Source organism: Cervus canadensis, chromosome 6, assembly GCF_019320065.1.
Source record: "Cervus canadensis isolate Bull #8, Minnesota chromosome 6, ASM1932006v1, whole genome shotgun sequence".
Lineage (NCBI taxonomy): Eukaryota > Metazoa > Chordata > Mammalia > Artiodactyla > Cervidae > Cervus > Cervus canadensis.
In genome coordinates, this window is record NC_057391.1 from 4,935,802 (window position 1) to 5,079,980 (window position 144,179).

General features: G+C 43.5%; 3 protein-coding genes and 1 long non-coding RNA gene across 7 annotated transcripts; 2 read left to right on the top strand and 2 right to left on the bottom strand.

Annotated features, from left to right (window-relative positions):
- Positions 1 to 23,364: 23,364 nt before the first annotated feature.
- Positions 23,365 to 75,193, bottom strand: SFXN1 (sideroflexin 1). The gene is made up of 11 exons (XM_043470676.1): positions 74,639 to 75,193; positions 59,978 to 60,150; positions 44,668 to 44,838; positions 43,657 to 43,755; positions 42,078 to 42,153; positions 41,433 to 41,518; positions 40,088 to 40,215; positions 36,916 to 36,965; positions 29,461 to 29,510; positions 29,030 to 29,077; positions 23,365 to 25,779 (listed from the first exon to the last, which is right to left on the bottom strand). The coding sequence occupies exons 2-11, from the start codon at positions 60,139 to 60,141 to the stop codon at positions 25,683 to 25,685; spliced, it is 969 nt and encodes a 322-aa protein (XP_043326611.1). The 5' UTR covers positions 60,142 to 60,150; positions 74,639 to 75,193; the 3' UTR covers positions 23,365 to 25,682.
- LOC122442974 lies at positions 58,162 to 59,068 on the top strand. Its single transcript, XR_006269860.1, has 3 exons — positions 58,162 to 58,287; positions 58,554 to 58,699; positions 58,860 to 59,068. It is a non-coding gene; the product is annotated as an uncharacterized LOC122442974 (long non-coding RNA).
- Positions 71,835 to 75,005, bottom strand: LOC122444005 (translation initiation factor IF-2-like). Its single transcript, XM_043472812.1, has 3 exons — positions 74,998 to 75,005; positions 74,703 to 74,851; positions 71,835 to 74,633 (listed from the first exon to the last, which is right to left on the bottom strand). The coding sequence occupies exons 1-3, from the start codon at positions 75,003 to 75,005 to the stop codon at positions 74,038 to 74,040; spliced, it is 753 nt and encodes a 250-aa protein (XP_043328747.1). The 3' UTR covers positions 71,835 to 74,037.
- A 55,391-nt stretch (positions 75,194 to 130,584) lies between the features above and the next one.
- On the top strand, positions 130,585 to 135,335 carry DRD1 (dopamine receptor D1). Of its 4 annotated transcripts, none has more exons than XM_043470678.1 (2): positions 130,585 to 130,719; positions 131,769 to 135,335. In XM_043470678.1, exon 2 carries the CDS (start codon positions 132,274 to 132,276, stop codon positions 133,612 to 133,614), a length of 1,341 nt encoding a protein of 446 aa, XP_043326613.1. In that variant the 5' UTR covers positions 130,585 to 130,719; positions 131,769 to 132,273; the 3' UTR covers positions 133,615 to 135,335. The 4 variants fall into 4 exon arrangements, with proteins under 4 accessions (XP_043326613.1, XP_043326615.1, XP_043326612.1 ...); XM_043470680.1 differs by lacking the exon at positions 130,585 to 130,719 and adding an exon at positions 130,745 to 130,811; XM_043470677.1 differs by lacking the exon at positions 130,585 to 130,719 and adding an exon at positions 131,233 to 131,363.
- The last annotated feature ends 8,844 nt before the right edge of the window (positions 135,336 to 144,179 follow it).

Below are 144,179 nucleotides of genomic sequence, written 5' to 3' on the forward strand. Positions count from 1 at the left end.
TTCTTGCTTCTCCTCTTGTCCTCCTACAGTTTATTCTCCAGCCAGAAACCAGAGAGTTGTGACACAGATGTTCATGATATAAGGTCATCCCTTTGCCCAAGGCCCTCCAATGGCCTCCCACTGCTCTAGAAGTAAACCCAGAGCCCATCCCATGACTGATAAGATTCTGCACCATCCAGCTTCTTGCTGCTGCTTTGACCCCTTCTCTGACTACCCTCTTCTCACTCACTCAGTTCCAGTCTTCCTGGCCTACTTGCTGTTTCTGGAATCTGCCAAGGTGCTGCTGCCTCAGGGCCTTTTCACATGCTGTTCCCTCTGCCTGGAACCTTCCTCCCCAAATATCCACATGGCTCACTCCTCACTTCATCCAGGGCTCTGCTCCAAAGGCCCTGCTCAGAGTCACTGTCTGTCACCTTGTCCTGCTTTATATCATGGAGTTGTCTTTCTAGCATCAGCTTCATCAGAGCAGAGCCACTGTGTCTCACTTCCCCAGGGTCCAGACAGTGCCTGGCACATGGTAGGCATTCAATGAGTGTTTGTTAAACAAATGAATGAATGAATGCAGATCCACATGTGAGATCATACAGCTATTTGATATCCCAATTTATGGTTTCTGAACAGGGTGGCCCTGTTTGCAGCGACATCAAGAGAGGGTAGTGACAGGGAAAGAAAGATTGCGCACCTGGCTGGAACCCTGAGCTGAGTCATCACTGAGGCGTCTCGGAGAATCATCAGGAGGGTGGCTGGGCTGAAGAGGGGGACTTAGGAGTCATGGGTGTGACGATGGTGACACAAATCACAGGCGCCTGCCATGGGAGTGTGCAAGACAAAATGGGGGCCCAGCCTTGTGTGGACTGGAGGGGTGAATGGGGGTGAAGAAAGAGCAGTAAGATAGGTCAATAAAAGGTGGGGTCAGAGAAAGATAAAAGAAATAATCACAGGGGATGCAACTGAGAAAGGGCCATCATTTTCTATTGTAGTTTCCAAAATATACAAATAACTCATATAGCTCAATATTTAAAAAAAAAAAACAAAAGATGAGTAAAAGACCTAAATAGACACTTCTCCAATGAAGGCACACAGTTGGCCAACAGGCATGTGAAAAGATAATCAACATCACTAATTATTACAGAAATGCAAATCAAAGCTTCAGTGAGGCATTACCTCATACCAGTTGGCGTGGCCATCATCAAAATATCTGCAAATAATGAAAGCTGAAAAGAATGTGAAAAAAATGGGAACCCTCCTACACTGTTGGTAGGAATGTAAATTGGTACAGTCACTATGGAGAATAGTATGAAGGTTCCCTAAAAAACTAAAAACAGCATTAATATACGATCCAGCAATCCCATCCCAGGGCATGTATCTGGAAATATACTTGTACCTCAATATTCATAGCAGCATGATATATAATAGCCAAGCAACCTAAGTGTCATCAAAAAAATGAATGGATCCATCTCTCTAGCTATATGGAATATTACTCAGCCATGAAAAAGAATACCATACTGCCATTTGCGGCAACATGGATACACCTAGAGGTTACTACATGAAGTGAAGTAAGTCAGAGAGAGAAAAACAAATATCATATAATATCATTTATATATGCAATCTGAAAAATGATGCAAATGAAATCATTTATAAAACAAACAGACTTACAGACATAGAAAACAAACTTAAGGTTACCAAAAAGGAAAGTGGTTGGGGGGAGGGATGAATTAGGAGTTTGGGATTAACAGATACATGCTTCAGTTTATAAAACAGGAAAACAAGGACCTATATCACAGAAAATTATATTCAATATCTTGTAATAACCTCTAAAGGAAAAAATATGAAAAAATATGTATAACTGAATCAGTTTGCCGTACACCTGAAACTAACACAATATTGTAAATTAATTACACTTCATTTTTTTTTAAAGTGTGTTGCGGGGACATGGAGGAGGCAGTACTGCTTTCAGGCACAGCAGGAAGATGAGACCCAGAAGTACATGCTTAAAGTCAATCGTTTCAGCTGGCCTTGGGAAAATAAACCAACATTTCAAAAATAACCATGAGGCTTAAAACTAAAAGCAGAAAAGTTATTCCCAATGTGGGCTACTTTTAATCAGAGCAATGGAGTTTGGCTTTTTCCCCCAAGTCCTAGATGAGGGGCTCACAAGTTATATTGGATCCACAATGGGGCCAAATGCAGAACTTGCTCATCGCAGTCGCTCAGTCGTGTCCGACTCTTTGCGACCCCACGGACTGCAGCACACCAGGCCTCCCTGTCCATCACCAGCTCCCAGAGATTACTCAAATTCATGTCCATTGAGTCTGTGAGGCCATCCAACCATCTCATCCTCTGTCATCCCCTTTTCCTCTCTCCTTCAATCTTTCCCAGCATCAGGGTCTTTTCAAATGAGTCAGTTCTTTGCATCAGGTGGCCAAAGTATTGGAGTCTCAGCTTCAGCATCAGTCCTTCCAATGAACACCCAGGACTGATCTCCTTTAGGATGGACTGGTTGGATCTCCTTGCAGTCCAAGGGACTCTCAAGAGTCTTCTCCAACACCACAGTTCAAAAGCATCAATTCTTCAGCGCTCAGCTTTCTTTATAGTCCAACTGTCACATCTAGAACTTGCTGCTAACACTTAAAAATTTAGAAAGTTTCCATAAAAACCCAGTTTCTAGCTTCTTTAAAAAATAAAAATACCTGAAAACACTGGTCTCTAATTCCCAGAAAGCATCAGTTAGCTGCCTTCTTTCATATTTTCTTTTGAATACTTTGGTTAAACAAATAGCAATTCTTTTTTTAAAAAAACCCTCTGTAGTGAAAATTTTCTACACACTAAGAAGTAGAGACGAGAGTGATGTAAGGTACTTTGCCAAATCATCATGAAATTTGACAGTTATTAAGATCTGCCTTGCTTGTTTTCTCAATTTCTATCTCAGCTTTTTTTTTTTTTTTTTTTCATTTTTGTCCAGGGGAGGGGAAGTTTGGCCTATTTCAAGTTAAATTCAAGACATCATGTGATTTCACCCATTAATACAACAATTTGACTTTCTAAGAGGTGAAGACTTTAAAAATCATAACCACAATGCCATTATCACACCCAACAAAATTGGTAACAATCCCTTAATATCATCTAATATCCAAATTATGTTCCATAAAACCCACATACTGCATTTGGTTGACATGTCTCCTGAATTTCTTTTAATCTACAGTTCTTTTTCCCTCTTCTTCTTTTTTTCGTTTTACATTTTTTTCCATTTGCTGAAGAAACTGGGTCATTTCTCTTGTAAAACTTTGCATATTCTAGGTTTAACTGATTGTTTCCTCCTGCTGTATTTAACATTCTTGTCTATCTTTGCATTTCCTCTAGACCAGTTATAGTTAGAGGCTTGGTTAGAGTCAAATTTATTCTTTCCTTTTTTCACAAGTGCTACTCATTGGTTTGTTGTTGTTCAGTCACTAAGTCAAGTCAGATTCTTTGCGATCCCATGGACTGCAGCACCCCCGGCTTCCCTCTCCTGAAGTGTCTTCTGGTGTTTCATGTCCATTGAGTCGATGATGCCATCCAGCCATCTCATCCTCTGCTGCCTCCTTCTCCCCTTGCCCTCAATCTTTCCCAGCATCAGGGTCTCTTCAAATGAGTCAGCTCTTCACATCAGCTGGCCAAAATACTGGAGCTTCAGCTTCAGCATCAGTCCTTCCAATGAATACTCAGGGTTGATTTCCTTTAGGATTGACTGATTGATGTCCTTGCAGTCCAAGGAAGAGATTCTCAAGAATCTTCCCCAGCATCACAATTCTAAAACATCAATTATTTGGTGCTCAGCCTATTTTATCTCTTACATCCACCCATGACTACTGGAAAAATTATAGCTTTGACTATACGGACATTTGTTGGCAAAGTGAAGTCTCTGCTTTTTAATACATTGTCTAGGTTTATCATAGCTTTCCTTCCAAGGAGCAAGTGTCTTTTAATATCATGGCTGCAGTCATCATCCACAGTGATTTTGGAGCCCAAGAAAATAAAATCTATCATTTCTTCCACTTTTTTCCCTTCTATTTGCCATGAAGTGATGGGATCGGATGCCATGATCTTAGTTTTTTGAATGTTGAGTTTCAAGCCAGCTTTTCCACTCTCCTCTTTCAGCCTTAATCAGTATGCTCTTTATTTCCTATTGTTTATATCGAGGTGCCCAGAACATCTGTTGTTCCACATTTTAAAGAATGGTAAGCAAGTTCAGGTGTGTCAGTGGGTCTCAGCATGATAAAGTTCACCATCACATCATTGATGACCACTGTCTAGATCATGCATTCTTACTGGGCTGACAATGTCTCAGAGGAGGCAAACAATTGTTCTTGGATGGGGGATAAAAAAAAATTTTTTTTCCTGTGTATAAAGCATAGAAGTACATATAGTACATAGTAGTATACAGTACATTTGTAGTATTAAAATTTCATGGAAGAGTTGATTAGGGGAAAGATGTCTAAAAAGACTCCTTGAGGAGGCTGATAATGAAAAGGAGGTTGGGAGACACTGGCATAGATGTATTATTTCATCAGGGATTGCAAATTGGTGATTATCTAATGCTACCATTTCTTGGCTATGATTCTCCTATATGGAAAAAACTTGTGCTTGCTATTTGGTTTCCCTGAAATCTAATCCATGTAAACAAGGTAAGTAAATGCTTCAATCTTATTCTTTATTCATCAGTTTTCAGCATAAAGAGTTGATACTTAGCAGTTTCTAGAGGAAACCATGCGATTTTTAAAATATCATTTTGAATTTAGAGATGTCGTATATTTTGTGTGATTTTGCTGCTTGGCTATTTATAACAGCTTGTGCTGTGACCTTTTCACTTGAGCCATTTGACTGAATATAAAATCCCTGGCTCTTGTTTCTTTCCCAAAACTTCTTCAATATGTTACTCTTTAGAATTCTGACATAAAGTTGTTCTGATGACAATTTGTCTTCGAATTCTTTCCATCTTAGTTAATTTGTTCATTTTGGCTGGACACCTAATGTACTTTTCCTTTTAAAGTCCAAATGTTTAACTGGAGTGTGGCTTGGCATTGACCATTTAGCTTTGACCAGTTGCTTTTCCCAGATGATGTAACTCAAGTATCTTTTTTTCCCCCAGAAAAGCTTCTTAGATCACAGTTTTTGCTATTTGTTTTCTTGTGATGCACCCCTTCCCCCATTCAGAACTATTATACATGTGTTGAAGGTGAATATTCTATTCTATTTTCTATATCTATCACTTTATCTCAAATCTTTTTAAATTCCTCATTTCTGTTTCATTCTTTTTTTTCCCTCTCTCTTTTAACCCTATATTTCTCTAACAGTAATTTTCTGTGGTGCCTATCAATTTTATCTCTAATTCATTCCTGACCTTTTCTAATTCTGTTTTATATTGGTCTTTCTTAATAGCTCTTTCTTCCCCCAGTTTTCTAGCTCATTTTGAATATTAGGTTATAGTTTTCCTCTCACTGGAACTACATGTTTCTAATGTGTTGTTGCTTTTCACAGATATATTACTTTGCTAATTACTCTGTGTTTCTTATTCTTTAACCACAATCTTCCTCCACCTACTCATATTTAAGTGGGATGGGTTTTCCCAAACATTTTGGAGGAATTTCTGTTGTTAAAAGATGATTTTCAGAAACAGGTAAAATAATGGCTCTAATACACAAGCATTTAAATATGAACATATCTTACAGTTTTTAGTCCATTTCAACAAAGGAACAAGGTGGATGTTTTAACCCATTCAAAGAAAGAGTCAGAAAAGCACAAATACATGTGGGTAAAGGAGTGTTGAAATGAATTACAAATGAAGGCAAACTTTCTGCAGATCTGTGGAGGGGTATGAGACAGGAGACTCCATGTGTCTACATGTAACAAACTACTTAGGGGACTCCCTCAGAATCAGAGTCTGATAAGGTATAGGGTGTGCTAGAGAATATGTATAATTTTCCACTAAAGTGTGAGATTATTTTCTACCCTGTGCAGAAGATGGGGTGGCCAGCTCTCCTGGCTACTCTGAACCACGGACTCCCCCTTAGTACAAAGAATTTGCCTGCATGATGCAAAGTGGCTTGGCTGAATATTAGCCTGGCTTCCACTTGCACTAGCTCATGCCTCAACAGGTACCCCAGGCCCCTGTGCTAAGTCTGTGTTCATGTCGACTGGAAAAAAAAAAAAAAAATCACAACATGAGAGTTCTGAGTTAAGTATTCTTTGTGCCAAATGAGGACTATAGCCCAGGAGACAGCATTTCAGACAGCTCTGAGAAACTGCTGCAAAGAGGTGGGCGGGGAGGTCAGTATATACGTGACTCTAGAGAAGGGGAAGACCATGAAATCAAGCACAGGATTTTTGCAGAAGGTTGCTGTCAGTCACAAGGAGCAGACGTCACCGTGAAGGACTTTAGTGCTTTTCTAGATACAAGGAGATACAAGAATTGGCTCATAAAATCTCTTCCTGAAAATATCTAGTTATCTACCCATTCTGCCAACTTTTCCCAGAGCACAGAGTGCCTCATTTCTGCTCTCCACCCCAAATTCCTTTCAGGAGGTGTTGAAGATCAGCAACTTCAGCTGCACATAATTTAATTCTTGTAGAGGTAGATGGCAAGTGCCAATTGTAGTTGGCACTCAAAAAAAAAAAAAAAAATTAAGCCAAACCACAAAATGTACCTTGTTCCAACCCACATTGTCAAACTATTTTCAGTAATTCTTCATTTAACTCCCTTCCGTGATTTTCCATTTCCTAAAGTCCCCTTTCTGTTCTACCTTTAAAAGCTTCAGGCACCTTTTTCCCAGTTAGAGTTGAGCTCACTTTGGACCCGAGTTTCTGCCCTTCTGCTCTGGTCTGAGTAAAATCGGTCTTGCTGCCTTTAACACGTGTCTGGTGCTGGGTTTCTTTCACATACACTCTACCTTGGCTGCATCGCACACTATTTCTCTGCAGTTCCCCTCCTCGCTGACTCTGTCTCTCTCCTGGCACTTTGGAGAGCCTCAAGTTTCCAGGTCATCCCAGACCCCCTCCATCGCTGTGCAGGGCAGTCTTGTAGGCCCATCCACGTTCTCTGCCCTCCAGACAGACTGTTCCTGGTGAAAGGTTCTTACAATCGATGGAATTCAGAAATGAGAAAGGGAGGTCAAGTGAGGATTTACTTAAGCAGGAATATGCTCTCAAAGAAACAGTGGGCAGACAGATGGGTAGCTGCCCTGGGTTCCTGTGGCAAACCAGTCATGAGGAGTATGCATGAAGAACCGTTGGCAAGAATACACAGAAGAACTACACAAAAAAAGGTCTAATGACCCAGATAACCAAGATAGTACGGTCACTCACCTAGATCCAGACATGCTGGAGTGTGAAGTCAAGTGGGCCTTAGGAAGCACTCCTATGAACAAAGCTACTAGAGGTGATGGAATTCCAGCTGAGCTATTTCAAATCCTAAGAGATGATGCTGTTAAAATGTTGCACTCAATATGTCAGCAAATTTGGAAAGTACATCTGTGGCCACAGGACTGGAAAAGGTCAGTTTTCACTACAATCCCAAAGAAGGACAATGCCAAAGAATGTTCAAACTACTGCACAGTGGCACTCATTTCACATGCTAGTAAGGTAATGCTCAAAATTCTTCATGCTAGGCCTCAATAGTATGTGAACCAAGAACTTCCAGATGTACAAACTGGATTGAGAAAAAGCAGAGGAATCAGAGATCAAATTGCCAGCATTCATTGGATCACAGCGAAAGCAAGGTAATTTCAGAAAAATATCTGCTTCATTTACTACACTAAAGCCTTTGACTATGTGGATCACAACAAACTGGAAAATTCTTAAAGAGATGGGAGGATGAGACCACCTTACTTGTCTCCTGAGAAACCTGTTTGCAGGTCAAGAAGCAACAGTTAGAACTGGACATGCAACAACAGACTGGTTCCAAATTGGGAAAGGAGTACGTCAAGGCTGTATATTGTCACCCTGCTTATTTAACTTATATGCAGAGTACATCATGTGAAATGCCGGGCTGGATGAAACACAAGCTGGAAACAAGATTGCCAGGAGAAATATCAACAACCTCAGATATGCATATACCACTTCAATGGCAGAAAGTGAAGAGGACCTAAAGAGCCTCTTGATGAGGGCAAAAGAGAAGAGTGAAAAAACTGGCTTGAAATTCAACATACAAAAAACTAAGATCATGATATCCAGTCCCACACTTCAAGGCAGACAGAAGGGGAAAAAGTGGAAACAGTGACAGATTTTATTTTCTTGGGCTCCAAAATCACTGTGGATGGTGAATGCAGCTATGAAATTAAAAGACTCTAGCTCTTTGGAAGGAAAGCTATGACCAACCTAGATAGTGTATTAAAAAGCACCACTTTTTAATCACTTTGCTGGAAAAGGTCCTTATAGTCAAGGCTATGGTTCTTCCAGTAGTCATGTATGGATAAGAGAGTTGGACCATAAAGAAGACTGAGCACCAGAGAACTGATGCTTTTGAATTGTGCTGCTGGAGAATACACTTGAGAATACCTTTAACAGCAAAGAAAGGAAATCCTAAAGGAAATCAACCTTGAATATTCAGTGGAAGGACTGACGCTGAAGCAGAAACTCCAATACTTTGGGCCGCCTGATTTGAAGAGCTGACTCACTGGAAAAGAGCCTGATGCTGGGAAAGATTGAAGGCAGGAGGAGAAGGGGACAACAGAGGATGAAGAGGGTGGATGGCATCATCAACTCAAGAGACATGAGCTTGAGCAAACTCAGGGAAATGGAGGAGGAGAGGGCAGCCTGGTGTGCTGCAGTCCCTGGGGTCCAGAGTAGGACAGAACTGAGTGACCGAACAACAGCAACTATATAGCACCCTAACCAATCACCTGATGCCACCGTTCCAGTAGGAATCTTCTCTCTCTTAAGGCTACAAAAATTGGCTACTAGCCTGCAAAAGGGTTCAGGTCTCCTTTGAGCCAGCCCACTAACAGTGTCTCCCACTCTAAAAACCCTTATTCTCCTCTCATTCTGCCTCGTGCCTGGAAATTCTTTTCCAACAGGAACATGGACCACGACAAGAAGTCATTCCTCTCTCTCTTTCTTTGTTCATGTGTTCTTTCTGGGGGGTGGGAGGGAGGTATCTGTTTTTGTCTTTCTCAAATAGATGGGGAAACAGTGGAAACAGTGTCAGACTTTATTTTTCTGGGCTCCAAAATCACTGCGGATGGTGATTACAGACATGAAATTAAAAGACACTTACCCCTTGGAAGGAAAGTTATGACCAACCTAGACAGCATATTAAAAAGCAGAGACATTACTTTGCAACAACAAAGGTCCATCTAGTCAGGGCTTTGGTTTTTCCAGTGGTCATGTATGTATGTGAGAGTTGGACTGTGAAGAAAGCTGAGCGGCGAGGAATTGATGCTTTTGAACTGTGGTGTTGGAGAAGACTCTTGCGAGTCCCTTGGACTGCAAGGAAATCCAACCAGCCCATCCTAAAGGAGATCAGTCCTAGGTGTTCATTGGAAGGACTGACGCTGAAGCTGAAACTCCAATACTTTGGCCACCTCATGCGAAGAGCTGACTCATTTGAAAAGACCCTGATACTGGGAAAGATTGAGGGCAGGAGGAGAAGGGGATGACAGAGGATGAGATGGTTGGATGGCATCACCGACTCAATGGACATGGGTTTGGGTGGGCTCTGGGGGTTGGTGATGGACAGGGAGGCCTGGCATGCTGCAGTCCATGGGGTCGCAAAGAGTCAGATGTGACTGAACTGAACCGATATTGCTTTCATTGCAGGAAAAACAATGAGAGATAATCCCTTCCTTAAGCACTTTACTGAGACTTTCTTGAACCATCTAAACCTCCATTTCCTCATCTGTAAAATGGAAATAATATAAACACATCAAAAGACTTTGAGAAGATTAAGGATATGGTCTGTCCTTAAGTCTGTCCTTTCAGTCTCTCCAGCTGGTCATAAAACTGAAACTCAAGTATATTTTTCAGTGTTTTGTTTGTGTTTATGGAATAGTTTTACACCTTTTTTTTTTTTTTAAACAAAACAGATGTGTATTCAAAATGTTTTAAAATTCCACTTTGAAGAAATACCTCTCCTCCACCTCCACCCTTTCTGGGTAGGATAGGGAAGAAGAAAAGGAAAAAGAAACCAGGAAATCAGTTGCTTTTCCTTCTGCTTCTGGCAGTCACTCTTCTCCCCTTCTGGGTCAGGGCCCTCACAGGAAAAAAAAGAGAAAGAAAAAAAGGCTTTCTACCCACGATTCAAATTAACCCCTTTTATGACCATATTTTCTTTCCTTCTGAATTGATATCTCACCCTGCCACATGCTTTAGCCTTTGAAAAAACTGCCAGAAATGATTAGAACAGAGAACAAAAGGATTGCAGGCTCTGAAAGGTAGAGACTGCACACGTTTAAATTCAATCACCTCTTTTATTATGCAAATACCCCTCCCCCTTGGATTCCGCCTTCCCTGTGTGATTAAATGGAGACTCTCAGGATAAATGGCGCACAGATGCAGAAATAAAGGACCCACATTTCTCAAGTCCCGTTCCCTCAGAAGCCAAATAACTCTCCTCTCCACAGGCCCTGTTGTTTTCTTTGGAAAGTGGTCCATGTTTCCCAGGGGAAAGATAAATTTTGAATCACTGTTCCCAGCCGCACGCTAAAACCAAAAACAAAACCCCAATTTTCTGGCTTCTTAGAGACTCTATCATCCAGATTCAGATCTGGGTGGTGTTTCCTACCTGATAGAGAAAAGAATGGTTCACTGTTTTTTTTTCTGAGCACTTCCTGTATGCTGGCACAGTGCCAAGCCCTTTCTCTGACCATTATCTCCTTTCATCCTCCCAACAGCTGTATGAGGCAGGCACTTGCTTGGATTATCTAATTCTGCAGATAGAGTCTCCCAGGTGAAGTCACTCAACTTGTTAGCCCCCAAACCAGGACTGAAACCCACAGGCAGGCTCACAGAGTGACACCATGTGCCCTGCATAGAACCACATGGGCTTTGGGCTGAGGTGCAAGCCTGGATTTTGTGTCCTGGACTCTAAGCTTCTGGGAAGCAGAGTCAAACACGAGGACTGGCTTCGTGTGCCCATAAGAAAAAGAAAGAATGGATGGATGGATGGATTCCAGTCTAAGAGCAGTGCAGGATGGCAGAGCAAAAAGGACATGGGTTTTGGGATTGAGCATCTGGGATCCAGTCTCAGCCATACTGGGGGCTTGCTGCGTGGCCTCATGCCAATTATCTTGCCTCTCTGGGTCTCTCTTCAAATTCATTCATCAAGTGGCGCCAGAAACAGCTCCCTCTCAAGATTGTTCAGTTCAGTCGCTCAGTCGTGTCCGACTCTTTGCGACCCCATGGACTGCAGCACGCCAGGCCTCCCTGTCCATCACCAACTCCTGGAGTCCACCCAAACTCATGTCCATCGAGTCGGTGATACCATCCAACCATCTCATCCTCTGTCATCCCCTTCTCCTCCTGCCCTCAATCTTTCCCAGCATCAGGGTCTTTTCCAGTGAGTCAGCTTTTTGCATCAGGTGGCCAAAGTATTGGAGTTTCAGCTTCAGCATCAGTCCTTCCAATGGACACTCAGGACTGATTTCCTTTAGGATGGACTGGTTGGATCTCCTTGCTCCAAGGGACTCTCAAGAGTCTTCTCCAACACCACAGTTCAAAAGCATCAGTTCTTTGGTGCAGCTTTCTTTATAGTTCAACTCTCAAGATTGTGGGGAGCATTAAGTAAAATAAACCATAGGAAGCTCTTTAAACTTAATATCATTTTTGTGTGTGTGTGTGTGTGCTGACTCACTTCAGTTGTATGCAACTCTTTGCGACCCTATGGACTGTAGCCCATCAGGCTCCTCTGTCCATGGGATTCTTCAGGCAAGGATACTCCAGTAGGTAGCCATTCCCTTCTCCTAGTGATCTTCCCAACCCAGGGATGGAACCTGGGTCTCCCACATTGCAGGCACATTCTTTACCATCTGAGCCACCGTTGTGTAGAGGGAGACAGCTCACTGTACAAAACCAAGATGACTGGGAACAGAAGAGGGTGCTGTTATCAATGATGCCCAGTCAACGTGATGCGGGACCATTCTTCACCTCAGTGTTCAATTAATCACCTGGCTTTCCTGAGAACAAAAGAGAAACCCTTCGGGAGGAGGACCTGTGGGAAGTGTCTTTAAGGTCATTAACTCAGCCCTTTAGGCATCTGACTTTGAATACCTTGCTCTGTCGTTCCCACTCACCAGATCTCTGGACTCCTTCAAATAGAGCTCTTTTCATTCCATTCCAGCAGCAGTTGGGATGACTAATGCCAGAATTTTAAATATCATGTATTTGAATCTCTTACCAGCTGTGTGATCTGGGACAAGATGCATAACCTCTCTAGGCCTCAGGTGTGCTCCCTACAAAACAGCGCTATGAACCCCCACGTGCTTGAGCTGTATGAGGATCGGGCGCTTAGCGCGGCTGCTGGCACACAGAAGCCCTCCGAGACTGGTCATTTCCCTTCTTACCTTTGCATGAACCGGGGAGGCTGCTTAAGTATTTGTCACATTCGTGTGTTCAGTCGTTTCAGTACTGTCTGACTCCTCGTGACCCAGCAGCCCATAGCCCTCCAGGCTCCTCTGTCGCTGGAACTCTCCAGGCTAGAAGACTGAAGTCAGTTGCTATGCGCTCCTCCGGGGATCTTCCTGACTCAGGGACTGAACCTGCATCTCCTGCATCTGTAGCTGGGTTCTTTACCACGAGCGCCCCCTGGGAAGCCATCAAGCAGCCCAGAGAACAATAAAACTAGATCCAGCTGGTCGTGTGCACGCGTGCCGAGGTGGGCAAAGTGCTCTGTTACACTTAAGTGGGCAGTGAACAGAAAAACTCCTCGCTGGGCACACTTCTTGTTACTGGTGATGTGGTAACTGGAGCAGAGTCCATGAGGCCCCTGCCATGCTCCTGAGCCTCCAGGGCGGGCCTGAGGCCAAGCACCACCCTCCTCCAGCGTCTGCATCCCTCTTCTCTGCCACAGGATTGTCTCTTCACGCAGCTGTGCCCAGACGTTCAGAGGGGCGGGCCACCACCTCCCAGGGCAACGCTTACATCTTGGGGCTCAGAGTCCGGATGAACGCCCCCACCTCCCTCGCGTTGTGCGGGGAGATGGCAGGGACGTGAGTCCACGCTTCCTCAGTGGGCTGAGCCCCAGGCGCCTACACAGGAGCCGGCTCAAACCACAGCCGGCCCTGGCTGGCTCCCGTCACGCCCCCTGCTCCCCCCTCGTGCTTCCTGGTGTCACCTCACTAAAAACATACGAACTCCAGTCCTGCTCCCTGAGGACCAGGCCCCCCGGGTGAGATGCTAACTGCTGCAGGCTGAACATTTGTGTCCCCAACCACTGAAACTCACATTTGAAACTAATCCCCAACGCGATGCTGCTAGAGAGGTGGGGCTTTTGCAGGGGTGATTAGGCCATGTGAGCAGAACCCTCAGCATTGGGATAAGGTCCCTTACCGAACAGAGAGAGCCAGCTCTCCCTTTCAACCTGGGAGGTTGTGAGGTTATAGTGAGGAGATGGCCCTCAGTGAGGAAGCGGGTCCCCCCTAGACACGGAATCGCCAGGGCCATGATTCCCACTCCCCAGTCTCCAGAAATCTGAGAACTGAATTTCCATTGTCTATAAGGCACCGGGTTGGTCTGCAGTATTTCTGTTAGAGCAGCCCCAGCGGACTGGGACAGGACAGCTTAGATGCTGGCGTGCGTGCCCTAGGCGGTGCTTCCTCCTCTCTGAGCATCGCCACACGAGCCCCTCGCACAATCCCCGGCAGGCAGCTCCTACTACTGCCTCCTTGTACAAATGAGAAAGCCAGGGCTCAAAGAGGCACACAGGAACTGAGTCATGGTCCGCGGCAGAGTCCCTGGGACAGATGTCCTGGCTGATTCTGTTCTGTGTCTATTTCATTGATTTGGAGTGAAGAGCCTGATTCAGCAGGGATTTCGAAGACCCCCTCCGTGGGGGTGGGGGTGAAGGTGCGGGGAGAGATCTATGGGTCATGAGAGACTGAGGAAAGTGGGGGTCTGAGCCAGAGAAGAGCTCAGTCAAGCCCTGGGGAAAGGTCATCAGTGTTTTCATTATTACTAGAGGCATAAAGGGGGGCTTCCCTGTGGCTCAGATGGTAAAGAATCTGCCTGCAATGCAGGAGACCCAGGTTAAATCCCTGTGTGGGGAAGATCCCCTGGAGGATGGCATGGCCACCCACTCCAGTGTTCTTGCCTGGAGAATCCCCTGGACAGAGGAGCCTGGTGGGCTGCAATCCATGGGGTCGCAGAGCTGGACATGACTGAAGACTAACACTTTCACTTCACTACTTTCAGAGTCATAAAGGAGTAAGTTCTCTCAGCCATCCTCTGTCTGATTGACTCTTGGTGGGCGTCCTAGAACAAGAGGGGCAGGTAAAGTGTCATGTCTACACTGGGGCAGCCACCATCCTTGGAACCACCCATGTCATTCTTTGAGGCCATTCTTCCTTTCCTTCTTTCTTTCTCTTTTTCTTTCTAGTCTTCTTCATTTTTTAAATGTTCACTATTTGTATTTTTTAGATTCCATATATAAGTGAGATCTTACAGTATTTGTCTTTGTCTGTCTTATTCACTTAGCATAATACCCTCCAAATCCATCCACATTGTTGCAAATGGCAAAATTTCATTCTTTTTATGGCTGAGTAGTATTCCCTTGTATATGTACACCACATCTTTATCCATTCACCTGTTGATGGACATTTAGTTGTTTCCATATCTTGGCAACTGTAAATAATGCTGCTATGAGCATTGGGAAGCATGTATCTAGTCAAATTAGAGTTCTTTTTTTTTTTCCTGATATATGCCTAGGAGTGAAAGCGCTGGATCATATGATAACTCTATTTTTAGTTTTTTGAGAAACCTCCATGCTGTTTTTCACACTGGCTGTACCAATTTACATTCCCACCAACAGTGTAGGTTGGAGGTGCATTTCTGATGCAAGGGGTCAGCCCACCTGGCTCTTTCTCTAAACTGTAGCATCTCCAGAACTGGGGTCTCTGGTCTTTGACGGCTGCAGATCTTGGGGAGACCTAGGCAGCTCCCCCCCGGCTCTGTGTACATGGGACACTCTCCTTTCCACCATCTGATTCGCATCTCCAAGATGGGACTTCTGATGTGACTTCACCGAGGACAAGCCTTTCATTGCAGCTTTTGCTAAGCAATTTAGGACCAGATTACCAGGAAGCATCACTTCCCAACTGGACAAATTCCAGGGTGGAAAGTGTGTTTTTAAAATGAGGTAATGAGAGCCTGGAAGCGTTCGGGTGAGAGGATGGAGCAGTGTGAACGATGGCAAGCTGCTCTGCACCTGGTCTGTAGGAGGTGCAGGACGCTGTCCCCAGTCTGAGCCTGGCTCCTCCTCCCGTTGACCTTGACCCCAGGGGAGTCATATGACCTTTCTGCGCCTCAGTTTTCTCTCCTATGAAAGGAGGATGATCGGTTCCTCTTGAACAGGTTTGCTGTGGGGCCTGAGCAGCAGTGAACCAGGGCTCGGGCGCCTGAGGGCTGTGTAGACGGCAGCGACAGGCGTCAGGCGCATGAAAGACCAAAGCGGGAGGAGGCAGGGAGAGGAACAGGGTAAAGGCTTTTAAAGGTTACCTTTAGATTTTTAGTTCTTAAAAAGACAATTATATCCTGTATTGGGGACGGTGTGGGCCCTTACTGCTAGAGTGAAATACCCTTTTGGAGGACAATCCATATGATCTTTGTGGGATTTGGGGCAAGGGTGTCAGCCATTCTAGGTCTCAATGTATTGTGTGAAAAATTAGGCTAATAATAGAATTTATCTTACAGAGTTGATATGAGGCTAAAATGGGATGATGAATAAACTGTGCTTATCATGCACATCAAAATAAACACTAATAACAGCTGGCTTTGATCATCACCACCAAAAATTTAAATGCTCCTAGGACCTAACTCATCTCACTTATAGGAGCCTCTTTTACAGAAACAACAGCTTAACAATATAAATCTTTGCACAAGGGTATTCAGGACAGAATTTTTTATTTTTTCGGTAGTAGCAAAAATGTGGAAATAACAGAAATGTCTATCAACAGAGGAATGATTAATAAATTATAGGAATTACTGTTTCAGACTTCTATGAAGCTCTTAGCAAGGATGAGGAAGAGCTATAAATATTACCTAAAAATATGAAAATTTTAAGGGGAAAAATAAATTTGTAGGAGAATATGTGTATTTCATTTGTACAAAGTCAAACCAAATATACTTATGTGCTAAGTTGCTTCACTTTGTGCCTCAGTCTTTGCAACGTTATGGCCCACAGCCCACCAAACTCCTCTGTCCATGGGATTCTCCAGGCAAGAACACTGGAGTGGGTTGCCATGCCCACCTCCTGGGGATCTTCCCAACTCAGGGATCAAATCCACATCTCTTACGTCTCCTGCATTGGCAGGCGGATTCCACACTAGTGCCAACAGGGGAACCTGAACACACTTACACTTAATGGCATACTATGCGAGGTCCAGATGAAAGTGAAAGTTGCTCAGTCGTGTCCAACTCTTTGCTACTCCATGGACTATACAGTCCATGGAATTCTCCAGGCCAGAACACTGGAATGGGTAGGCTTTCCCTTCTCCAGGGGCTCTTCTCAACCCAGGGATCAAAACCAGATCTCCCACATTACAGGCAGATTCTTTACCAGCTGAGCCATACAAGGGAAGCCCAAGAATACTGGAGTGGGTAGCCTATCCCTTCCCTAACGGATCTTCCCCACCCGGGAATCCACCAACAGATGTCAGGGAAGCCCGGGATGAGCACAGATCAATACAAGTCACCCCCCACCCCCCACCCCCGAAGAAGGCAGGGCTGGGACTGGGATTAGAAGGAAGGAAGTGATCACTTTACACACTCCTGTGTCATCTTCGTTTATCCTTGTGAGCATGTATTATTTTGGTAGTGAAAAGAAAGAGCTTCTTAGGTCGGAGAGGTTGAGGCAGAACAGACCGCTGAAGGAGGAGGCATGCCAGGGGGAACCTGCGGGAGCGGGGATGGGGTGGGAAAGGCTGGAGGAGGCAGCTGCGTGCCCGGAATAGAGCGCCCTGCGGGGCTCCCGCAGCTTCATCACTGCACTCAGGCTGCAAGCTCTGCAGACCCACGGCCTCCAGAATTCCCGCGCTGCTGCGTTCCTGCGGACGTGTGCTGTGGGCATCCAGCGACGGTCCGGGTCCCCTCTTACCCCGGGGTCGGAAGGCTGGTCGTCCCCTCGCCGCGACGGCCGGCGGGCCGAGCGGAGGGTCTGGGGCCGGGAGCGCCCTGCCGACCCTGGCAAGCGCCCGAAAGGCCGCCGCTTCACCCGTGAGCTGGTGGCTTCTGGAGTTACAGTTCACCGCCACCCACCCCTCGTCTGTCACCGGCTCCTGGGGAGGCGCGTGCATTTAATAATAACGCGTCCTCGCTCCGAGCTCCCTGCGGAGCCGCACCTCACTGCCGGGCATCAGCCTCGCCCCCGCCCCCGCGCCCCCCGCAACTCCCGCGCCTCCAAAGCCGTGAAGACACTTCCGTGTACTCCTCAGTCCTGAGAACAACTGTCCTCAGTCCCGGCTGCACTCAGAACCCAAGGCCTGGGGAGCCGAAAATGCCGATTCCCAGGCCACCTCTGCTCGTGGGGATGTGATTGGCTTGGATGGGGCCTGAGCAGTGGGACTTGTGAAAGGCTCTCCTGATGCTGCTGCAGAAGGCGAGGGGAGAGACCCTGTCCTCCCCCCAGACTGGGGCGCCCTCTTATTGTGCAGTTTCAAGGACGGGAGCCGCGCATGTGCTGCCTCTTGGCACCCTCTCCCCCCAAACCTGCACCCCCAACCCTCACCCCTCTTCCCCTCGCCCCCCACCCCGACCCCGACCTGCTTTCAACCTTCAGACTTGAGAGCTACTGCCCACAGCTGGTTCAGGCAGCGTTCTGTCCAGACGTCCCCTCTTCCTCCCTCCATTTTTACTGTCAGGCTCTACTTAGCAGCCTGGGGTTTCTTTGTTTTGTTTTCCCCATTGTCCAGATTTTGCCTTGCAAAGGAGCTCGGGGAAGCTGGAGGCTCACCCTGGAGGCAAAATTCCCTCGCAGCTTCTTTGTCAGTAACAGCACCCTCTTCCTCCTCACCAGGTCATCACCACTGGATTTACAGATGTGAGTCACCCTGCTGGTGAGAAGGCTGCTGGAAGAAAACTTTTTCTTTCTTTCCCATTACAGCCATCTGCACCCACGCGGCCCAGCCAGAAAGCTGCACAGCCCTTCTCTGGCTGCACCTGAGATGGTTCCACGGGGGGAAAGGGCTCCCAGCAGTGCCCCCTCCTACCATCTGGACCGAAATTATTATTCAGAGTTTGTATCCGATGTTGGCATCCTTTGGAATTTCAATAGAATCGACATCCTCATCTCTATTTTTAGCTTTTTCTTATCAAAAAACACTCTTCTCTCCTGCTACCATCTTTCTTGGAGGCTGCACATGATTAAAATACATTTTCATTATAAACGGGAATAAGACGAAAGAACTTGTTCTTGATTGCAATCACACAGGATGAAATGATTTCCTGGTCCCTGGAAACTAGCTGGGACGACTCCCCTGGACTAGTAATGCTCGCTGAGCTGCCATTGTGACATTCTGTAAATTAGGGCTTTTCTATCTGCTTTACTGCAGAGAGATAAAAGGACAAGGGAAGGAAAGTCATGACTTCAGGCTCTCCGTTTATCCATGTTAAGCTTCACAGCAAGACCGTAATGTAGGTTTTATTGGTTCCATTTTACAGATGAGAACACTGAGGCTCAGAGAGGGGATCTGGCTGATGCCAAACCGGTGGCCGAGCGAGGGGGAGACTGCTGTTCCTCCCTCGGACAAACGCTGCATAGGGACTGCCTGCTTTCGGATGAAGCCGGCTCTCGTCACTGGGTGCTGGGGGGCCCTCACAACCCTGAGATACCGGCGGCATTCCCCCACAGTTCCCTCCCTGCACACACCACTCAGCCACACTTTCCCGGGCTTCCAGGTCTTTTCTTGGTGAGGTGAAGCCTTTTCTGTACCAGGAGCCCTCCCTTTCTCCCCGCCCCTTTTCTCCTCCCAGGGAAAAATCTCTCCTCCTCTTCCCAATATCAGCTGGGATACCATTCCTTAAAGCCCTCCCATCCCCCAGCTCCCCTCTGCAAGCTGGCTTCAGGCCCCTTGTCCAGGGCCAGGCGCGACGGCTAAGGGCAGGGACAGATTGCGGCTCACAGCGGTTCTGGGTTCAGTTCTGACTCCTCCCGTCGGGAATCAGGTGCTCTGCACAATAAGCCCCAGGGGATGACTCCGTTCCTGCCTGTCTCCGCATCTTCCCAGCTTCCTGCTGCCTGAGAGCGCATGTCCTTCTCGTAGCTTCCTGCGTCATCCTCCCGACCTGGCCTCGGAAATCCAGAGATGCACGTTCCCAGGCCGCCCTTTGCGGCCCCGCGTCCTCTGCCTGCCGTTCTGGGGATCGGCGGGTTCCAACCGCGCGATCTTGCAGGCTATGCTGCCCCCTGGCGGCGTCTCTCGGCGCTGCGGCTCTCTCTGTTCTGGAGCGCGGAAACCCCAGGTTCAGGCTGGTCTCGGGGGCAGATTCTGTTTCCATCGTTGCTAGCCGGGGGAGCCGGAATCAAGGGGAGGGTCGATGACTGGCTCGGCAACCCCAGGGCTTGGGAGCTGAGAGGCACCTTCTTCCGAGTCTGAGCTGGGGCCTCTGAACGGCCTGAACTTGACATCTTTCTGATTTTATAAATAGAACCAATGTAGAAGCAGTCCAGAGAATCGGAGAAACAGAAAATTGTAAAGAAAATAAAGTTTCCCTGTAAATCCATAGACACCAGCTTTTCACCATTGTGGAATATATCTTTTTATACATATCAATGCATTTTTTATTACAAAACTGGGTCTATATGCATAGTTAACATTCTTGTTTTTTAAAGTATTGAACGTGTCCTGAGTTCAGAAGCAGAAGAAAAAATGGAAAATTAGAAAGGCAAAGGAAAAAAATTTTTAATTACTTAAAATCGCACTATCCAGAGAGACGATTTCTTTCCAAATTACTTTATATTTGTGATAATCAATTATTATTTCTCTTGCAAAAATCCAATTCAGAAATTAGAAGAATTTTTCCCCAAGGGTACTTATACTCATACTTTGGATTACCCTATAATGACATACACTTCTTTTTCCTACCTGGCAGTTTCTGAAAACATTCTCCAACCTCCCCCTTCCTTCACCTTCCTCGACCATTGCATTCATAAGTCTCCCAGGAGTAGCCAGGCCTCCTGTGAATCCGAGTGTATTCACCTGGGGGATTAATTCTTAGAAGTGAAATTGCTTTAAGGAGGGTATGTGTTTTTATAAGTTTTGATAAATACTGCCAAACTGTCTTACAGGAAAGTTTGGATGTCCCCAGTGGTCATGAGAGTGCTTGTTCCCAGCGGGATCACCAACAGCGCTGTTAGGCTTCCAGCCCTGGGGTCACAGAAATTCAGCTACCACTGCTGAGTGTGCCGTGTGCCAGACACCAGTGCTGTCCATTTATTTTATTTTTTATCTTCTGTCTGTGCTGCAAAGCATGTGGGATCTCAGTCCCCTGGCTAGGGCTCACCCCCACACCCCCTGCATTGGAAGCACAGTCTTAACCAGAGAGGTCCCAGGGCTGTCCATCTGTTAATTCTCACTGAATCCCCGCAGTAAGTCAACAAGGGAAGCAGCATTAACCTCACTTTACAGATGAGGAAACACGGTCAGAGAGCCTAGGCTTCCTCGGTTCCTAGAGCAGAGCTGAGTCCAGCTCCAGCATGCATCCTAACATCTGCCTAACAGTGCTCCAGTGTGCATGGGCGGTGTCACAATCACTCGGGGGGCTCGCTGGAAGTCACCCTAGTGTCTGACTCAGGACAGCAGGAAGGGCCAGAACACACACACGTCTAGCCACGCTGACGCTGCTGGCCCAGGCACCGTCCTTTGAGAATCATTGCTTGCGTTACTCTAATACGGAATCCCATCTGGAAATGAGCCTGTTGACCCGCCTTTCACCTTGGCTGGGTGCTTATTTGAATTTGTATGTTTTACAAACCTTTTGTTTGTGGGGTTGTATGTGGGAACGTGAATACATCTTCTACAGTCCTTTGAATTCACCCTGTTTGGTTTGTGGTAAGTGATTTCACCTCTTCAAGACAGTTTTCCCACCTTTTTAATGGATGTGACGCTCACAGGAACCTCTTGGGGGTATTACAAGGAGTAATGTATGCAGGAAAAAAAAAAACAAAACACACTGAAGGCTGTGATTTAGCTTTGGTACCAAAGCTAGTTCTAGGCATGCCTACTGATGGAAAAGCTGGGAAGCACAGTGGCAGACACTCGGGTTTGACAGGCCTGGACTGAGGTGGCAGTTTGGCCCCCACGTGATATCAGACGAATCAGCCCTCTTCTCTGAGCCTCACAGGCCTTCCCTTGAAGACTGGGCATATCCTGGGCTCCCCAGGGTCCAACAAGCCCTCTGTGTATCGTCTGGAGCGCTCCCTCTTCCTGGAAGCTCCAGGGGCAGCGCTGGCCTCCGTGACAGCTGGGTCGGCTCAGGAACAATGGCCACAACCTGGCTGGTCCCAGCCTCCTTGCCGCTCGGCTCCCAGGGGTAACCTTCACTTCCAGCTGTTCTAGAAACCTTGAGATTCCTTGTTTTTCCCACCTCCTGGGGATGACCTCTCCGTGACACCAAGTGGATTCTTTGCCACAACTGGAAACTGGAAATGTGAGGACCCTTCTTCAGATTCCTGGAAAGAACTCAAATTCCATATGAACCGGGTAATCACGGGTCGACTGGGGCCACGCGTTTCAGGTGACGGAGCTGTGGCCGTGGACAAAACAGAGGTTGCAAGCGTGTTGATCGTGTCCCTGACTGTCCACATTGAGGCTGGAAGCTTCCTTGGAGTCTGGTGAGGGGTGGATACACACATTCAGAGTATCTGAGGTTGACCTGAAACTGACCGAGGGAAACCTGGGTCTCTGGGAGCGCGGGGATGCGGCACGGCAGACCTTCTCCAGCTGTGACGCGTGCAGGAATGCTGCGGCTCCTCTTTCCGCAGACGCTGAGGCCCAAGAACTTGCGTTTCTAACAAACCTGGATGCTGCTGGGCTATGGACCACACTTTGAATATCTAGAGTTTAAGCGATCCTTGTATCACTGCTACCAAATAAAACCTTTTCTTTGGCTTTCAGTGAAACTCTGAATGCATGAGAATACACAAATTCTGAAAAACTAACTTTAGTAGAGCATTCCAATTGTAGCTTTGGGTGTCAGACCTTGGCCGCCACTATAGTTTTCAAGCGACCGGGGACAGTCTTGAACTTGTACTATCGAAGCCCCAGCTTTCTCATCTACGTGCAGAAACCTTCCCTACCTCTGTCTCATTTAGGCAAACCCTTGTTAGGGACTTTAAAAGGATTGATTCAAGTGTCTTCCTGTGACCGTTTTAATCTGCTATTTTTAGTGAGGTTGTGGGTTGTCTCTAGGGAAGTTGCTGGGATTCTCAAATCTTACCAGTATATTGATACACTGGCATTTTGAATGCACGTCCAGAGTCTTTAAACAAATACATGATGAACAATCATCCGTTGAGTGTGCTGGGCAATATGTGAAGCGCTATACGGGAGTTATCTTGTTTACAATAGCTCTATGACGCAGATCCACTTATTCTGCCCAAACAATCCAAACCAATAAAACTGAAGGTCACAAAGAATGTCAGCAGCCCAAATACATGTATTTTAAAAACAGGTACAATCCAGACTGTACTGGCTCTGTCTGACTCCTAGAATATATCTCAAATATATCTCCATGATTTAAGTGATGAACAGAGTTTTGGCAGTCAAACAGGCTCAGAGATGTGACCAAGGAGGGTAAAATGCTCGGTTCTTTATTACTCCTGTTAATAAGGCACTCCCCAGACCCTGGGTTAAATTTACATTTTCTCTGTGAACTATGGCAAATGCTAGGTCCATGTTAAAATCTGACAAACAATATAAAAGCAAATTGACCTCAGCATCGTGTGCAAGGGTGTTAGTCACCAAGGCCAAAGGCAGAATCTCATTCCCTGTGTCATGATGAATGTTCCTGGAATTTACACTGTGGGGCTCATGGCGGGTGCTGGGTGCTGCTATGGTGTTCAAGAAAGTGGAAAACCATTGGCCAAAACTAGAAATTATCACCTGATTAATACAGGCATTGCTGATGGCACCCAGACATAACATAAAAACTGCTTCATCCTTTACATACAAATAAAAGAGAGGATTTATTTTCATTCTGAGTTTATTTAACATTTCATCCAGTTGAAATGAAATAATACATGGGCTCCAACACTGACCAGACACTTGCTAATACTGAAATAAAAGCTGCCAGTCAGTTCATACTTATAATCATAATTCATTATGTTACCCAAAATATTAATAACTATTTACCTTTACAAGCTTATTGCACTTCATGTGAACTTTTCTCCAGAAAAGGTATTCCTAAGAGATCAGCAAACTGCCAATCTTGGTTCATTTTGTTCCTTTTGATAAACCATGATTCAAATCTACAGTTCATATTTCTCTATAAAGCATCAAAAATCAGAAGCTTCAACAGATAACGTTTAAAAAGACACATCTTGAGGCTCATTATCCCTTTTGTCATGAGGCTCTGGTCATCTCATTCTGGTATGCACTAAACTTCTGGTTAGTCAATCTTTCAACCAGTCACTCATTTTTCAAGAAGACTAACATGGAGCTGCCAATTATCCAGGGCTAAGAATTCTGAGGTTAGCTGGGGGCGGGAGGCTGGGGGGTGGGGGGGGTTCAAGGTCTTAAAAGTGAAAGTGAAGTCACTCAGTCGTGTCTGACTCTTTGCGACCCCATGCACTGTAGCCCGCCAGGCTCCTCCATCCATGGGATTTTCCAGGCAAGAACACTGGAGTGGGTTGCCATTTCCTTCTCCAGGGGATCTTCCTGACCCAGGTATCAAACCCAAGTCTCCTGCACTGCAGACAGACTCTCTGCCATCTGAGCCACTGGGGAAGCCCTTCAAGTTGCCTTAGTTTCTTGTTAAAAGTGCCCTTTAAGCACCTCGTGGAGCTCTGCCTCAAATTTCTAGCTTTTACCAATTTTTAAAGAGAAGCAAAAATGGCAACAAAAGACATCCAAGGTCAGAAGTCACAGGGAAGCGCTTTTGCTTCAAATGGCTTAGGACAGAAAATGTACATGAGAAAGTTCTGGGCGCACAGAGGAGGGCTCAGAGCAGCCCGCAGCTTCAGGTCCACACACCGCTTTAGAGAAAAGAGAAGCACAGACTCAGGCACACACACCATTCCTTCTTTATGAGGAGATTCAGTCTGCTCACATCGGCAGGAAAATCTGCCCAAATTAGTTTCTACGTGTTTTTCCACTTACAGGTCTCTGAATTACACATCGTATTGAGTGTGTAGTCTACACTTACTGAAATAATCACCTCACATATGCCTTTGAACCTCTATAGAATTACAGCATAATCTGTTACATTAAATATATTACATGTGAAACTAGGACAGGTGATGTAAACAGTGGTCCATGGGCTGGTTATTTTCAAATGGGGTGGAATGTAATATACAACATTCAAGTAAAATCCATTGAGTCACTAATTCACATACACATTATTTCTGTATCTTTCTGAAAGCCAAAGAAACCTTATAGGATGACAAGAAAAGAGATGTAGGTAGATGAGACTGTTCTTTTGATTCTAAAAAAAACAAATAAAGCCAGATTCAACCCAGTCATATAGTGCTGGTTTGAATATACTCTCTAAATTTGACAGTTGTGCATTTCAGTTACTTAATTAGTTGATTTAAATGACTAAATATAAAGTCAAGAAGTGCAAGGTAAGATTAATACCTTCATAAGAATATAAAACATAATAAATTTAAAATTCAGTCAAAGAAAGCCACCAGCAATAGGAAAGCTTACAGTTGTTGACAGCGGCCTCCATGCATCACAACTGTCTATTATTTTGACTTTCAGGAGGTATATGAAGGAGCTTTTATCCTACAAATCCAAAACATTCATCTACTCAGGTTGCCTCCTGCCCAACCTGGGCAGAAAAGCAAACTGTCCTTAATATTTACGAGTCATTTTTTTTTTTTTACAGTTTAGCCTCAGGGCTTTTGTGTTTTCTCAACTCACTAGTCAGCTCTCCTTGATTTGAAACAAGAGTGGGATAAAAATTCAGTATTTTAAACAGATTTCCTTTCCACCGACTGACAATCAATATGCTGAACATCTAACTCTATGCCTAGCGGTGCTCTGGAAAACTCTGGGTGTGAGTCGGGACACTGGCTTTGAAAGAACAGTGACTATAGAAGCTACAGGAAGGGGTCTGTGAATCACACCGTGATTCAAATGTAAGGGGCGGGGGCTGGCAGGTGAGGCACCCAGACCCCCAGCGGCTGTGTCCTAAGTAGCAGCTGGACTCTAAAGGCTTCTATGGGTCTTTAACAGGTTTCTGTCCCCGAGAGAACCCGGCCGCCCAGGCTACTCCCCTCCAACTCGGCTGCACCAGGCTCGAGGCTGGCAGGCTCCTCTGAAGACGCTTCTTAACCTGCTTTATAAGCCCTTGTTAAAGTACACACGCCGTATTTCAGGGTGGGTCTCTCGGATCCTGGCTTGCAGCTCGGCCTCCAAGCTTGTCACAGACATGGAACTGGGAGAAGGGAGAAAACGACAGGGTCATCCCCGGGACGGAGGTGGAAATTCGAACCTGAGGAGAGCAAAGTGAGGACCCCCGTCCACCCCCATGACTGGTGCAAGAGCCCTGTTTGAAAAATGCTTCGTGTCCCAGAAAACTATCACTAAATCAGAAAGAAAGCCACCATCAGATCCCTTTTTAATCTCTCATCTTACTAAAAGCCTTAAAACCCACTTATCGCTGGCAAGGCAGTATGGTAATGACACTCTCAGACCCTGATGTATCGGAAAATAATCTGTGGTCAGGACACTTCCCAAGAAAAACAACATAAATGTTCACCATTCATGAGAAAAAGATACATGCATTCAGTGGAATGTTTAGCACTAAAAATTCACTTGCATTACTGTGCTTCTGTCCACTGTATAGTGATATATATTCTGAAACTTTTAGAAAATATGAAAATATATGAGAAAAAACATCTCTTGTAGTCACACTACTGAGAAGGACTCCTGTGAGTCTTTGCTTTGTGCATGTAAAAAATGTACCTGAATGTTTTATATGTGCATATGTATTACAGCTTATTTTTCATTAAGAATGCATACTTAATATATAAGAGGATGAAGAAAAACTGGCCAGCAAGATTGTTGACTGTCTGTTATGGAAAGCTCACTTGCCCCTTTACTATTTGCCCATTTTGGTTCCCCTCTAATCTTAAAATAAACTAATTATAGGAATGAGATCACCAGGCAGTTTAGCCTGACTCCTGACTTACGCTCTCCTGAATAACCTGTTCTTTTCCTAGATAGATAGAAAGAAGATGAAGAAGTAAGCAGTTAAAAAAATGATGAGCTCTCTATCCCCAATACCCACCCCTCCACTCTGCCCCTTGCCAAGCAATCTGCAGGCAGATCGTTCGGGCAAGACAACATCTGAAGACAGAGTCGGTGGTTCACTGAGGTTCTTTCCCCTCCTTTTTTTTCCTTTAAAAACTGTCATGATTGACAGAGAAGGAGAAATATGGTATGACATCCCTTATATGTGGAATCTAAAAAGAAACGATACAAATGAACTTGCTTAAAAAACGGGAGCAGGCTCATAGACTTAGAGAACAAACCTATGGTTGCTGGGGGAAGGATGGGGAGAAGGGATAGTTAGGGAGTTTGGGATGGACACGTACACTCTGCTATATTTAAAATGGATAACCAATGAGGTCTTACTGTGTAGCACATGGAACTCTGCTCAAAGTTACCTGGCAGCCTGGATGGGAGGGCAGTTTGGGAGAGAGTGGATACATGTATGCCTATGGCTGAGTCCCTCTGCTCTTCACCTGAAACTATCACAACTTTGTGAACTGGCTACACTCCAGTACAAAAATTAAAAGTTTTTTCTTTTTTTATTTAAATAAAAGGTATTACGTGGAAAAAAAAACAACTGTCACAACTGAGCAAAATCTTTGCAGTTGGTCTCTGGACATGAGTCCACCTTCTCCCTGATTAAAGCATCTTTCCTTTCTACTGACACTTGTGTCTTGAATTACTGGCTTCTGAGCTGGAAGCAGCTGACCTTGGGTTTGGTAATACTAGTAATTAGTTTCTAAAGAATTGTTCTTTACTTGAGTGGGCTTTCCTGGTGGCTCAGTCAGTAAAGAATCCATCTGCAATGGAGATCTCCGGGTTGGGAAGATCCCCTGGAGAAGGAAATGGCAACCCACTCCAGTATTCTTGCCTGGAAAATCCCATGGATGGAGGAGCCTGGCGGGCTACGGTCCACGGGGTAGTAAGATTCAGACAGGACTTAGTGACTAAACCACCACCACAATAGCTGAGATGTGGTAAACTAAGAGGCAAAAAGATAGGATATATATTTATAGACATAATGCAAAAAAAGAAAAATTATGAATATAGAAAAAAGCACAGTGGCTGTTTTTTTCTTCTATATAGGGAGGCCTTGGGTAATTTTAAAATAATGTTGCTAATGGCAATGATAATGGCTATGACTTAGTGCTCAATTTTTGGGTCAGGCATTATGTGTTTTTAACACTTATAAAACCCTGGAAAGTCAGTACGATATTAATTTTATAGATAAGGAAACTAGAGGTGCAGCTGAGATTTGAAGTCAGATCCTTCTCGACCCAAATGCCATGCTCCTAAGTCACTGAGTCAAGGTCAAGCGCTGAACACTGATATTCCAGCGCCTACACTAAGGAAACAAACCTTTCTTACCTGAAGCCCTGAGATTCTGGGGTTCGCACAATTAAACAGTGCTCCTCTTCAGGAAATTCATCTGTATCAGGCTTCACAACAGGTTCTGAACCTCCTGACCTCTCCAAGGGGGGCTTAACTATGGGCATCAAGGTGATAAAGCTTTCCTCTCCTTGAAATTTAAGTCCCCAGCTAACAACAGTGGGGGTCAAAGACAGAAGTGAAAGACCAGATAAAAGATGGATGTCTCTATCAGATAGGGGGACCTGATGAAATCAGTTCTAGAAGAGACTACCGCATCCCAAAGCTACTGGAAAGCCTAGGGCGGTAAAGGCCATCTGTGTGGGGCCTGTCGGCCCATGAAGGGCATGATAAAGGCAGGACTGGTAACAGAAATCACAGCAAAACAGCAGAATGCTGCCCCTCCGCGCCTTGACGTTAGACGAGAAAAAGGCTGAAGCCTCAGATTTATGTGATGCTGATTTAATGCCAGTTAATCCAGTTTTTAAATCAAAGGCAGGATTCAAGGGCAACTTGTGATAAAAGACATATGCACAATAAGGCTTTTAAGGCAAAAAGAAAAAAAAAAAAAAAACTCAAGTATGAAGAAGGAAAGCCAAAATACCAACCACCAAAGTTAAGTGCATACAGTTGCTCTCCCTGGGGGTAGAACTTAAATTCTAATATTTCTGCCTGAGCCAATGGACTGGACATCAGTGAATCATATTTAAATTTTTATAAGAGCAAATCTGCCCCAGAGTTAACCTGGGTCTGACACAAGAATAAAGCATTTTCAAATGTAATCATAGCAGGTAGCAAAGAGCTGGGCAAAGAGAGTTTTGATATTAAATAGATGTGCATTTAATTTCTGCCTCTATCTCTTCCTTTTAGAGACTCGGCTAAATAGACGTGCATTTAATTTCTGCCTCTATCTCTTCCTTTTAGAGACTCGGCTTCATTATCTTTTTGAGACTCAACTTCCCTCCTAGTGAAATGAACCCATGTCTTCAACTAGTTTTTAGGGTTAAAACATATGATCGTTCTGAAGAGCAACAAATACATACCTTTTCTGAGGGAACAGAGCGCAGCACAGAGGTGTGGCAAATACCAAGCTTAAAAAGAACGGAAAAGACACATCAGAGCGTTTTAGAAATGGTCTAGTTTTCAGATCTTTTCTATTTTACTTTGATAACAATCCCCTTTCTTTCTTTTGAGTATTATACTGCCAACACAAAAATATGTCCTGTTTGTGTAATTTTACTACTAAGGTCTGCCAAAGTAATTAAAAAAAAAAAAATCAAAGAGATAAAAGGAGTTTTAAAAAAGAATCACACAAATAGCCCCAAATGTTGCAGGTTTCTCTAAAGACAGTTTCTTTCTAGCTAATGACTGGTCTCAGTTTTCAAAATGCATGTCCCATATTAGCCCTCACTTTCATACACTGTATATTAATCTTAAAAAAAAAAAAGAATGACATTGAAGTAATTCTACTCACCAAAAGCCAACTATTCCAACTTGAACAGGTGCGCTCATCCATGGGAACCTCTGGGTAGAGAAATAAGCAATTTTGAATACTTTTTATATAGGCTCTCAGAGACAGTTTTTTCTGCTGGTTAACTGGAAGGAGTGTGGCCACATTACAGATCCAGCTGGGATGCGATTAGCAAGGTGTGGGGGTACCACTGCAACGGCACGTTAGTCCTGACTTCCCGCAGCTCTTGGCGATCTGGCCATGATGCACATGCAAGGGGCAGGTGGCTTCTCATATTCCTCCCTTGCGCTTAGAATCAGAGAGATGCCTGCTTGTAAATGGGAGCTGGAGAAACTGTTCTCGCTTAGCTATAATTTGTCTCCTGGCTGGGGAGGAGTGTGGCTCCAAATCCGGAAGACTAACAAACCTGTATTCAGATCTCTGCCCTTCCAGTTCACCCCCACTGTGGGGAGAGGGAGGCAGAGTCCACCCAGCCCAACTCTGGTTCCTTCTCTGTAGAATGAAGATCCCAACAGCTTCCTAAAAGCCTGTGCGTGAAGATACACCAGGTAACATTTATCAAGCACCTAGCACTGTGCCTGGAATGTTCAGAAACCCAAAAGGCATTGCTGCCCCGCCCCCAACCCCGCACCCCTCCTTTCTTGGTTTTAATTGCTGTCAGTAAGGTTAAAATAACTGCTGGTGTAACAAATTCTTGGCTGCCACATTTTCACTAATGGAAACGAGTGAGTTGGTTGGTTTTTCGGAGAGTAAGTGCTATTAGATTTTTAGTTTTCAAAAGGGAATTTTACAAAAGCATAATATGCAATGTAAGGAGCAACGAGATATATAGATTATATAAGTAAGGCCACTGAAAGAGCTGCCACCAAGTTGCCAACTAGTTGTAATGAAATCAGCCAGAGTTAACACGAGTGGTTAATTAAAAGATCAGGATCCCCAGGGGGCTTGTGTGAGAGGCGTACCCTGGTCTCCGAGAAGGCTCCTCTGGTGAAAAGGTACATCCCGTGGGTTAAGGGAGAGAAAGGGAGAGATGTCAGCAAGCAGAGACAGGCCCACAGAGCTCGCGTAGACGGGCCCTGCCCCTCAAGGGATGGCAGAAGGAAATACTGCATCTGGGGCAGCTGGCTCCAACTGACGCTGCAGGATTTTCATAAGGAGAAGGTAAATCGTCTTCCTAGCATTCCTCCTTTCATCAGTCTGGGAGCACAGACTTGGAGATGGGAAGGCAAGCTAAGAACTGAATAAGATCTTGCTGGAAGACAGGCCCACGAGAGCCCACAAGAGCAGCCTCTGCTTCTCAAGTGGACTCTTAAAGAGCCGTGTGTGATCTCAACAACAGGTGTGCAGAGACCAAAGGCTGGCGGGGGCTCATGCACAGGGTTTTGTTGGAAGGGTTCTCAGTCACCACAAGGATGCTGGATAATTCTGATCTCTCCCACGAAGCTCAACCTGGATGTCATCCCTACTCCCAACTCCTTTCCAGCACCCCCTCCCACCTCACTCACCCCGACTTCAAACAGAACTTGGTCCGAGATTTTAAAAGTGAGCTGAGGATGTTTGGTTTTCCCCTAAATAATCACAGAACTTGAGGGAGGGACATAGCACAGAATTGTGGAAACAGGATATTTTAAATGAATTAAGGAGAGTAATCACAAGTTTAAAAAGATACATATTCAATGATGTAAAAGCTCAAAAAGTTAGTATGAGTAAATTCTTTCTCTTTCCAATGATCTTTACTCTTTACTTCATACTGTGTATGAAATACAGTCAAGTGTACATACTGACCGTGCAGAAGTTTTGACAGGAATTCAGCTGTGAGGCCATTGCCACAATCAAGATAATTAAATATTAGTAGCTATCATCCTTGTTTCTTGTGCCCTTGGCCATTCCACCATCTTTCCTAAACCCTATACCCATTCCCTGGCCACCTCTGATCTACTTTCTGTCATTACATACTAGTTTATGATTTCCAGGATTTTATATACAGTATCTACTCTTTTGTATAATTATTTTGAGATGCACTCATGCTGTTGTATATATGCATGGTTCAGGGCTTTTTATTGCTGGGTTAGGTATTCCATTGTGTGAATGGAATTTGATAATCCATTTTCCTGTTTATGAACATTTGGACTGTTTCCAGTTTTGGGCTATTGCAAATAAAGCTGCTTTGAATACTTGTCCTTTATGGACATACATTTTCATTTCTTCTAGGTAAATACTTAGGAGTGAAATGGCTGGACTGCATGGTAAGCATATGTTTAACTTAAGAAATTGCCAAACTATTCTCCAGAGATTCTTCAGAGTCCCTTGGATTGTAAGGAGATCAAACCAGTCAATCTTATCAGAAATCAACCTTGAATATTCACTGGACTGATGCTGAAGCTGCAGTTCCAATAATTTGGCCACCTGATGCAAAGAGCTTACTCACCGGAAAAGACCCTGATGCTGCGAAAGATTGAGGGCAGGAGGAGAAGAGGGTGGCAGAGGATGAGATGGTTGGATGGCATCACTGACTCAATGGACATGAGTTTGAGTAAACTCCAGGAGACAGTGAAGGACAGGGAAGCTTGGTGTGCTGCAATCCCCGGGGTTGCAAAGGGTTGGACACGACTTAGAGAATGAACAAGAACAACAAAGTGGTCGTATCTTTTACATTCCCACCGGTAGGGAATAAGAGTTTCAGGTCCTCTATCTACATCCTTGCCAACACTTATTATGGTCAGTCTTTTTAATTTTAGCCATTCCAATAGGTGTTTAGAGGTAGCTAATGTGGTTTTTAACCTGAATTTCCCCAGTGACTAAAGATACTGAGCATTTTTACATGTGATATTACTTGATATCTATGTATATTTGGTGAAATATCTGTTCAAACCTTCTGCCCTTTAAAAAAATAGAGTTGTTTTCCTGAATAAGTGTATCTTTTGGATACAAGTCCTTTATCAGACACATACTTTGCATAAACTTTCTCCAGTCTGTTCCCTGTCTTTTCATTCTCTTTATAGCGTTCAAAAAACAGAATTTTAACATTTTGATGAAGCCCAATTTGTCCATTTTTTTCTTTTATGGACTGTGCTTTTGGTGTTAAGTCTAAGAAATCTTTGCTTAACTCCAGATGTCAAAAATGTTCTATTTTCTTCTAGAAGTGTGACAACTGTAGACTTTTACACTTAGATTCCATGAACCACTGGGGGCTGATATGTATATGTATGTACACCATCAATTCCCTACCCACAGTCCACAGCCCAAGCAACCTGACCAGACACAGGCCTCCCTCCCAACTCTGTGCCTTTCTGCACTTCTGCAGTGCCTGTCATCTGCAGGGGTCTCCGCTCACCTGCTGCAGCTGGGGGAGAAACTCCCCTATGCCCCCTCCAAGCCCCACACTCTTGTTCACCATGTATGGGAACCATGTACCCCGTGCCCTCCCCACCACCACACCGGATGGTCCTGAGAGCAGGGCCCAAGCCTTATTCCTATGATAATGGCACCCAGCACATTGCTTGGCGTGCAACAGGCATTCACCCAAGGCCTGCTGCATCAAATGAATGGACAAATAAATGCTCCAGTCACACTCCATTAGCAGACAACCCTGAAAATCTACGGAGTAGACAGAGTCGTCCATCTTTATTAAAGAAAATATAAATGAACAAGAACTTCAGGAATGAGGAGTTCTTATCTGACCCAATTCATATCAACTTTGTTCTCAATGAAAAGTGCCAGCAAGGTAAAGAGACCACAGGAGCTATTCTTCAAGAAAACTGCTGGGTAAAGCACCAGCTTTTAAGCAGTGAACTTTTGGTTTACTGCAAAGATTTCGGTGAGTCACCTGCCCACAGCTGATGCTTTTTGCTAGCACTCCGTTTGGAAAAAGACAGGGCGTGGGGGGAGGATGAGTCACGCCGAATGCTCCCCAAGCTCACCATTTAAAAAAGCCAAGAACATTCAATTCCTTTCATGTCTGCAGAGGAGTTTGGTCACATCCAAGGTGAAAGCCCCGAGAAGTACCTCCTTGCAGGGAGGCACATCTGCCTGCTGGAGTTGTGGGAGCAGAGGGCCGCCCGACCCAGGCAGACGTGGCCACCCACGTGGACATGATGCACGGCTGGAGAAACGATCTCTGAGCCTTTGTAAAAGGGGCTCAGAAAAGCCTCCCTTTCCGAATAGCATGTGAAAGCGCTCTGCAGACGGAAGTGTATGGACACAAAAATAAGCTGCTTCCACATCTGCTTTCACAACGGCCACACTATCAGTGAAGTCCTACAGTCCTCGCTACGTGGGCAAAAATGCAGTATTCTGATGCAACAACCCTGAATGTGGGAGTGGGATGTATGTCTGAGGAGCTCAACATTTAGCCATAGCTTTTCCAAAAGCATCATCCTCCACAGAGGTCTGAACCAGCTGAGCAGCAGCCAGACCCTGACAGCTAGTGAGGCCCTTGGATGGATCCATGATCCGCTCTGACCGCCTGCCCTCATCGCCCCACGGCTTCTGATGCCAGCAGCCTCCCGCCCAATGTGAGGCCTGCAGAGGGGGAGTGGGGCAGGCAGGGGGAAGCAAGGCGGCCCACCTCCAAATTATTGTTGAAGGGCACAGCACCAAGCAAGCCGAAAACCACAACCCACGGAGGAAGGACAAGGAAGACAAACACAACAGTTACTCATTTTCCATGTGAAAAACCCTAGGGCCACGTGGGAGTAGGGCTAACTGCTTGCATCATTTGCTGGCTGCTTCATGGAAGAACATGCCAGGCTGTATCTGTAGCAATTTCTGTCTGTCCCAGCAGGAAAACGATGCAATATGCCCAACTCTGTCTCCTGGCCAGTGTCTGTTACCAAGATACTAGAGTAACGGCTGCAACTTTGCCAACAACACTGAAGCCCCGGGAGTTCAAGGGCATGACAGTCAGGAGAAAGGATCAAGTTCACGTCACTGTTTCCTCTGGTGACCTAACTTCAGCATGAATGTAGGTCTGCATGCAGACTCTCTCACAGAATTTCTGGAATCCCAAGCCCACATGAGCACCCATGTGTGCTCAATACCCACAGCCAGGAGTGAGACGGCCAGGGAGTAATGTCCCCACAGCAGTGGCAAATGGCCAGACTTGGAGCCTCACTGCAGAGTTGGGCTGCTGACACCGCTCTGCTAATTGGGTGCTGGGTGGTGTTGGAGAGGCAGAGAGAAAGGACTGGGAAAGCTTTGATGGTGGGGACACTGCCACTGAAGGTGGTCTCCCCACTGCATTCACAGTTGCTGATTCACGACAATCATACACTATTGGTGGAATGACCCACACTTAGTATTCCTCTCCTGCAAAAGTTTACTTTTATGCCAGACAAACAGGATGAGATGACTGTCTCCAAGCCTTGTATCTACTCGGAAATCTGATCTTGCTTTAAAAGTCTGATTTTGCTTAAAGTCTGCAGGAGGGGGAGGTTGGATTTATTAAATATGTTCTTTGATTCTCTGTTGCCCCTGAAGCTGGCCTGCCAATACCTCAAGAAATTAACAATCAGGAAAATACAAACGTTGCCTGGGTCAACATATGCCCTTGCAGAAGGACTATAATCCCAACGTCTTATCAGATCAAGAGCTAGCAGTGAAGAACACAGTGTATCAGTTCCGTATCTGTAAAGTTAAGGAGCCACTGGATGTTCTACTTCCGACTAGCATCCTGGAGGATAATGCTGATGGCCCCTCTCTAAGTTCATTTGATGGGTTTTCTCCTTCAAAGCCTAAATCACTTCCCATAAGGAAAGCAGGGATAGATAGAGAAAGGAGTGTCAATTTTTTTTTTTTTTTAGATTATCTGAAAATCACTGAGACATCAAAGTTGGTGAGTTTTAGATGTTTACATAATTTAGTAGTTTTCAGATCTAGTCACTGTTCTAGTACATACACTAATTCCTTGGCAGCTTTAAAGAGTTCATCTGTTTACATAATATGGCAGCTTCAAGATCTAGTCCCTGTTCCAGCACACACACTAATCCCTGAGCAGCTTTAAAGAATTCATCGTTTCTAAATTCTGCAGAGGAAAGAGACTTCAGCAAAGCCTTTTCATGAATCCTCAAGTAAGAGCTTATCAAAGTAGGTAAGATGTCAAATGAGGTCACCTTCACATTTTGGTCTTCACTAATAGCTTTACTGGTTAAATCAGTGAAACTGTCTTACATTTTTGTTTAATCTTACAATTAAGACTGTAGAAGTCCACCAGGAGATGGATGGAGACTCAGAAGGCAGGTGAGAAAGCTGCCTCCTGGGGGCAGTCCAGGGATCTGTGGGTTGCCCGGAATGCTCTGAGGAGAACGGCTGGATCACTACAGAGACAGTGCGACACCCCATCACACCATTCACACCGCAGCGTGAGACTGCTAGAGGAAGAAGCTCCGAAGCTCCCGGGAGAGAATGAGCGGGCTGCCGAGGAGAGGGCCCTCTTTCTTGTTCTAACATGGGGTTGGTACATCTGACATGCCGGTCAAATGAGGCACTCAATACTATTGTTTTTTCAAAGCATACTTTCTTGGCTTATTGTCTGAGAATGTGATTGTATTGAAAGTATTTGGTGTTGGCCTTAATTTTCCCTTCCGGAGCCCATAGGGTGAATACAGGTCAATTGACTTGTCAGACATTTAGAATTTTCCTAATCACAGAAATCATTCAGAAAGCGTCAGGTCTATGAACCATGTCCTTCTTTCAAAGTCTGGTAGTTCTCTCGATGTGACGGTTCTGTCGCTAAAACCCAAAGCAGTTCACCCTGAGAGCGCTGCAGTGTTTACAACACACCTGCTCCCCCAGCCAGGAACTGGATCGTTCCTCCGGTAGGAGTAAAGGTGTCAGATTCCAAGCACAGCAGGAGCCAGAGGAGTTACCCCATCCCCTCTTTCCTACCCATTACAAGAAACTAGAAAGCTGAGGTGAAGCATAAATACAGCTGCGTCTGAGTCGTGGAGACCGCAAGAATGCAGACAATGCCCTGCGGTTTCTCAGTTCCAGTTTCATCCTGGAATATTTTCAGACTCTGAGGGGAGGCGGCTGACAGATTAAGGGATTATTATAGATGATTACCACAGGAAAATACATCTAGGCACTAATTCAGTATTCTGTGAAGCTACTACTCCCAATTATTCTTTCTTTTCAGATAGTATGTTCAGGGACTTATAAACAAATCATTCCAAATTCATACCCTCTCTTCATGATTACTCAGCGAGGGACCTGACTGATAACTAAGATAAGTGTGTCCTTGGGCTATGGCCACGCAAGAGTGGCAGCATTCAACAAATGAAAGATTTATGAGAGCTTTTTCAAATATTTATTAGAAATAAAATATTCCATCAAGTGTCCAATTTCCACTGGCCTTCAAATTCTTTCCTTACTATCCACGTGGGAAACAAGTCTGTATAGTTTGAGGTCTGCAGACAAATTGTAAGGATTGAGACAAGGATAAACAGAACTGGGACTTACCTTGAGAAAGGCTTTCTTTTCCAGAGTATTCATGATAAATGGAGGGATGGCTGCAAGTAAAGACAGACCCGCTTAAATCGTGGTTAATGTCTATTTTCAGCTCATGTTTTTTTTTCCCTCAAGAATTTCACGAAAAGCTTATATTACTTGCAGACTAGTTTCACACTGGCAGAGTAAAAGCAATTGCAATATTCTTTAAAATATCTTAGCATTAAAAAAACTCCCACTGTTTCCATTTGTTAAAGTTTTGAAAAATAACACAACGCTCTATGCCAGCTAGAAAATTTTGTGATCTTGAAGAGAACTTTAACATTAAATATGCAACAATGCAAACATCAACAACTTTCCCCTCCTGTACCAATGATACAAATGCAGGCGTCCCCGGATGTCCACCCCTGTGGAGTACAGTAGAAAAATTCCTGCCTTGAGTCACACAGACCACTTGTTAGCTGGGTGATCCAGAAAAAGTTACCTCACTGCTCTGAGCCTCGTTTTCTGTTTCCTCATCTATATAATAGGGATAACTGTATCGAACTAGCCAGGACGATAAGCTGCAATGATGCATGTAAAACATCAGATAGCATAGTTCATTTACTCATGATTCAGACTAAACTATCCATCAGACTAAACTGTCACAGCAATTTCAATACGTCAATTACCTTTAGAGATGTTGCTGGGTTATAAAGACTGTCTCTTCTCCTGGGACTAAATAATGTTTAAGATAACCAAGCCAGTGGAAACAAATCTGTTGGGATGACTAAACTCCAAAGAGGAGCCTTGTATTTCAAAATGGGAAAGAGCAAAACCAAAAGCCTACCCAGTGCAGAAGCTGGAGTGGCCCACCTTGGTCTCATAAAATCTGGAGACCTGGGCTCAGCAGGTGTGCCAGGCGGCCTCCCCACCGCCTCGCAGGTCAGTGACAACGTGCTGGCCCCTGACTCTGCAGACTCTGGGCCTACATTTCATGACTGTGGTTTCCTCAGTTCACCCACCCCTACAGTGCACACCGCTGTTGCACAATGATGTCTTTGTTAAATCACTTAACGGTGGCTAATTAGTTCAGTTCAGTTCAGTTGCTCAGTCGTGTCTGACACTTTGCGACCCCATGGACTGCAGCACGCCAGGCCTCCCTGTCCATCACAAACTCCTGGAGCTTGCTCAAACTGATATCCATTGAGTCGGTGATGCCATCCAACCATCTCATCCTCTGTCGTCCCCTTCTCCTCCTGCCCTCAATCTTTCCCAGCATCAGTCTTTTCCAATGAGGCAGCTCTTCACATCAGATGACCAAAGTACTGGAGTTTCAGCTTCAGCATCTGTTCTTCCAATAAATATCCGGGACTGAGTTCCTTTAGGATGGACTGGTTGGATCTCCTTGCAGTCCAAGGGACTCTCAAGAGTCTTCTCCATACCACAGTTCAAAAGCATCAATCCTTTGGTGTTCAGCTTTCTTTACGGTCCAGCTCTCACATCCATACATGACTACCGGAAAAACCACAGCTTTGACTAGACGGACCTTTGTCAGCAAAGTAATGTCTCTGCTTTTTAATCAGAAAACCAATTAGCTGGAGTGCCAGTAGTTGGAATGGAAGAAAGTTTTCTTTAACTTTTGTGTGCTCACTCCTACTTGTGAGGAATGCTGATGAGCATTCTCAGAGACAAAAGGAATTTAAAGCAAGAAACAAATAAATATCCCTGGGGAAACGTGACAGCAATCAATTAAGTATGCTTCCTTTGAGGGCTTAGTAAATGACCAAGGGCTGTTTGCATTCAATTTACACAAGGAAATTGAAGATACTCATTTCTATTTTCTTTTTTCTTTAAAGAGTAACAGACTCTTGGGCCCTGTGGTTTCTGAGAACCTTGAGAGTCCTGGTCTGAGTGTAGCTGAAAAAGCTTTAGGAGTAGATCAGAGATTCTCCGTGGAACTAAGTCACAACAGAGATCTTTTGCATTTCGTCATGCTGAGTCCAAGTCTAATGGACAAAACTGAGTCCATACTGGCAGCCATTTTACTCATAGTTGTTGGAATTAACCCAACTTGGTTTGTGTTCCAATGGTTTCCAATTGATACAAATAAATCCTCAGTATAAAATATTCTTATTCAAGAACTGTTAGAAGTTTCTTGTCAAGATTGATAAAGACCAAATTCTTTCTCTTCGAATTCTCATCACCCATACTGTCAACTGCCCTGGTCCGTCCACCGCCCTGACCAGTCTCCAATCACCAGTCTCGGCTCCTCTTCAGCTGACTCTCAACATGGCGCCAGAGCCGTGCAGGTCAAGCCCGAGTTGCGTTATTATCACTACTTCCCTGCTCAAAACCCTGCATGGCCTCCCACCCCTCGGATTAAAGCCAGGACTCCAAATGCCTGCAGAGCCATCCATGCTCTGCCCACGTCAGCCCGGTTCCCGTCTACTGCCCCTGCCCCCTTCTCTCTCCCCACGTGGCCCTGTGATGCTTCCAAGCCACCAGGCGTGCCTCAGCCATCTCTTGCTGTTCCATCTGCCCCAGAAGATGCATCCCTGGAACCACCCTCCCCCTTATCTGCCCAATCTACTTCTGTCACCGAGCAGGACCTCTGGGGTCTTCCTGGGACAGACCCCGTCCCCCACATCCTCTGCTGCAGCTCCTCTCTGAAGCACCCAGATAACAGTATCTCAGGATGATCATGAGCACACAGCCCCCAGACTGTCCGGCGCCTAAGGACTGATGCTGCTAACCCCTTGCTACCTTACCATCAACCAATCTGGGAACTGTGCCGGAGCCAGCCACACGCCCCGCGGCACCCCTCCCCACCGTGTGGCCTTTCAAAATGCTTTGCTTTTTAATGCGTTGGGGTTTTCAGGGCCTGAGCCGCTGTTGCCCTTGCACAGCCCTGCAATAGGTGTTCCTCTTCTCCAGACTCTGTCCTCTGGTGTTGTTTGGCCTCACTGTACACACAGACTTGTGTTTGATAACACCTCCACTCCGAGATCCCTACCCTCGGTATCCGCTGAGCCCTGATAACCATCTCACAGATTACACATTTGACTTATCTGGCCAGTTTTCTGCCTCCCCCGCCAGATGCCGCCTCAGGAGGGATCCTTCACGGCTGGTGCTCACTGGCACACCAACGCCTGTTCAAGCAAGACGTGCCAAGTACACGAGCAGATGCCAAGGTTCTCCTCACCCATGCCAGGGGCTGCCATCAGGATCCTGGAGACAACTACTTGCGTGATGGCTTGTTTGGCAGCACTTGCCGACTCGCCCAGGCGGTTCCCGTTCTCGTCTGTGACCGGAATGCCAACTTTGAGTTCCCTGGAGAGCAAGACACGTGCAAAGTTCATGCACAGGCGGTTCATGGAACAGCTGGAAACAGCACTTAGGCTGTGAAAGATCCAGTCCCTACTTAATCCAAAAATGCACTCCAGAGTCATTTTTGGCCCTAATAAGCCTTATTTTTAAATGCCGTGAACAAGCTTAATCCTTGTGGGATAGATACAAGAAGGGAACAACACTGGCAAACTTTGTAAAAGAAAAAAAAAAAAAGGTAGCATTTTGAATAACAATAGAACTCAAAGGATGAATAGGTAACTTAAAGAAATGCAGGCAAGGCTTAATTGGGCAGCAGCGGGAGCGACAACAAGTACCACCTCCCTTTTCTAGCCTGCTGGCTCCCTAGGGGCTTGCTAGCTCCCTCGGTTGGGGGCCAGCTTGCTCCTTATGTGGGCTGAGGGTAGGGGTGTGTCCAGGGGCCCAGCGGACGGTGGCTTAGGCACTTTGCCCAGTCCTTAGGTTGCCTGTGCCCGCCCCAGCCCCCTGCTTTTGCTCCAGTCTCTCCAAAAGTGGGAGCTGGCTTTTTTGGTCTCTTTGTATCTTTTCTCCAGGATCTGCCCTAACAATGAAGCCTTGCCTGAATTTCTAAAAAAAAAAAAAAAAAATGAGACAGATACAATTCACAGCATCATTAAGTAAACTAACTACACTGATAGGGCAGTGGCAAGTACAGGCACTATTGAATATTTAACTGTGGTCACTAATGCTATAATTATAGCTCCTCTGTTACCCTGTTTTTCGTTATCCATTCCAAAATGCTTTTTTTTTTTCATTCTTCCTCTCCTTTAATTTTTGCCAGTACTAAAAAATACTTCCAAAGATACAGGTTAATATTATCTTAAACCCTAAAAGGGAATCTGGGTGGGGGAAGAACCTATTTTATAGAATAAGCTTTCTGGGCACAGACCTAAGTCTGAGATCTATTTTTTTAAACTTTGTATCATACAGAAGTAGAGAGACTAGTCCAAATCCCATATGCTCATCAGTCCCCTTTAATAATCAGCAACTCAGAGCGGACCCTGTTTCATCAACAAACCCATCCTCACCCCGTTACCAGATTATATGGAAGCAAATCTCATACAATTTCACCTGTAAATATTAAAATAAAACAAAAGTTTTTAAAGTTTCAACAAAGCAAGTTACTAGAAGAGCTCCTACTGTCACGCACAGCCCTCTCTAGGAGAGCACATTGACCTTACCTCTGCCTCATTAACGGGATATTGATGCAGTTGGCCGCAGCCACAGCAGCGAAGGGGACGAAGCGTCCTATGAGCGGAGAGACATGCTGCGGAAAAGACAGTTCCAAAAGCGAGATCTTACTTTTTCTACAGCACTGAACGCAAATACTTATTTCTCCTCAAAAACCATTACCAATGCAGAGTCCTACTTGTACAGAAACGCAGGCCATAGTTATGCTCAAAACTTGTTTCCTAGAGGTTATTTTTCTATTGCCAGCCTGGGCATCCTGGGACCAGGAGGGCACCCATGACATTTTGGTGGCTGCATGTGGCTGAGGGAGTAGGGGTTTTGAGGGCCCAAAGTCTTGGGTTTAGGTGCGGACTCCTCCGCCTCTTCAGAGGGGTGCCTGGGCACCCTGCCCAGTGCCCAGCCTCGGTGGCGGGCGGTGGGGAAGCATTTAGCACTTAACACACAGGGTCAGGTGCAAACAAGTGTCTTGGCAAATGTTATTAGTGACGATATAATTTAAAAAAAACCAGTTGAAGATGATGACTATAATAAGAAAGTCATCAGACGAACTATTTTGAGAAATAACAGAGAGACTGAGGGCCAGGTAGGTGAGAACAAATTAAGACGCTTTACTACGGAGACAAAAGCCTGAGTACCTTGGTTAACGCGTTGAGTCCTAGCGCTGTCGCTACAGCACCTGTCGTTGCAGAAACGTAAGCTGTCCCCAGTTCACTGAAAAGGAGGAAGACGGCACATCAACAACGAGTGTATGTCAGAAAACCCAAGGCCAGCATTTTGGGAAGAAATGAGGAAGACTAAGAACAGAGATTCCATCAAACATCACACATGAACTTGCTGATGAAACACGAACAGGCTCAAGAGCAGCCTTGTGGCGGCCAAGCCGGAAGAGGGGCGGGGAGGGAGGGACTGGGAGTTTGGGTTTAGCGGACGCAAACCACTGTATATAAAACGGATAAACAACAGTGTTCTCCTGCTCAGCACAGGGAACTTCATTCAACATCCCGTGACAGACAACGACGGGGAAGAACACGAAAAAGAATGTGCATTTTAACTGCATCACTTGGTGGCACAGTAGGAACACAACACTGTAAATCAAGCATACTTCAATAAAATAAAAAAAAAAGATTCATCAGTGATATATTCAGCTCTGCCAGCAGCACAGAAAAAGGAAGCAGACCCACATAAAAATGGCATTCTGCACATATAACCGAACTATCATGCCGAACATGTAGACATGCAGAATATGTGTGTCTGGGGGAGGGGAAGGAAGGAAGCTGTGACTGGGCACGAAGCTACAAATGTGGAGAAATGCATGTTAGCTTAAATGTTTGTAGCATATGGACTTAAATAAAAAATACTTCTCAAAATATCGCTATACATACTGAAAGTAAAAATGCAGGGCAGCCATTCTTAAAATGACATCTTACTGTATAAAGATACTAAAAGTCTTATCCTCAAAATACAAGTAAGCCCAAGCAGTTCTCTATTATTTTTAAATAAATTTTAATTCAAGAATTGGATGAAATGAAGGTGCGATCAGCACTGCTGGGTTGCAGATTTCAATATTCTTTGTTCCCTAGGATGATAACAGAAGAATATAAGTGATCAAACTCAATTTAAGAGTTAAAACAAAACCAAAAATTCTTTGAAATGTTGTATAAGTTAGGCTCAAAATTTTGGTTAACTAATCACTTTAGCTTGCCTGAACATTTTTTCACAGGAGGCAAAATTTTAAATCCATTCACTTGCTTTCGGGCTCCAGAGACATCCTATTTTAAAGACAAATCAGATATAAAATCCCCTGGATTTCTTTTTTTTTCCCCCCTGGATTTCTGCAGAGACCCCCACTGCTGATGTTGCTCTCTGTGTAACCCACAGGGTGGATGGGGGTACAGAGCAGGTCATCTCTCAAGGCCTGCCCTCAGCTGCCTGCTGCGTGTTCCGTGGGGTGAAGGGGATGTGCCCTCGGGTGCGGGAGCCCCGCCTTCCTACCAGTGCCACTCACAGCACGGGTGATGCCTGAGAAGGCAGCCTGCGGCAAACTGTCATCGAGATAGAAAGGGAGGAAAAGACACACTACTGAGACACAGGCTCCTACGATTCCGAACCACATGCACAATTGGTACAAATATATTTTTTCACCAGGAGGGCATCACCACTGGATCAAATGAACACCAGAAGAATGCAGAGGCCACTGAAACCTTCCAGTCTTACTTGACAGTGAGGGGAGCATCTCCACTTCTGTTGGTGTAATTGACCACGGCATTGAAGGACTGGTTGATCCATTGCCAGAAGAGCACCGCTGGTGTGGTCCTGAAATAGAGAGATCCATCACACCACCACCACCGCTTGAGATCTGCCCGTCACACAGAACAGACAACGCTACGGCCAGGAACCAGACAGGCGACGGACTGGAGCAGGGGGGTGCAGGGTCCAGGACTGTATGTTCTGGGTCAGAGGCTGAGGACCAGTGGAGCTGGGCAGATTTTTATCCTCTCTGATTCTCAGCTTCCTCATTCATTAACTATGGATGCAACAGACTTAAGAGGGCTAGGGCAGTGGCCCTTAACCTTTATGGCGCCAGGGACCGGTTTCACAATTCTTCTACGGACTGGAGTGGGGGATGATTTCGGATGATTCAAGCTCATTACATTTATTGCACACTGTATTTCTATTATTATTACATTAGTTCCACCTCAGATCATCAGGCATTAGATCCTGGAGGATGGGGATTGCTGGGTTAAGGTGAGGATGGAGTTAAATTTTGTCTTAAACTTGTAAGGGAGCCCAGCAAAGAGCAGGCACTCACTTACTGTGACTAACGTCAGGTCCCTCCTCTTACATAAAGAAGCTACTTGTAGGCTAAGTATTTCTCATCCCTCCTCATTCTACGTATAAGCCTAGGTGTTTACACCTACATATATACTTACACTTATATTATATGAATCAATTACAAAGAGAATCTGCTTAGAGGCTTTCTAAACTTTCTTTCTCATTTTCTTTTCGGTCTAAGACTTAGGGAGAAATTCGACCTCCTTTTGGGCAACAAGGAGAGTTCTATTCAACAGAAGGAAAAGGTAAAACAACCTCCTAGGATTGTAACTTTTATACACAATGAAACGCCACATGAAATGACATTTATTTCAATAAAATCATTCAAGTACAAAAATGTGCTTTAAGCTCCTGGAATAGAAAACAAACTGTTGTTACATTGCCAGAACTTACCTATAAAATGTCATCATACAACCTGTGATGGTCATGTTCATTGGAACTTGAGCTGACATTCTTCCTATTAAAATCATCTTTTCACCAGTGTCAGGATGAAAAGCTGAATCATAGACGTACTTTGCTCTCCATAATTCATTTTCTGTGAGACCTGAAGGAACAATTCCTTGCCTAGGAAAACAGCAACAAACAACATAGCAATTGTTCATTCCAAGTATCTCAGCAGACCTAGAACATCTGTGTCTAGATAGAGGGAAAAATCAAACTATTTCATAGAGTCAGGGAAATTCCAATAACACAAAGGACAGTATACACTTAAAATAAGCATTTTAAACCCACAAATTCAAATTATCTATAATTTGGAAAAACACAAATTTGTTGTATAATAGGGAACTATTCAACGTTGAAATATTCTTTGTTTTAAACAACATTTTTAAAATGTACTTTGAACTCTGTAAACTCTAAGATATTTTTACCTTATTAGACAAAAGCTGTGGCAACCAAGAATATGAAATCATTCTTAAACCTGTATTTTGAAAACCTTAGACTAGAAAGGTTCATTATATTTCCTTATCAAAGAAACACATATTCCTTGCAAGAAATTTAGAATATACAGAAATTCATTAGCATAACTAAAACCGTTCAAGCTTTCCCTGATTCAGTCACTGGTAATGCTTACTGAATACCCTTTCAGGCTTTTCTAGATCTATATACATGATGCGTTTATCACCTTTTTTATCAATGAAGGTAAACCTTTCTCTGTATCTTTATATATTCTTCTATATCATCTATACTGGGTCGAATACTTTCCCCCCAAAAAATTCACATTCTCATGGAACTTCAGAATATGACCTTATTTCTAAACAGGGCTGTTACTTATGTAGTTAAGATGAGGTCATGCTGGATTGCGGGGAAGTGGGGGCAAGTTCAATGGCCGATGTCATTGTAAGACCAAGCGCAGCCACATAAAGAAGGGTGTGTGATGAGGGAGACAGAGATTTGGGTGGCACGGCTACAAGCCTAGGGCTTCCAGACGCTGGAAGAGATAAAGAAGGGCCTGCCCTAGGGCTGTCAGAGGGAACGGGCCTGCCAACACCTTGATTTCAGACCATACATTTCCACTGTTTTAAGTCACTCAGTTTGTGGTAATGTGTTAAGGCAGTCATAGAAATCATCCTAATCCCCGCTGTAGGACATTGTAACTGCATTTAACCTTCTCCACTGGTAAAGGATGAGGAAGTAAACATCCTTATAAATAAAACTTTTCCCACATCCGAGATTATTTAGAAAGAAATGAGTATATTCTCTGAGATGAAAACTATGTGGAATATTAAGACTGTACATATTTTATCCTTTTTCTCTACTTGAGTAGGTCCCTCTTCTTATCCTCAGCAGCGGTACCATCATTATTATCTAGGTAACCTGTTGTACCCTTTATACAATGTGGATAATTTTGTCTAGTTAGGTTATCTGCTGTCATGAAAATTTTTATTATTATGCATTCAGGTCATGGGGTTGCAAAGAGTTGGACGCGACCGAGCGACCAAGCACAGCACAGCAGAGGAACAGAAGAAGGCTCTGCCTGGAAAGGTGTGACCCGTTTTAGGATCACAGGTATGCTCACAGACACTTCTTGCATTTTCCTGATAGTCTTTTTTTTGTCACTTATCTGTTTGGGATTCACCTTAAGATACAAATATGAGGAAGTGCTTAACTTCTGTTTCCAGTTGGCTGGTCCTCCATTCCAATACAAGGATTTCAATGTTCTCTTTATCATCACTTGAGCTTTTATGAACGTTAGGCTTGCTTTCTGGACTTTCCACAGTAATCCCCTCATCTGATGGTGTCGGAGCCACTATTTTAATCGATGATTTATTTTTTAAATTAATTTTTTATTGGAATATAGTTGATTTATGATGCGTTACTTGCCACTGTACGACAGTCCACTTAGTATCTTGTAGACCAAGGTCCTTCACTCCGTTACTCATCTGCTTTTTTGAAAGTACCTCCACTATTATTTTAATTTTATAGGTGATCACAATTGTATTTTGACCAAAACTGTATTAATCTGGAGACATGTGAAACCTCTGTACCATATCCAGGCCTACCACATATTCCTCCAGTTATTCAAAGGACTTCTTTTAATGACGATGCCCAGCGGTCTTGCACTTACCTCACATTTATCAATTCTCTTTCTAGCCATTCTTATAGGCATAAAGGGGATTCCCTTGTGGCTCAGATGGTAAAGCGTCTGCCTACAATGTGGGAGACCTGGGTTCGATCCCTGGGTCAGGAAGATCCCCAGGAGAAGGAAATGGCAACCCACTCCAGTGTTCTTGCCTGGAGAATCCCACGGATGGAGGAGCCTGGCGGGCTACAGGCCATAGGGTCACAAGGAGTCGGACGCGACTGAGCGACTTGTGAATGTCAATGTCAATAGGCATAAAGTGGTATTTGTTGTTTTTGTCTTTTACTTTAGACTTTCCAGTATATACCCTTTTTTCCTTTCAGTTTTGTTGAGATATAGGTAACATACAGCACCGTATAAGTTTAAGATGTTCAAAATAATGACTTGACTTACATACATCATGAAATGATCAGCATAACAGTTTAGTGAACATTCATATCATACGGATACAAAACTAAAGGAACAGAAAAAGATATTGTTCCTTATGATGAGAACTCAGAATGTACTCTCTTAACAATTTTCATATATAATGTATAGAAGTGTTCATTTATCATTTATCACATCTCAAGTACTTATCTTGTAACTGGAAGTTTGTACCTTTTGACTGCTTTTATCCACTTCCTCTCCTTTACCCCCTGCCTCTGGTAACCAAAAACCTGAGCTCTTTTTCTATGAGTTTGTTTTTGCAGGATAACTGACCTACAACACTGCGTGGGCTCCTGGTACACACCACAGTGATTCAGTGCTTCTGTACATTTCAAAATTGTAAGTCTAGCTGCCATTTGCCACCTTACAAAGATATTAAAATTATGATTCTTGATATATCCCCACAATGTACATTTCATACCTGTGACTCATTTCTTTTGTAATTAAAAAGACCCTGATGCTGGGAAAGATTGAGGGCAGGAGAAGGAGGAGGCAACAGAGGATGAGATGGTTGGATGGCCTCACCAGCTCAATGGACAAGAGTTTGAGCAAGCTCTGGGAGGTGGTGAAGGACAGGGAAGACTAGTGTGCTGCAGTCCTTAGGGTCATGAAGAATTGGACACTACTAAGCGACTGAACAACGACAACGATTCAGTAATTGGGAGTTTGTACCAACTGGGAGTTAATCCCCTTCACCTATTTCTCTCCTCTCCACAACCTCCTCTCCTGTGACAACCACCTGTCTGTTCTCTATATCTGTGAGCTTGCTTTTGTTTTGTTATGTTTGTTCATTTGTTTCATTTTTTAGATTCCACATACAAGTAAAATCATACAGTATTTGTCTTTCTCTGACTTGTTTCATTTAGCATAACACACCCAAGTCCAGCTGTGTTCTCAGAAATGACAAGATTTCATTCTTTTTTATTTTTTTATGGCTGAGTAATATAATACATTTTTTACATATCTTTATTTATCACAACTTCTTATCCATTCATCTATTGATTGGTACTTAGATTGCTTCCATATCTTGGCTATTGTAAACAATGCTGCAATAAACATAGGTGTACATATATCTTTTTTTGAATACCCAGGAGTGGAGCTGATGGACTGTATGTATTGGGTTGGTGCAAAAGTAATTATGGTTTTGCATTGCTGAATTTTGCCATTTGATACTGTAAAACATTCTTAAATAAATGTGGTTATGTTATACATCATTTTAATATGCATTCCTTGCTTTACTGTTTTTTGCTATGACTTATTCAGTTCAGTTCAGTGGCTCAGTTGTGTCCGACTCTTTATGAACCCATGGACTGCAGCATGCCAGGCTCCCCTGTCCATCACCAACTCCTGGAGTTTACTCAAACTCAGGTCCATCGAGTCAGTGATGCCATACAACCAATTCATCCTCCCACCTTCAATCTTTCCCAGCATCAGGGTCTTTTCAAATGAGTCAGTTCTTCGCATCACGTGGCCAAAGTATTGAAGCTTCAGCTTCAACATCAGTCCTTCCAATGAATATTCAGGACTGATTTCCTCTAGGACTGACTAGTTGGATCTCCTTATAGTCCAACGGACTCTTAAGAGTCTTCTCCAACACCACAGTTCAAAAGCATCAATTCTTCAGTGCTCAGCTTTCTTTATGGTCCAACTCTCACATCTATACATGACTATTAGAAAAATCATAGCTTTGACTAGGCAGACCTTTGTTGGCAAAGTAATGTCTCTGCTTTTTAATATGCTGTCTAGGTTGGTCATAGCTTTTCTTCCAAGGACCAAGTATCTTTTAATTTCAAGGCTGCAGTGACCATCTGCAGTGATTTCGGAGCCCAAGAAAATGAAGTTTCTCACAATTTCCACTGTTTCCCCATTCATTTGCCATAAAGTGATGGGACCAGATGCCATGATCTTAGTTTTCTGAATGTTGAGTTTTAAGCCAAATTTTTCACTCTCCTCTTTTACTTTCGTCAAGAGTCTCTTTAGTTCTTCTTTGCTTTCTGCCATAAGGGTGGATATCTGGATATCTGAGGTTATTGATATTTCTCCCAGCAATCTTGATTCCAGCTTGTGCTTCATGCAGTCTGGCATTTCGCATGATGTAGTCTGCATATAAGTTAAATATGCAGGGTGACAATAAACAGCTTTGACGTCCTTCTTTTCGGATCTGGAACCAGTCTGTTGTTCCATGTCCAGTTCTCACTATTGCTTCTTGACCTGCATACAGATTTCTCAGGAGGCAGGTTAGGAGGTCTGGTATTTCCATCTCTTTAAGAAATTTCCACAGTTTGTTGTGAAATGCCTTATTACCTGCTATATATTTTGTATTTTTTTTAGACTAGGAAATGATGTTAAACAAAAGGCAAATCTGAGTGATATTCAAGTTCAAAATGGGTTGTAAAGCAGCAGAGGCAATTTGCAACATTAAGAACTCATTCGGCCCAGGAACTGCTAATGAACATACAGCGCAGTGGTGCTTCAAGAAATTTTGCAAAGGAGACAAGATCCTTGAAGATGAGGAGCCCAGCGACCAGCCATCGGAAGTTGACAAGGACCATTGAGAGCAACCATCGAAACTGATGCTCTTACACTACACGAGAAGTTGCTGAAGAACTCCACACTGACCTTTCTACGGTCGTTTGGCATTTGAAACAAACCAGAAAGGTGAAAGAGCTCGGTAAGTGGGTGCCTCGCAAGCTGACCGCAGATCAAAAAATTGTCGTTTTGAAGCGTTGTCTTCTCTTATTCTACACAACAACAATGAACTGTTTCTCAACCAGATTGTGATGTGTGACGACAAGTGGATTTTATATGACAACCAGCAATGGCCCGCTCAGTGGCTGGACTGAGAAGAGGCTCCAAAGCACTTCCCAAAGCCCAACTTGCACCCAAACAGAGGGTCATGGTCACTGTTTGGTGGTCTGCTGCTGGCCTGATCCACCACATCTTTCTGAATCCCGGCAAAACCATTCCATCTGAGAAGTGTGCTCAGCAAATTGATGAGATGCACCGAAAACTGTCACCTGCAGCCGGCACTGGTCAACAGGATGGCCCCCGATCTTCTCCATGACGACGCCTGACCACACTTTGCACACTGAACACCTCAAGAGGTGAATGAGTTGGGCTACGAGGTTTTGCCTCATCCACCACGTTCACCTGACCTCTCACCAGCCGACTACCACTTCTTCAAGCATCTGAATCACTTTTTGCAGGGAAAATGCTTCCACAACCAGCAGGAGGCTTGGAAAATGCTTTCCAAGAGTTTGTTGAATCCTGAAGCATGGATTTTTATGCTACAGGAATAAACAAAACTTATTTCTCATTGGCAAAAATGTGTTGATTATAATGGTTTCTATTTTGATTAATAAAGATGTGTTTGAGCCTAGTTATAATGATTTAAAATTCACGATCCGAAACGGCAATTATGTTTGCACCATCTAATAGTTTTAATTTTTAAAGGAATCTCCATTCTATCCATTCTCACCAACAGGACATGAGGGCTCCCTTTTCTCTACATCCTCACAGAAAGTTGTTATTTGTTGTCTTTTTGATTCTGACAGGTGTGAGATGATACCTCATTGTGGTTTTAAATTGCATTTCTCTAACAACTAATGATGCTCGGCATATTTCTATATACTTGCTTGATATTTCCATATTTTCTTTGGTTGAGTGTCAGCAGTCTACTCAAATCTTTGGACCCATTTTAAAAAACTGGGTTTAAAAGAATTCTTTATCTCTTCTTGATGTAAGTCCCTTATGAGCTATAAGTTTTGCAAACATTTTCTTCCAGTTTGTGAACTGCATTTTTGTTTTCTAAACAGTGTCTTCTGAAGTGTAGAGATAAACTTTTCCCTTATTCTTCATGCTTACAGCCTAAGAAATCTTTGCCTATCCCAAAGTCATACAGATTTTATCTTGCTTTCTTCTAGAAGTTTTATAGTTTTGTATATTTAGGTTTATTATTCATTTCAAGTTATGTTTATGGTTTTGTTTAAGGATTAATGCTTTTTTTAATATGAAAATCCATTTTTCCAGACCCACTCATCAAACAGAATATTCTTTCTCCACCAAATTATCTTGAGAACCCTATTTTGGGATCCTCTATTCTGTTCCACTGACCTATATACCTATCTTTATGCCAATGTTATGCTGTTTTGACTACTTGAGCTTGATAGTAAATCTTGAAATCAGGCATGTAATATTTTTGTTGCTACTGAAAATACTACTTTTAAAATTTCTATTTCCAGTTATTAATTGTTAGTATATATAAACTCAATTGATTTCTGTATATTGATCTTATATCTCATGATTGGGCTAAGCACACCCTATTTGCATTTTTGGTAGATTTTTCCTACACAGATGATCATGCTTTCTGTGAATGAAGACAGTTTTAGTTCCTCTCCTATCCATACATCTTTTATGTTGCTATTTTTCCTTATTGGACTACTAGCTACTCAGCACAATGCTAAATGAAAGTAGTGACTGTTGAAATCTTGGCTTTGTTCTTGATCTCAGGGGAAAAGTTTTCATTCTTTCATCATTAAATTCGGTGTCTGTTTTAGGGTTTTCTTAGATATATTTTATTCCTTCTATGCCTAGTTTGCTGAGAGTTTTATAGTAAATTGACGTTGGATTCTTCTGTCTGCTTTTTCTGCATCTATTGAGATGACCATGTGTTTTTCTGTCATAGTCTACTAATACAGTAATTTCCAAATGTTAAAATGAAATTACATTGTTGTAATAAACCACATTTGGGTTCTGCTTATTTTGGGTATTATCCTTTTTATATATGACTAGCTTTAAGCTGTTAACTTTGTTGAAGATTTTTGTGTCTATGTTAATGAGGGATATTGGTCTGTAATTTTTTTCTTGCAATCCCTTTGGCTTTGCTGCCAGTAGAGTCATAAAATGGATGAGGAAGACTTTCCCCCTCTTCTATTTTCTGGGAAAGTTTGTGATGGAATTGGTATTGTTTCTTCCTATGAAGAAATTTCTTTCACCTGCGATGCTAACTAGTCTGAGAGATTTTAGTGGGAAAGTTTTATATTTATTTATTCCATTTTTCTCTTTATTTTTTATTCATCTCATTTCTTCCTTATTCCTTTTTTCTCTTTCCTTGCCTTCTTTTGCACTGAGTCAATTTTGGTAATTTGTATATTCATAGAAGGTTAGATATTTTACTAAGATTTCTGAAATTTATAGCAAACAGCTAAATAGTAGGCTTTATTTTTATATTTATATTCCCCACAGGAAACTTTCTTATCCTCTTGTTATATAGTTTGAATTTTATGTATTTATTTTATATTGATTAGATGTGCTAGCGGAGAAGGCAATGGCACCCCACTCCACTACTCTTGCCTGCAAAATCCCATGGATGGAGGAGCCTGGTAGGCTGCAGTCCATGGGGTCGCTAAGAGTCGGAGCAACTCCACTTTCACTTTTCACTTTCATGCATTGGAAAAGGAAATGCCAACCCACTCCAGTGTTCTTGCCTGGAGAATCCCAGGGGCGGGGGAGCCTGGTGGGTGGCCGTCTATGGGGTTGCACAGAGTGGACAAGACTGAAGTGACTTAGCAGCAGCAGATGTACTAGAGACTTATCTTTCTCTAGGCTTATCAAAGAACTAGTCTTTACATTTATTTTTCTATTAATTCCTGGCTTTAAACAAATATGAACTTCCCTCTGTTTTCCCTGAAAAGCAGTCTATGGAGTAGTTAACAAAATGTACTCTGGAGTCAGACTGTCTGGGTCCCTATGCTGGCTCTGTCACTTAACAGTGGCAGGACTCAGAGCCAGTTAAACTTTCCTGCCTTAATTCTTTCATCCGAAAAATGGGCACATGACTAGCATTTACTTTTGCTGTGATGCTTAAATGAATGCATGTAAAGTGCTTCAGGCAGTATCAGCCCACAGCATGTGCTATGTGGTATTGCTATTTTCTTATTATTTTGAGTTGCTCTTTAATTTCTTAAGCTGAAGTCTCAGTTCATTTGTCATCAGCCTTTAATGTTTAATCAGAGGGACATGTAAAACTAGAAACTTCCCTTCACAGTACAATTTTGGCACAATCCCCTAAGTTTTTATATTAATTTTCTCATTATTTTTACTTTGTGATTTTACTCTTGGTTTTTCTTTTCATACAATTAAGGGAAAGTATTGAACAATTCTGATGTGATTAGATGATTGTGTTTAATCAAGTTCTGTCTGTATTTCTAACAGTCTTTTCTTTGTGTATTTGATGCAACATTAGCTGTTTCATGAATACCGAATATATTCATTTTCTCAATATCCATTTTTTTCTGATCTATTTTCCCTGAATTGAATTTTGTCTGATTTTCATACAACTTCCTTTTTCTTTGCAGTTACCTTTGTCTTGCTTTGTAATGTTAGCCATTTTTATTACCTTCTGTTGGGTTTACGTTAAAGTGGCATTGCTGGAATCTCTCAAAGACTACAGGTTATTAGTATTCATACTTTCTGAAGCCACACTATACATGATTCTTCTTTGATGCCAACTAACCCTTTGAGATATCCTCCCCTGAAAGGTCAGATAATTTGTCTCTTGGTGGAAGAAGTAGAACTCTGGGGTATTTCTTAGTCATTAATTCAACAATTGGTTTTACAAATGAATATATATGTCTTATATATAACATTACATATAATACATATAAAAGCAGACATGATTAAAGCAGCATTACTCCTAATCCCCAGTGGAGCAGGCCTAGGCAATTTATGACACAGACTTTAAGGGTTTATATGAAGAGAAAGTGCAGTGTTCAGCGGTTCTTGGAGAAAGACACCCTATTTCTCCCTTTGCGATGACCTCATACAGAGATGAGTCATGTGGCTGGAAACCCTCCTGCATTCCTACTGGGATGCCACATCACTGGTGAGCTTTTTAGGTAACTTTTACTCTATTTTAAAGTCTTTGATTTTAGTAGAGGATTTTGACCCTTTTTTACGTGTACTGTTGTTACTGGACTCTCTGGTCTCTTTTATCTTATTTGATGTTATTTAAAAAACTTCAATGTCAGGTTTTTGGTTTTATCTTTGTTACACTTATTACACAGTCTGTTTTTATGACTTTGGGATTTTAGAAGACATGCTATGCTGTGCTTAGTCGCTCAGTCCTGTCTGACTCTTTGCAACCCCGTGGACTGTAGCCCGCCAGGCTCTTCTGTCCATGGGGATTCTCCAGGAAAGAATACTGGAGGGGGTTGCCCAGGCCCTCCTCTAGGGGATCTGTTGAACCCAGGGATCGAAGCCAGGTCTCCCGTACTGCAGGCAGATGCTTTACTGTCTGACCACCAGGGAAGCCCAACACATACTAAGACTTAACTTGACCTTACCATTAAGATTCTTGAAACCATTCTACAATACGGTGCATTTCTCTAATATGGTGAAGCGCCAAATCATACATATTTTTGAGACCACCTCCTATTTAAAATGGGCTTCCCAGGAGGCTTGGTGGTAAAGAATCTGCCTGCCAATGCAGGAGATCCGAGTTTGATTTCTGGGTTGTGAAGATCCCCTGGAGAAGATCCCCTGGAATACTGGCCACACACTGCAGTATTCTTGCCTGGGAAATCCCAAGGACAGAGGAGCCTGGTGGGCTACAGTCCAGGGGGTCACAAAGAGTCGGACACGGCTGAGCAACTGAGCACACACCTATTTAAGATAAATATTTGGTATACTTTTAATTCCTAGTCTTTTTTTTTTTTTTTCTTGATACTACAATCTAGAGCTTTAGATTCAGGTAGATACTTTTTTTTTTTACAAAACATTTAAAATTTCTCTTTGCCTTTACAATGCTTTATAACTAGAAAGTGAAAGTGAAAGTCGCTCAGTCGTGTCCAACTCTGCGACCCAATGGACTATACAGTCCATGGAATTCTCCAGGCCAGAATACTGGAGTGGGTGGCCTATCCCTTCTCCAGGGGATCTTTCCAACCCAGGGATCAAACCCAGGTCTCCCGCATTGCAGGTGGATTCTTTACCAGCTGAGCCACAAGGGAAGCCCTTATAACTAGAAATGCAACAACCATTTCTATTTTAACTATTTCAGCATCCATCACTAGTCTATATTATAGCTTCCTTACTTTTTTTTTTACTGTAATAAAATATACATAACATAAAATTTACCATCTTAACCATTTTTAAGAGTATAGTTTTAGCACACTAAGCATATTCATGTTATCGTCCAACTCTCGCCATCATCAATCATCAGAGTTTTCTCATTGTCCCCAACTGAGACTGTATTCATTAAATAACTCCCGATCCTCCCCTTCCCTAGACCCTGGCCATCACCATCCTACTTTCTGTTTCTATGTATTTGCTACTTTAGGGACCTCGTTAAGTGGAACTATGCAACAATTTATCCCTTTATCTCATTGAGCAGTGCCTTCAAGGTTTATCTATGTTGTAGCCTGTGTTACATTTGGAAAACTCAGCAGTGGCCATGGAATTGGAAAAGGTCAGTTTTCATTCCAATCCCAAAGAAAGGCAATGCCAAAGAATGCTCAAACTACTGCACAGTTGCACTCATCTCACATGATAGCAAAGTAATGCTCAAAATTCTCCAAACCAGGCTTCAGCAATATGTGAACCATGAACTTCCAGATATTCAAGCTGGATTTAGAAAAGGCAGAGGAACCAGAGATCAAACTGCCAACAGCTGTTAGATCATCAAAAAAGCAAGAGAGTTCCAGAAAAACATCTATTTCTGCTTTATGGACTACACCAAAGCCTTTGACTGTGTGGACCACAAAAAACTGTGGGAAATTCTTCAAGAGATAGGAATACCAGACCACCTGACCTGCCTATTGAGAAACCTGTATGCAGGTCAGGAAGCAACAGTTAGATCTGGACATGGAACAGCAGACTGGTTCCAAATAGGAAAAGGAGTACGTCAAGGCTGTATATTGTCACCCTGCTTATTTAACTTATATGCAGAGTACATCATGAGAAACATCAGGCTGGATGAAGCACAAACTGGAATCAAGATTGCTGGGAGAAATATCAATAACCTCAGATAGGCAGATGACACCACCCTTATGGCAGAAAGTGAAGAACTAAAGAGACTCTTGATGAAAGTGAAAGAGGAGAGTGGAAAAGTTGGCTTAAAACTCAACATTCAGAAAACTAAGATCATGGCATCTGGTCCCATCACATCATGCCAAACAGATGGAGAAACAGTGGAAAAGGTGACAGACTTTATTTTTTTAGGCTCCAAAATCACTGCAGATGGTGACTGCAGTCATGAAATTAAAAGACGCTTTCTCCTTGGAAGAAAAGTTATGACCAACCTAGACAGCATATTAAAAAGCAGAGACATTATGTTGCCAACAAAGGTCCATCTAGTCAAAGCTATATTTTTTCAAGTAGTCATGTATGCATGTGAGAGTTGGACTATAAGTAAAGCTGAGCTCCGAAAAATTTATGCTTTTGAACTGTGGTGTTAGAGAAGACTCTTGAGAGTCCCTTGGACTGCAAGGAGATCCACCCAGCCCATCCTAAAGGAAATCAGTCCTGAATATTCACTGGAAGGACTGATGCTGAAGATGAAACCCCAATACTTTGGTCACCTGATGCGAAGAACTGACTCACTGGAAAAGACCCTGATGCTGGGAAAGATTGAAGGCGGGAGGAGAAGGAGACGACAGAGGATGAGATGGTTGGATGGCATCACCAACTCAATGGACATGAGTTTGAGCAAACTCTAGGAGTTGGTGATGGACAGGGAGGCCTGGCATGCTGCAGTCCATGGGGTTGCAAAGAGCTACTGAACTGAACTGAACTGAACTGAACTGAGCATGTATTAGGATTCCCTTTGTTTTCAAGGCCTAATAGTATTCTATTGTGTGAATATACTGTTTCATTTTTTCATTCATCCTTCCGTGGACACTTGTATTGCTTCTACCTTTGGCTGCTGTGGTAATGCTACTATAAACACCAGTATGCAAATGTCTGTTTAAGACCCTGCTGCCTATTCTTTTGGATATGTGCCCAGAAGCAGTATGGCTGGATATATGGTAATTCCATTTTGAATTGTTTGCAGAAACACTGCATACCATAGATTTCTTATTCTTGAACTCAATTTTGCTTTATTTCCTGACCTCACAAGAAGGATTGATGAAGAGTCTATTTTTAAATTTTTTTTTAAGGCTTTTTTTTTTTTTGATGTGGACCATTTTTTAAAGTCTTGATCAAATTTGTTACAATACTGATTCGGTTTTATCTTCTGACTTTTTGACTGTGAGGCATGATCTTAGTTCCCAGACCAGGGATCGAATAGGCACCTCTTGAATTGGAGGATGAAGTCTTAATCACTGAACAGCCTTGGAAGTCCCTAGGAGTTTATTTTTGATGTTGTATATTTTTCTGTTGCCTCTCTAAACAGACTCTCTGGTATAGAATTCCTTGGTTACATGCTTTCTCCAGGAAACTCAGCACACATTTTTTGCTGTCCTCACGAGCTCAATGCATAGATGAAAAGGTTGATTCCTCTGTCATTTGTTCTTTTTTTAAATAACTTTTTTTCCTGTTCTGGCTGCTTATAAAATTTTTAAAAGTTTCTTTGTAGAAAAAGAAAAGGAAAAAAATTTCCATTTTGTGGAGGTCTCTGCCTGCAACTGGGTGAGTTTAATTTCTAGATATTTTTCCTCACTAGAGGAAAATTCTTTATTCAGTTAATATCACTTTCTTCACATTTTTCTAATTTCTCCTTGAGAAGCATCAGTGAATTATGTCTTCACGCACCATCCTCTATTCCCCTGAAATATAATCCTTTTCACACTCACTTTTTCACCTGGGTCAGAAGTTGACAAGTCACATCCTGTTTTTAAATGGCTGATAAGCTAACAATGGTTTTTCCATTTTTAGAGGGTGGTGAACATGCAAAACAACACAGAAGAATAAGACCGTAAAGCTCGAAAAGTGAAAATGTTTACCATCTGGCCCTTCGCTTAGAAAGTATACTGACCGTGGATTCTCACCCTTGGAGAGCGACTCAGGTTTATCCCCAGCATCTCTGTTTTCACTTTTTCTCGGTACCACTGCCATCCTGAGTTCTCCACCACTGGCTCCAGTGAAGATTTTAATTTTGCTCTTTTTTAGGGGCTTTGCAATCTCCTTTATGGCTTCATTTCAACTCCTCTAGCTGTCTTTACCTCTCTTCCTCTCTTCTTTTCTTGGCTTTTGTTCCAGAATCATGGAACATTTTACTTGTCAGAATTCCCAAAATAACATTTCTGCTCTCTTTCGCCGCCTCTTCTCTCAGGACTTGCTCACAGGGCTCCAAGACGTTCTCTGCCCAGGGAGCCCTCCTTCTGCAAGCCTGCGCATGCGAGGACCTGACCAGACTCAGTGCTCGGCGACAGTTTATAGACTGCCCTTGGCTTCCCCGACTACCCACATGACAGCCAAGTATGTACCCTGCATGCATTATTTATGGCACATTTAGGCTCCTAGCTCCCACTCATCCAATTCTCAGCTTCTAACTTTCCCTGAGAGCAGGAGTCAGCATTACTGTCTGTGGCCTATATGGCTAGCTAGCTAAGAGTGGTTTTTCTATTGTTTTTTAAAGGATTGTAAAACAACCAACCAACCAACCAAGAAGCAAACAGCCAAGAAATTAGCAAGAATAGACAGAGCATGCAGAATAAGATGGAAACCCTTTGTGGTCCACGAAACTTCAAATATTAATATTTCTTATATGGTCGTTTATCAAGAAAGCTTCATGTCCATCAACAGATGAGTGGATAAAGAAGATGTGGCAGAATGCCACTCACCATAAAAAAGAATGAAACTTTGCCATTTGCAGCAACATGGATAGAATTGGAGGGCATTATGCTAACTAAGTGAAATATGGCAGACAGAGAAAGACAAACACTGTGTATTATTGCTTATATGTGGAATCTAAAAAATACAACAAACTAGTGAATATAACAAAAAAGAATCAGGCACACAGATGCAGAGAACAAACTAGAGGTTATAAGTTGTGGAGGGGCAATATACAGGTGGAAGACTGGGAGGTATAAACTACTGGGTATAAGGCTCAAAACATAGCAATATTCAAAATGTAGCAATATTTTATTATATAACTGCAATATTTTGTTAACAACTGTAAACTGAGTACAGCCTTTTAAAACTGTATTAAAATTTTAAAAATAAACGAAAGTTGTGACTATTGCCCAGAGCCCACGCCTCTTCTCTACCTCATGCCTGGCTCTTTGAACTGACAAAATCCATCCCAAACCTACACACCATGCCACCAGCATCCTTCCCATCTAAGCTACTATACGTGGGGTTTACTCATTGAGGCTTTAAGAAGCAGCGACCAACCTACCCTAATTCTTGACAACTTGGTTTTGGAAGAGGTGGTCTCCACCTGGAAACAGAAGGATGTGGATGCCGGGGCAGCTGTATTAGAGAGTGGGAGGCAGGGCGCCTCACAGATTGGCACTTATGAGTTGGAGGATGGTTGTCTTATATTCAGGTTATTATGAACCTTGGACATTTCTGTTAAGGGTCAGCAATGGGGTACAAAACCTGTCTTCTTATTTCTCACTTCTTTTTTTCTTTTGATAAAAAGGATTCAATTGCAAAAACATGTTGAAAACTCACTAAGGGAGGGTTTAAGACAAGAGGCCACCAGCACGATCTGTTAACACATTAAGTCAAAACGCACACCACTAATGTTACCTGTAATCATGGACTACTTTCCTCGCCGCCTCCAGTTGTTCGTTGGTTAACAGAATGTTCCTGGGATCAGTTACAGTGAAGAAATGCTTGGCTCGTCCAATGAAAGTGCTTTGATCCCATCGAGGTTCCTTGATGTTAATGTTTGGTGGAAGTTCTCCAGACATCTTCCTGGACTGGAGAGGATCAGAAAGACAAGCTGATTTAAGATTTACAATGTTACCATATATTTGGAAACTTTGTAATCACACTAAAGAGTTACAGACACTTCAGTTTTTGAAAATAACTTTGTAATAAATGGCAGAGAGACAATTTAAGTCCAAAGCTAAATTTGTTTGCAAATATCAGTTGATCCTAACCAAATTTCAATAATTTCCCACACAGTTCTTTTTAAAAGGACATAGTATTTCATCATCCCTTACTTTTGAAAACCTATCCTTTAGAAAGAAATTAAAATATGAAAAGTTAGAAATAACATCAAGAATAATAGGCACTGAAGTTTGAAATCCTTTTTCTGGGTGAAAGAACCAACGTCAAACTACTGCTGCGTTATGGTTTACTAAATCTGTTATTCCTACAAGTAGAAGTGACTAATTATGCAAAAAAGGGTTACATGCTGAAAATTCTGCAATTAAAAAAAGATTCAGATTCATTCAGCCTTATTCAGTGTAAAAACCACCAACCAAAAATGAAAAATCATGTTCTTCAATCTAACAGGGTCATAAGGGGGAAAACACATTTTGACAACCCCATGAATAGTAATAACTTAGGAGCATATAATTTTCCTTATAAAATACTTATTTTCTGGCTAAGGACCCTTACTTTTTTCTAAAGTAACTAATTTCTTTCTCTGAGTAATATATGTTTATTGTTAGAACTGCTCTGTATTGTTATAATACATGCTTATTGTACTATTTTGAATAATATAAGCTTATGGTAGAAAATAAAGAATAAAGAAACAAAATCTACTATAATTTAGCCATTCTGAAATAACTGTTGTTGCTCTCTTTGTATATTTCCTTGCAGATATTTTCTATACATATTATCATCTAATTAAACCAAATAACAAAGTTGATCTCATATCTGGTATTTTAATATCCTGTTTCTTGCATTTATTTCATAAGCACTCCCTATGGCACTAAATGTTCATTTGGGGTATTTAGCAACACCTTCAAAGTTAATGTTATTTTCAGTTTTTCACTACGAGAAGTAATGCTGTATCATTGTCTACTAATTTTTTCCCTCATAGCTAGTGACTTCCTTAAACTATATCTCTCTATACGATCTTAGAAGGTCGAAGGATTTGGTCACTATTATGGCTTTGAACCACTGCTTTCTCACACTGGTCTCTTCTTACATTTCTAATATTGGTTCTTCTAGTAGCTTTCTTTTCCAGGTCATTCTTCATTAAGTTATTTTTCAGTGCTTCACTAGATCATAGGTGTTTTAAGATGTCAGTGCCTGTCACTCAAACTTTATCAGAATCTCAAATTAACATGTATCATGGCCCACTGGATCAAAATCAAGCATGTTAGGCCCACAGATGTGAGGAATTTAGTGTATATGAAATAGTGGGTCAGTGAGAGTGAGAAAGTAAAAAATTATCCCTATTATTCATAAAACAGGCTGAGATGACAAACAGATAAAGTCAGCTGTGAAGTTAACGGGAAACTGTATTTCTCCCAGGGGCTTCCCCGGTGGCTCAGACAGTAAAGAATCTGCCTGCAACGTGGGAGACCCAGGCTCGATCCCTGGGCTGGGAAGGTCCCCTGGAGAAGGGAATGGCAATTCCATTCTGGAATCTCATGAACAGAGGAGCCTGGTGGGCTACATACAGTCCATGGGGTCGCAAAGAGTCAGACATGACTGAGCAATGAACACTTCCTTTTATATTTGTCTGAAACTCATAATGCAGCTAAAAGGTGTCAAAATGACTCCGTTTTTTGGGTGACCCCGCTTCCTTATCTCATTTGTGGATAAGAAACCTTGTTCTCCATAATCACAGACTCTCAGAAACTTTGTTGTTTGAAATAGCACTTGGAAGAATGAAACATCCCACTTTTGACACAGAAAAGAAGCCTGGATTTCCAGCCCAGGAGGAGAGTTTCAGATTAAGGAATTTCTGGAAACAATATTCCACATCTTTCTTAACCTTGCCATTTCCACGGAAACAAGGTCATGGGGCTACTTTATGGTCCAGAGCTTCACAGCCAGCCCTGCTCTGAGTCAATCATAATGTTGCTTCACTAAGCTTCCAAAATTCCACCATCCTCCAAGATGCTCTGAAAGATCTATCTCTTCCTCTGTTGTTGAGACAGCCCCAATTCCTCCACTGTTATTTCTCTCACTGAAATACACACAACTTTGTTTAACTAAAGTCTGTCCCTGCTAGTTTTCAGCCAGTTCAGCTATGATAAAAGAAGTGCCTAAATGTCAAATTTGGGCACCTCTAAGTCATACATGTCAAGTCCGGAGATTTGAGGATACACTTCAAAGACCTGGGTCACTGTATGAAGAAATGTCTAAATTTCAAATAAGACTAGAAAAAGATGTATCAGATGTATTATCTACAAAACATAAAAAAGCAAAACAGAAACTCCAATTCGCACCCAGGAAAATAGGTATCAGACTTGCGTGCAGGGACTTAGGGCTCTGCTGAAGAACTTTAGTGACCTCTAGGGGAGTGGAGTGCTGCACTCAATATGCCAGCAAATTTGGAAAACTCAGCAGTGGCCACAGGACTGGAAAAGGTCAGTTTTCATTCCAATCCCAAAGAAAGGCAATGACAAAGAATGTTAAAACTACTGCACAACTGCACTCATCTCACACATTAGCAAAGTAATACTCAAAATTCTCCAAGCCAGGCTTCAACAGTATTTGAACCATGAACTTTCAGATGTTCAAGCTGGATTTAGAAAAGGCAGAGGAACCAGAGATCAAATTGCCAACATCCGTTAGATCATCAAAAAGGCAAGAGAGTTCCAAAAAAAAATCTACTTCTGCCTAACTGACTATGCCAAAGCCTTTAACTGTGTGTATAACAACAAACTGTGGAAAATTCTTCAAGAGATGGAAACACTAGACCACCTCACCTGCCTCCTGGAAAATCTGTATGCAGGTCAAAAAGCAACAGTTAGAACTGGACACGGAACAGCAGACTGGTTCCAAATCCAGAAAGGAGTACATCAAAGCTGTATGTTGTCACCCTGCTTATTTAACTTATATGCAGAGTACATCATGTGAAATGCCAAGCTAGATGAAGCACAAGCTGGAATCAAGATTGCTGGGAGAAATATCAATAACCTCAGATATGCAGATGACACCACCCTTATGGCAGAAAGTGAAGAGGAACTAAAGAGCTTCTTGATGAAAGTGAGAGGAGAGTGAAAAAGTTGGCTTAAAGCTCAACATTCAGAAAACTAAGATCATGGTATCCGGTCCCATTGCTTCATGGCAAACAGTTGGGGAAACAATGGAAACAGTGACAGGCTTTATTTTCTTGGGCTCCAAAATCACTGCAGATGGTGCTGCAGTCATGAAATTAAAAGACACCAGCTCCTTGGAAGAAAAGCTATGATCATCTGAGACAGCATTTTAAAAAGTAGAGACATTCCTTTCCCAACAAAGGTCCGTCTAGTCAAAGCTATGGTGTTTCCAGTAGTCATGTATGAACATGAGAGTTGGACTATAAAAGAGAGCTGAGCACTGAAGAACTGATGCTTTTGAACTGTGGTGGTGGAGAAGACTCTTGAGAGTCCCTTGGACTGCAAGAAGATCCAACCAGTCCATCCTAAAGGAGAGCAGTCCTGAATATTCATTGGAAGGACTGATGCTGAAGCTGAAACTACAATACTTTGGTCACCTGATGCAAAGAACTGATTCATTGGAAAAGACCCTGATGCTGGGAAAGATTGAAGGCAGGAGGAGAAGGGGATGACAGAGGATGAGATGGTTGGATGGCATCACCGACTCGATGGACATGGATTTGGGTGGTCTCTGGGAGTTGGTGATGGACAGGGAGGCCTGGCGTGCTGCAGTTCATGGGGTTGAAAAGAGTTGGACATGACTGAACTGAACTGAGGGGAGTGGAGGGGATTCATATTCAACCACAGCAGGTCTGTTTTCCTCTGCCCTCTACAGCTGTGTTTTATGGCAACAATCTTTTAAAGATAGGGTTCTACTGCTTGGGGGGAAGAAAAGGAAAAAAAAAAAGTTGAAAATCACTATAGGAGACAATAATCTGAAGATCTATGAGATGACTAATAAAGGTACAGAAGGTCTCAAGCTATTTTTCACTCCAACTTCCTGAGGCAGCCCTGGAGTCCATCTGATCAGTGCTTCTTGAACTACGTGTGATGAAAAACCTGGTTTGTTTGTTCTAATTTCCAATCCCTGTCATGAACCAATACTTTTGTAAACTAGATTAAAAATAAATTTTGAAAAAGGTTGGACACAAAGAAGTCTCAATTTTTTGTTATTGGATCAGCAGATATTAATATAATAGAACTCTAACATGTTCTTATGAAAGTTTCTAAGCACTTCCAATTTCTGTACTTTTTCCAGTATGGATCTGTAACAGACAGTTCACACTGGCCTTGCCTAAGGATCATAATTTGAATTTCCACTTATGCATATAGGTCACAGTTTGTTTCTATACTTATACTTTCTATGCTATAATAATTAAACCAAATAATGTGGTCAAACTCACTCCTATTTCTGAATGGACCATTATAAGGTACAGTTCCTATACTCTACACTACAGTAGGTCACAGATTAAATACAGAAGAAATTCTTGCCAAGACAAGACTTACAGGTACAGGTTTCTTCTTTCTTTAAAGTCTAGAAAATGCTGCTACCTTTAGTGTTCACTGACTGGGCATCCATGTCACAGATTCTTGGGCTAAATCAGTGAACAAAGACAAAAATCCCTGCCCTGGTGGAGCTGATGTTGGATGATGGCAATAGAAGGGGAATTAGACAATGAAAACAGAAGGTAAACCAAGTATCAAAGATATAAGAAGGTCATAGGCGGTTTTGGGGAAAATCAGAATAGGAAACACCATGAGGACAGACCGTGTTTTTAACCAGGGCAGGCAGGGTGGGCCTCATTGAGAAAATAACAATAGAGCAAGATGAGAGAGAAGAGATGCACCGACGCATGCGGGCAATGGGGGCACAGCATTCCAGGGAGAAGGAACAGACACTGCAAAGACCCAGAGGCAGATGTCTTCAAAGAACAGCAGGAAGCTGAGGTGGAGAGAGCAAGAGGGAGACAGCAGATGAGGGGTCTGAGAGGCAGGGGGCAGGGTTTAAGTTGGAATAGGACTGTTTGGTGCCATGTGGCCACTGTGAGGCCTTTGCGTTTTACCCTGAGGGAAACAGGAGTCACTGGTGGGTTCCAAACAGGGCCCTAAAATGATCTGACTTATAATTTAAAAGGCTCTCTAGCTGCTGTGTGGAGGATGCAGTGGGGTGATAAGAGCAGATGCGGGAAGGGTCACTCTGAGGCTCCTGCAGGCATGCAGAGGAGGGCTGATGGAGCAGGTGGGAGCAGGGAGGTGTCAAGAAGTGCTGGTGTTCTGGATATGCTGTTGACGGAGCCAAGAGGATTTCCTGATAACTTGGATGGAGGGGTGGGACAGAATAAAAAGGCATGACTCTTAAGGTAATCTGGGTGGAAGAGGAGCGGATGTTAGGGAGAAAACAGCAAGTTCAGCTTTGGATGAATGAAGTTTGTAGTGCCTAGGGGCCTTCTAAGTTGGAGGCAGTTGAAAATGAGTCTGGAGTTCAGAGGTGAGGTTTTGTCTACAGATCTGGGAGCTATAGCACAGAGACTAGGGAAACTCATGCAATGGGAGGAGATCAACAGGGATGTGCCTGTAAAAAGAGAAGGGATCCAAGGCCTCTGGTGTTAAGAGGTCGGGAAAGACTAAGTTACAGCAAAAGAGGCCGAGAGAGAGTGACAGCGGGCTCAGCAGTGACAGGAACTCAGCAGAGTGTGCTGTCCTGGAGGCACGTGAAGTGAGTCTACTGGTTGTCCCACTGCCCAAAAGGAAGATCCCCCTGTTTGTTTCCACCCTGGGCCAGTGAGGAGGTGGAGACAATTCCCAAAGGGCCATCAGGGGAGTGAGGACACTGCAAAGATGGTTATCTTGACAAATTCTAAAAATGATAAGCAATGGTGGTGGCAAGCAGGGAGTGAAAACACAACACGTTAAATGCCCCCTCCCCGGGACACTATTATTCCTGCGAAGCCACCAGTACAGACTGGTGGTTCCTAACCAACAGAACACACTGACATCACCTGAAGAGCTTCTGAAAAAGACAAACACTATCAGCCTTCTAGAGACTCAGATCCAGGAGGTCCAGCATGAGGCCCGGCACGTGTTTCCGCAGGTGCTCTGAGCCTAGGCCTCCGGCTCTCCGGGCACCGGGCTGTGACTCTGCTCGAGGCTGGGAGCTGTTTGCCCCACGTCCTTCTCTGCTCCGCCAAGTCTTCTCACAGCCCTGGGTGGTCTGCTGTGCTCCCCCATGGGTATCTGACACTGATGTCTTCTCATAAAATTGAGTACCAAGTCATCCTTCTTCCCTGTAAAGTCTAATTCTGTCACTATTTCCTACACTTAATATATATAACAGCAACAACAAAAAATTAATATAGCTTTCAGAGAATTCTCGTTCTTAATGACAAACCAACCTCTAACTTGTTAAACACGGGGCAAACTTAAGGTCACGTTATTGAAAACATGATCCGGTTTTATAGCATGGTACTTCATAAAAGAAAAATGTTCTGATCGGATAAGAGCTAGAGAGGATCTTAAAAATGATGCCCTCAATGTGCCCACCATACAGGAAACAGAGGCACAGAGGGGGAAACAACTGCCCAGGAGGTGCCCCTGGTGCTGCTGGCAGAAGGAAGTGGGCAAAGGCCCAAAGCTGGGCTGGACACTCAGGTGCTGGTCAGCCAGCCCATTCCTTCTTCTCTATCACTCTTTCAGCTATACCCCCACCCCACAAATTATAGCAATCAATGTCTACACAGAACTAGGGTCTTTAAGGCCCTTCTTTTTTCCCTTAAATAAAAACAGGTATACTCACACCATGACGCTCCGAGCTATGCTAACCCTATGGTGCCTCCACAGCATCCATGAGAAGAAGACTGCCGTGGAGGCGTCACAAAGTCTCTTTTTTTTTAAGTTGAGGTATAGTTGATTTACAATGTTGCATTAGTTTCTGGTGTACCACAAATTGACTCAGATATGTATCAATATATGTAAGTATCTGTATGTATATTCTTTTTCAGATTCTTTTCCATAATATTGAATACAGTTCCCTGTGCTGTATAGTAAGATCTTGCTGTTTATTTTATATATAGTAGCGTATACAAAGTCTCTTCTTTAACAAGCAAAAGAGAAAGAGCCTGATAGGGAAAGGCACCGCAACAGTTTTGGAGTTTCCATTGCATACAAGAGACAGGGCTGTACGCCTGCCGAGAGTTCAAGCCCCTACGTGTGCAAGGGGAAGAATATTCTATGTCAGTTTCCACAACCCTGCGCTTTATGCATAGTATGCACAACTCACAGAGGAGGAAAGTGAGATTCTCAGAAGTCACTCATAGCTATCCAGCAAGGGAGGAAGCAGGCTTATCATCAGACCCCAGGCCTAGCCTGCCAAAACCCCAACACCGAAAGCTCATACCAACCACTCTGTATAGACTGCGGCAGGCAGAACCATGGCCCCCCAGAGATGCCCACCCCGCAACCTCCAGACTCTGACTCTATTACCTTATGTGGCGAAGGGACTTTGCTGGTATAGTCAAGTCAAAGGTCTTAAGACTAGGAAACTCCCTTGGATGATTCAGGTGGGCCTGATCACAAGGGTCCTTGTGGGAGAAAGAGGGAGGTAGGAGAGGAGAGTCAGGGAAGTAGCCGTGGCAAGGGACAGGCAGAGCGTGGTGTGAGGCAGGGTCAGGGGCCCAGTGAGCGGCACGGCCTCTGCAAGCTGCCAAGAGCAGCGACCGAGTCTCCCCTGGAGCCTCCAGAGGCAACACAGAACCAGTCTAGGCTTCTGACCTCCAGAAAGATAAGCTAATACATGGTTGTTTTAGGATAAGGTTTAGTTGTTTTAAGGTACTACATTTGTAGCAATATGCTAAGTAGCATTAGGCTACAAACACAGCACTCTTTTTACTACTTAAAAGGATGTGATTTTGTAAATAAGTTCATTTAGGAAAAAACTTACGGTCACTAAAGGGGAAAGGTGGGGGTCGGGGGAGGGATAAATCAGGAATTTGTGAGTAACATCTATACATTGTATAAAATACATCCCAGTGGCTCAGCAGTAAAGAACCTGCCTGCAATGCAGGAGATGCAGGACACTCAGGTTCGATCCCTGGGTCGGGAAGATCTTCTGGAGGAGGGCATGGCAACCCACTCCAGTGTTCTTGCCTGGAGAATCCCATGGGCAGAGGAGCCTGGTGGGCTACAGTCCACGGGGTCACAAAGAGATGGACATGGCTGAGGCACCTGAGTACACACACGTATATAAAACAGGTGCACCGCAAGGACCTATTGTGTATGTGTGTGTGTGTGTGTGTGTATAAATATACTCGAATAGTTTTGCTATACACCTGAAACTAACACAGCATTGTACATCAACCAAACTTCAGTAACAACAAACAAATAAAACTATTTAAAAAGGATTTCAATACAACTCTGTCCTGGCGTAAGACATACCACCTAAACTTGAGAGCCCGTCCCTGACCCCACCAATTTCAAAACCATAAAGGCTAATCAGAAATGCCATATGAACATTCTTACAAAGCAAGCTGATCTCAAACCAGATAAAATTTTAATTATTAACTAGGATTCCCATGATCTAATTGAACAAGCATTTTCTTGCACCAACCTTCAAGCGCAGGAACAGTTTATACTTTTTTTCCCACTCTAAATAAAATCACCAGTTTCTATAAGTAAGAGTCCAGTTTGAAAACAAAACAAACGAAACTTATTTCTTATTTCACAATAAAACTGTGCCACGGTGGACAAGGCCCTGGCTCACTTGTCTTCCCAGCTGTAGACCCAGGAGAAGCTCTGAGCCTCTGCCCAAAGTGCAGGGGGCCGAGGCGGGGGCTCCTGACCCAGGAGCCGCCTTTGGGGGCAAAGCACCCCATGGCCTTGACTGCTAGGTGGGGGTCACTGGGTAGAGTATCTTTCCACCTGCCTCGGTGCTGAGGCTTGGCGGGTCTTGTCACCTGGTCCTGCAGCATCACGGGCGCCCACCGACTGGCGGGGTCTGAGCTTAGGGGTCATCCGGCCTGCACACTTGGGCTGCCTACCCAGGGCCCCGTCGTGGAAAGGAAGTGGAGTCCCCGGCGTGGTCGGGGAAGGTTTACGGTTTCTGGTGTACGCATGAGGAGTGCAGCCATACCCCTACTTACAACCCCTGAATGCTCCTCCCTCTCTCCCCCTCAACGCTGACTTTGGTCAAAGATCAGACACTTTTCCAGAGTGTTCCCGAGCACACCTGATGACGTGGTTCTCACAGTGTGTCATGACAATGGATGGTGACAACACCAGAGCAGGTGCCTCTCGGGTAGGAATTTCCTCAGAGGAGACGGAGGCATGTCGCTGGACAGCCCTTGGGAGGATGCTAGGCACCAGGAGGATGACGGTGACGCTGTGTGCATACTGAGTCACCTCAGGCATGTCGGACTCTGCCACCCACGGACTGCAGCCCACCAGGTTCCTCCGCCCCTGGGGTTCTCCGGGCAAGAATGCTGCCATGCCCTCCTCAGGGGATCTTCCCCACCCAAGGATCAAGCCCAGGTCTCTCACACCTCCTGCATTGACAGGTGGGTTCTTCACCACTGGTGCCTCCTGGGGAGCCCAGGGGTGGAGCCACAGCGGTGGTGGTTTAGTCGCTCAGTCGTGTCCAACTCTCGCAACCCCCTGGACTGTAGCCCACCAGGCCCCTCTGACCATGGGATTCTCCAGGCAAGAATACTGGAGTGGGTTGCCATGCCCTCCTCCAGGAGATCTTCCCAACTCAGGGATCGAACCAGGGTCTCCCGCATTGCAGGCAGATTCTTTATTGGCTGAGCTACGAGGGAAACCCAGAACAAAATTAATTTGCACATTCAGTATGGACTCCCTGGAGAAAGCAATGGCAACCCACTCCAGTATTCTTGCCTGGAAAATCCCCGGTCGGAGGAGCCTGATAGGTTATAGTCCACGGGGTCTCAAAGAGTCGGACACGATTGAGCAACTTGACTGTCACTATCACCGTCTGTCACCAAGGACTGAAGTCCTCTTCTGCACCCCGCTGGCTTGGCCTTGGATTTGGAGAGACCTGATACACAGTGAACAGACTGAAAAGCAAACACATCCTAATGACTATAGCCTAAATTTCCCCAAACGTACGTACAGATACCCTTCCCATATAGAGCTTATTACGGATGGACATCACCTACCTCTGCTGAAGTCTTCAACTAACTTATCAACCTTACTGATGACTTCAATATGAATGACTCGTAGGAGATGCAGGTTCGATCCCTGGGTTGGGAAGATCCCCTGGAAGGGGAAATGGCAAACCATTCCAGCATTCTTTCCTGGGAAGTCTCATGGACAGAGGAGTCTGGTGGGCCACAGTCCATGGGGTCGCAAAGAGTCAGACATAAGTTAGTGACTAAACCAGCATCATCCTATGACTAGCTAAGTTTGGGAAACACTACGTGGTAAAGAACATAAAACTTGTGAGTAAACATTAATAACCAAATGCTCTTCTGATGAAGGGAAGATTTTTACCCTCTCTCTGGGGAAACATTTCGACGCCTCCATGGCCACCCACGCTAGATGCTGGCTGGGTCCTGTGAGGAAGAACCCTCACCCTGCGTCCTGGCTGCCCGAGCATCTACCCTGACAACCAACCCACAGAATGAGAACTGGACTTGAACCACTGCAGTCTGCATTAGAGTCTTGATTCTGTCACTTCCTTTCCAAGCATGTCTCATCTTGAAGCTGGAGATGAGGGCTGGCTAACAGAGTTGAAAGGATTATAAAACAGATGTACAGGAGGGCTTTATTGACCTTTAGTTAAACTGTGAAGCGACAGACAAATGTAGGATCATCACTAACACACGGACTCTCCTGTCCTCACTTGATGAAGTCTTGTCCGTAAATACAGTGGCCGCTGGTGTGGTGGGACCAGAGGGGAATAACAGTGCTTGGCTGCCTGAACTTCCTGAGGATGACCAGGAACACCTGAGAAAAACACTTTTCTCCTAAGACAGGCTTTATCTCAAACTTCAAGTTACATGCCAAGAAAATGCTTAACTACTGTGAAAAAAAAAAAAAAGACGAAGAAGAATTATTTACTTCACAGACAACAAACTATCAGGGAATGCGCTCTCCCAGGGACTTGGGAAAGGCCTTTAACCCAGGCTAAAGATTAACAATGATAATTATTAAACTGAAGCTTACTGTTAGTTAAGATAACTGCATTTGAAAAAGCTGAGAAGGAATCTGGTTGCCTTGGTTTACTCAGTTAGGGCCAGAGAGTGCGATATACCCTATCCCAGTCCCTGGAGGCGGACGTGGCTGAGCCCCCACTGTGTACCAGACACCCGACTTTCCATGTGTTACTAGATGGCTAAACTCTCACTTCAGCTAAGAAACTTCCCCCTATTTTGTAAAGCTACTCAGTGAAACCAACTGTCATGCCCAAGATGGCATTTCTACCTGATTTTATATCCTGCTTGGCTTCCCTGGTGGCTTAGATAGTAAAGAATCTGCCAGCAAAGCAGGAGACCCGGGTTGGATCCCTGGGCCGGGAAGATCCCCTGGAGGAGGGCATGGCAATCCATTCTAGTATTCCTGCCTGGAGACTCCCATGGACAGAGGAGCCTGGAGGGCTACAGTCCATAGGGCTGCAAACAGTCGGACACGACTGAGCAACTAACGCTTTCTTTCACTCCAGACCCTTGTGAGGCCAAAAGTGATGTGTCTGGCAACAGCAATAACATTTATTTAAGAAGCACATTTCCTAATTTGGCTTTGACATAGTCATTAGCACACAGCATTCCTTTCTTATGGGTGTGGCCACCCAGGAGATGAATTTATAGGACAGAAAGTTGAATCCTGTGCCGAGAAGCAGATTCTTTCAAATCTCAGCAATGACTTTCTGTGGCATACCTTCCTCTGTTTCAGGGAGAGGTCTGCATGAAGACATAGGGCCCATGTAGAATCAAGAAGCCATGGGGGAATGACTGCCTTCTGTCTGTCTCCCTGCCACCATTTCCGCCCCCCACCTCCCAGTTCACAAGGAAGACCCCATTCTTAGCTGAACTTCAAAACACACAGGTGACAATATAATCATTGTTCATATTTCGATGGTCCTCAAGATCACCTTTGAGTTTCTTAATCAATTTCTTATGATGAGTGAAGTTCTTATCCATTAAAAAAAAAATTCTACTGGTTTATACTTGAGATAGTGGTATCAGCCTATGAAAATAATAAAATACTCCCAAACTCTAGTACTTTGGACATACCAAGTTGCACATTTTACCACCTACTTTAAAGAATTAAGTCACAGATTATATATACTGTCTATTTCACAAAGTAATAAGTAATCAAAAACTTAATAATTTTGAACTTTGTATAATTAAGTTAACTAACTGTAGGTTTGATTTGTATTCTGACAATAACTTTTCAATGTTGAGGCCATCGTCAGCCTTTAAAGAAACGACTGCCTGCTGACTGCTTACCTTTAACCTCAAACAAAAGGTTTGTCCCACTCACATCTATACTCTAATCGAATGCATCTAACCACTGCTTGCTTAGTAGGTTAGAGGCTATCCTTCATTCCAAGGCATCAGAGAACAAAGGAGCTGTATGATGTATCTGTTCTAAGGGTCACTGCTGCTGGTGCTGTCCTCTCCGCTTCCTCCTATACTCATCCACATGGGATTTCATAAAACTTCTACAGACTATTAAAAGCATTCTAAATATTTTCCTGATTCTGAATTATAGCTACAGCTTTTTCTCTGACAACTGCAACTCAGGTATCAACACTTTCCTGAAAGTCCATGGGACTTTAAATGCTTGCACACTCAACTGAACCCTTGAATACAGACTTAGAGCAATTATATATTAGAGCTGGAGAGAAACTGATATATCCACCTCTCCAAACACCATCATTTTTTACAAACCAGACACCCACAGTCCTCAGGGGATAAAGGAGCTGCTTGAGGTCCCAGAGCCTCCTGGTGGAGCCTCATTGACCCAGATTCCCTCTCATCTTATATGGCTCTCATATGGCAAGTCAGTCTTACATGGCAAGTCCAAGTTCAACACCACAAGAGTGGCAAAGCTTCCTTATTCACTTGCATATCCATCTCACACCTATTACAAGGCCTGAAACAAGGAAGCAGCTCAACAAACTGGGGGTGGGCGCAGGAAGAGACAAGCTAGAGGCATGCAAGGAAAAATCTAGAGGAGGAGGCAGAAGAGAGATTACAACTTTGAGATAAGTACAAACAAAATGCTATGGGGGTTCAGAAGGCAGTGAGTGGCTCATGGAGTGATTCAGTGTCCAAGCTCTGAAGTCACCCATGCTACGCTTTTTCATTCAGGCCCTCAACAAATATTCAATGAGGGCTGCCCTGGTGCAGGGAACAGATAGATGGGCAAGACGAGCAGAGGCCCTGACCACAAGCAGAGACTCAAACAAGGAAGTCAGCAGTTCATTCCAACTGGTGACAAATTCTCTTACTGAAAAATCAAAGGGGTAATGTAACAACGGATATGTGCAGGAGGAGACAACGTCAAGCAAGGCAGCCAAGGGAAAGCATCTTTGAGGAAGTGACACTTAAGCTGAGACTACAGAGGACCCACTGTGTGACCTTAGGCAGGACACACAACCTCTCTGAGATCCAGAGTTTCCTTCCTCATCGGGATTAGGAAGGCAAGGCCAAGTACCTCACGGGGCTGCAGGAATGTGATGTAAAAGTGCATGGACCTGGATCGCCGGCACACACTTAGCAGACATTGTGGCTACTGTCGTTCTCAGAAGGTTAGAGGCCCGTGGCAAGTGAGAAAGCTCAGGAGGTCAGCACTGAGATGCCAGCTCTGAGCGGGACCACGACTGCTTCCATCACCTGCCTGTGTCTTCCCTACTAGACGGCCCGTTCCAGGGCCGGGGCCGGGCGGGCTCTGACCAGGCGCTGGGGCTTGGGGGTCGGGGCCCCTGGCCGCCCGGCCCTCGCCCGCACGCGTCCCCGCGGCAGCCATCTTGGCGTCCGCCCCGCGGCGGGTTTCGGCACGCGGTCCCGGGGACAGCGTGGCTGAGCGCGGGCGGGCGCGGATGCAGACCCCCTTCCGCGCCGGGGGACCCGCTCCACCGCAGGGCTCCGGGCGGAGCTCGCGGGAGGTCAGGCTGCCGGAGTGCGGAGCCCAGGCAGCGGGACGGCAGGTGGGGTCTCCAAGGTGCGGGACCCCTGGCCCGGGGAGTCGCGGGCGGGCCGAGGGGGCTTTTGAATTCCCAGCCGGGGTGGGGGCGGGGGTCTCCCAGCAGCCGCCCGCGGGCGCGCGCCCCAGCTCCAGCCCGCGCCCGTCCGCCCGGCTCCCTGCGCGTTTCCCACCCCCTGCACCCAGGCCCGCGACTCACCGTTCCCTCCGGGCCACCGCCCGCGCAGCTCTCAGAACCTGCTCGGCGCCGCCTCCGCCGCCACCGGAAGCGCTTCTCCCGCCACGGCGGCCCCGCGCGCCGCCGCAGCCGCCGCCCGGAGCGCGCCCTCGGAGCGCGCCCCCGTGCGCGGCCACGAGGCCAGGAGGCCCGGACGCGCCCTCGCTGTCACTGCGCTCTGGGCGCAGCCTCCGGCTGGTCCAAGAGCGGAACCGCTGTGCCCGCGCGTTTGCTTCTGACTCGGTCAGGCACTCCCAAGTTCATCCTCGCGGCGGTGGGGGGCTCTGCTCAGGCCAGTGCCTCGGTTCCCATTTTGGTTTCCAGGAGACCGCCTGCTTTACTTGATCATTTCCCGGTTACCAGCATCTTGTTCATCTTCTCACTCACTCACTCATCTTCTCATTCAGTTGGTAAAGAATCCGCTGCAATGCAGGATACCTCTGTTGGATTCCTGGATCCGGAAGATCCTCTGGAGAAGGGATACGCTACCCGCTCCAGTATTCTTGGGCTTCCCTTGTGGCTCATTCGGTGAAGAATCCACCCGCAGTGCGGGAGACCTGGGTTCAGTCCCTGGGTTGGGAAGGTCCCCTGCAGAAGGGAAAGGCTACCCACTCCGCCTCCTTTTCTTGATCATTTCCCAGTTACCAGCATCGTCTCAGTCATTCATTTAAGCCACTGTTTCCCAAAGTGTGGAATCTGGCACGGAGTAGACAAATCGGTTTGCCATGGTGCCAGGGCCATTACCTGATTTATGTCTTCACAAAACTCCCCCCGCTGCTGTGGAGGAGTGACGTGGAGGCAGAAAGGCCCGTAGGCAGGCGACTTTGGTTGGCCAGGGGAGAGATGATCGTGGCTTGGACCAAGTTGGTTATGGTGAGAATTACTGGATTCTGGGTATATTTTGGAGGCAGATGAAATCTAACAAATGGTGAATTTACATTATTTAGCGGATAGGAAGATTCCATTTTTAGAGTCGTAAATTCTCCCCCAAATCAGCCTAAAAATTGAATGTACTTCCAAACAAAATTCTGACAACTCTAGTGGGTATAAGGGTGTGACGGATAACTTGACAAGGTAACTGTAAAAGTGAATATGGAAAAATAAAGAGCCAGAAATAGCCAAAGCACGTTTGAAGAAAAAGAGCAAGGTGGAGGGACTTGTGTGAACACAGAAGGTTGGGTGTTTGTGCAGGCAACAACAAATACTGCAGCCAAGCAGAGGAGCCAGACGTGAGCCCTGCACACAGAGAAACCCGCTGCTAGCTGCATCCCAGGTGAAGGCGAGCCAGTGTCTGGGCTTCCCTGGTGCCTCAGTTGGTAAAGAATCTGCCTGCAATGCAGCAGAGCCGCTTCAGTTCCTGGGTGGGGAAGATCCTCTGGAGAAGGGATAGGCTACCCACTGCAGTCCTCTGGCCTGGAGAATTCCATGGACTGTATAGCCCATGGGGTCGCAAAGAGTCGGGAAAGGACTGACCGACTTTCACTTTCAGGTGAAGGGGAAGTTTAAATATCCATTAAATGATGCTGAGGCAATTGAATCCCTACCTTAAACCATCTGTGAAAGTGAGCTCCACACAGTTTAAAGACTGAAATAAAAAAAAACAAAACTCCCAGAATTTTAACAGGTGATATAGGAAGGTACATTTATGACCCGGGAATAAAGGGGGCATGCTTAAATAAACACAAAATAGACGGACTGTTGACTTCCCAGGTGGTGTAGTGGTAAAGAATCCACCTGCAATGTGGGAGATGCGGGTTCGATCCCTGGATCTGGAAGATCCCCTGGAGGAGGAAATGGCAAACCAATCCAGCATGCTTGCCTGGATAATCCCATGGACAGAGAAGTCTGGTGGGCTACAGTTCATGGGGTCTCAAAGGGTCAGACACGGCTGAGTGACTGAGCATACATGCATGAATGGAATATAAAGGGAAGATTAAAAAGTTAAACCTCATTAGACAATTCATGTACTCTGTAATAAAAGGGAAAGAGTTTGTTTACAGGCTGGCAGGAAATGTTTTCAATACATGGATCTGACAAAGAATACATATGGAAGCAATATTTTTAAAGATTCACAAATTAAGAGGAAGAAAGAGAAGCTATCCAGTAGAAACACATACAGAAAACTATGAAACATTCATGAAGGAAAAACAAACGACCCTGATACCCAAGGAAAGATATTCAACCTGGCTAGTGATTTGGTCACTTATAATTACTAAGAACGTTTAACCAGTTTCTTTTCTTTACTACATATTGTGCCGAGTGTTGGGCTCAAAAAGATTTTTTAAAAATTCCTCCCTAAAATAACTTAGTGGCAAGGAGATAAATGTGTAAACAAGTAGTTACAATAAATGATTATAACTCAGTATAAACACTGTCACAGTATAATATGGGCTGTGTAAGTAAGTGTTATGAGTACATGGGAGGGATGCCTACCTCTGCCTGCAGAATGGGGATAAGAGAGAGGTCTGGTAGATACAAAGTTTATCTGTTATCTTTTGCCACATTGATGCTGCAACAGAACCACAAAAACCTCAGGAGTATGCACTCATAAAGGTTTGTTTTTGTTCCTGCATCTGTATGTTGGCTGGCACTTCTGCCAATCAAAGCTGGGCTCTGCAAAACTTACTCAATTGGTGGCTCTGTAGGTCTTGGCAGGGCTTTCTCACTATCTGAGTACAAGAGGACTGACAGGGCTCTGTTCCAAGTCTCATTTTTCCAGCAATTCAAGGTTGCCTTCACTTCTGCTTTATCCTATTGGTCAAAGTAAGTCACACGACCAGCCCAGATTCTTTATCTCTTAATGGGAGAAGATGCATGGTGACTGTAAATAGCTATGATATATAGACAAGTGAAAATGGGGGGACATTATTTTTCAAAAATTCTTTCTTGTGTGTATTTTACCTTCTCAGCATCCCAATTTCTTTTGGGGAGCTCCCAACACTTACTTCATTTGATCCTGATCAGATCATCAATCATGGAATTTATCTTCTCTTGCATGCCACTGTCATGGGTATATATCACAAGCTTGGTCAACCAGAATCCTGCCCTAAATTTATATGTAGACACTGGAAAAAAGATCAGTCACCTCCCTCCTCTGGCCCTCCTGGGGTTGCTAAGCTGGAAGAATATGAATCGGGGGCTTCCAGGGCTCCTGTTTTTGCCCATTGGCAGAATTGAAACTAAGCTGAAAGATGCAAGAAAGACAGTTCAGATGACATCATTGCAGGCCCTGGACTCGGTCAGTAGTGAAGCTCAATCTACCTCCTGGGCTTCTAGTTATAGGAGCCTGTATATCAACCCACATGCACATTTTTTTTTTTTAAGTCATAAGTTCTTTTGAGTTAAAGTTCTGTCTCTGCTGACTGGCACAGAAGTGGTGACTTTGAGCTGAATGAAACCAGATTTGGAAAATCAAAGAAAAGAAGGCAGATGACAGAAGAGGAAATAAGCTAAGGTTTAAAGAGTAAAAAGTAGGTGTCCACATGTGTTCCTACCATTGTTTTACATAAACATTTTTCAGAAACAGCGTCCAGGGAAGTTAAACTAGTATTTTTCAGCTTTGATGACAAGGATGTTGACAAGGGCTTGGGGATTCTTGCTGGGCTTGCATTGGCAAAGGTTGCAAAACCCTGACATTTTAATATGGACTTTGAACTCTTCAGGGCATGGCAAAAACAAAACAATGCTTAAGTCAGCAAAGATAGGGGGACATTTCTGAGCATAGTGTAAGTTCCATGAGCTGAGCAAAGATCTTGCAGAATATATCACAAGATGAAAGTTTCTGCATTGTAGAACAGGGAATTCAGTGAGACTTAATATTTAAATGAAAACCTTAAGTTCCAGACTCTGTTAACAAAGTTATTTATGATGATAAAAGGAAATACATAATCATGATTTTGTAGAGGTATGCAAAAGTTCGTGTACATACTCTGTGCTGTTCCCCAGCACTCTCCCTGAGAGAGTTTTAGTATGTTTTCTTCTAGAATTTTCTTTTCTGACCTAATCAAACATTTCTTCATCCTGAGCCTAATAGAAGAAGGGACATAGGGGTATAACAGTCATGGAGTATCCACTATGAGCTGGGCCTATAGTAGTCACTTTCACAAACATCTTTTCTAGTCCTTAGTGAAACTCCGAGAGGTTAACTACTTGTGTTAGTCAGGGTTCACTGAGAGAATAGAACCAATAGTTTCTATCTCTACAGTTAGCTAGCTACCCATCCATCCATCCTTTATCTGTCTATCTGTCTAGAGAGTTTTGGTAAGGAATTTCCTCAATGATTGTGGGGACTTGCAAGCCTGAAATTTAGAGGACAGACCAGCAGGCTGAAAACTCCCACTGATGTTTCAGTCTTGAGTAGGTGAACTTCTCTGGGAAAATCATTCCTTGCTCCTAAGGCTGCCAACTGCTTATGTGAGGCCCACCCATATTATGGAGTACAGTATTCTTTCTGCAAACTCAACTGATTGCAGATGTTAACTATATCTACAAAACACCTTTGCAACAGCACCTAGATTAGTGCTTAATTGAATAACTGGGTTTCTAGCCAAGACTGGCTGATGCATAAAACTAACCATCATATTATCCTTCCCCTGACTTTATATCTCCTCTCACTCTTGCCTCTAACAATCCATCCCCTGATCTTTTGAAATGTGAATAAGATCAAGTCATCCTCTACTTTAAAATCCTCAATGGCTACCAGCTACACTTACAATTAAATCTGAACATTCCATCATGACCTACGGACTTGCATGATCTGTCCTGTCCCATTTCTGCAGTTTCATATTAATATCACCAAATGTCCTGACTTCAGAACAGGCCGACTTATTCCCACCTCAGGCCTTTTGCATATGCTGTTCCAGCTGCCTGGAATGCTTTCAGGTCAAATATCACTTCCTCAGAAAAGCCTTCCTTGGCCCTCCCACTCCCACTGGAGTCCATCACTCTTTTATTTCTGTTACTGTATTGTTGCTATCCAAAACCACTGTGTTTACTTATCTGTTTCTTCTCTGTCTCTTCCACTAGAATGTTCCACCATAAGGGCATGGGTCCTGTCTACCCACCACTGTATTCTCAGGTCCTTGAATGATGCCTGCTGCAGTTACCCCCCAACTCAAATCACACCACAGCAGCACCGTGGTGAGGGCCCCACAGCCACCAGCCCTGGATGCTGGACACTACAGCTTGCAGAAGAGTCATTCTTGCTCCTGGAATTGCTCATTGCAGCCACTGCTGGAAACGATTCTCCATGGGCTGGGCATGTTAATCTGATCGGCTGAGCTGAGGTCATGTGCCAGCGCAACATCAAGACTTCTCTGTGGAGGCATGGTCTCTGCCTCCCACTCAAACAAAGATGACGCATCACATCACACAGAAAGTCCCCTCAGGCTGTTTCTCAGTCAACATACTCCTTGATTTCTCCAGGGGTGACATCTTGGGGCTTCCCAGATGACTAAGTGATAAAGAATCCGCCTGCAATACAGGTGATGTGGGTTCAATTCCTGGATGGGGAAGATGCCCCGGCAGAGGAAATGGCAACCCAGTACAGTATGCCTGCCAGGATAATCCCATGGACAGAGGAGCCTGGTAGTTTTAGAGTACATGGGGTCGCAAAGAGTTGGACATAGCTGAGCGGCTACACGAGCCCGCACAAACACTATCTTGACGTTTATCAACTATCTTCTATGATGTCTAGCACTAATTCTTAATTAGTTTTATCTGTTCTGGAACTTAATCTGAATGACATCACACAATATGTGCTTTTTTGCATGTGTGTCTGGTTTCTTTCACTGAGCATGTTTTTGAGATGTATCTGTGTTGTTGGATGGAATTGCACTTTGTTTCCTCCAGTTGTATAGAATTCTGCTTCATACAAATAGACAACATTTTTAGTGTCCATTTCCAAATGATGAATATTTACAGTGTTTCCAGTTTTGGGTTATTATGACTAAAGTGGCTGTGGTATTCAAGTATAACCTTTTTGTGGATAAAAGAGCAGGGGGGGTTGTTCTGTTTTGCATTTGGTTTGCAATATTTGGGGCATGTGTTTTCACCTAATTTCTGCCTCTAAAGTGATTTTTCCAAGATCTGAAATCATATTACTTCCCACGTGAAAACTGATTCTTGCCTCCAGATAAAGTCCAAACTCCTTGATATGGCATTCAAGATTTGTTGATACTGACCCTAACTCCCAACTAGCTTTATCTCTGACCTTTCACCCTGATGCAGAAATATTGATCAACTCACTATTTCTAGAAAGTCCAATTCAGTTTAGTCTTTCAGTCGTGTCTGACTCTTTCTGATACCATGGACTGCAGCATGCCAGGCTTCCCTGTTCATCACAAACTCCTGGAGTCTGCTCAAACTCATGCCCAGTTGGTTATGCCATCCAACCATCTCATCCTCTGTTGTCCCCTTCTCCTCCTGCCTTCAGTCTTCCCCAGCATCAGGGTCTTTTCCAATGAGTCAATTCTTTGAATCAGGTGGCCAAAGTATTGGCGCTTCAGCTTCAGCATCAGTCCTTCCAATGAACACCCAGGACTGATCTCCTTTAGGATGGACTGGTTGGATCTCTTTGCAGTCCAAGGGACTCTCAAGTCTTCTCCAACACCACAGTTCAAAAGCATCAATTCTTTGGCACTCAGCTTTCTTTATAGTGCAACTCTCACATACATCCTTGACTTCTGGAAAAAAGAGAGCTTTGATTATATGGACCTTTGTTGGCAAAGTAATGTCTCTGCTTTTTAATATGCTGTCTAGGTTGTTCATAACTTTTCTTCCAAGGAGCAAGCCTCTTTTAATTTCAAGGCCACAGTCACCATCTGCAGAGATTTCGGAGCCCAAGAAAATAAAGCCTGTCACTGTTTCCATTGTTTCCACCTCTATTTGCCCTGAAGTGATGGGACCAGATGCCACAATCTTAATTTTTTGAATGTTGAATTTTAAGCCAGCTTTTTCACTCTCCTCTTTCACTTTCATCAAGAGGCTCTTCAGTCCTCTTTGCTTTCTGCCATAAGGGTGGTGTCATCTGCATATCTGGGGTTATCGCTATTTCTCCCGGCACTTTTGATTCAGCTTGTGTTTCCTCCAGCCCAGCGTTTCTCATGATGTACTCTGCACCAGGTTGTTTTCTCCCTGTTTGTCTTTGTTCAGATTTTGGTCTGGAATGACTTTCCCAGAGAGTCTTGATTCCTGGACAAAATGATGCACATCCCTCAAAGCCCAGCTGAAAGATTCCTCTTCCAGGAAGCTGTCCTTCAGTTTGCCGGGCACTTTATTGTGCTTCCATTGGGTGCACACTTCAGTATTAATTTGTTTCAGCACTTATTTCTTCACATTTCTGTGATTGTGGTCTGTCCCTTCTTGTCTGTAAGCTCTGAAAGGCAGAGAAGGAGGTTCTGAGCAGTGAAGTGGTGTACCTAATGATTCCAAGTTAAATGCTCTTAACACCACAAGACTTGGTGGAACGATGCTAATCACCGTGTGTAAGGTTAGTGGAGACCAGAAGCTGGAGCTCCAAGGTCCTGGGGGTCCTGATCTCGGTAATAACAGCAGAGAGCGTGGAACTAGGCCAAGTGGTCGGGACACAACCACCAGAGAGGTTGCCTTGGGAACATGAGGGCCCACATCTTCTGATTTGTTTCAAGAGACACCAGAAATCCACAAAAGGGGCAGAATTTCTTAATTTTTGAATGTTAGTAAGTTATTATTTTAAATACAAAGTAAGACCAAAAAAATCTGTGGGCTGAATTCAGGCCTTTTTACACTCATTTGCTTCTTGTACATCCACCTTTGTCATGCAAAATCTGCATCCTGGTCATTCTTACTTTGGAAAGTTAAAAATAGGAGTGATAAATTACTGCTTGTAGTCAACAGAGATTCACCTGGAAACCAAGTCAAACGTCCTAGGTTTCCGAGGTCCCATTTGTTTGTTAGTTTTCTCGCTGTGTTTTTTGATATCATCCGATGAAGCCCCATTGAGGGTACTACAGCCACTGAGGTGTTAGACACGGTCCGCTGCCTTTAAGACACTCAGGGCCCACACGGGGCCAGGTGGCCTCAGCAGCAGACACGCAGCCTCGAGGAAGGACAAGTGGCCTTTTCTGCACACGTGTCAGGGAAGGGGTCCTGTAGAGGCAACAGGTTTAAGGGACAAGTAAGAGAAAGTGAGGTGAAGAGGCAGGCAGGGAAGGACTTTCTTTGCAGGGGGAACACAGAGCCCCACCAGGTGGTGTTGCAAGAAAAGGAAAACAAGAGGAAGGAGTTTTTTTTTTAATTTGTTACAGTGCAAAAGTAAAAAAGAGAAATGAGGTTTTTCTTTTAGTCCATGGGATCACAGAGTCAGACATGACTGAGTGACTTTCGCTTTCTCAAGGACAAAGAAGATGAAAAGAACAGTGAGCAGGCCTGAGCATTCCTAATGTTTTTTGCTTTTGTTTTTTACTTTAATTGCCTGTAGCTCTTGATGTGTGTAACTAAGTTTGCCTTTCTGCCCCCTAGCTTTGCAGGAGCTACACTTCGTACCTATTTTCCTGACTCTTCACTAAATGGCTTCCCCGCTGGCGCTAGTTGTAAAGAAGCTGCCTGCTGATGCAGGAGACAGAGCTGCCGGCCTGAGCCTGGGTCAGCAGACCCCTTGGAGGACGGCATGGCAGTCCACTCCAGTATTCTTGCCTGGATAAGCATCTCATGGACAGAGGAGCCTGGAAGGTTACGGTTTATAGGGTCGCAAAGGGTCGGACGTGACTGAAGTGACTTAGCACACACACAATGCTAACTAATCCTATGTCTAGCTTTTACCCTTACAACATCCTCCCCTTGTGGTTACATATCAGAAAGAAGGGCACAGAGCCACCGACCTGCCAGACTCAATTACCGGGTTACTGACGCCAGTCTATGACTGTCTTTGACAAGATCCTAACACCTTTGCTTCTCATCACCGACTCCTGACTGCGAGCCCTCACCTTATATAAGCCCCTAGACTCCTCATGGAGGGGGAGGTGGGTACGGTTCTTTAGACGTGAGCCTGCTGAGATTTCCATCTCAGCCGGCTGAGAATTCAAGCCCCCTGTGCCTTCCGAACTCTGTCTCCATAATTTTTATGGCTTTAGTGGACAGAGAAAGCTAAGATTTTGGCCAGCAACAATGGGTGTGGGTGGGGGAGCTGTGGTCCAGGTAGGTCACGATGGGCATGGAATGGGCTTGGCCTGGAAGGTGTAGAGGTAGGTGGAGAAGAAGTACCCCAGATAGGACAGGGGTCCATGGCTAGAGGGCATGTAGGAATACTTCTCAGGAGGGGTGAGGTCAAAGCTAGAAGCACTATCCCCATGGATTCATTCCTTGGAGAGGTTAGGGAGAGGATGGGGCCAGAGCCAGGGCCCAGGAAGGGAACACCACGGGGCCAGCAAAGCAGAATGGACAAATGAGCAGCCTCGGGCGTGTCTGGAGGCAGGGTGCAGGCAGCGGAGGGGTGTCATGCTACCTGCCTCAGTGCCACCAAAGACCTTTTAAAATAGTGACTCGCCCTGGCTAGAGCTTGGAATCACCCAGGAAGCTTTAAAAGCTTGCCAATTTTATCCAGTTTTCTGGGCCACAATCCAGGCAAATTACATCGAATCCTAAAAGGCAGGACCTGGAATCTGGATTTTTAATGCTTCAGTGTGCAGCCGGGGATGGAGGTCACAGCAGTCAAGGGGTGGTCAAAACACTGCAGAACCCACAGGATCCTCCTTCAGCTGATTCATAGGGGCCCCTCCTGTTCTTGAGGTGTGGGGGGTTGACTGCAGGGATCTTTGTGGGTTAATTGCAGAGCTGATCTGCCATCTGCCCAAAATGAGACTGGACTGTGAGCAGAGGGCAGGGTCGGCTTTTGTTCCTCAAATATGCAGACAATAATCCTAAAAGCATTCTTGTTTGAGGGTGTGTGAAAGCTCAATGTGTCTCACACACAAAGCATCTGAAAAACACATCATGAATTGGCTCTTTGTTTAAAAACACAGCAACGATGAATATCACTTGGAAGCCAATTATGTCTTAAATAGGTCCTGGCGGCTAAACACAATGTTGATTACTCCAGGAAAGCTGACTCACTCCATTATGGGTCTTAAGAAACTGGTTCATTAGTCAAGTTAATCTTAACATATTAGGGCAGAAATAAGGAAGAAATAGTACTTCACATTTCTTTTTGCTCTGGGTAAGGACTCGCCTTGCCCTTTCTGTAACTCATCTGAGAAGACTATGATACCCTGTTTGCTGCTTTGGTCCAATCCATTCATCCATCCACCATACATCAACTGAGTGTCTATTCCATGCCTGCCCTACACAGGTACCAGTGAGTGGGAACTTACACCCTGATGGTGGGGCGGACAGGAAATAACCCAATACATGTAGGATTTCAGGGAGTGAAAAGTGGAATGAAGAAAACTGGCTAAGAGGATTGAGCAAGGTAAGGATGGGAAGGGGGCTGATCTTAGAGGAGATGTTCAGAGAAGGCTTCTCCACAGAGGTGACCTGGAAACAGAAACCCAAGTCAAGGAGGGAAGGTGCCAGGCCTGGAACAGGGAAGAACGTTCCAGGCAGAAGGAAAGGCCAGTGAAATAACCTCAAGGACTGTCCTGAAAGCAGAGGCTGCAAAAATACCTTTGAGTTGACTCATAAATTTCTGATAAGAATGATGATCAGACTGAGACTCAGGGCTCCAGTTGGCACATAAAATGCCTTGGTAGAAGTTACGGAAGATCAGTCTGACTGGCAGACAAATTATCAAAGACACTTCTACCTGTGATTAAAGTAGCTCCAGGTTGGCCCAGTTGTGAGCAGAACCCCTGATGGATCCTAACTCCTCTTTACTCACTCACTAGGCCAGGGGCATCTTCGTGCAGTGCACAAACTGTACAAATGCATGTCGCAGACCTCATTGAAGTTCAATTAAAACAGACTCACTCACGTCACAGGAAATTGATGAGATGGATTAGACTTTATTTTTCTGAATCTTTAAAAAAAATTCTTTTATTCAGTATTTATTACAACGTTGTGTTGATTTCAGCTGCACAGCAAAGTGATTCAGCTATACATGTATACATTCTTTTTCACATTTTTTCCACCGTGGTTTATCACAGGATATTAAATATAGTTCTGTGTGCTACACAGCAGGATCTTATTATTGTTTATCCATGCTATATATATAGTAGTTTTTATGTGATAGTTTTTATGGGTTTGAAAATGCTCTCCAAGAAGCCTGAAACAGTTGCCATGGGATAATATTTTGAGAGATTAGCTGGTTAGCTGATTAACTTGATCACTTCCCCCAATTCCCTTTGTTCTCCTCCCCCGCCTTCAAATGACCAAGCTGTTCTGGGCCAAATTCCTCAGCCAACAGTAGCTACAGGGAAGACAGAAAGTTCCTAGGCTCTGGCCTTCAACATCTGAGTTTTTAGCGGGATGTAGAGTGGTTGAGTGGAGATGACATGTTGGAAAGAAATATTCCCCTTTTACTTAATCACGGAATCCCCATTCTCCGTGTCTGTTTTCCTCCCCTCCACAGGTGACAGCTCTAGACACTATTCTGTGTCCTCATAGAACATGTAACATTGTTGTGGGTATGTGGTTTTTAAATTACAGTAATGTTATTCTCGGACGTGGGGAAGCTCCTCTTGGCTGCCGCTACTGCGCTGTTGCAGCCTGGCGCTCTCGGTCGCTACCCCTGAACTTGGGCGAGGGGTAGCTCCTCACGGCCACAATTCTGCGTGGTCCGTCGCTGAAACTAAGCCATGCTGTGTGGGGCCACCCAAGACGGTCAGGTCATGGTGGAGAGGTCTGACAGAATGTGGTCCACTGGAGAAGGAAATGACAAACCACTTCAGTATTCTTGCCTTGAGAACCCCATGAACAGTATGAGAAGGCAAAATGATAGGATACTGAAAGAGGAACTCCCCAGGTCGGTAGATGCCCAATATGCTACTGGAGATCAGTGGAGAAATAACTATAGAAAGAATGAAGGGATGGAGGCAAAGCAAAAACAATACCCAGTTGTGGATGGGACTGGTGATAGAAGCAAGGTCTGATGCTGTAAAGAGCAATATTGCATAGGAACCTGGGATGTTAGGTCCATGAATCAAGGCAAATTGGAAGTGGTCAAACAGGAGATGGGAAGAGTGAACATCGACATTCTAGGAATCAGCCAACTAAAATGGACTGGAATGGATGAATTTAACTCAGATGACCATTATATCTACTACTATGGGCAGGAATCCCTTAGAAGAAATGGAGTAGCCACCATGGTCAACAAAAGAGTCCAAAATGCAGTACTTGGATGCAGTCTCAAAAATGACAGAATGATCTCGATTCATTTCCAAGGCAAACCATTCAACATCACGGTAATCCAAACCTATGCCCCAACCAGTAACACTGAAGAAGCTGAAGTTGAATGGTTTTATGAAGGCCTACAAGACCTTCTAGAACTAATACCCAAAAAAGATGTCCTTTTCATTATAGGGGACTGGAATGCAAAAGTAGGAAGTCAAGAAACACCTGGAGTAACAGCAAATTTGGCCTTGGAGTATGGAATGAAGCAGGGCAAAGGCTAATAGATTTTTGCCAAGAAAATGCACTGGTCATAGCAAACACCCTCTTCCAACAACACAAGAGAAGACTCTACACATGGACATCACTAGATGGTCAACACCGAAATCAGATTGATTATATTCTTTGCAACCAAAGATAGAGAAGCTCTATACAGTCAGCAAAAACAAGACCGGGAGCTGACTGTGGCTCAGATCAAGAACTCCTTATTGCCAAATTCAGACTTAAACTGAAGAAAGTAGGGGAAACCACTAGACAATTCAGGTATGAGCTAAATCAAATCCCTTATGACTATACAGTGGAAGTGAGACATAGATTTAAGGGACTAGATCTGATAGAGAGCCTGATGAACTATGGACAGAGGTTCGTGACATTGTACAGGAGACAGGGATCAAGACCATCCCCATGGAAAACAAATGCAAAAAGGGAAAATGGTTGTCTGAGGAGGCCTTTCAAATAGCTGTGAAACGAAGAGAAGTGAAAAGCAAAGGAGAAAAGGAAAAATATTCCCATTTGAATGCAGAGTTCCAAAGAAGAGCCAGGAGAGATAAGAAAGCCTTCCTCAGCAATCAACAAAGAAATAGAGGAAAACAACAGAATGGAAAAGACTAGAGATCTCTTCAAGAAAATTAGAGATACCAAGGGAACATTTCAGGCAAAGATGGGTTCGATTAAGGACAGAAATGGTACGGACCTAACAGAAGCAGAAGATATTAAGAAGAGGTGGCAAGAATACACAGAAGAACTGTACAAAAAAGATCTTCACGACCCAGATAATCACAATGGTGTGATTATCTAGGTGATAATTATCTAGGTCACAATTATCTAGGTGATCACTCACCTAGAGCCAGACATCCTGGAATGTGAAGTCAAGTGGGCCTTAGAAAGCATCAATACGAACAAAGCTAGTGGATGTGATGGAATTCCAGTTGAGCTATTTCAAATCCTGAAAGATGGTGCTGTGAAAGTGCTGCACTCAATATGCCAGCGAATTTGGAAAACTCAGCAGTGGCCACAGGATTGGAAAAGATCAGTTTTCATTCCAGTCCCTAAGAAAGGCAATCCCAAAGAATGCTCAAACTACCGCACATTGCACTTATTTCACACACTAGTAAAGTAATGCTCAAAATTCTCCAAGCCAGGCTTCAGCAATATGTGAACCATGAACTTCCAGATATTCAAGCTGGTTTTAGAAAAGGCCGAGGAACCAGAGATCAAATTGCCAATATCCGCTGGATCACTGAAAAAGCAAGAGAGTTCCAGAAAAACATCTATTTCTGCTTTATTGACTCCGCCAAAGCCTTCGACTGTGTGGATCACAACAAATTGTGGAAAATTCTGAAAGAGATGGGAATACCAGACTACCTGACCTGCCTCTTGAGAAACCTGTATGCAGGTCAGGAAGCCAAAGTTAGAACTGGACATGGAACAACAGACTGGTTCCAAATAGGAAAAGGAGTACTTCAAGGCTGTATACTGTCACCCTGCTTATTAAACTTATATGCAGAGTACATTATGGGAAATGCTGGGCTGGAAGAAGCACAAGCTGGAATCAAGATCGCCAGGAGAATCAATATCAATATCCTCAATATCAATGACTTTTGATATAAAAAATGTCAATAACCTCAGATATGCGTATGACACCACCCTTATGGCAGAAAGTGAAGAGGAACTATAAAACCTCTTGATGAAAGTGAAAGAGGAGAGTGAAAAAGTTGGCTTAAAGCTTAACATTCAGAAAACTAAGATCATGGCATCCGGTCCCATCACCTCATGGGAAATAGATGGGGAGACAGTGGGAACAGTGTCAGACTTTATTTTTTTGGGCTCCAAAATCACTGCAGATGGTGACTGCAGCCATGACATTAAAAGACGCTTACTCCTTGGAAGGAAAGTTATGACCAACCTAGATAGCATATTAAAAAGCAGAGACATTACTTTGCCAATAAAGGTCCATCTGGTCAAGGCTATGGTTTTTCCAGTGGTCATGTATGGATGTGAGAGTTGGACTGTGAAGAAAGCTGAGTGCTGAAAAATTGATGCTTTTGAACTGTGGTGTTGGAGAAGACTCTTGAGAGTCCCTTGGACAGCAAGGAGATCCAACCATTCCATCCTAAAGGAGATCAGTCCTGGGTGTTCATTGGAAGGACTGATGCTGAAGTTGAAACTCCAGTACTTTGGCCACCTCATGTGAAGAGTTGACTCATTGGAAAAGACCCTGATACTGGGAGGGATTGGGGGCATGAGGAGAAGGGGATGACAGAGGATGTGATGGCCAGATGGCATCACCAACTTGATGGACATGAGTTTGAGTAAACTCCAGAAGTTGGTGATGGACAGGGAGGCCTGGCGTGCTGCAATTCATGGGGTCGCAAAGAGTCGGACACGACTGAGCGACTCAACTGAACTGAATGTTATTCTGCTGTAGATCTCACTTGGTCTCTTACTTTTCCCCTCCCCACTAAATTTTCTGAATCTGTTCACAAGGGTCTGTGCATATCCTTTTTTTTTTTTTTTTCCATTATTTTTATTAGTTGGAGGCTAATTACTTTACAATATTGTAGTGGGTTTTGTCATACATTCACATGAATCAGCCATGGAGTTACATGTATTCCCCATCCCGATCCCCCCTCCCACCTCCCTCTCTACCCGATCCCTCTGGGTCTTCCCAGTGCACCAGGCCTGAGCACTTGTCCATGCATCCAACCTGGGCTGGTAATCTGTTTCACCCTAGATAATATACATGTTTTGATGCTGTTCTCTCTAAACATCCCACCCTCGCCTTCTCCCACAGAGTCCAAAAGTCTGTTCTGTACATCTGTGTCTCTTTTTCTGTTTTGCATATAGGGTTATCATTACCATCTTTCTAAATCCCATATATATGTGTTAGTATGCTGTAATGTTCTTTAGCTTTCTGGCTCACTTCACTCTGTATAAGGGGCTCCAGTTTCATCCATCTCATTAGAACTGATTCAAATGAATTCTTTTTAATGGCTGAGTAATATTCCATGGTGTATATGTACCACAGCTTCCTTATCCATTCATCTGCTGATGGGCATCTAGGTTGCTTCCATGTCCTGGCTATTATAAACAGTGCTGCGATGAACATTGGGGTGCACGTGTCTCTTTCAGATCTGGTTTCCTCAGTGTGTATGCCCAGAAGTGGGATTGCTGGGTCATATGGCAGTTCTATTTCCAGTTTTTTAAGAAATCTCCACACTGTTCTCCATAGTGGCTGTACTAGTTTGCATTCCCACCAACAGTGTAAGAGGGTTCCCTTTTCTCCACACCCTCTCCAGCATTTATTGCTTGTAGACTTTTGGATAGCAGCCATCCTGACTGGAGTGTAATGGTGCCTCATTTTGGTTTTGATTTGCATTTCTCTAATAATGAGTGATGTTGAGCATCTTTTCATGTGTTTGTTAGCCATCTGTATGTCTTCTTTGGAGAAATGTCTGTTTAGTTCTTTGGCCCATTTTTTGATTGGGTCATTTATTTTTCTGGAATTGAGCTTCAGGAGTTGCTTGTATATTTTTGAGATTAATCCTTTGTCTGTTGCTTCATTTGCTATTATTTTCTCCCAATCTGAGGGCTGTCTTTTCACCTTGCTTATAGTTTCCTTTGTTGTGCAAAAGCTTTTAAGTTTCATTAGGTCCCATTTGTTTATTTTTTGCTTTTATTTCCAATATTCTGGGAGGTGGGTCATAGAGGATCTTGCTGTGATTTATGTCGGAGAGTGTTTTGCCTATGTTCTCCTCTAGGAGTTTTATAGTTTCTGGTCCTACATTTAGATCTTTAATCCATTTTGAGTTTATTTTTGTGTATGGTGTTAGAAAGTGTTCTAGCTTCATTCTTTTCCAAGTGGTTGACCAGTTTCCCCAGCACCACTTGTTAAAGAGGTTGTCTTTTTTCCATTGTATATCCTTGCCCCCTTTGTCGAAGACAAGATGTCCATAGGTTTGTGGATTTATCTCTGGGCTTTCTATTCTGTTCCATTGATCTATATTTCTGTCTTTGTGCCAGTACCACACTGTCTTGATGACTGTGGCTTTGTAGTAGAGCCTGAAGTCAGGCAGGTTGATTTCTCCAGTTCCATTCTTCTTTCTCAAGACTACTTTGGCTATTTGAGGTTTTTTGTATTTCCATACAAATTGTGAAATTATTTGTTCTAGTGATGTGAAAAATACCATTGGTAGCTTGATAGGGATTGCATTGAATCTATAGATTGCTTTGGGTAGAATAACCATTTTGACAATATTGATTCTTCCAATCCATGAACGCGGTATGTTTCTCCATCTGTTTGTGTCCTCTTTGATTTCTTTCATCAGTGTTTTATAGCTTTCTATGTATAGGTCTTTTGTTTCTTTAGGTAGATATACTCCTAAGTATTTTATTCTTTTTGTTGCAATGGTGAGTGGTATTGTTTCCTTAATTTCTCTTTCTGTTTTCTCATTGTTAGTGTATAGGAATGCAAGGGATTTCTGTGTGTTAATTTTATATCCTGCAACTTTACTATATTCGTTGATTAGCTCTAGTAATTTTCTGTTAGAGTCTTTAGGGTTTTCTATGTAGAGGATCATGTCATCTGCAAACAGTGAGAGTTTCACTTCTTCTTTTCCTATCTGGATTCCTTTTACTTCTTTTTCTGCTCTGATTGCTGTGGCCATAACTTCCAAACTATGCTGAATAGTAGTGGTGAGAGTGGGCACCCTTGTCTTGTTCCTGATTTCAGGGGAAATGCTTTCAATTTTTCACCATTGAGGGTGATGCTTGCTGTGGGTTTGTCATATATAGCTTTTATTATGTTGAGGTATGTTCCTTCTATTCCTGCTTTCTGGAGAGTTTTTATCATAAATGGATGTTGAATTTTGTCAAAGGCTTTCTCTGCATCTATTGAGATAATCATATGGTTTTTATCTTTCAATTTGTTAATGTGGTGTGTTACATTGATTGATTTGTGGATATTAAAGAATCCTTGCATTCCTGGGATAAAGCCCACTTGGTCATGGTATATGATTTTTTAAATATGTTGTTGGATTCTGTTTGCTAGAATTTTGTTAAGGATTTTTGCATCTATGTTCATCAGTGATACTGGCCTGTAGTTTTCTTTTTTTGTGGCATCTTTGTCTGGTGTTGGAATTAGGGTGATGGTGGCCTCATAGAATGAGTTTGGAAGTTTACCTTCTTCTGCAATTTTCTGGAAGAGTTTGAGTAAGATAGGTGTTAACTCTTCTCTAAATTTTTGGTAGAATTCAGCTATGAAGCCATCTGGTCCTGGACTTTTGTTTGCTGGAAGATTTTTGATGACAGTTTCGATTTCCTTGCTTGTGATGACTCTGTTAAGATCTTCTATTTCTTCCTGGTTCAGTTTTGGAAAGTTATACTTTTCTAAGAATTTGTCCATGTCTTCCAAGTTGTCCATTTTATTGGCATAGAGATGCTGGTAGTAGTCTCTTATGATCCTTTGTATTTCAGTGTTGTCTGTTGTGATCTCTCCATTTTCATTTCTAATTTTGTTAATTTGTTCTTCTCCCTTTGTTTCTTAATGAGTCTTGCTAATGGTTTGTCAATTTTGTTTATTTTTTCAAAAAACCAACTTTTAGCTTTGTTGATTTTTGCTATGTTCTCTTTAGTTTCTTTTGCATTTATTTCTGCCCTAATTTTTAAGATTTCTTTCCTTTTACTAACCCTGGGGTTCTTCATTTCTTCCTTCTCTAGTTGCTTTAGGTGTCGAGTTAGGTTATTTATTTGACTTTTTTCTTGTTTCTTGAGGTAAGCCTGTAATGCTATGAACCTTCCCCTTAGCGCTGCTTTTACAGTGTCCCATAGGTTTTGGGTTGTTGTGTTTTCATTTTCATTCATTTCTATGCATATTTTGATTTCTTTTTTGATTTCTTCTATGATTTGTTGGTTATTCAGAAGCATGTTATTTAGCCTCCATATGTTTGAATTTTTAACAATTTTTTTTCCTGTAATTGAGATCTAATCTTATTGCACTGTGGTCAGAAAAGATGACTGGAATGATTTCAATTTTTTTCAATTTACCAAGACTAGATTTATGGCCCAGGATGTGATCTATTCTGGAGAAGGTTCCCTGTCCACTTGAGAAAAAGGTGAAGTTGATTGTTTTGGGGGTGAAATGTCCTATAGATATCAATTAGGTCTAGCTGGTCCACTGTGTCATTTAAAGTTTGTGTTTCCTTGTTAATTTTCTGTTTAGTTGATCTATCCATAGTTGTGAGTGGGGTATTAAAGTCTCCCACTATTATTGTGTTACTATTAATTTCCTCTTTCATACTCATTAGCGTTTGCCTTACATATTGCGGTGCTCCTATATTGGGTGCATATATATTTATAATTGTTATATCTTCTTCTTGGATTGATCCTTTGATCATTATGTAGTGTCCTTCTTTGTCTCTTTTCACATCCTTTATTTGAAAGTCTATTTTTTCTGACATGAGCATTGCGACTCCTGCTTTCTTTTGTTCTCCGTTTGCGAGAAATAATTTTTCCAGCCCTTCACTTTTAGTCTGTATGTGTCTCATGTTTTGAGGTGGGTCTCTTTTAGACAGCATATATAGGGGTCTTGTTTTTGTATCCATTCAGCCAGTCTTTGTCTTTTGGTTGGGGCATTTGACCTATTTACATTTAAGGTAATTATTGATAGGTGTGGTCCTGTTGCCATTTACTTTGTTGTTTTGGGTTCACGTTTATACAACCTTTCTGCATTTCCTGTCTAGAGAAGATCCTTTAGCAGTTGTTGAAGAGCTTGTTTGGTGGTGCTGAATTCTCTCAGCTTTTGCTTGTCTGTAAAGCTTTTGAATTCTCCTGCATATCTGAATGAGACCCTTGCTGGGTACAGTAATCTAGGTTGTAGGTTATTCTCTTTCATTACTTTATGTATGTCCTGCCATTCCCTTCTGGCCTGGAGGGTTTCTATTGATAGATCAGCTGTTATCCTTATGGGAATCCCTTTGTGTGTTATTTGTTGTTTCTCCCTTGCTGCTTTTAATATTTGTTCTTTGTGTTTGATCTTTGTTAATTTGATTAATATGTGTCTTGGGGTGTTTCACCTTGGGTTTATCCTGTTTGGGACTGTCCCGGGTTTCTTGGACTTGGGTGGCTATTTCCTTCCCCATTTTAGGGAAGTTTTCAGCTATTATCTCCTCGAGTATTTTCTCATGGCCTTTCTTTTTGTCTTCTTCTGGGACTCCTATGATTCGAATGTTGGGGCATTTCACATTGTCCCAGAGGTCCCTGAGGTTGTCCTCATTTCTTTTGATTCTTTTTTCTTTTTTCCTCTCTGCTTCATTTATTTCCACCATTCTATCTTCTACCTCACTTATCCTATCTTCTGTCTCCGTTATTCTACTGTTGGTTCCCTCCAGAGTGTTTTTTATCTCAGTTAGTGCATTATTCATTTTTAATTGACTCTTTTTTATTTCTTCTAGTTCCTTGGTAAACATTTCTTGCATCTTCTCAATCTTTGTCTCCAGGCTATTTATCTGTAACTCCATTTTGTTTTCAAGATTTTGGATCATTTTTATTATCATTATTTTAAATTCTTTTTTAGGTAGATTCCCTATCTCCTCCTCTTTTGTTTGACTTGGTGGGCATTTTTCATGTTCCTTTACCTGTTGGGTATTTCTCTACCTTTTCATCTTGTTTAGATTGCTGTGTCTGGAGTCGGCTTTCTGTATTCTGGTGGTCTGTGGTTCCTTTTTATTGTGGAGGTTTCTCCCAGTGGTTGGGGTTGGACGATTGGCTTATCAAGGTTTCCTGGTTAAGGAAGCTTGTGTCGGTGTTCTGGTGCACAGAACTGGGTTTCTTCTCTCTGGAGAGCAATGGAGTGCCCAGTAATGAGTTTTGAGATGGGTCTATGTGTTAAGTGTGACTTTGGGCAGCCTGTATGTTGACGCTCAGGGCTATGTTCCTGCGTTGCTGGAGAATTTGTGTGGTATGTCTTGCTCTGAAACTTACTGGCTCTTGGGTGGTGGTTGGTTTCAGTGTAGGTATGGAGGCTTTTGGATGGTCTCTTATTACTTAATGTTCCATGTAGTCAGGAGTTTTCTGGTGTTCTCAGGTTTTGGGCTTAAGTCTCCTGCCTCTGGATTTCAGTCTTATTCTTCCAGTAGCCTCAAGACTTCTCCAACTATACAGCACTGATAATAAAACTTCTAGGTTAATGGTGAAAAGATTCTCCACAGTGAGGGACACCCAGAGAGGTTCACAGAGTTACATGAAGAAGAGGAGAGGGAGGAGGGAGATAGAGATGAGCAGGAGGAGAAAAAGGGGGACTCAAGAGGAGAGAGACAGATCTACACAGTTGTCTGTTCCCAGAGTGTTCTCCGTAGCCCAGACACCCACAAAGATTCACAGAATTGGATTGGGAAGAGAAGGGGAAAGGAGGAAATAGAGGTGTTCTGAGGTAGAAAATGGAGAGTCAAAAGTGGGAGAGAGTAATCAACACACTCCTGAATAAAAATGGGAACTGAATATTGGATTCTTAAATGTCCAAAATTTAAATGACATACTGAAAAACAAAGATTAAAAATCTAGAGTAGAGGTTAGACTCTTAAAAATACAATATTAAAAACAAAAACACAAAAAATTTTAGAAATATATATGAAGTTCGGTTTAAAAATAGGGCTTCTCTCTTTTTTTTTTTTTGCAAGGTTATAGTGAAATGAAAATGAAAATTAAGGAGTAGTAGAGGAGTAATAGAGGACTTTAAAAGAAAATAAGAGAAAAAGAAAAAAAAGAAAAAAAAACAAGAAAAAAAATTTTTTTCCTAATTAAAAAAATCATAAAAATATATGAAAATGAAAGTTAAGGAGTAGTGGGGGAGTAATAGGGAATTTTAAAAGAAAATAAAAGAGAAAAAAATAGAAAAGAAAAGAAAAAAAAATTTTTTTAATTAAAAAAAAAAAAGGTAAAAATATATCTAGGAATTTCTCTGGAGCTGTTGCGGTCAGTGTGGGTTCGGTTCAGTTTCAGATAGCTCCTCGTTCCAGCTTACACTTCTCGATATCTATAAGCCCCTTCCGGTGTAGTCGGTGTTACCTACAGGGATTTAATCTGTTGCACCAGTCCCTTCTGAAGCAGTTCCTTTTGTTTGTTTGGCTTCTGTTTGCCGGGCTCTTCAGTGTCTAATTTCTGCCCTGACACAGGCGGGCGGACGTGGTCTCTTGTTCAGGTTGCTAGTTCCGTCGCGCTGCGGGGAGGGACGGGCGCTGCTTTCCCCGTCTATGCTGCTCAGGCTCCCGGCTGCTCTACATGGAGCGTGCCTGCGCGGTTCCAGCCCTGGGGTGTTCCACAAAAGCACGAATTCGGCTGCGCCTGCGTTTTGTGCTTTCCCCGGCGGAGCAGCTCAGGCAGCCAGGAGCTTGATGGGCACACTCTCCCCGGGTGTGTGCGCCTTCTCCCCTCCGCAGCCCCAGCCCCAGTCCCCGCCCTCTGTCTAGCCGCGACCCTCCTAGCGGATGTTGACCATCCAGAATCTCAGGAGGTCTTTGATTAGAAACTGGAGGCCTGTTTGCAGTGTGGTAGGGGATGCCGCCTCTGGGGCCCAGTTTGCCCCTTTCCCCTCCCCCCTGCCTCCAGCCTCCGGCGGGGCTGGGCCGGTCCGCAGCCGGCTAGCTCCTCTGGACTTGCTCGGTCTCTTTGTTCTGTGAATGGCCGGCAGTGTGTTCGGGCAGGTTAATTTCCTCTCTCTCTTTTACTATCCCACAGTTTAAGTTGGATTCTCACAAAAGCTCCCTCCGATTGCGCTCAGGGCACTCAGGCCCGGTCCTTACCCTAAGCAATGCCGCCGGCTCCTCTCCGTTCTGCCCCCACTTGCTGGTGGTGGATGCGGTCGTCGGGGGTACTTTTCTGCTGGGAGTTGCTTTTAGGCATGTAATCTGTGGGTTTTATTTATTTTTCCCCTCCCAGTCAGGTTGCCCTCTGAGATTTAAAAACTTCCCCCAGACCCACCAGTGCGAGGGTTTCCTGGTGTTTGGAAACTTCCTCTATTAAGACTCCCTTCTGGGGATGGATCTCCATCCCTAGCTCTTTTGTCTCTCTTTTTATCTTTTATATTTTGTCCTACCTCCTTTCGAAGACAATGGGCTGCTTTTCTGGGTGCCTGATGACCTCAGCTAGCGATCAGAAGTTGTTTTGTGAAGTTTGCTCTGCATTCAATTGTTCTTTGATGAAATTGTAGAAGAGAAAGTGGTCTCCCCGTCCTATTCCTCTGCCATCTTGGCTCCTCCCCAGCATATCCTTTTTTAAAAAAAATTATTTTATTGAAGTATAATTGATTTACAGGGTTGTGTTAATTTCTGCTGCATAACCAAGTCATACATATTATTGTTCAGTCGCTATGCTGTGTACGACTCTGCAACCCAATGGCTGCAGCATGCCAACTTTCCCTTGTCCTTCACTCTCTCCTGAAGTTCACTCAAACTCATGTCCATTGAGTCAGTGATGCCATCCAACCATCTCATCCTCTGTCGCCTCCTTCCCCTCTTGCCCTCAATCTTTCCCAGCATCAGGGACTTTTCCTGAATGAGAACTGAATGAGTCAGTTCTTCACATCAAGTGGCCAAAGTTATATATATACACACACACACATTATTATATACATATATATATTTTATATATGTTAGATATAATGCATATATACACATTTTTTTCATATTTTCTCCATTATGATTTATCACAGGATATTGAATATAGTTCACTGTGCTGTACAGTAGGGCCTTGATATTTATCCATTCTGCATGTAATAGTTTGCGTCTGCTAACCCCAAACTCCCAATCCAATCCTCCCCACCCCCTTGGCAACCACAAATCTGTTCTTTATGCCTTTACATCAGGGAGTTTATTTTTGTTTTATAGATAATTCGTGTCATATTTTAGATTCCATGCATAAATGATATTATATGGCATTTGTCTTTGTCTTTCTGATTTACTTCATTAGTATGATAATTTCTAGGTCTATCCATGTGGCCTATCTCTTTGTTCCTTTAACTGTGGGCACAGTTCCATGGAGCAGAGCCACCATGTTTTACCATACACTATGCGTGGCAGACACCAGGGTGCCTTCTGCTTCTCAGGGCTGTAAAGAGTCCTGTGATACATGCCTTCTCATAGGTCCAGTTATGCTCCTGTTTAATAATGACTCTGGGAATATACAGAGGGGTCAGATTTCTGCACATACAAGCACACGTGGTTTAGATATGTACTGCCAGAGAACCCTCCAGAATGACAGCAATATCTAAACACTCGCCAGCAGTGGACAAAAAAGGGTCCTGTTCCTCACATCTCACAAAAAATTAGCATCATGCTTCTCTCTGATCTTTGACAGTCTGATGGGAATAAAGCTTTATATTACTGTTGTGCTTTGTAGTTCTTTGGTTATCAGTGACTTTGAGGATCTTCTCATTCACTTGGCACTTGCTTGATCAGATTCATTGCCTGTTTTTTGTTTGTTTGTTTGTTTGTTTTGTTTTTTTTAATCAGGTTTCCTGTCTTTGCTTCTTTGCAGGTATTCCGTGTCTGTTGTAAACACTGTGGCTATCTTCTCCCAACCTTCATTCTTCCGTTAACTTGGTCTACAGTGTGTTTTGTTGAACAGAAATCTTTAAATTTGATGTAATTAAAGCCATTTGCTTTTTATCTTATATTTTGAGCTTTTGAGTTCTGGTTTTAGCAGGTCTCCCCAGATGCTAGGTTGTAAAGATGCGCTCCACTATTTAATTCATTAGTTATGTAGTTTTATGTTTCACATTTAAGTCTTTAATCAATCTAGAATCGACTTTTGTATACAGTGTGAGGTATGGGTTCAACTTCATTTTTCTCTAAAGAATGAGCCAGATTTCACTACACTGTCTACTAAACTGTGAATAAGGGGATTTAAGGAGTGCAAAGTTTACTCCTTTCCCAGACTGGGAATGATTCCATCTGATCAAAGGAAGAGAAGAGAAGAAGGAAAATGTTGAAAGTCCTGGATATTAATGTGTTCCAAGGAGAGGGAACCTGCCTTTTGCTTCCCTGGCAGATTAATGAGTCTAGGAAGAGGGAATCTCAGCTTCATAGATATTCTCAGGTTCTCACGTATGGAAACAGAGCTGATAGGTCAAAAGATTCCTGGCAGATAGAAATGAGGGGTATATATATAAAGACTGACATGTGTATAAGGTATGTGTATGTGAAAATAGCAACCTCTTTAAACTAACAAAAGGTGATGGGCCCTTCTAATATGCTTTGGAACTTAGAATACACCCCAAGAAACTGGGAAGGTAGGTGAACTTTTAATCAACTAAGATAAACTTTCAACCACCTCTGTGGAATGGGAGCTTGGGATAGAGATATATTGGCTGAGTGAAGCTCAAATATATGTCTTCGTTATTTCACTTTTTTTTCTACCATATCAATCAATATTTTATCAGAACTAAATTTGTTGATCAGCTGCAATTATAGTTTGACTAAGAATATAGAAGTATTGGTAAAAATCAATGAATTATCTTGTATCAGTTGTCTATGTGAAACTTAAAAAGGAATATTGTATACTTTATTATCATTTGTAAATTTTGTTCTACACATCTTTTGCATCAGTGTATTTCTAATAAAATTATTATATGTATTTATTTCTCAGAGTACTGGTTGTTAAATATTTAACCTACACTTCTGGCTCAAGCCTCAATTTTATTTAACTAAATACTCTCCCCACATGTTACCCAGGAATAAGTTTTAATTACTCTAATCCGTACTTGTTATTTCAGTTCCTTTCTTTGTTAAGGGTTGATTTCATATAGCCATTAACCCTGTCCTGGCCAATGAAATATGAGAAGAAATATGCTGGGAGGCTTCTGGAAAAGTTTCCTTGAACTAAAAAGAGATTTTCTTTCACAAAGTACTTTTTTTCTATGTCTGAATCTATAATGGCTATGTGACGTCTGGGATTGTGGCAGCCATATTGTTGCCATGAGGAAAACTAGCTGAAGATAAAGCCACATTCTAAAGATGTCAGAGTGGAAGAACAGAAAGAACCTTTATCCTTGGTGCAATACCAAATAGCTGAATTATACAATCCTGGAACCATTCTTCCAGGGAACTTACACTTTGTTAAGTATAAGCTAATTAAGTTAGAGTTTATCCATTGCTTGCAACAAAATATTCTCACTGACACCCTGATCATGTAAATTGTTTGTGTGCTAGTTGTTAAGTAATTATCTCTCTGTACCAAACCCAACTTTTCTATACTCTGCTTTGTTATTCTAGGACTCTGCAAGCAGGGCCTTTGTTAGGGCCTAGGGAAAATGAGAGGCTGAATGAGGAAAGAGGAACACATCCCTTCTTGTTTGCTTCCTATTGGCGTCACCTCAGCCTTGCTTCTTCATCTCAAAGGCCAAGCTTTTCCACATGCCCAGATTCAGACTCATTGCACCTCTTCAGAGGTACTAGCATAGACAGATGGGGTGCCCTTCCTCAGAGTTCTGGATCCAAGAGCCCTCTCCTCCAAGCTCTGAGACAGCAGCACCAGTCAGATCACCACCAGAGACTGGCCTGCCTGACCTCTCCTCCAGACCCTAAGATCTATTAAACCCAGGGGCTGATTCCTACAGCAGCTACATTCTGAAGGCTTAGTGTTCCTTTTTGTCATTCCAGGGTTCTAAACCCACTTAAGCAATTCCTTAGACTAAATAGTGTTAAAATAGCTTGTGTGGTTTCTGTACTCCTGATTGAGTCCTTGGCTGATAGAATGCTTTCAGTGGGCATTTGATGATTGCCTTTCAATATCCATTACCTTCTTTCTGCTGAGAGTACTCTGATTTGGAGCAGTTACCTCTACCCAGCTGCGTAGCAGCCATTTGCTTTAGGTGGACTGAGCCAGACTTCAGCTCCAGGGTGGCTGGCTCATCAGCATATCACATCCCCTTAGCTACAGTTCTTGGCTCAGTACAGGCAGGGGTCCCCGTCTGAAACACAGCAGAGTGCATCGAGGACATTGTGATGTGAGAATGAGGCATAAAGTGGCTGGAGCTGCTGGGAGGGGGTGGACTATGTGCAGACAGACGATGAGGCCAATGTGGAGGAACACAGAGCAGAGAGAGGAAGGGAAATCCGAGGTGTGGTGTGACTGCCAACCGTCTGGGATCCAGCTTTCCTTAAGGCCACTGCAGACTCTCTGCTCTTCAGCTGTTCACCTAATAAACCTCCTTTGCTTAAATAAGTTGGGTCAGACAGTCTGTTACTTGCAATCAAAAGAGTCCTCACTGATGGAATGGAAAAAGCAACCCAACACATTGAGCACACACCCATTTGCCCAGCTCTGAACTCGGTACTCTCATATAACCTGCATTGGAAAACATTCCCTGTAATACTGTTTCTACACCACACATGTGGAAACTCTCCTAGAAGCAAAGAATCACACTTGATGTCACACAGAAAGTCATTGGCAGAGCCAACTTTTTTTTTTTTTTTTTTTCAGAAAAAGGTTAACATAGCATTTTGTGTCAAGGATAACTATTAATCAGATTTACCTGGCAGCAGAACCGTCTCCACCCTCAGAGAGGTGAAGGGTCATGTATTTGAAAGGAACAAGTGTTTATAGCAAAGGGATTTTTACGTAGATTCACACAGATTCCACATAGATGACAGTCATTGTGCTAGGAATTTTTGATGGGCTTTATGGAGGTATAATTGATACAAAATAAAATGTACAGTTCACTGGAAATTGTATGGCTCATGGAGTTTCAATAAATGTATAAACAGTTGTGCAGTTACCACAACAATCAAAATATAGAATATTTCCATTGTCCTAAAAAATTTCTTTTGTGCTCACTGGTACTCAGACCCTCACCCTGGCAACCACTCCCCTGCTTTCTGTAACTAGATATTAGTTCAACTTCTTCTAGGATGTCAAATAAACAGAATAATATACTTGTAGTCCTTCATGTCTGGCTCCTTTGACTGTGCATCCATCCACAGTGTTGCATGTATGAGTACTTCACCCTCCCTCCTTTTATTTTTTTTGCTGAGTAGTGTTTCTTTTGGAGAAGGAAATGGCAACCTTCTCCAAAAGAAACACTACTCAGCAAAAAAATAAAAGGAGGGAGGGTGCCATTTTTAATCCAGTGAGTAGGATTAAAAAGCTGAGGCCTGCTTCTTGGGAGGCCAGAAACACTGTATCTGCAGCCATTCTGCAATAGGGGCTTTTGCCCTTGGGAGCAGCACTGCTGTGTCTGGGATGTCCCGAGGGTGGTGTGGTCTTACTGGTGTTTTGGGTGTGGTCCTGCTCAGGTGGTTTCTTCAGGGAGAGGTGGTCTTCTGAGTCTCCCTTTGACTCAATCCCATGGTCCTTCAGACCATCTCATCTTAGCTTCATGCCTGTCAGTTTTTGGTGTAGTCTTGACCTTGATTCCATGAGATGGGAGAGGAAGATGCAGAAGCTCGGGGCCGGGTGGCAGAGTCAGCTCCTCCCTGCGGTGCCTGCCTTGCCTTCTCATTACTTTACCACTGTTCCATGCAGCTTCCGTACCAGCACAGGAAGATGTCCTGACTGTGATGGGCTTCTAGGTCAGTCACTGATGTTCTTGGCTGCTGCACAGTATGGAAAAATCACTTGAAGAAAATTGCTTAGGATTTGCTTGTATTGGACAGGGAGGGAGAGATGATCATACTTGTTCTCTGATTTAAATCAAATACTGAAAATGGGTGTCTTCAAAACAGCCTTGAAAAAAAAAAAATCTTCGTGAGCAGCTTTTCTGTGCTGTCCCACCTTGCAGCAGTATTATTTTGCTTTTTTGAGAGATGCTAAAGGTAATTTGCTTCTAGCTGGAAAGAAAATTCTGGCTCTTGCAAGGCAGTTTCTAGCAGGTCTGAAAGTATCTAGACTCTCTTAACCAAAACACTGCCAGGAGTGTATTTGATTTTTAAAATATTGTTTACATGCTGCAAAGGCCAAACTGTGGGTGACTCAGTTGTGAGGAGCGCCTTACTGAAGTGTGCCAGAGCTTGGGAAATGCCTTCGGATCTAAGCTCCATTCCCCTGCTGAATGGCGCACAGGTGCCCTTACAGTCCAGTGTACTTACGCCAGTACCGTCTCTCTCAAGATTCTCAGTCGCAGTTGCAGAGACCCCTCCTCCTACTTTAAACAGAAGGGCATTTGTTAAGAGATATTAGATAGTTTGCAAACTTCCAGGGTGTTTGAAAAATCAGACTTGGGAATGCATGATCAGGAAAAAATGCCGTTGGGAGAAACAGTCAGATGACGGATTGTCCTAGAAAAAACACTGGTGATGGGGACTGACAACATTTGCCACAGGGCTCACCGCTTTATTCTCTCAGCTGCTGGTGGCCCAGCTTCCCTTGCTCACTGCCACATCCTCGTCTAGGGATGCATCAGTCAGGCTGAAGCGAGGTCACATACTTGCATGTAGCCAGCAAAGGATTCTGGGAAATGTGGGTTTTAGCTCTTGGTCTGCTACATCCCAGACAGACAAGCTGGGAGGGACTTTGGATGGGAGCTGGCAGTGCCTGCCCTAAGTATTAACACTAACCTGAACTTCACAGAGACCATGCCGTTAGAGGATGTCAGCCAGAGTCTATGTACCCTTACTCAAATACATTGTCAAAGTATGATCTTGAGCCTCTATTTCTTAATTTGTAAGATATGGCTAAAAATCCATTCTTAAGTGGCATGGTGCCCTGCTTGGGTCTCCCTTTAAAAAGAGTTTTGTTCCACTGCAGGAGTGAGTACAATTAACAGCTTCTAGTTAGAGCCTTTAGAATCTGACTTCGTGTTCAAGCAGAGTCTATACTCTCTTCTGGTAGATGACAAAGCCCTGTGCAGATACTAGGGCCTGTCTGCTTCTGCCGGGTGCAGAACTCCCATGAGCCTCTGAGCCTCCCCATGGGGTTGAGTTGGCTAAAACTTGGTCAGATTTGCATCACAGTTCTTCCTCAGTCCAATTCTGCTTTCTTCCCTTTTTATCTTCCACAGGCATTCCCTCTTTTGTATTCCTAATCTCTTCTCAGTGTCTGCTTCCCAGAGGACCCAATTGACACGCAGGACTCTTGTGAAGAGAGCAGAAATTCATGATAGCATTGGATGGAGTGCCTGATACACAAATTCGATAATGAAATAGCCTCTTACCAGGACTCCCTGATTCCTTTCCTGCTTAATAGAATACAGGGAAATCTCTTAAGCACTTGAATCTGATCACTTAATGTCACTGCTTGGAAGACTTCTGTGGGTTCCTATCACACATACAATGCAATCCAGACTCCTCACTTGGCTCCCTTGTCCTTAAACTCAGCCCAGGCATCTCTCCAGCTTTCCCTTCCATCACTTTTATCAGCTCCAGATGCGCAGACCAGGTCACGTTCTTTCCCGCTTTAGGGCATGTGCACTGGCTGTTTCACCCTTTCTGGGAAGCTCTCCTTTTCTGCCCTTTACCTAACAGGAACCTGCATGGGGCTCAGTGCAAATGTGACTTCCTCAAAGAGATCTTCAGGGACCAGCCCTGGTAAGAGTCTCTAAGTCAGGATGAGGTGTGTCGTGCGGCACCAGCACGCCAGCCCCAGATCTCAGAGGCTTCTAACAAGGGCATCCCTACAGAAGGAAAGCTGCAACTCTGGCCCACCACAGCTTCTCTCTGGGACAGACCGTCCACAGTCTCTGCCTGGGTCACTGCTGGACCCAGAGCAGAGAAAGGAGAGACCTGATTTTAAGGCTTTTACTCAGCCGAAAAAAAAAAAAAAAAAACCACTCATGGCTTCCAGCCACGTTCTGTTGGCCAAAACAGGTCATGTGGGACACTCCTGAGTGCAACAGGGTGGGGACACATAATGCTTCCTTAGGGTGGGCACTGTTAAGTCCCAGGGCAAGCCTGAAGTCAATGAGCTGTGGGTAATATTCTTCCAGGGAGGCAAATATTTGGAACAACAGCATAATCTACCAAAAAATTATCCCTAATTTGCATTCTCTTTTAATTCCTCTTTTTGTTTTCTTTCATAGAAATTATTACAGTTGTAAACTTCAAATAAATCCTCATTTACCTAAAAACTGTGTGTTTGTCTAGGCAGATGTATCTGGTCATGTGTGTCTGTACATGTGTATCATGGAGGCCTAGCCCGTGAGAGGTTTACGATAAATCATTATTGAATGAATGACCACATAAACGTGGGAAAATATAGAGCCCATGCTTTGCAATCACATACAATTAGCCATGTGTGCATCCTGGCCTGCTTTTTATTAATACATGATATTACTGCGCTGCACTTTCTTCATATTTAAAATAAGGCTGATGAAACTTTCACCAGATTTGGCCCATAGATGGCGCTAAAAAACATGAGTTTCTTTCCCACTTTGTGACTTTACTGGCACTCATTCTTGAAATGTGATTCATTTTAGCACAAATGAGCATGAACATGACATTTATTGTACTGCAACAGATAAAAAAACAACATTTTTGTACTGGCGTTGATTCAGAAACCTCATTCATTTGGCATGGGCTGCATATTGTTATAATTTAACCCAAGAAGACCTTACTGATTTCTGTCTCTGCCACTGTGTCTCATATTCTCTAACCTGCTAAATCTGGATTTTAAAAAATGACATCTGTTGATACCTTGAGTGTTTTTTTTCACTTGATGAATATTTTACACCTTCAGTAGAAAAATCCAATTTTTTAAAATGGTGACAATGAGTCCTGCTCCCAAACTAATGAATGTGATTTTGGAGAATTAGCCCTGACTCTTGTTTTTGATGCAATAATTACCTGTGATATACAGACTCTCAGCCATCTTCCACCCAGCGTTCAGAGATTATGATCTTTGGAGTTAAACAGGACTGGCAAGACTCTCAACGTTAACACACTGTTCATTAGGTAGCTTTGGACAACTCACTTCCCCTCTCTGAGCCCCTCATTTATCTTGAGTGAAAAAGAGACGGAGCTTCCCTGGTGGCTCAGTGGTGAAGAATCTGCCTGCCAGTGCAGGAGACGCAGATTTAACCCCTGGGTCAGGACGATCCCCTGGAGAAGGAAATGACAACTCACAGGATTCTTGTCTGGGAAATCCCAGGTACAGAGGAGTCTGGCGGGCTACAGACCATGGGGTGGCAGAAGAGTTGGACACAATTGAGCAACTAAACAGCACCAGCAAAGTAGAGGTCGTGCCTGGATGGTGGCCTCCCCCAGGGAGCTGCCGACTGTAGTGTCATGTCCAAGAATTAGGACCAGGGCAAGTGGGTAACTTTTTCAGGCCCATAGACTGTTGTGCATGTCCCCTGCTGGGGGTGAAGAGAAGAACGGAACTGGTACAAAACCATGAATGCACTGTCAAAGAAATCTTCAGTTTGAAGACCCTGGACGTGCAAGGTGACTGAGGGATGAAGTGCCAGGTACAGGTGAAAACAGAGTAATGAAAGGACTGAATCAACTCCTAGGCAGGTTGATAAAAAGACCAGGGTCCCCTAGGAGGAGACAGGGGTCTGGAATTCTCAAGGAGAAGGAAAAACAGACATCTTGCTTTTCCCTACATTCCTCCGTCTTAGTCACATAAAACTTTTTTCTTTAAGCCAGGAACTGATGATTACAACACAAACAACTCATTTTAAACTCTGTACTAAGGATTATATAACAACAATGTATCCTGCTTGTGATAGTTTCTCCTTCCTGAAAACCTTCTGACTAATCCTGATATCTTAGAATGTATATTATGGGGGTGGGTCTGGTGAGTTCAGGCCAGTCACTCAGTTGTCTCCAACTCTTTGCGGCCCCATGGACTACAGCACACCAGGCATCCCTGTCCATCACCAACTCCCGGCGCTTCCTCGAACTCATGTCCATCATGTCGGTGATGCCATCCAACCATCTCATCCTCTGTCGTCCCCTTTTCCTCCTGCCTTCAATCTTTCCCAGCATCAGGGTCTTTATTAAGGAGTCAGTTCTTCACACCAGGTGGCCAAAATGTTGGGGTTTTAGCTTCAGCATCAGTCCTTCCAATGAATATTCAGGACTGATTTCCTTTAGGATGGACTTGTTGGATCTCCTTGCAGTCAAAGGGACTCTCAAGAGTCTTCTCCAACACCACAGTTCAAAAGCATCAGTTCTTCAACACTCGCTTTTCTCTGTAGCCCAACTCTCACATCCATACATTACTGCTGAAAAACCATAGCTTTGACTAGATGGACCTTTGATAGCAAAGTAATGTCTCTGCTTTTTAATATGCTGTCTAGGTTGATCATAGGTTTTCTTCCAAGGAGCAAGCGTCTTTTAATTTCATGGCTGCAATCACCATCTGCAGTGATTTTGGAGCTCAAGAAAATAAAGTCTCTCACCATTTCCACTGTTTCCCCATCTATTTGCCATGAAGTGATGGGACCAGATGCCATGATCTTTGCTTTCTAAATATTGAGTTTTAAGCAAACTTTTTCACTCTCCTCTTTCACTTTCCTCAAGAGGCTCTTTAGTTCTTCTTCACTTTCTGCCATAAGGGTGGTGTCATCTGCATATTTAAGGTTACTGATATTTCTCCTGGCAATCTTGATTCCAGCTTGGGCTTCATCCAGCCTGGCATTTCTCATGATGTACTCTGCATATAAGTTAAATAAGCATGGTGACAATATACAGCCTTGACGTACTCCTTTCCCAACTTGAAACCAGTTTGTTGTTCCATGTCCAGTTCTAACTGTTGCTTCTTGACCTGGATACAGATTTCTCAGGAGGCAGGTCAGGTGGTCTGATATTGCCATCTCTTTAAGAATTTTCCACAGTTTGTTGTTATCCACACAGTCAAAGGGTTTTGCATAGTCAATGAATGATAATGAATGATGATGAAATTTGCTCAGTCGTATCTGACTCTTTGCGACCCCATGGACTGTATAGTCTAGGGAATTCTCCAGGCCAGAATACTGGAGTGGATAGCCTTTCCCTTCTCCAGGGGATCTTCCCAACCCCAGTCTCCCGCATTGCAGTCGGATTCTTTACCAACTGAGCTCTGAGGGAAGCCAAATCAATGAAGCAGAAATAGATATTTTTCTGGAAGTTTCTTGCTTTTTTGATGATCCAGTGGATGTTAGCAATTTGATCTCTGGTTCCTCTGCCTTTTCTAAATCCAGCTTGAACATCTGGAAGTTCATGGTTCACATACTGTTGAAGCCTGACTTGGAGAATTTTGAGCATTACTTTGCTATCATGTGAGATGAGTGCAATTGTGCAGTAGTTTGAGCATTCTTTGGGATTGGAAAGAAAACAGTCCTTTTCCAGTCCTGTGGCCACTGTTGAGTTTCCAAATTTGCTGGCATATTGAGTGCAGCACTTTCACATCATCATCTTTGAGGATTTGAAATAGCTCAACTGGAATTCCATCACCTTCCCTAGCTTTGTTCATTGTGATGCTTCCTAAGGCTCACTTGACTTCACATTCCAGGATGTCTGGCTCTAGGTGAGTGATCACACCATAGTGGTTATCTGGATCATGAAGATCTTTTTTGTACAGTTCTTCTGTATATTCTTGCCACCTCTTCTTAATATCTTTTCCTTCTGTTGGGTCCATACCATTTCTGTCCTTTATTGTGCCCATCTTTGCATGAAATGTTCCCTTGGTACCTCTAATTTTCTTGAAGAGATCTCTGGTCTTTCCCATTCTATTGTTTTCTTCTATTTCTTTGCATTGATCACTGAGGAAGGCTTGTCTCTCCTTGCTTTCTTTGGAGAGAAAGATTCTTTGAAACTCTGCATTCAGATGGGTATATCTTTCCTTTTCTCCTTTGCCTTTTGCTTCTCTTCTTTTCACAGCTATTTGTAAGGCCTCCTCAGACAGCCATTTTGCCTTTTTGCATTTTTTCTCTTGGAGATAGTCTTGATCCCTGCCTCCTGTATCATGTCACGAACTTCTGCCCATAGTTCTTCAGGCACTCTGTCTATCAGATCGAATCCATTGAAACTATTTCTCACTTCCACTGTATAATTGTAGGGGATTTGATTTAGGTCATACTCGAATGGTCTAATGGTTTTCCATACTTTCTTCAATTTAAGTCTGAATTTGTCAATAAGGAGTTCATGATCTGAGCCACAGTCAGTTTCCAGTCTTGATTTTGCTGACTGCATAGAGCTTCTCCATCTTTGGCTGCAAAGAATATAATCAATCTGATTTTCATATTGACCATCAGGTGATGTCCGTGTGTAGAGTCTTCTCTCGTGTTGTTAGAAGAGGGTGTTTGCTATGACCAGTGCGTTCTCTTGGCAGAACTCTATTTGCCTTTGCCCTGCTTCATTCTATACTCCAAGGCCAAATTTCCCAGTTACTCCAGGTATCTCCTGACTTCCTACTTTTGCATTCCAGTCCCCTATAATGAGAAGGACATCTTTTCTGGGTGTTAGTTCTTAAAGGTCTTGTAGGTCTTCATAGAACCATTCAACTTCAGCTTCTTCAGCATTACTGGTCAGGGCATAGACTTGGATTACCGTGATATTGAATGGCTTGCCTTGGAAATGAACAGAGATCACTCTGTTGTTTCTGAGATTGCATCCAAGTACTGCATTTTGGACTCTTTTGTTGACTGTGATGCCTACTCCATTTTTTCTAAGGGTTTCTTGCCCACAGTAGTAGATATAATGATCATCTGAGTTAAATTCACCCATTCCAGTCCATTTTAGTTCGCTAATTCCTAAAATGTTGATGTTCACTCTTGCCATCTCCTGTTTGACCACTTCCAATTTGCCTTGATTCATGGACATAACATTCCAGGTTCCTATGCAGTATTGCTCTCTATAGCATCAGACTTTACTTCCATCACCAGTTACATCCACAACTGCATGTTGTTTTTGCTTCAGCTCCATCTCTTCATTCTTTTTTTTTCTTATTTTATTTATTTATTTTTCATTTATTTTATTAGTTGGAGGCTAATTACTTCACAGCATTCTAGTGGGTTTTGTCATACATTGACATGAATCAGCCATGGAGTTACATGTATTCCCCATTCAGATCCCCCCTCCCACCTCCCTCTCCACCCGATTCCTCTGGGTCTTCCCAGTGCACCAGGCCCGAGCACTTGTCTCATGCATCCAACCTGGGCTGGTGATCTGTTTCACTATAGATAATACACATGATATTCTCTCGAAACATCCCACCCTCACCTTCTCCCACAGAGTCCAAAAGTCTGTTCTGTACATCTGTGTCTCTTTTTCTGTTTTGCATATAGGGTTATCATTACCATCTTTCTAAATTCCATATATATGTGTTAGTATGCTGTAACGTTCTTTAGCTTTCTGGCTCACTTCACTCTGTATAATGCGCTCCAGTATCCATCTCATTAGAACTGATTCAAATGAATTCTTTTTAATGGCTGAGTAATATTCCATGGTGTATATGTACTACAGCTTCCTTATCCATTCATCTGCTGATGGGCATCTAGGTTGCTTCCATGTCCTGGCTATTATAAACAGTGCTGCGATGAACATTGGGGTGCACGTGTCTCTTTCAGATCTGGTTTCCTCAGTGTGTATGCCCAGAAGTGGTTTTGCTGGGTCATATGGCAGTTCTATTTCCAGTTTTTTAAGGAATCTCCACACTGTTTTCCATAGTGGCTGTACTAGTTTGCATTCCCACCAACAGTGTAAGAGGGTTCCCTTTTCTCCACAGCCTCTCCAGCATTTATTGCTTGTAGACTTTTGGATAGCAGCCATCCTGACTGGCGTGTAATGGTACCTCATTTTGGTTTTGATTTGCATTTCTCTAATAATGAGTGATGTTGAGCATCTTTTCATGTGTTTGTTAGCCATCTGTATGTCTTCTTTGGAGAAATGTCTGTTTAGTTCTTTGGCCCCTTTTTTGATTGGGTCATTTATTTTTCTGGAATTGAGCTTCAGGAGTTGCTTGTATATTTTTGAGATTAATCCTTTGTCTGTTTCTTCGTTTGCTATTATTTTCTCCCAATCTGAGGGCTGTCTTTTCACCTTACTTATAGTTTCCTTTGTTGTGCAAAAGCTTTTAAGTTTCATTAGGTCCCATTTGTTTAGTTTTGCTTTTATTTCCAATATTCTGGGAGGTGGGTCATAGAGGATCTTGCTGTGATTTATGTCAGAGAATGTTTTGCCTATGTTCTCCTCTAGGAGTTTTATAGTTTCTGGTCTTACATTTAGATCTTTAATCCATTTTGAGTTTATTTTTGTGTATGGTGTTAGAAAGTGTTCTAGTTTCATTCTTTTACAAGTGGTTGACCAGTTTTCCCAGCACCACTTGTTAAAGAGGTTGTCTTCTTTCCATTGTATATCCTTGCCTCCTTTGTCAAAGATAAGGTGTCCATAGGTTCGTGGATTTATCTCTGGGCTTTCTATTCTGTTCCATTGATCTATATGTCTGTCTTTGTGCCAGTACCATACTGTCTTGATGACTGTGGCTTTGTAGTAGAGTCTGAAGTCAGGCAGGTTGATTTCTCCAGTTCCATTCTTCTTTCTCAAGATTACTTTGGCTATTCGAGGTTTTTTGTATTTCCATACAAATTGTGAAATTCTTTGGTCTAGTTCTGTGAAAAATACCGTTGGTAGCTTGATAGGGATTGCATTGAATCTATAGATTGCTTTGGGTAGAATAGCCATTTTGACAATATTGATTCTTCCAATCCATGAACACGGTATATTTCTCCATCTGTTTGTGTCCTCTTTGATTTCTTTCATCAATGTTTTATAGTTTTCTATGTATAGGTCTTTTGTTTCTTTAGGTAGATATATTCCTAAGTATTTTATTCTTGTTGTTGCAATGGTGAATGGTATTGTTTCCTTAATTTCTCTTTCTGTTTTCTCATTGTTAGTGTATAGGAATGCAAGGGATTTTTGTGTGTTAATTTTATATCCTGCAACTTTACTATATTCGTTGATTAGCTCTAGTAATTTTCTGTTAGAGTCTTTAGGGTTTTCTATGTAGAGGATCATGTCATCTGCAAACAGCGAGAGTTTCACTTCTTTTCGTATCTGGATTCCTTTTACTTCTTTTTCTGCTCTGCTTGCTGTGGACAAAACTTCCAAAACTATGTTGAATAGTAGTGGTGAGAGTGGGCACCCTTGTCTTGTTCCTGATTTTAGGGGAAATGCTTTCAATTTTTCACCATTGAGGGTAATGCTTGCTGTGAGTTTGTCATATATAGCTTTTATTATGTTGAGATATGTTCCTTCTATTCCTGCTTTCTGGAGAGTTTTAATCATAAATGAGTGTTGAATTTTGTCAAAGGCTTTCTCTGCATCTATTGAGATAATCATATGGTTTTTATCTTTCAATTTGTTAATGTGGTGTGTTACATTGATTGATTTGTGGATATTAAAGAATCCTTGCATTCCTGGGATAAAGCCCACTTGGTCATGGTATATGATTTTTTAATATGTTGTTGGATTCTGTTTGCTAGAATTTTGTTAAGGATTTTTGCATCTATGTTCATCAGTGATACTGGCCTGTAGTTTTCTTTTTTTGTGGCATCTTTGTCTGGTTTTGGAATTAGGGTGATGGTGGCCTCATAGAATGAGTTTGGAAGTTTACTTTCTTTCTGCAATTTTCTGGAAGAGTTTGAGTAAGATAGGTGTTAGCTCTTCTCTAAATTTTTGGTAGAATTCAGCTGTGAAGCCATCTGGTCCTGGGCTTTTGTTTGCTGGAAGATTTCTGATTACAGTTTCGATTTCCTTGCTTGTGATGGCTCTGTTAAGATCTTCTATTTCTTCCTGGTTCAGTTTTGGAAAGTTATACTTTTCTAAGAATTTGTCCATTTCATCCAAGTTGTCCATTTTATTGGCATAGAGCTGCTGATAGTAGTCTCTTATGATCCTTTGTATTTCAGTGTTGTCTGTTGTGATCTCTCCATTTTCATTTCTAATTTTGTTAATTTGGTTCTTCTCTCTTTGTTTCTTAATGAGTCTTGCTAATGGTTTGTCAATTTTGTTTATTTTTTCAAAAAACCAACTTTTAGCTTTGTTGAATTTTGCTATGTTCTCTTCAGTTTCTTTTGCATTTATTTCTGCCCTAATTTTTAAGATTTCTTTCCTTCTACTAACCCTGGGGTTCTTCATTTTTTCCTTGTCTAGTTGCTTTAGGTGTCGAGTTAGGTTATTTATTTGACTTTTTTCTTGTTTCTTGAGGTAAGCTTGTAATGCTATGAACCTTCCCCTTAGCACTGCTTTTACAGTGTCCTATAGGTTTTGGGTTGTTTTGCTTTCATTTCATTCATTTCTATGCATATTTTGATTTCTTTTTTGATTTCTTCTATAATCTGTTGGTTATTCAGAGGCATGTTATTAGTCTCCATTGTTTGAAATTTTACAATTTTTTTCCTGTAATTGAGATCTAATCTTATTGCACTGTGGTCAGAAAAGATGACTGGAATGATTTTAATTTTTTTGAATTTTCGAAGACTAGATTTATGGCCCAGGATGTGATCTATTCTGGAGAAGGTTTCGTGTCCACTTGAGAAAAAGGTGAAGTTGATTGTTTTGGGGGTGAAATGTCCTATAGATATCAATTAAGTCTAGCTGGTCCATTGTGTCATTTAAAGTTTGTGTTTCCTTGTGAGTTTTCTGTTTAGTTGATCTATCCATAGTTGTGAGTGGGGTATTAAAGTCTCCCACTATTATTGTGTTACTATTAATTTCCTCTTTCATACTCGTTAGCATTTGCTGTACATATTGCAGTGCTCCTATGTTGGGTGCATATATATTTATAATTGTTATATCTTCTTCTTGGATTGATCCTTTGATCATTATGTAGTGTCCTTCTTTGTCTCTTTTCACCACCTTTATTTGAAAGTCTATTTTATCTGACATGAGCATTGCGACTCCTGCTTTCTTTTGTTCTCCGTTTGTGTGAAATATTTTTTTTCAGCCCTTCACTTTTAGTCTGTATGTGTCTCTTGTTTTGAGGTGGGTCTCTTGTAGACAGCATATATAGGGGTCTTGTTTTTGCATCCATTCAGCCAGTCTTTGTCTTTTGGTTGGGGCATTCAACCCATTTACATTTAAGGTAATTATTGATAGGTGTGGTCCTGTTGCCATTTACTTTGTTGTTTTGGGTTCACGTTTATACAACCTTTCTGCATTTCCTGTCTAGAGAAGATCCTTTAGCATTTGTTGAAGAGCTTGTTTGGTGGTGCTGAATTCTCTCAGCTTTTGCTTGTCTGTAAAGCTTTTGAATTCTCCTTCATATCTGAATGAGATCCTTGCTGGGTACAGTAATCTAGGTTGTAGGTTATTCTCTTTCATTACTTTATGTATGTCCTGCCATTCCCTTCTGGCCTGGAGGGTTTCTATTGATAAATCAGCTGTTATCCTTATGGGAATCCCTTTGTGTGTTATTTGTTGTTTCTCCCTTGCTGCTTTTAATATTTGCTCTTTGTGTTTGATCTTCATTAGTTTGATTAATATGTGTCTTGGGGTGTTTCGCCTTGGGTTTATCCTGTTTGGGACTGTCCGGGTTTCTTGGACTTGGGTGGCTATTTCCTTCCCCATTTTAGGGAAGTTTTCAGCTATTATCTCCTCGAGTATCTTCTCATGGCCTTTCTTTTTGTCTTCTTCTTCTGGGACTCCTATGATTCGAATGTTGGGGCATTTCACATTGTCCCAGAGGTCCCTGAGGTTGTCCTCATTTCTTTTGATTCTTTTTTCTTTTTCCCTCTCTGCTTCATTTCTTTCCACCATTTTATCTTCTACCTCACTTATCCTATCTTCTGTCTCCGTTATTCTACTCTTGGTTCCCTCCAGAGTGTTTTTTATCTCATTTATTGCATTCTTCACTTTTAATTGACTTTTTTATTTCTTCTAGGTCCTTGGTAAACATTTCTTGCATCTTCTCAATCTTTGTCTCCAGGCTATTTATCTGTAACTCCATTTTGTTTTCAAGATTTTGGATCATTTTTATTATCATTATTCTAAATTCTTTTTCAGGTAGATTCCCTATCTCCTCCTCTTTTGTTTGACTTGGTGGGCATTTTTCATGTTCCTTTACCTGTTGGGTATTTCTCTACCTTTTCATCTTGTTTAGATTACTGTGTCTGGAGTGGGCTTTCTGTATTCTGGTGGTCTGTGGTTCCTTTTTATTGTGGAGGTTTCACCCAGTGGGTGGGGTTGGACGATTGGCTTGTCAAGATTTCCTGGTTAGGGAAGCTTGTGTCGGTGTTCTGGTGCACAGAACTGGGTTTCTTCTCTCTGGAGTGCAATGGACTGCCCAGTAATGAGTTTTGAGATGGGTCTATGTGTTAGGTGTGACTTTGGGCAGCCTGTATGTTGACGCTCAGGGCTATGTTCCTGCATTGCTGGAGAATTAGCGTGGTATGTCTTGCTCTGAAACTTACTGGCTCTTGGGTGGTGGTTGGTTTCAGTGTAGGTATGGAGGCTTTTGGATGGCCTCTTATTACTTAATGTTCCATGTAGTCAGGGGTTTTCTGGTGTTCTCAGGTTTTGGGCTTAAGTCTCCTGCCTCTGGATTTCAGTTTTATTCTTCCAGTAGTCTCAAGACTTCTCCAACTCTACAGCACTGATAATAAAACTTCTAGGTTAATGGTGAAAAGATTCTCCCCCATGAGGGACACCCAGAGAGGTTCACAGAGGTACATGAAGAAGAGGAGAGGGAGGAGGGAGATAGAGATGAGCAGGTGGATTAAAAGGGGGACTCAAGAGGAGAGAGACAGATCTATGCAGTTGTCTGTTCCCAGAGTGTTCTCCGTAGCCCAGACACCCAGAAAGATTCACAGAATTGGATTGGGAAGAGAAGGGGAAAGGAGGAAATAGAGGTGTTCTGAGGTAGAAAACGGAGAGTCAAGATTGGGAGAGAGTAATCAACACACTCCTGAATAAAAATGGGAACTGAATATTGGATTCTTAAATGTCCACAATTTATATCATATACTGAAAAACAAAGATTAAAAATCTAGAGTAGAGGTTAGACTCTTAAAAATACAATATTAAAAACAAAAACCAAAACACACAAAAAAATTTTAGAAATATATATGAAGTTCAGTTTAAAAATAGGGCTTCTCTTTTTTTTTTTTTGTAAGGTTATAGTGTAATGAAAATGAAAATTAAGGAGTAGTAGAGGAGTAATAGAGGACTTCAAAAGGAAATAAGAGGAAAAAAATAGAAAAAAGAAGAGAAAAAGGAAAAAAAAACAAGAAAAAAAATTTTTTTCCTAATTAAAAAAATCGTAAAAATCTATGAAAATGAAAGTTAAGGAGTAATGGGGGAGTAATAGGGAATTTTAAAATAATATAAAAGAGAAAAAAGAAAAAAAGAAGACAAAAAAAGAAAAAAAAGTAAAAATATATCTAGGAATTTCTCTGGAGCCCTTGCGGTCAGTGTGGGTTCGGCTCAGTTTCAGATAGCTCCTCGTTTCAGCTTACACTTCTCAATATCTACAGGCCCCTTCCGGTGTAGTTGCTGTTACCTACAGGGATTTTAATCTGTTGCACCGGTCCCTTCTGAAGTGGTTCCCTTTGTTTGTTTGGCTTCTGTTTGCCGGTCTCTTCAGTGCCTCATTTCCGCCCTGACACAGGCGGGCGGAGGTGGTCTCTTGTTCAAGTAGCTAGTTCCGTCGCGCTGCGGGGAGGGGCTGGCGCTGCGGGGAGGGGCTGACGCTGCTTTCCCCGTCTGCGCTGCTCAGGCTCCCGGTCGTTCTATATGGGTTGTGCCCTGCGCTGCGCGCGGTTCCAGCCCTCGGGTGTTCCACAAAAGCGCGGAACAAAAAGCTGCACCTGCGTTTTGTGCCTTCCCCGTCCGAGCGGCTCAGGCAGCCAGGAGCTTGACAGGCGCACTCTCCTCGGGTGCGGCGCGCCTTCTCCCCTCCGCGTCCCCAGCCCCAGTCCCCACCCGCGTGGGTCGGGTGCCTGCGCCCTGTGTCTCGCTGCGACCCTCCCGGTGGTTGTCCACCATCCAGAATCTCAGGAGGTCTTTGGTTAGAAACTGGAGGCCTGTTTGCAGTGCGGTAGGGGATGGGGTCCTCGGGCCGAGCCTGCCCCTTTCCCCTCCCCCCTGCCTCCTGCTCTGCCGGGGCTGGGCCGGTCAGCAGCCTGCGAGCTCTCCTCTGGACTTGCTCAGTCCCTTTGTTCTGCGAACGGCCGGCAGTGTGTTCAGGCCGGTTAATTATCTTTCTCTCTCTTTTGCTCTCCCACAGTTTAAGTTGGTAACTCACAAAAGCTCCCTCCGATTGCCCTCAGGGCACTCAGGCCCGGTCCTTACCTTAAGCAAGGCCGCCCGCTGCTCTCCGTTCCGCCCCCACTTGCTGGTGGCGGATGCTGGCTTCTGGGGGTACTTTCCTGCTGGGAGTTGCTTTTAGGCATGTAATCTGTGGGTTTTATTTATTGTTATCCTCCCAGTCAGGTTGCCCTCCGAGATTCAAAAACTTCCCCCAGACCCGCCAGTGTGAGGGTTTCCTGGTGTTTGGAAACTTCCTCTATTAAGACTCCCTTCCCGGGACGGATCTCCGTCCTTAGCTCTTTTGTCTCTCTTTTTATCTTTTATATTTTGTCCTACCTCCTTTCGAAGACAATGGGTTGCTTTTCTGGGCGGCTGATGACCTCAGCTAGCGATCAGAAGTTGTTTTGTGAAGTTTGCTCTGCGTTCAATTATTCTTTTGATGAATTTGTAGGAGAGAAAGTGGTCTCCCCATCCTATTCCTCCACCATCTTGGCTCCTCCTCCATCTCTTCATTCTTTCTGGAGTTATTTCTTCACTGATCTCCAGTAGCATATTGGGCACCTACCGACCTGGGCGTTCATCTTTCAGTGTCCTATATTTTTGCCTTTTCATACTGTTCATGGAGTTCTCAAGGAAAGAATACTGAAGTGGTTTGCCATTCCCTTCTCCAGTGGACCATGCTTTGTCAGAACCCTCCACCATGACCTGTCCATCTTGGGTGGCCCTACATGGCATGGCTCATCTTATATTGTTAAGTTCTAATCCTGTTGCTAAAATGTAAGTTGTGGGAGTAGGTCTGGTAAAATTTTTACAACCTTGAGACATCGTTTTGATTTACTGTAATAACTAATTTTAAAGAGTATATAGCTCTCTTGCTAACACTGGGGTGGGGGCGGGGGGCACTCTCCGCCCCCTTCCGATGTCTTATGTCAGAAGCTTTGTCTGTCCCTTTTCACTGTGATAAAACTTCTGCCACACAGAAGCCCTGAGTGATCAAGCCTGATCCCTGGTCCCAAAGCTAAATCTTCTTCCGAAATCATGAATCCAACATCATTCACCATAAGCTATCAGGATGTTCACAAAATGGCAGATATTCTTAGTCCCGTAGAATAATTAGCAATGCTACCTCACAGCCAAATAGCTGCGGCTGTTTTTTGTAGAATGTCAGCATTTCAGTTAACATCCATCAGCCGAAACAAACCTATCCCCGATACCTTTGGCCAAAAGAGAACCTGATAGGATAAAGGGAGTTCACAGACTGGAGAAGAGAGCTGGTCCATCTTTGTATGGGAGGTCCAGGGAAGCACTGGGGCTTCAACAGCAGGAGCTCACAGACCACCCTCTGGAGGCTGACATCTGATGAGTCAGTTCTGATCTCCTTTTCTCTTTGTTGTGGTGAAATATTCCCTGATGGCGCAGTGGTAAAGAATCTGTCTGCAATGCAGGAGATGCAGGACACTCAGGTTCGATCCCTGGGTCAGGAAGATCCTCTGGTGAAGGAAATGGCAACCCAGCCCAGTATTCTTACCTGAAAAATCTCATGGACAGAGGAGTCTGGCAGGCTATATAGTCCATAGGGTTGCAAAGAGTCAGACATGACTGAGAGTACATAATATAAAACATACCATTTCAAGGATCTTTAATTGTGCATTTTGGTCACATTAAGCACATTCGCAGTGTTGAGCCATCATCATCACCATTCATCTCCAGAACTTCTGCTTCTTCCTCACCTGAAACTCCATCCCCATGAAACAATGGCTTCCCAATCATATGGTAACTCTGTTTTTAAGTTTTTGAGGAACTGCCATAATATTTTCCATTTTGGATGCATCACCATTTTTACTCCCATCAGCAATGCAATGCACAAATGATCCCATTTCTCTATATCCTTGCTAACCATTGATATTTTTGATAATAGTAGTATCTTATTGTGATTTTGATTTGCATTTCCCCAAATATAGTGATGAACATGTCTTCCTTTACTTATTGGCCATTTGGGAAATTTTCTTCAGAGTAATGTCTAATTAAGTCTTTTTTCTAATTTAAAGTTTGAGTTGTAGGAGTTCCTTATGGATTCTGGAAATTAATTCCTTATAAATATGGTTTGTGAATAGTTTCTTCTATGATGTGGGTTACCTTTATAGTCTGTTAACAGTCCTTCAATGCACACAAGTTTTACTTTTGATGTAGTCAAATTTATCTACTTTTTTCCTGTTGCCTGTGGTTTGGGCATCTGTTGCCAAACCAATGTCATGAAGGTTTCACTCTATATTTTGTTCTAAGAGTTTTATAGTTTCAGCTCTTCTTTTTAGTTTTCTTGATCCAGCTGGAGTTAATTTTTCTATATGGTACTGGGTGAGGGTCCAACTTTATCCTTCTGCATGTAGATATCCATATAGCCCAACAAAATTCATTGCAAGACAGCTCTGATCACTTTTTGTTCCTCTGTGTCTCTAACTCAAATTCCAGGTGCCTGGGAAGAGTCTGAATGTGGTAGTGTATGTCGTATGCTGGTCCTGTGAGGTCAGGGGAGCTGAGTGCCATGATAGGCAGGGTAGGAAAGTGCTAGGTGAACAAAAAATAAAGGTGTCACTATACCCAGAGACAGAGTCCCAATCATGAGCCTTCATTGTTCGAAGGAAAGGAATCCATCAGATTTGTCCAATTATTTACCTTCGTAACAAAGAGACAGGGAGAAGAGATAGGTTTGAGTTGAGTCTTCTCTTTCTGCTAAAGAAAAATGGCAGTTTACGAACCTTCCAGGAATAATAGATACCAATTTGAATAAGGTGTCTGATGATGGCCAATCACTATGAAAATCCTTGACAGAACATTCAACAGGAAAGACCCTGAGTCCAGGTATCTCCAGAGAGATTTGTATGGACAACTGAGGCCCCTTGCTGTTTTCTAAACAGAGAACTGAGCTTTATTCTTTTTAAATGTTTTCTGCCTTCAACTTTATCTAAATCTTCCACCCACCCTCAAAAGGCTGTACTGTTTAAGATTTAATCTCCCAATGAAAGTACACCAGCTTTTTTTTGTTGTTGTTGTTGTTCCTTTGCTTGTAATTAGGAGGGTTTCCTTTGCAAAGATGAAAATAACAGTGCTATTGCTAGAATCGAATTGAATGAGGTGATACCTATAGAAATCTAACAGCCAATATAAGGAATATAAGCCAATATAAGGAAGTATTACACTTTAAAGAAAGGGACAAGTAACATATATTTGCTACCATATCCAGTAGCGTCAGGTGGGAACATGGGAAGAGCAATGAAAGGTTCTGCTCATCCCATTTCACAAGGTGTCTGTGAAGACTAGAGACACATAACCTATGACTTAACAACTCAGTCAGGCATATGCTGGGACGATGATTGGGAAACTGGTTGCACTAACCAAATTAGAGATATTGAGACCTGGAACAGAATAGTAGTTTTGGAAAGAAAGAAAAGGCAGCAGAGGTCTTCATGAATCTCAGAAGAATAAAAAGGAGGGTATGATTTTAAAGGTAGGAAGAAGAAGCGAGTAAAGAGCTCAGGTAATGTGACGAGTCCCATTGTTGTACCAGGGGAGTTGAGATGTCTTTCACCAAGAGAAGACTCACAAGAGGAGCAGCACAGAGGAAGATGGGGACACACTTATGATGGCCTGGTGGAGATTCTGAGTAAGCCGCTGGTGACACAGTAGTTCCAGAGAAGCAGGGGCTAGAAACGGAAGCCACACAGCTTATGGGTGGGATGGAGAGGAAACCTTTTCACAAGGACCCCAGGATTCTGTCTGCAAGGGTGTTGACCATGCTTCTCCATGTTCCCGATCTCTTCCAAATTGGAGCCACTGAGATATGTGCGGGCTTCTGTCTCGAGTTTCTCTATTCCATGAACACAACTCCTGCTAGTTATTCTTGAGATCCACCCCCAAGCCTCTAAAGCAAAGCATATTGACCTTAAAATTGCTTGGGTTTCCAAAGCAGGGGTGGGTCCTCTTCTTTATATTTCTTCCAATCTTCCAACTTCCTCTTTCATCATTCCCCACCCCCTCTCCCATCGCCATCACATCACATATATTGTGTTCTCTTTCCCAAACATACCTTTCCCTGACTTCATCTGGATTATTTCCTTTCTTTCTTTTAAGAGCACATCAACTGTTGCCTCCTCTGGAGAGTCTCCCCTGGTCCCTCTATGTACCTTCCTGAAGCTGGAAAAGTTGCTTCGACTATTTGGTGTGTGTGTGCTTACTCAGTTGTGTTCCGCTGTTTGCAACTCCATGGACTGCAGTCCACCAGGCTCTTTTGTCCATGGAATTTTCCAGACAAGAACACTGGAGTGGATTGCCATTTCATACTCCTGAATTCTTTTGTGAATTGAGGGATGCTCTCTGGGGTCCTCCAATCATGCATTGTCTCATAGGCCCAACAGACAAATTAGCATCTTTTGAGTCTTCACAGAGCATTGATTTAGAAAAGCCTGCTTCAGCATTTTCTCTGCAAAGCCTCTCTCTTGGGCTTTGAATTTTCTGTAAATGGCCTAAAGATGACTCTTTAAGGTGACTTAAATAGATTCTATATTTACATAGTGTAAACAACTTTTCTGAATGAGCCCATCTTTTATCTTAGCTTAGATTACGATTTTGTCAGTAACAGCATTCTTTCTTTCAACAAAGTTGAAACTCAGGACAATTTGTTATAAAAAGCTGTGCATGATTTAGCATGGGAGTGTAAATGCTACGAGGACAGGGTTGTTTTCTTTGCACAGTACTATGGCCCCAGCATCTAGAAAAGTACCATGCCAATAATAGGTACTCAATAAATATTTACAGAATGCATGATGGCATTTGTTACCTTTCCATTTCTTCTCAGAGAATTGACTCTGTCCACAACCCCAGAAGGCCAGACTAGGTCAAACTGACTCCAAGTATCTCTCAAAACTGAGGGATTTAGACAGGGGAAGAGGGAAAATGCTGGAGTCATAACACAGGTGGGCCAGGGCTAGATCTGATGTTCGTGGCAGCCCAGAGCCATGGGCCAGTAGCAGTTTGGAGGTGCAAAGAAAACCAGAAGAAAATCAGTATTGTTGTACTAATCTTTGTTTCCAATCCCAATTTCCTTTGTTGGCTTAGATTCCTTTGCCTTTTTTAGACTTAAAATTTTTAAAGCTGAGATTTCTATTTCCAGACAGGAGTAATAGAGACTGGATAGGTCCTTCTATCTGAAACAAGCAATAAAATGGGCAGAATATACGAAATGATGGTTTTCAAGATATGGGATACCATACAACAAAGGATGGTGATCCTTCAGAGATGGGAACCAAATGAGGTGATACTTACAGCTGGCCCAGCTTACTGACTCAAGAGAATTTCCAGGTCATGGTGAGGGGAAGGGTAGTCTGGTGGACTCCTAGAATTGAGGAGACAGCATTGGGAGTCCAGGGACATCAAGGCAGCTGGAGGTCACAGAATAAAGTACTGCAAAGAGAGACCTGGAGAGACAGACAGACAGACAGATAGGGAACTCCAGAGACCTTCAGCATCCCTGAGAGGATTCGCAGGAAACTAATCAGTACTGTAAGTCCCCTACATATGAACCATCAAGTTGCAAACTTTCAAAAATGTGAATATGTGTTTGCATGTCCAATCATGTAGGTCATGAATGACATTGCAGCTTGCCCTCCATCTCCTATTGCTGGCAATCCTTCAGTTTTGCTCTCTCCCACCTCCTCTCCTCCTGCAGTCAGTAATTCTTGCCTGCTCACTTGATGCCAGCCCTTGTATGCCAGCTGTTTACCATGTTGCTGTTGTTTGGTCACATCTGATTCTTTGCAACCTCATGGACTGCAGCACGCTGGACCTCCCTGTCCCTCACCATCTCCCAAAGTTTGCCCAAATTCATGTCCATTGAATTGGTGATGCCATCCAACCATCTCATCCTCTGATACCCTTCTTTCCTTCTGCCCTCAATTTTTCCCAGCATCAGGGACTTTTCCAATGAGCCCTCTGTTCATATCAGATGACCAAAATACTGGAGCTTCAGCTTCAGCATTAGTCGTTCCAGTGAGTATTCAGGTTGATTTCCCTGAAGACTGACCGGTTTGATCTTGCTGTCCAGGGGATTCTCAGTAGTCTTCTCCAGCACCACAGTTGGAAGGCATCAATTCTTTGGTGCTCTGCTTCCCTTGCAGTCCAGTTCTCACAACTGTATATGACCACTGGGAAAACCATAGCCTTGATGATACGGATCTTTGTCAGCAGAGTATTGTCTCTGCTTATCAACACACTTTATAGGTTTGTCATCGCTTTCCTGCCAAGAAGCAATTGTTCTGATTTCATGTCTGCAGTCACCATCCTCAGTGATTTTAGAGCCCAAGAAGAGGAAATCCGTCACTACTTCCACCTTTTCCCCTACTATTTACCATGAAGTAATGGGGCCGAATGCCATGATCTTAGTTTTTTTTTTTTAATATTTAGTTTTAAGCCAGCTCTTTCTCACTCCTCCTTCACCCTCATGAAGAGGCTCTTTAGTTCCTCTTCACTTTCTGCCATCAGAGTGGTATCATCCGCATATCTGAGGTTGTTGATGTTTCTCCCGCCTATCTTGATTCAAGCTTGTAACTCATCCAGCCCAGCATTTCTCCTGATGTGCTCAGCCTATAGGTTAAACAAACAGGGCTGCAGCAGACTGCTCAATTCTTTCTCAATTTTGAACTAATCAGCTGTTCCATAAGGGTTCTAATTGTGGCTTCTTGACCCACATATAGGTTTCTCAGGAAACAGATCAGATGGTCTGGTAGTCCCATCTCTTTAAGAGCTTTCCATAGTTTGTTATGATCCACACAGTCAAAGGCTTTAGCATAGTTGATGAAAGAGAGGTAGATGTTTTTCTGGAATTCCCTTGCTTTCTTTATGATCCAGGGAATGTTGGCAACTTGATCTCTGCTCCTCTTCTTTTTCTAAACCCAGCTTGGACATACTTTTCAAGGTTCTGTGCTATAAGATTAAAAATGTTTTCTTTATTTTTTGTGTTTGTTTTTTTGTGTATTATTTTTGTGGAAAGTATTACAAACCTATTCCAGTATGGCACTAAATAACCAGTAGTGTTAGTTGGGTACCTAGGCTAACTTTGTTGGACTTAAGAGCAAACTGGACTTACCAACAAGCTCTCAAAATGGAACTTGTCTGCATGTAGAGAATTTACTGTGTATGATGTGAGGATATGGGAGTGTGGCGACTGTATTATAGGGAACTCACTCAGGACCAGGAACGGGGCTTGTTGCCACCAGCCAGACTGGAAAACCTCATAACTCACAAGGCCTTGGAGAGAGCGCACAGAAGAATCTTGCCCCAGTCAAGAAAACAATTCGTCCCGGACCACACGCTGCTCTCATTCAACCTAACCAGGCCACCGCAGAAGCAGTACCTGAGAGGGTCATGCTGTTTTTAAGGAATTTAAATGTGTTCTAAAAACAAAGTGCAAGAATATTTGTAGGAATATAGAAAGATCCAGTACCCCAAAGATAAAATTCACAGTGTATGGAATCCAGTCAAAAGTTGCCAGGCATGAAAAGAACTGGAAAAGTGAAACCCATAATAAGAAGTAAAAGCAATCAATTGAACTGATGCAGAGATTGGAATTAGTGAAGAGGAATAGTAAGACAGTGATTATAAATATATGTTATATATTCAGAATGTTAAGTAGAGACATAGGAGATGTAAAAAAGACACAAAAAGAACTTCTAGAGAAGAAAGCTACAAATGATGAGATGGAAAATTCATTGTATGGGATTAAGAACAGATTAGACAGTGAAAAAGAACTATATTAGTGAACTCAAGGATATAGCGACAGAAAATATTCAAAATGAAAATGCAGAGAAAAGAGAGTAAATAAAATAGAATAAGCATCAGTGAGTTGTAGGCCAATCCCAAGCAGTCTGACACACATACAATTGAAGAACCTGAAAAAAAGGGGAGAGAGAGAAAAAATTTGAAAAAATAATGGCCAAAATTTCCCAAATTTGACAAAAACTATAAACCCACACATCTTTAAATTGATCAAAATCAATAATAAAGAAAAAAAATCTTAAAAGTAGCCAGAGGAAAAAAGATGTGTTCCATATGGAAGGACAAAGGTGAAGCTGACGTCAGATTTCTCACTGAAAACAATGCAAGTAAAGCAAGAGTGGACCAACCTTTTAAAGAACAAAAAGGAAAAACCTGTCAATCCAGAATCCTCTCCCTAGCAAAACATCTTTCAAAAATGAAGGCAAAAGAAAGACTTTTCAGGGATATAAAAGTTGAAAGAATCAATCCCAGAAGATCTGTGTAGCAAGAAAAGTTAAAGTTCATCCTTCCATCAGAAAGATGATACCAGATGAAACTATGGATCTAGTTTTAGAAGAATGGAGAGTATCAGAAGAGGCACACAAGTTACTATATAGTAAATATATAATAGTCCTTTCTTATTTAAATATCTTTATAAGATGACTATTTAAAATCATTTTATTGAAGTATAGTTGATTTACAACGTGGTGTTAATTTCCACTGTACGGCAAAGGGATTCAGTTATACGTGTGGGTGCACACTCTTTTTCACTATGGTTTATCACAGGGCTATGTGTAGTTCCCAGTGCTATACGGTAAAATGTTGCTGTGTATCCATTTTACATATGGCAGCTTGTATTTGCTGATCCTAAACCTCCAGTCCCACCTCCTCACACTCTTGGCAGCCACAAGTCTGTTCTCTGTGTCTGTTTCATAGACAAGTTTGTTTGTGTCATATTTCACATTCCACGTAAAAATGATATCATGTGATATTTGTCTTTCTCTATCTGACCTATTAAATTAGCATGATAATCTCTAGGCCCATCCATGTTGCTGTAAATGGTATTATTTTGTTCTTTTTCATGACTAAGTAGTGTCCTTTGGGTATTTATATATCACATCTTCTTTATCCATTTATCTGTCAGAGGACATTTAGGTTGGTTCCATGTCTTGGATATTGTAAACAGTGCTGCAGAAAATTGACTATTTAAAGAAAAATTATAATGATGTATTCTGGGGTTTATATCATTATAGAAGTACAATATATGACAAAACAACATAAAGATTGAAAAGAAAGACATAGAAAAATACTATTGTAAATTTCTTAACTATTCACAAAATGGTACATTTCACTTGACGACAGTCTATGAAAAAGATGTATAATACATAACATATCTTACATAGATCTGTAAAATATCATACACATGTCTGATAGAAGATGTATATAGGCAAACTCCAGTGCTACTGTGGATCTATTTCCAGATCACCACAATTAAGTGAATATCACAAATAAAATGTGTCACACAAATTTTTTGATTTCCCAGTACATACACAGTTATGTTTACACTATATTGTAATCTACCAAGTGTGCAATAGCATTATATCTTAAAAAGCACTGTACATACCTTAAGAAAATACTTTATTGCTTAAGAAATGGTAACCATCACCTGAGCTTTCAGCAAGTTGTAGTAACACCAAAGCTCACTGATCACAACGAATATAAATTAATGAAGAACTTTGAAATGTTACAAGAATTACCAAAATGTGGCACAAACACAAAGTGATCAAGCATTGTTGGGAAAATGGCACTGCCAGATTTGCTCGGAGTTGCCACAAACCCTCAATTTGTAAAACACATAATATCTGTGAAATGCAGTAAAACCGGGTATGCCTGTATCTACATCTTATACAACTTCTCATGTATATGATGTGAACCCTAAAGCATGAAAATAGCAAAACAAAGAATTATAGACAATAAGGCAATGCAGAAGATAAAAAGAAATCATAAAAACTACTCAGGTAAATCTACAGAAGTCAGAAAACAAAGAAAAGAGAAAAGGCAAGCAAGAACAGATACAACAACACACACACATAAATTATGCATGATGGACTACCTCTCAACCTCTACCCAAAGTGATATTTGTGGATTTAACATTTTTAATAGTGTTGATTTTTGAATCATATAATAAGCCATAGGAGAAGAAAATTCAACATGGGATCAGGAATCTTCAGAGATGTTACATTTATGATCTAAAACAAACATTCTAGTTATTTAGTCAAAGTCAGCCAAACTTTATCTCTTCTCACTAACATTATAAGCACTCATTTTGGGGTATTAAATTAGCTTTAATATCCTAGAGCCTCCCAAATATTAATTTGTTATACTTGACAGATCAGTTGTTTTATTTAGTCTTTTATGAGCTTAAGCTCCCCTGTGATAGCATGCCTTCTGTATTCATTTACTTTTACAAATGCCAAATAAAAATTTGTTGAAAAGCAACATTTTAACTTCCCCCTCCCTGCAGTGCATAAATCATGGTAGAGCTTAAAAGACAGGCCAATTTGGGAAACAAAAGGGCTTTTGTACTGGGGTTTACATTCCCAGCACGATCTAATGCTAATACCTGCTTGCATTTATATTCGGTTCCTGACTGTTTGTGGGGGAGATTTTTATAGAACAAAACGGAAGGTTTTGTTTCACCTTGGCTTCGAGAAAGAAAACATGGGGGAGAAAACCCAAATCTGATCCCTGTGTTGGAAGATCCTCCCAAGAGAAGGGAATGGCTACCCACTGCAATATTCTTGCCTGGAGAATTCCACGGACAGAGGAGATGGGCGGGCTACAGTCCACGGGGTCACAGAGAGTCAGGCACGACTGAGCAACTAACACTTTCACTTTCTAGCGAAACTGTAAGTTCCTCTGAAATTCACACTCTCTGCAAAGTGGAAAAAAACCCTGAGACTTCAGTTACACTTTACTTTTTCCTGTTCCATTAGCAATGACGTTCAAAAATCAATAACCTACGTTTGCCAGAGAGAGACCTCAGGAGTCTGTCTTGGAATCGTAAGAAATTGTCCAACTCTTTCGTTTTTCGGGTGACAGGAAACAAAATTATCGTGTTAGGTATTCGAGTCTTCCCTCCCCTAGCTTCATTTCTGAGCCTTTTGAGGGGTATGTTACTGAAAATTGGATGTTCAGACAGTAAAAACGGCAGAAGTTTACTCATAGAAGATATACTTCTCAACCTGTACAATACATTGATTTGATAACCTAGACATTTCAGGTGAACGAGTTGAGAGAAAAAGACACAGGTCAGTGTGGAATAGCTTGGAAAGAATTTAGGGAATTTTTCAAGCAAAGAAAAGAAAGCTTTTTTTGTGTGTGGTGGTTGTTGAGCAGCTGCTAAGCTTGAGAGAGAAAGAGGATATGAAGTGCGATGTGAAAGTCATTTGCCTCCAACGAGGTTTTGGTTCATATTTAAATTTCAGTTCAAATACTTTTCGGCTGTTGAACTGTTGTTTCATTGAATGTGACGCCACTGGAGGTCAGACCGGTTGCCACTGGGCTCTGATCTAAAGAGCAGTGGGCAGTGCCAGGGTTCTTAACTCTGGGAGGACTTGGACGCTGGGGGTGTTTCTCAGGGGAATTTACACCCCACACTGGCCTTGTCCTGACCTCCAGGCCCTGTTACTTTTATCTTGCAAGTGTTCTCCTGGAGTTTCTGCCCAGATGAAAAATGCCGGGTCAGCACCTTCCTCCAGTTCAATCCTGTTCATGCGTGCTCAGTCACTACAACCTGCCTTTTATTCTCGAGAAAAAGGATTCCCCGCTTCCTGCCTGTAGGGTTAGTGCTGAATTTCCCCTACCTGTGTGTTTCTGGGTAATTGCAGTGGAAACACTCCAGGGTGGGTGGGTACCATGTGGGGAGTTAAATGTTCAGGCTGACATGACTATCTTGAACCAGAAGTATATCCTTTCACTTGTTAGGGAAAGGGAGAGAAAGATGCAATAAAGCCAGAAAGTCTGGGGAACGACTGCTTTAAGGAAAATGATCTGGAAGTATCATGCTAAGCATGGCTTTAAGACTCTACAAGCATGTGGTTCACACCCCACCGTGTCCCTGTGTGTGACGGTGAGGGTGGGGACGGGAGGACAGGGCTGGGCATGGGAGCGAAGGAGGCTCTGCCGTCTGCAATGTGGTTCTTTCACTGAAAACCAAGGTGCAGCTTGTACTGGCTAATTGAATGGAATTATTATTTAGAGTCAGAGTTTTTACCAAGAAAATCGTGGCTTTCAATGTGGTGCGAGGTTCTCAACGAAATAAGACTATAGGTTTTCTAATGAGCCCCTAGGGGTTCCTACCAAGAAAGGGGACTGACTGAGTCCTAGGCTCGGTGCCAAGCCCTCAACAAACACCATCTCCTTGAATACTTACAACAAACCTGTGATGCCGGCACTATTTCATAGAGGACGAGGACAAGCTCCCAGAGGGGACAGGGCACATGCGACCAGCGCTGGCTGGGGAGGGACCGGAAGCCAGGCAGTCTGACAAGGAAACTCCCTGCTTATCTCCCCTGCTTTTAGGAAGGCACAGCAAGGCACTGCGATGTCGCCATGTACATAATTTCTGCCTTTTAGCTGTGCAGTCTGCGCCCTGAGATTTCACCCAGGACAGCAGGGGAGGTGCTCAGAGGCAGTCATCTCCAGGCGCCCTTGCTTCCCTCCTGCCCGTTCCTCTCTTTAAGCTTTGTGGGTAATTATGTAGTTCTTGGAATCCGGAGACTAGACTCAGAGTTCCCGAGGCAGTGGTGTGTAGGTGAAAATAAGACGCAGGTGGGAGGCAGGCAACTGGCACCGTCTCAGCAACCCTGTAACTTTGGGTACATTTCTGAACCCGATTTTCCACTTGGGCAGAATGGAGATGAGGAAGTTCATCAAGAGGGATTTTTTGTAAGGGGTGGGCGACAGATGGCCTGTGTCTGGGACCCAGAGTCTGTTCAGTAAATGCCAGATCTCTCTGGTTAACTCTGGGAGGAGAGCTTGACTCTTGTTTACCCTGTTGCTCTTGGTACATGCAGTGAGCGCTCTGGAAAATATTGTACATTGGCTCAGCGAATGAAGTGCCAGCAAAAGAAATTTTTCACCCTTGTCAGTTTTTAGGGATTTCAAGCAGAGAACTCCATCCCCTTTCCCAGGTTCTGGCAGTCATGGTCGAGGAAGAGTGGGTCCGGGCGCGGTCCCGCGTGGATGCTGGAGCCCATACCGGCGAGGTTGGGGTCTGAGAGGGCGCAGTCGGGGCGCTGGAAGCCAAGACGGCCGGCAGAGGGCGCCCCAGGCCCGCTGAGAGCGTGGCGCTGGGCTTGCGGCGCTCGCCGGGCGCCGGGCTCCGGCTGCAGTCCGGCATTGACCACAGCTGTGGACGCGCGCGCTACCCAAGCTGGGCGCCAGGTGCGCGCCCTCGGGGCGCCGCGCAGCGCACCCGCCCAGGCGCGCTACTACCCGGAGCCTTCCAGGCGAGCGGTGAGTACAGGCGCTCGCGGGGCACGTTTCATCCCAGTTGAGGGGCCCTTGGAGGCAGCGCCTGTCGGAGCCGGGCTGTTCTGGAGGTTGATGTGCGTGGAAGAGTGAGCCGGGTCCCAGCCTCCGTTTGGTCTTGAGAAGGGCGTGGGGTTAACCCCCGCAGGCGCTGGATGGCGCGCGGAGCTTTGCTTCCTGGAGACTCAGGCTCGCTTGAGGTTTTCACCTTAGGGGGTCTTTTCTCGCGGGCCCCTGTCGGGGTGCCCTCCCGGGTTCCGGGGACCCGGGGTTTGGCGGGGTAACCCGGGACGGGCAAGCAATCAGCTGCGATCCCCCCACCCCTCTCGCCCGCGGCACCAGCCTGGCGAACCACGTGCGGCTGTCGCCCGCAACTCTTGCCTGTCAAGCGAGGCCCGCCTCCGGGGCAGGGGAGGGGACGCGGGGGCGGGGTGGGCTGTGCCCCGAGGGAATGCGGCCGGCCCGGGCGCCCTCCGGTACAAGCTCGGCTCTCTCTGCCTCGTGTGCCCACGGGCTCCTGGGAGGAAGCGGGCAGTTCCGCGGGAAGGCGCAGGGCTCTTCCCCGAGGGGCCAGAGGCCGCTCGAGGGGTGCCCGGGCGCTCAGCTCCGGGAGAAAGGTAGCTGCTCAGGTGAGTAGTACTGGGGGTGCCCTCTCTCCGAGAGCCTGGAAGCGCTTTTCCGGGGTCTCGTTCGCTTTGAACCGCCTCCAGCCATTCGAGGCAGTGGGGGGCAACGCCAGCTCTCTGAGGACCTGGCCCGGGATCCTTTTCCCAAACCTGCTCCTGCGATTTTTGCGCATCGGTCGCGGAACCCAGGCTGCGCCCGCAGGGCAGGACTCTGGCGCGCCTCCTGGGTGCCCTGGCGCGGCGTCGCCTCGGAAGACTGCTCTCGGAGCTCCAAGAGCTCCCGGGGGCTGGGAGAGAGACGACCCCAAGGCAAGGTAGGTGGCTCAGAGGGAGCTGGATGGGGCTTGGCAGTGAAGATGCGATCTGCTCCTTTTGGCAAACGACCTCTGCTTTCTCTTTGCTTTCTAGGGCTTTAGGGGAGCTGCTGCGGAGCCTGGGGCTTGGAGGAGCGGGGCATGTATTTTAAGCTGCGCCTCAGAGGGGAGAATTTTCTGTCATCACCAGAGAGGCCACAGACCCGGAATGTGACGACAATTGACGAGCTCGGTAGAGGCCTGAGAGTCTCTGGCTTGACAGCTTAGAATATGCTAAAACACCAGGGCTTCCCAGGAGGCATTGAAGGGTCAACTTGTCCCCGCGACAGTGACCTGGAGCAAGGAAGTCAGAAGACAGTCGTAGAGAGCAAAAGGGACCTTCCAAGGGGCTGACTTGGACTGCCAAGGGCAGGCTCCTGCCACTCGGTTGTTGCAGCCGTCTGGTGGCATGCTGGTGAGGTCCTCCACCCAGGGCAGCAAGTGGGTCTGGGCATGGGGCTGCGTGGCCCATGAGGACTCCTGCAGGTCTGATCGGTCCCTAATCCCTGCCTAGGAACTTGAGGGCTGTCCGAACCCCCTCTGTGCTCGCCCTCAGGAAGATGAGGACTCTCAACACCTCTGCCATGGAAGGCACCGGGCTGGTAGCGGAGAGGGACTTCTCCTTCCGCATTCTCACAGCCTGTTTCCTGTCACTGCTCATCCTGTCCACCCTCCTGGGGAACACGCTGGTCTGTGCCGCCGTGATCAGATTCCGCCACCTGCGATCCAAGGTGACCAACTTCTTCGTCATCTCCTTGGCTGTATCGGATCTCTTGGTGGCCGTCTTGGTCATGCCCTGGAAAGCAGTGGCCGAGATCGCTGGCTTCTGGCCCTTCGGGTCCTTCTGTAACATCTGGGTGGCCTTTGACATCATGTGCTCCACTGCATCCATCCTCAATCTCTGTGTGATCAGTGTGGACAGGTATTGGGCCATCTCTAGCCCCTTCCGGTATGAGAGGAAGATGACCCCCAAGGCAGCCTTCATTCTGATCAGTGTGGCATGGACTTTGTCTGTTCTTATCTCCTTCATCCCCGTGCAGCTCAGCTGGCACAAGGCAAAACCCACAGGTCCCTCCGAGGGGAATGACACTTCCCTGAGCAAGACCATCAACAACTGTGACTCCAGCTTGAGCAGGACATATGCCATTTCATCCTCTCTAATAAGCTTTTACATCCCTGTGGCCATCATGATTGTCACCTACACCAGGATCTACAGGATTGCCCAGAAACAAATACGGCGCATCTCAGCCTTGGAGAGGGCAGCAGTCCATGCCAAGAACTGCCAGACCACTACAGGTAACGGAAACCCCATGGAATGTTCTCAACCAGAAAGCTCCTTTAAGATGTCCTTCAAAAGAGAGACTAAAGTTCTGAAGACCCTGTCGGTGATCATGGGGGTGTTTGTGTGCTGCTGGCTCCCTTTCTTCATCTTGAACTGCATGGTGCCCTTCTGTGGGTCTGGAGAGACCAAGCCCTTCTGCATCGATTCCATCACCTTCGACGTGTTTGTGTGGTTCGGGTGGGCTAATTCCTCCTTGAACCCCATCATTTATGCCTTTAATGCTGATTTTCGGAAGGCATTTTCCACCCTCTTAGGATGCTACAGGCTTTGCCCGACGACGAATAATGCCATAGAGACGGTTAGCATCAATAACAACGGGGCTGTGGTGTTTTCCAGCCATCACGAGCCTCGGGGTTCCATCTCCAAAGACTGCAATGTGGTGTATCTGATCCCACATGCTGTGGGCTCCTCTGAGGACCTGAAGAAGGAAGAGGCAGGGGGAATAGTCAAGCCCTTGGAGAAGCTGTCCCCAGCCCTGTCTGTCATTTTGGACTATGACACTGATGTCTCTCTGGAGAAGATCCAGCCCATCACACAAAATGGGCAGCACCCGACCTGAGCTCTGACGTGAATCCTAGCAGCCTTGCTCGTCCCAAAAGCTACAGGAGTTTTCTCTGAGGCTTGCGGTGAGGAAACTGAGGTGTGCTGACTCTTGAGATGTCGGGCGAGCTCTTCTCTGCTGCTTCGCCTCAACACACAACTAACTACATTTTAATCTACGTTCCGGTGTGTTTTCTGTGTTGCTCATAGTGAATCAAGAGGGACACAGGTGAAGCGCATGTTCATAAGGGACCTGTCTTTGGCTCCAAAGATGTTTTTAGAAACTGATTCTTATCTTAGGACTTATAAATAGGGCAAAGAATCAACAATGAACAGCTTCACTTAAAAATTAAAGCTTTCCAGGAAGGAAATGAGAAGGGTTGAGTTTGCTGTGTACAAACAGGTGCTAACACTGGTCCAAGAAAAGTTTTCAGATTGTAAAGGTAGGTGCATGCCTTTATGAATTATTCCTAAAAAAAAAAAATAAAAAAAATTGAGCCTTACAGTAGGAATGGGATTTTCCCCCCCAGAATTGATGCTTAGTTGATATTGGTTTTATTTATTTATTGTATTATATGGATATTTTTAATTTATTATATTAAATCTATATTTATCATATTTAATAGAATGAGTTATCTGAGATCTTAAAATAGCATTTTTGTTCATTTGACTAGCACTTTATAAGCCGATGAAACAAATACACAGACTCTCTGTGAGCCTAAATGCTCATTTGTAACGTCCAGAAACACAGCAAAGACAAACAGAAAATGAAGCTGTGACTATTCCTTGAAATTTATTGACACAGCTAAATAGGAGATGAGAATTGACAAATGCTGTGATAACTTTTTTTCTCCTAAAAAGATTTTGAAAGATTTAAAAAAGCATAGCCACTCTTGTGTTCAAAATTTTTTATGTGACAAAGACTTTCCCAGCAGAATGATTTGCAGTTCTGTAAATATTTGAAATAAAAGTCAGCTGAGGAAGAATCCAACATGAAATTTATATTAGGTGGCAATAAAAAGTATATGCCACTTTGTATTTATGTAAAATAATTGGCTCTCTCTGTCTTTTCTCATTTCCTGTGTCAGATAGCTTTTCTGAACCCGATAAATGACTGTCCTGGCTAGAGATGTGCAGTGAGGACAGTGAGTTTCCTTAACTCGTGTGTCACAACAGTTTCACCCGTGGCAAAGGTCAAATCCTTCCTCTCCATCTTACCAGCCAAGCTGCTCAGTGGGGCTACTTTTGGTAATGCTTTAATCTGAACTTAGAATTGATTTCTTTTAAAAAGTCTAAATGTTAATGATGTAAAACTAGCAGATAGTGCCTCATTATCGTCCTTGAGTGAGACGCTTCTGTTGGCGGAAAAAACAGGAGACCCTTTCTCCTCTCGTGTTCAGCACCCTAAAGCCATCCGCAGCCCTGCTGACAAACGCTAGCCCTTTCTCTGTGCTTTGGCATTCAGTCCCCGTGTCATCACCTGGACTGTAAAAAGTGTTCCAAGCCTCTGCTGCCAGATACCAACTCATGTGGGGCATTTCAAGAGGATTTTTTTGGAAATGTTTACAAAGTATTCTTGTGGATAAGCAATTGACTTAACATTTAGATGAAGTGGGTCACAAGAAAGATGTCTACTGAAAACTATCTCCTGATCAGGTCTGTGTTATTTATGCATTGTGAATGTTTTCTTAATTTTATTGCCTGTATGCTTTCTTACATATAATAAAATTATTTTGTGAACTCAGAACCACCCTGAATGTTGCATTTGTGCTGCAGTAGTTAAATGCATTTTAAAAACTAGAATATTTCAGATCTACACGTAAGAAAACTTTGGCATTTTCAAGGATATGTTACTTTTCTTTTTCTTTTTAGTGGTAATCGCCTATGTGTGCCACGTGTTGCCTTTGAATACTTAAACAGAAAGTTGATTTGAGCTATAAACTCTTTTCCTTCTGTCTCAAAGCCATTCTCCCCGCCCCACCAAAAAAACTCCTTCTTTGCTTAAGGAATTACTCTCCTTTTCATTTCACAGATTTAAAAGACTTTTAAAATCTCTACTTTTACTTTTTAAGACTTTTACTTTTTAAGACTTTACTTTTAAGACTTTTACTTTTACTTTTTAAGAGATTTTAAATAACATAAAAATTACAGAAAAGTCTGTGGCTTGTTCTGCATGGTTGTGGACCCATGGCTTAATGGCAACCACTGTATGAATAGTGTTTGTTTTAAGCGTAAAATATATAAGAATTTCTTTCTGGAGAAAATACACAGACTGTGATACTAGGCTTATTTAAAAGTCTTACACGGAACTTCCATTGATCCTGCTAAACCTGCTTAGTTCATGTGCTAACCTGCCTTTTTTTTTTTTTTTCTCTTAATCCCAAAGGAGAATGATTGAACAGCAGGTGATGTAAAAATTAAGGGTTAAGTTTATAATTTGAACATCACACAACAGATGGTGTCTTTTTAAATTCCATATTTGCCTTCCCTAGGCTTTGGCAGATAATGAACATATCTAGAATGAACTCGCTTAAAGCATAATGCCTTTTCATTTTGCTTCCTAACTTTCTACACATCTTGATTCTTTGCAGTTTAATTTTGCTGTTTTGTAATTGGTAGTCCAGCAACATGAGCTGTGATGCCTAGGGTTGTGTTGTCCAACCAATGAAACACAGCACAAAACCCTTCACTGTGTATTTCATTGGCAGAATGAAAAATAAAGACTATTAAATAATGGCAAAATTTAGGACACTGTGGATGAGACTGTCCTTTGGGTTTCTGGCATGTGGAATGAATGGAGGGTATCTCATGAAATGTTCATTTGACTGACAAAATCTTTCAGAGAATTTGATTTACAACCATAAAAGCAAATTTAAAATATGACATTTTATTTCATTTAACTATCCCAATGAGCCTTCACAATACTAGACACATGTAAGACACTTTAGCAAGACAGAGACAGTTTAAAGAGGTGTTCTTTTTCCTTTCCATCTAAGGAGATGCCTTTCCTGTTCAGATAAACACAGAACTTTTACTGGTGATAGAATAATAAGAAGTCTTAAGGAAGGGACACTGAGCCCTGGGCTCCAATTGGTAGATTTGGAGTTTATGCAGGAAAGTTGTTGATTTTCTTGGGATCTAAGCAAGTCATGGTCTCTGAGTCTCAGTTGTCTTGATCCATTAAATGGGAAGAACAAAACCTCTGCATTAACTTGTTCAGTGGAGGAGGTCATCCAAATAGCAAACCTGATACATGGTCTGATCTCAAGGACTTTCTGAACTCTGCACTCTGTGGCGGCTCCATCATGATTTCCCCCAGGCCTCCACCAGATGAATTTCAGCTTGATTGTGCTACCCCCCAGGAGCCAGTCCACATGTGGAGGCCTGGAATGCAAAAAGCCCAGGCTTTGTTTTGGATAGACGTGGGTTCACATTGCAGCTACCACTTTCAAGCTGTGTGAGAGTAAACAAATGACTGTCCCTCTCTGAGCCTGTTTGACCATTTGTGAAATGGAATTAAACATGCAGATTCTTGTGAGGGTTGAAATGATGCTCATGTTTTATAAGGGTCCTGAGGCCTGAAATCTTAGGCTCACCACATCTTTGCAGGATCTCTGCTTGGAAGGGGTTGATGACAATATTGCATTACTAATAATGGAGCTGCTATGCATTTGAATTTTTGCATGTTTGCTAAAGCAAATGGAAATAACTTTCAGAATGCATGTAGTTTGGGATTCCCCCAAACAACATTCTCTTTTGCTGTGGTTATCTGGTATTGCTGAAGCAAGTAGCTTTTTATATCAGCATGGTTGAGACAACTGCCTTAATTTTTTTCCCACTAGATATCTACTAAATAGATATGTCTCTGGTGCTTTAGTTTATGAAGTCTACTTAACCCCCACAGTTTGTTTCAGGAATGATGACTTGATGGCTGGCCAGCTCTGGGCTGTCAAAACTGGGACGTATTGCTCTGTGCAATCTGGTTACCGTGGTCATTGGAAGGAACTGACCCCGTGGGTCATAACACTGTAGCATTACGTAGATTAGATGCACCTCTGTGGATTTCTTTGAGATTTCCTGGGTAGAAACATGACATAATCAACCTGTTTATTTTTGTGGAGGATTGAGGGGATGGCAAGCATTACCGCACCGAGAACCCCTCTAAGATCTTGTTACCAGGCCAATCTAGTCATGTTGCCTTCTGTCATGTTAAGTAACCACCATGTGATGAACAGAATTAAAAAAAGCAGCATTTGGACTTGAGTCGGTTACATCACTCAAGATCTGGGAGTTGTAATTTAAATAGTATTAGAAGCTCAAAGAATAATCTCTGGTTTAAAAGGGTTTAACTTTTTAATCACTAGGAGAAAATGGTCAGAACCAGTTAACATTTTTCTCATGCTCATAGACTATATATTCGACCAGCTCTCAAAACAGGGAAATGTTTTCAGTCATTGAAGAGCCTCTTCCCTGAGCTATGTCCATAAAAATGAGCCCATCTGGCAGCCGTGCCAGCAAAGTGGCAGGGGGTAGTGAGAACCAGAAGGGCTGAATTGTAGGGCAGCGTTTTTAATTTCACCAAATAATTTTTAAAAGATAAGTAGTTTGGATAAATTACCTTGTAACCCTTGAAAGCAAGTTTTTTCATCTCTACAATACGTGGGTTAGAAGAGGTGATTCTAAGATTTTTTCTGGCTTGACAATATCAGATCCGTTACCGATAAAATAAAAATATGATAGATTTTCCAAGTCTGTTCTCTTTGCTACAAGAAAGCTAACAAAGCGATAATTCCAAAATGTCAATATTAGCTCGTGCCCTTCTCAACATTCTTCAGTGACTCCCGGTTACTTTCAGGAAAAGCAGAGAAGCCCTGGTGGTCTCTGCACTAACCCACTGTAGTATCTCTACAGACATTCAGAGCTTCTTACAGCTCATGGCGTGTATAGAACCCTTTCTTGTCTTTCCGCTTTGCACGCGCCATGCCCTCTGCCTGGAGCACCCTTCCCTGTCTCCTTTGTTTGCCTGCTCCTACTTATCCTTTAAGATTCAGTGGGGCATAATTCAGTCAGTTCAGCTCAGTTGCTCAGTTGTGTCCGACTCTTTGCGACCCCATGAACCGCAGCACGCCAGGCCTCCCTGTCCATCACCAACTCCTGGAGTTTACTCAAACTCATGTCCATTGAGTCGGTGATGCCATCCAACCATCTCAGCCTCTGTCATCCCCTTCTCCTCCTGCCCCCAATCCCTCCCAGCATCAGGGTCTTTTCAAATGAGTCAATCTTCACATCAGGTGGCCAAAGTATTGGAGTTTCAGCTTCAGCATCAGTCCTCCCAATGAACACCCAGGATTGATCTTCTTTAGGATGGACTGGTTGGATCTCCTTGCAGTCCAAGGGACTCTCAAGAGTCTTCTCCAACACCACAGTTCAAAAGCATCAATTCTTCAGCACTCAGCTTTCTTTATAGTCCAACTCTCACATCCATACATGACCACTGGAAAAACCATACCCTTGACCAGACGGACCTTTGTTGGCAAAGTAATGTCTCTGCTTTTTGCTTCCTTGGTGGCTCAGTGGTAAAGAATCTGCCTGCTAATGCAGGAGATGTGGGCTCTATTCTTGGGTTGAGAAGATCCCCGGGAGAAGGAAATGGCAACCCCACTCCAGTATTCTTGCCTGGGAGGTTCCATGGACAGAGAAGCCTGGCGGGCTATAGTTCATAGGGTCACAAAGAGTTGGGCATGACTGACGCGACTTAGCACGCATATATTCCTAAGCATCCAACACACTGCTTGTCTTACAGGAATTGCTCGTTAGACCTTTGTTGATTAAATGAAAGCATGAGCAAGTCAAAACAGGGGGTGTTGGGACCACAGTTTCAGTGAAGTTTATTTCTGGAGTGCCTGGTGTATGCATGCAGGTCTGCAAGGCTCTCTCTAACATGTCTGGGTAGAACCCCCATGAGATCTCGGAGGCTTAAAGTTCCCTGAGGTCTGAACGGTTGTGTAGAGGTCATTGCATACACTGTCTACTGTCCCTCCATCTCTCTCTCTTTTTTTTATTTGGCTGTGATGGGCCTTAGTTGCAGCATACGGGATCCAATTCCCTGACCAGGGATCGAACCTGGGCCCCTTGCATTGGGTGTGTGGAGTCTTAACCACTGGACCACCAGGGAAGACCCCTTCATTCTTATGTGTGCTAATGTATATAATCACTGATGTTTACAATCAATAAAGCTTGTGAGCACTTTCTGTAATTCAAGCTATGTGTTTGATGCTGGAAATAATCAGATAGCATCCCAGTGTTTGAGGAGCTTGAAGCAGAAATATGTATGTAAATAAACCATCACCAAAGAATGTTTTAAAAATAAGATATAAGAAGAAGGAAAATGATGATGCCAACAGCAGGTGATGCCGGGTGAATGCCAGTAGGACCAGTCTACTGAGCCCCACCTGGCATCGTACCATGTGCCATCCTTTCATTATCTGATTCCACCTTCATACTCATCCTATGAGGCAGGTACCATCATCAACATCCCCATTTTACAGGCGAAAATAATGAAGAATCAGAAAGGACCTGTGTTGTGTCCTGGGTCATACAGCCAGTAAATGATGTGGCAGGTTTAAATCTAGAGTTGTCAGACTTTAAAGCTTCTTCCTTTGATTAGGAACCCATTCTGTTTAACAGGAACCAGGCCTAAGCAAACAAGTTACTTGTTAAGGGGGCTTCCACATCAGTTCACATACTGGTGGATTAAAAAATACTTTTTATTATCATTCACATTTGCAATCATGTACGAAAAAATAGAGAGGATTGTATATAAACCCCGCGTACCCATCTTCTTACCCAGATTAGAACATCAGCAAGACTAAGGTTGGTGGTCTGTGACCAATAGCAAGGGATCTCTGTCTTTGGATAAAGCACAAGGTTGAAGTCCAGAGGACCTTTCAGTTTTCACACGGTCACCCTGTGGAGTTCAAAGATAACAGAACGAGGAGATGGCTTATTCAAAGGTCAAAGCGCTCCGTGTTTGGTGATCAGTTTGATCAGGGCACACTTACGCAGTTTGATTCTGCAAACATTCACCTGTGCCTGCCTGGTCCTCGTTGCTGCTTTGGGAGGGGGAGTGGCGGCGGAGGGGTGAGACGGCAGGGCAGGGCGGGGAAAATGCTTGGCGAGCGAGGCAGTGCTACTAGAAGGGCATTGGGCAGAAAGCACGTGGCGTTGGAGCTGGGCTAGCGGGATGGACAGGGCTTGGGCAGCAACAGGCAGGGAGTGAGAAGGGCTGAGGCGGGAACTCCAGGACCTGCAGAACGTAGGTCTGAGGAGTGGGCACTGTGTGGTCTTCTAGATACAGGACTTGGAGTAGAGATGAGCTGAAACTAGAAAATTTGATCCAAATGAGGTCCCTTAGGCTGTCAGAGTAATTGCTTTGGGACGGTCTCCATGTTCTGCAGGACACGTTCAGCACATCTGAGTGACTAGCCAGACAGTCAGGTGAAAGTGGCTTGTCCCTCCCCGCCGCATACCCTCCCTGCAGCCTTGCTCACTTCTTGGGGTTAGTCACACAGTTGTGTCTGACTGTTTGTGACCCCATGGACTGTAGCGCACCAGGCTTCTCTGTGCATGGGATTCTCCAGGCAAGAGTACTGGAGTGTGTTGCCATTCCCTTCTCTTGGGGATCTTCCCCACCCAGGGATCAAACCCCAGTCTCCCACACTGCAGGCAGAGTTTTACCGTCTGAGCCATCTGCTCTCAAATAGACTCTGCTGACACCCCTTTTCTCTGTTTCCACCTGGGACTCCCTTCCTTCCGTCTTCATCTGTTTGAGCCTCATCTCAGGTGTCAGCCTCCTCGGAGCCTTTCTCCGGCCCTTCCTCCCCTAGGCTGGCAGCCCGCTGCAGGATGTTCATCCAGTAGGTACTGTCTGTGTCCCTGTTTCTCAGGGGAGCTCCTGGAGGCACAGAATGGATCCTTTCCTACACCCTCCTTCCAGTGCCCAGCATAGCCTGGCACACAGAGGTACCCAAGTGGATATATTTTTAAATGAATGGTTCAGTTCAGTTCAGTCGCTCAGCTGTGTCCGACTCTTTGCGACCCCATGGACTGAAGCACGTTAGGCCTCCCTGTCCATCACCAACTCCCAGAGTTTACTCAACCCCATGTCCATTGAGTCAGTGATGCCATCCAACCATCTCATCCTCTGTCATCCCCTTCTCCTCCTGCCTTCAATCTTTCCCAGCTTCAGGGTCTTTTCCAATGAGTCAGTTCTTCACATCAGGTGGCCAAAGTATCGGAATTTCAGCTTCAGCATCAGTCCTTCCAATGAGTATTCAGGACTGATTTCCTTTAGGATAGACTGGTTGGATCTCCTTGCTGTCCAAGGGTGCATTAACCATTTTATGAAAATGAATGGCTGCTTACACACATACCTTAATTTTCACCATGAGGTTGACTCTGCTGAGGTTGCAAAGGCTGATCTCTGCTAAGTTCAGTTTCTCCAGTACTGATACAATCGCAGGAAAGTAATTGGAAGGGGATTTAAATGGCAAACTAGGGCTGTCTCTCCTATCGCTGGCAAGTGATCAACCCTTTCACACGGGAGAGGGAGGAAATGTCAACCAAATGTCACCGGCCCATTCTGAGATTATCTAGCCGCTTGCATGCTATTTTGAGGCTGAGTTTTTAGGTCAGATGTATTTAGCATTATAAACATGTTGACTGTAATTAAGATAATGTCCAACCCCATTTGTAGGATGCTGGTTTAACACTCTCTGCTGTTGACTGCTAAACTGGGGGGAAGGAGGGAGCTCCATACTAATTCTGCCCAAAGAACGGCTGGTTTTTCCTTGTTTGATGGTGGGGTTGCCATAAAACAGCGTGTTCCTGACAGTTTTAAGGGAGGATTAAAGGCGGTCCACTCTGAGAGGGGATCCAGGGCAAGAAGGCAACAGTCTGTTTAAATAGCCTCGTTGTAGTACTTTCAAGGCAAAATTAAATTGTCATGCCATTTTTAGACCGCATCCATCACACCCATGTTGAAATTAAAGCTTATTTGCTTCTCATGGGATCACGCAGCTTAGAATGTCACATTTGGATGTGGCTGTGTCAAAGAATAGCAGCAGAACCTCTAGGTTAGGGAAGGGAAATAGCCACTCCTTCCCTGCTCACAGGAATGTAACTGACGTGACATTGAAGGGAAATTTGATAGTAACAGCCAGCTTTAAATGGTACATAGAGTTTGACCCAGCAATTCCACTCCTAGGAATCTGGCTTACCTACATCCTCACCTGTGTTCTCAGGCATGCCTGTGTAAAGGCTGAAGCCTTGCTTCAAAAGCCAGCCAAGTGAAACGAGTAACTCAAGTGTAGGAGGTCCATGGGAGGTGGTAGTGAAAAGGAAAGGTGGGCCAATGTGCACTGTTACGAAAAGATATTCATGAAGTGAAAAGGCAAGTTAGAAAGACAATGTAGACCATATGATCCCTTTTATTTAAAACAGTGTAAGAAGTATATATTTACATAAAAAAAAAAGATGTAGAAAAATGCCTACCTACCTGAAAAGAGCAGTATCTCTGGGGAGAGCAGGCGGAGGGGAGGCTTTCATGCTTTCCTTTTTTACGTTTCTTGGTTTTTACAAGAAGCTTGTAGCATATGTATATCACGTGTATAATTAAAATATTTTTTTAAAAAGCATGCTGAATCAGGGGTGAGGAAAGTGGAATTTTAGTTGCAGCTGCTGGGTGTGTCCTTGGAAGAAGGAACCGTCATTGAACACTGTGCTCACGTTCCCTTGATGGTCAGAGTCGAAGCCCAATCTGGCTGAGGCTGGCAGGTCAGTAGGTCTGCCTCCTGCAGAGCCCCTCTCCTTCCCTCAGGGCAGGCCCTTCCTCCACCCTATAAGGGGTCTTAGTTTCCCACAACAAGGGTCCTTCCAGAGTCCATGCTTGAAATCATTTTATTGACCAAAAGCATGTCATTTAGAGAATCATAGCCCGTGTGCACTTTCTCTGTTCAGCTTTTGAGAAATGATGGAAAGTACTCATGGTGGGGTCTTTGGGGACCTCAGGGTTGGGGGGGTCACTGGTGAGTGCCCCTCTGAAGTCCTCTTTTCAAGAAACAACTCCCTCTCAGGGATCTGGACTATTTTAAGATCTTTATGAATCCTACATACTCTTACTTGTTACCGAGGGAGCTGTTTCAGATATGTATGTCCCAATGCACATCATATCAAACATATTAGAATGCTCTCACATCCTCCTTAAATATAATTTTATTGCTACAAAAATAGATTTTTAAAAGCTTTGAGATTGCTTGTAGTTTCAATTTTGCAGTTACATGGTCATAATTTGGAACTGATGCACTACCCCCACTCTGGCCTTAAACATTTTGGGGTGTTTTTGAAAAGCTAACAGCCATAGGGACCTCTAGTCTGTCCACTCTGAACAAGCTACGGTCAGAATTTTCAAGTTTCAAGAGCAGAAATGCCATGTCTATTCAGCACAACAAGAGAGGAGGCCGCTGCTGTTTGCTCTGTTGAAATCTCTCTTGCTCTCTAGCTGGGTGGTTACTGCTTAAATGTTTA

Coding starts and splice junctions, on each gene's coding strand:
- SFXN1 (XM_043470676.1), bottom strand. CDS start 60,141: ATGTCTGGAGAACTTCCACCAAACATTAACATCAAGGAACCTCGATGG. Junction 43,756..44,667: donor TGTATGATGACATTTTATAG/GTAAGTTCTGGC, acceptor TCTCTATTTCAG/GACCACACCAGCGGTGCTCT. Junction 36,966..40,087: donor GATGGCAGCCCCTGGCATGG/GTGAGGAGAACC, acceptor CTTTACTTGCAG/CCATCCCTCCATTTATCATG.
- LOC122444005 (XM_043472812.1), bottom strand. Junction 74,634..74,702: donor TGGCGGGAGAAGCGCTTCCG/GTGGCGGCGGAG, acceptor GGGAACGGTGAG/TCGCGGGCCTGGGTGCAGGG.
- DRD1 (XM_043470678.1), top strand. CDS start 132,274: ATGAGGACTCTCAACACCTCTGCCATGGAAGGCACCGGGCTGGTAGCG.